The following is a 127378-nucleotide window of genomic DNA, read 5'->3' on the forward strand; positions in this document are numbered from 1 at the left end:
CACTATTCGTGTCCAAACAATATTGTGAAATCAATTGTATCATTCAATCGTCGATGTCTCAAACTATTGAATGATTCAAGAGTCGATCTTATCGTTCAATCGATGATTTCTCAATCTATTGAATGATAAGAAAGCTTTAGGTTTGGATACACAAAGTGATTATCAAAACATCGATTCCATGTCTAGAACCTATGTTTTGATAGATGGTTATTCTAAACCTAGATTCAAAAGTATTTCTCAATCACAATTAAATCAAAGATAAAGATTAAAGTGCAAGAATAACATCAATATCAAATCAAATGCTAGAACCATATATTTATAGATCAAAAGATTACATGTTAAGCTAAGATCAAGTACCTCTAATCCCAACAAAGGAGATTTAACTACTCATTGTCATGGAAGCCTTGCAAGAATGAATTGAAGAAGAAAGATTCATTACAACTTGTGATTTCTCAACAAAAGATGAAGAATCCATTCTCTATCACTCTCACTCTATGAAGAACAAGCTCTATCTCTCTCTCTAGAAATATTGTAAAATGAAAAGTATGAAAAACTAAGAGAAAACTAAGTATATCAATGAAATGGTTGAGTGGGCTATTTATAGAATTCTGATTCTGCATCTACTCGCCTCGCGAGCTCCTTCATTCGCCATGGCGAGTTGAGGTTCCTTCGCCATTGGGTTTGTGCCACGTCAGCTGTGAGAGGCTAAACCGCCCTAACTCGCCTCGCGAGTAAATTCATTCGCCATGGAGAGTAAGCTCGCCTTCCACTCGCCATGCGAGTTGAGGGCGAATGATAAACTGGTGCTCCCTGGAATTGCTCGCCTTTGAAGCTCGCCATGGCGAGTTGGAGGCGAGTGATCTTCATTTTTCAGCCTCTTTGTACTTTTCTTCATTTTTGCTTTTTGCTTGATGTCTTGAGATCAAATCCTGCGCAAATGGGTGAGGTAAGATAGATAAAGCGTAAAAGGGCAATAATCACTTATTTCTCGACTTTTCCCTCAATAACTTGCAAAACAAGTAACAAAAGTGCCTAAAATATATCATGAATTTAACACTTCCTAGCACTTATCAGTTAACGAGTTATTCTTCTCCTCATCTCCTTATTTCTGCCCCAGCAAAATTAAGAGTGTACTTAAAACCAAAGTCTCTTTTCGGTACAATGTCCTTTGTGAATTAAGAATGGTCTTAAGAGCATAGTTTCTGAAGTAAAATATTTTCACAAGAAAGGGGGGTTTGAATTGTGAACTGTTTAAAATTTGTCTGATAAAAATTTTCTTTTAATTTAACAATCACGATTAGTTTGTTAGTAAATAATAACAATAATAATTGTGAGGTGTGTGATTTTGAACAATAAATTAAAAGTAAGTAAGGAGAGAGAAATGACACACGAAAGTTATCGTGGTTCGCCAAAGGCCGGCTACTTCCACTCCTCACACAAGTGTGAGATTATCCACTAGGTAGTTGTGTTAAATAACGTTAACCACAACTCCTCTTTTCCTTGGTCACAAATGAGTAGCCTTTACCCTTGCTAAATCTGACTGATCTTTCCTGCAAACGAGTAAATCTATCTTCGCTTTTGTACCTAAAAGATCAAACGAGTACAAATCACCCTTGCTAGATCCTCCAGATTTTTTCCTACAAACGAGTGATTTTACCCTTGTCTTTTTACACACTTGTTACCTACAAGCTTTACAATCAATAAGAAATAACTTCTTACTTAGACCAAAATAAAATATTTGTAGTAAAAACTAAAAAGAGCTCAAAACAAAAGAGCAATTTTTAGAACACTGAAACAAACTAAAAATGAGAGAGCTTTTGCTTTGATGTATGCTTGAATTCTTTCTCAAAAATTCGGTGCTCATTCCTCTATCATGAGCTTGTTATTTATAGGCCACCAATTGCTCAAAACAATTTGCTCTTTCCCTTTTCCCACGTGAGGAGTGTATGGTGTATGTGTGAGATAAAACATTAGAGCTCATTCTTATTGTGTTCTCACGTGTAGCCTTTCTTCTCATTCCATTTGTTTGTGGTCCCACATATGTGTGTGAGATAGATATTTTCTCTTCTTCTCACGTGTGCCTTGTTTGATGCTTTCCAGCCAATTGTGTTTCATCCACATCCACTTGTCATTATTTGTATGGTCCAATTTTAAGCATAATCCAAATTGGTTAGATATGAACATTTTGCCTCTAGTTCCTTTTACGGCAATAAAGCATGGATTTGTTTGTACTTGCATGCATTTTTTGATTTGAAATGTAGTGGTATTGGAGACAGAGAAAACCATTGTAAGGAAACCACTTGCTTGTATATTCGTCTTCCATAAGTTTGGGTATGTTTGGTCCAATTTTATCCAATGCTTTCCTATTCCTCAATTTCACAAAACTAAACCTTTTTGTTCCAACAATCTAACCGGGTTAGATTTGAAAAATATGAATCGAGTAAAACAATATTAAGCATTCTAACATTAGTGTAACACTACATTGATATAACTTAATCGTTCCTCAGACACGCGTGCACACATACACACACTTTCAAAGCAAGTGTGGTTGTTAGGGCGATATAGGGGAAAAAGGCCCATGTGGGTCAATTTAACAAACAATTATAGACCTTTGAATTTAATAAAATAGATGGTTGGGATTTTGTGCCAAGGTAAAGTTTGACTCTCTCTCCCTCCCTCCAAGAACCATTGAATGGAAATGTATTATCGTATTAATCCGACATTGGAGCATTGAGTACAATGGACCCACTATAATCAAAAGTTTGGGAATTATATATTTAGCTGTTATCATCAAAATTGTTAATTGGTTTGCTGGTTGATTTTGCTTGATTTCATAGTAGGGGGTGCGTGTTCGATTCCCTGCCAAAAACATTTTTTGCACAAAATGTTCAAAATATAACAACCTAATTTTCCACTGCACCAACAGAAACACAATGTTATTGTCATGCCTAATTGGTATATATAGAAACCTTGGTGGGTGCCATGGGTCCCACAGGTCCCAAGGAAGATCCGCCACTATCTCTCTCTCTCAATCTTCATACTTATGTTAAAGATTACTTTTTACAACAACTTCGTTCACATGTATATCACAAACATCCTTTCTTTTCCCTTCATTCTTCATGTAGTAAAGATGTATCTTGAAGTCACGCATGACATGTGAAAATGAATATTATATATTTTAGATATATGAAGAAAATTTTGAGACCAAGATTGAGAAGTTCTTTGTTACATCTTTTAGGAAAAAATTACTTTTAAAAAATATTGCCCCTGTTTGCTACAGCTATTTAAAAAAAAAAAAAATACTTCAAATGAGAAGTTGTTAAATATTAAAAACGATCCTAATCACTTTTGGGACGCTTTTAAGAAGTTTTAGATGTACATGTACTTCAAAAAAAATTCTTACGAATGAAAATTTGAGAAACAAAAGTTATATGGGTTTGAATAAATTTATATATCTCTATACAAAAATTATACATCAAACCATTGTGGTTTATTGCACTTTTGTTGGAAAATAAATTAACTTGGGCCGACTTTATCACTTTCCAATTTTACTCTTTATTAAAAGTATTTTATTTACTATTTTATCTTTTTTAATATTACTTAAATTACTAATTAAAAAATAGTTAAATCTCATTAATATAGGAACAACCTCACTACAATAGGAACATTTTTTTTTTTTGAATAATAATATGAACAATATTATCTATATTGTTGATGTCATTGAAAAAGATAAATTTTATATTTGATTTGTTATACTGTTGGTGTATTTTAAAAAAATAAGCATATTGTTAGAATTTGATATCACAAACATCTACACGTATAATTTTAATCAAAATTTAACTAATTTTAAAAAAATGTTTCTTTAAAAAAAAATAAAATTGGTGTTCCTAATTTACACGTGTTAACACACTAAAAAGAAAACATCAGAGTTATAAAGCTCTTTTTTATACATACGAAGGGTTTCAAAAATCTCACACTATCATCTCTTTGAAAGTTGGACTAAGCAAACATATATGACTCTTTAATAGCTCACAATACAGCACCATATAAAATACCCTTAATACAATATAAAAAACAATTAACTTTAAGTTGATAAGAGATGGCTTTTTCGAGTAAATAGTCGATTACCCCAATGAAATTGTAAGTTTCGTCAATTATCCCCTGAAATTAACAAAACTTCAATTACCCCTCCTGAAATTGCACAACGTTGATCAATTTACCCCCTCTGTAAAATTTTCTGTTAGTTAACATGACGTTTTGCAAATACCCCCCTGAAGTTTTGTACTTATGTGCAAAATGCCTCATGAACTTGAAATTTTATATATATTTTTTTCTTATCCTTAAAAGTGACTGCATTATCACTGAATTGTAGAGCATATTAGCTAAGTTTTGACGGTATACAACCATATATTGACAGTATTGTAGAACAAATTGGCAGTATTTGGTAAACCCTACAATAATGTTCAAAACTCAACAATATTTACAAAACAAACATAAAAGTATTTCTTTGTTCCAACATCAGATGTTGTTTTTTCTTTTTTAAGTTGTCCTTAACCCCATTAGAGATCAAAAGGATGGTGGCTATCATGTTTTTTTATTCTCTTAAAAAAACAAAATGAAATATACATAATATAATATTATTACCATTCCTTTGAATCCTAAATGGGGAAGAAGACCATGATTCCTTCAAGATCCTTTATAAAGTGAGAGAAGTAATAAGTTTATGTATTTTTTCTTGAAAGTGAGAGAAGTGTGTTGATGGTGTGCACCGCTCACAATATAAAGGAAGTGGAAATTTTTGGTGTGGTTAAAATTAGCAATAGCAAAACCATATATTTTGACATGTTGATAATTGTTGGTTATGTCAATCATGTATTATTTATGTGCTTCATTATGTATGACATGTATTAGTTTTTCATCTGACAAGTGTGGTTGTACTTTACTACATTGACTTTCATATCGTTAGACTCTAATACATGGTTAATGTTTGATCGTTTAAAGGAACATATATGGTTGTATACCGTCAAAACATAGCTAATATGCTCCACAATTCAGTGATAATGCAGTCACTTTTAAGGATAAGAAAAAAATATATAAATTTTCAAATTCAGGAGGCATTTTGCACATAAGTACAAAACTTCAGGGGAGTATTTGCAAAACGTCATGTTAACTAACAGAAAAATTTGACGGAAGGGATAAATTGATCAACGTTGTGCAATTTCAGAGGGGTAATTGAAGTTTTATTAATTTCAGGGAGTAATTGATTATTTACTCTGACTTTTTCACACATTTTCCATGTCCCATGAGAATAGGTCGAACACAGTGGAAAGCACCAATGTGGGTTCTCGAGAATATGAAATATGGATAATTGTAAATATGAGAACCCAACTAGAGTTGATGTTCTTGGTGTCTACTTGCTATATATAAAATTTAATTTCCTATGATTTTACCATTTTGTCCTTAAGAGTGGTATTTTTTTAATTTTCTATTTGGTGGGATGTGGTTGTTGCCACCTCACTTTTTATGGGTGCATTTTACCATTTTACCCCTCATCAATTTTTGTTAATTATTTTATAATTTTTTTTATTTTTTAACTATTTTTCAATTTTTTCTCCTAAATTCAGTTGCTTCTACATTGTCATTGTGAGAGATTAAGGTATCGTTTGACCTGGTTCTTTTTTTCCAACTTCTCTACATTTTTAAGGAGAAGTTAGGCCAAACACAGTATCAATTAAATACTTACTAAAAAAAGTAATTTTTTTGAATGCATAATTGAATTGAATGAACTTTGGCCAAAAGTTGTCGAATGTTACTTTAAAAACCTACTTCTCGATAATTTATTTCACAAGCACCTCTTTTCAATTCACACTGGAACCTTTTCTTTTATTTTTTAATATTATATTTCAATATGTTTTTTTCTTCCATTTAACTTTATTTTATTTTATTTTTTGAACCGTTCCATTTAATTTTTTAAAGAGGTTCCATTTAATTTTATTATCTTTTTTCAAAGGAATTTTATTATTTTTTTATCACTTATATTTAATTTTAATATCGTTTAATCATCACAACCATACAAATATTTTTATTCATGTTGTCATTTAATGATACCAAATATTTTTATTTTCTTTCTTCAACCTCGCAAATACACATACACACATTAACGTTTAGTGTAATATTTGATGTCTGTCTGTCTGTTTTTTTGTTACGCTAATGCATATATTTTTTTTTTTAAATTTTTTTTCCAATTTTTATATTTTTAAAAAGTTTTAACTATTTTCCAATTTTTTTTTATTTTTAACTCTTTTCCAATTTTTTCTCTCAAATTCAGTTGTTTCTACACTGTCGTTTCATTGTGGAAGACTAAGATACCGTTTGACCCGGGTTTTTTTCAACTTCTCTACATTTTTAAGAAGAAGTTAGGCTAAAAAAGATACTTTTTTTTAATGTATAAAATTGAATGGAATGAGCTTTGGCCAAAAGTTGTTGAATGCTACTTCAAAAAACTACTTCTCCACAATTTATTTCACAAACATCTCTCTTCGTTTCACGTTGAGAAGCTTTTCTTTTATTTTTTAATATTATATTGCAATATGTTTGTTTCTTCCATTTAATTTTTTTTGGAACCGTTCCATTTAATTTTTTTTAAGGAGGTTCCATTTAATTTTATTATCTTTTTATCACTTATATATTTAATTTTAATAGAGTTTAATCATCACAACCTCACAAATATTTTTATTCACGCTGTCATTTAATGATACCAAATATTTTTATTTTCTTTTTTCAACCTCGCAAATACACACACATTAGTGTTTAGAGTAATACTTTATGTCTGTTTGTTTTTTGTTACGCTAATGCCTATAATTTTTTTTGGTGTTGTATAATTCATATGATTATTTTTATAAAATTTTGATTTTAATTAAAAGTAAAATTGTAGATGTCTTTTCTTCAAAAAAAGGTCTAGATGTTTAAAAATATTATATATATATATATATATTAATTAACAAACTATGCATATCTTTTTCTTATTCAAAAAACAAACATATATGTTTCCATGACACCAACAATGTAATAAATATAATATCATATAACATAAATTCTTATCTTTTTGAAAGACACCAAAAATATGGTATTCTTATAACGAAATTAGTTATAGAGTATAATTGAAATAGAAAAAACCAACTACTTTGATATTATTTATGTTATTATTTCAGACTCCTTAAATTGTTTCTCCTATTCAAATATTTAACAAGTGTCCTCGTGAGCTTGACTCAGTTGATAGGGACAATGCATAATATATACAAGGCCCGGGGTTCAAACTCTGGCAACCACAAAAAAAATAAAAATTAACAAGTCATTTATATGATGATACAAATTTGTATTAATGTTACACAAAATAAACGTTATTGCGTAAATATAGTCTTTGTAAAAAAAAAATATCTTTTATTTTTTAATATTTTTAGCCTTCAGAAAATATTTTAATTCATAATAAATTCAAAGTTTTGTCCTCGTGAGTTTAGCTCAGGTGATAGAAACAATTCATAAATATATGTCAAGTCCGGGGTTCGAACCGCAGACACCATAAAAAAAAAAAAATTCAAAGTTTGTACAATATTTTGTCAAACAATATTTAACTTAAAAGTAGCTTTAAAACTAAAAAAATAAAGAAAACAAACAACTTTAGCTTCTTTCTTAAAGGCCTTTATTTTAACTTTGTTTTGAAGTAACTTTTAGACCGTAAAAAACCTTTGCCAAACGGTATTTAAGTTCAGCTGGGAACACTGTTTCACTTTCTTCTTCATAAGAGGTCATTTTCTTCCTTTTTTCATGGTTATGAGACCATGCATGACTTGAGTTGACTAATTTTTATGGCTTGAGGGGTTCAATTTTCGACACTGCTTTAGTTTCTGCTTCATCATATGTGGTTTTATTCCTTTTTTCATGATTCTGCATTTTAAAGTTTTTTTTTTTTTTTTCAATTGTTAGTGAATTATGTACCAGAAATTATTATGTTCCATGGCTGTAGAAAAACCTTTCTTTGTTATGGTAAGGTTTTGACACAATTGTTATTTTAGGTTTTGGTACTGTATTTGTTTTTTTTTTGTTTTTTTTTTTTTTATGCATGTGGGTTATTTTAGTTTTTGTGAGTAATCCTAAAGTTGTAACAGTTTTTATATTTGTTTTATTCTTTCCTATATCATTGAGCCGTACGAAAGTTGATTGGTGTAAAATTTTTTTGGTCATATATATTAGTGAGGTCCAGAAAGTTAATGATATCGAAATTTGTGCATTTAAGATCATATTGATTTGATGATACAAAATTGATCACATAGAAATATGTTAGTTTCTTTCGATATCAGAATGAACAAAGGAAATAAAATGAAATGATGTATTATTGTATTTCTATATAGCACTTTCAATGTCAAGGGATTATGACTACATTAAGGATCTCAAAAATGATTTGGACATTTGGAAAATAGGATTTGGAGTGCTGGATTCTTGGATTGTGATTGGTAGTAATGAGAATCAACATATGAAGCTCATTATTTGTGATGCAAAGGTTAGATGAGTTAGTTAAGATTTGTTGTAATTTCCTTTATGATTTATCAATGTTACTTATTAGTGTACATTTTGATTTATTTATATATTTTTGTTTCTTTTTCGAATTTAGGGTGATCGAGTTCATGTAATATACTCATTACCGCCGAAAGAGCAAGCTATGAAAAATACTTGGGTGGACAGTGATTCAATTTCTGCAGATAACGAGTGATGGAAGAAGGTGGTAAGCTCATATTTGATCTCGAAAAGTCACCGAAGAACTTGCACGTTCGAGTTGTTCCAAAGTACATCTTTGCTGCTGAACTATTTGAACTTCTACTATTTTGACGTATCGCTTTGGACTGTAGTCGTAAACTATATTGACTTTGGGATGCCATTTGTTTTTTTTTTGAAGAAAGGGATGTCATTTGTTGTTTTCATTTTGTCTGATGTAAATATTGGCAAAAATCCCTTTTTGGTTAGTCTATGAAACTTGCAATCTCTTTTATAAACCTAACTACTATGTAACGTTAATTTGCACATTGTTGGTTCCTTCATTGGTTCCAATTAATATCATGTTAATTTTAATGTTATTTTCCTAATCTCTTGAATAAAATAAAACATGCTATTTTCCTACAGTAAATCTTTATAATGCTTTGGTAAATGTTTTAGAAATGTACATATATAACTTCTAATTAACACTGCAATTTGTTTTGTACCTAGCACTTCTCAAATGAGATATCAACGACATTTTTAAAAGGAATACGGAAAACAATCACATTCATCGACAAACAAGCTCAAAAAAGGTATAAGTGTCGCTTGATAACGACAAAGAGAGCAAGTTACAAAAAATACTTAGGCGGCCAATGGTTCAAATTTTACCGAGAACATATGTTAGAGGTAGGTGATAATCTAATTTTTGATCTAGAGAAGCCACATAAAAATATGCACGTTCAAGTCGTTTCCAAATAAAGATTTGGTGTTCATGATCCACACTTTCAACATATCACTTTAATTCTAATCCTATACTAGATTATCTTCACTCACTGATGCTACTTCTTTGCTTGATTTCATCTGTTTTAAATATGAGTATCAATCCTTTTTTGGTAACTCTATAACAACAACACTCTTTTTTATAATTTTGGATAATATGTAATCATAATTCACACATCATTGTTTCCTTTATTGGTTCCAATTGTTTTCATCCTAAATATTATGTCAATTCCTAATCTCATAAACTAACTCTCTTAATCAGCCCATACATATTTTATGATGAATCACAATGTTCCGTCGTTTTACCATCTCTTCTTTTGAAGAATTTTTTTATCGAATATATTATTGAACCCATGTGAAGCACGGGTTTGTAACTAGTATAAAGAGAAAGAGAAAGATAAAGGAAGAAGACCAAGTCTAAGACTTAGCCATTACTCTACCAAGAGTACCAAAGGGAGAGAGGAGAGACTTTTATCTTTCCATATCCTTCCTTCCAATCATTGGTCATTTTTACGGAAGATTAAGGGAATATTCTTGTTAGTTATACTCGCTTAATTATTGGATCAAGTGACACATGTCCCCATGTGCTATTTTGGATCATAATATTACTAAAATATTAGTGATTCACCAAGATGTATGATACCAAAATATCCCGAGCCGTTTGTGTTGCCGGCGTTGCGGCGACGATGGCTGAGGGAGGATTTTCTGTTATTTAAATGATTTTTTGTTTGTTAAATGGCATGGCTTTTTGATTATGTGCATCGATTTCCTGTTTTTTTAGTTTTGTCTATAAATATTAGTTCAAATGGCAAATGCCAAAGTTAATAGGTAGAATGACCTCGTTTGGGCTTGAACTCGGATTCCTTATTTATTTGTGTGACTTTTTAAATTGTTATTTTTTTATGACAATAACCATCCGATGAAACCATAGACCCTAATTAAATTAAAAAATTTGAAAACCTAATAATCGTAATTAAATTGAAATTCGAAGCCTAAGGAAAACATAGAAGATTTCAATTTTTTTTTTTTTTTTTTTGAAAGAAGATTTCAAATGTTTTTTGTAACTAGAAAGTGAGTATATTAACAAGCAGGGGTGGGAATATGCATGCTGGCCGCCTACAAGATTATACGACCCAACCTACACTAAGTCTTACCATGCATTTTTTTTGTTTTTTTTAGAGAGATGCATTTTTTTGTTAAACATGTAAAAGATTAAAGTTTTTTTATACGCATATTTAGCCAAAAAAAAGTCATGTCTTTTAGGCGTAGCAGGTTGGACCACTTAAATAATTGCGAGCAAAAACATTGAGACCAACCATCGATGGCATTCCAAGATACTTTCCGTTTCCCATATTTGCTGAAACTTGCAATAAATTCTTTATGGCTTTTCTATCTGCTTGTGAGGTGTTTTTACCGAAAAATATCTCTGATTTTTCAAAATGGATAGCTTGCCCTGTTACTGATTCATACACATGCAATACTTCCTTTATTTTTGTACATTTCATGATACTTGACCTGCAAAATAAGAAACAGTCATAAGCAAATAAAAGGTGTGTTAGAAGCGGAGCTCCCCGACACACCTTCACACCATGAATATCACCTCTCGTTTCTGCTCGTCGTAGTAAAGCAGACAATCCCTCCGCACACAATATAAAAAGATAAGGTGATAAAGGATCACCCTGCCTTAGACCTCTCTTTGGATTAATTGGTCCCACACTCTCTCCATTAACAAGCACTTGATAATTAACACTTTCAATACACATAGTCATCCAATTTATCCATCTATCATGAAAGCCCATTTTACTCATTACCTTCTTCACATAATCTCACTCAACTCTATCATACGCCTTACTAATATCGATCTTCAACGCTACTTCCCCGACCTTGCCTTTCCTCTTGCACTTCATATGATGTATAACCTCATGGGCAGCAATTACATTATCAATAATAGATCGATTCTCAACAAAAGCCATTACATTATACACATTCCTATTGATAAGGTTGAAAAACATATTTGATTATTGTTGTTGTTGTTAGCGTTGAGATGGACATTTTGTGTCCGTCTTTCTGATTTTTTTATTGCGCTAATGCATATAAATTATAAACAATATTTTTTATGAAATTTTGATTAAAATTATATGTATAGATATTTTTGAGTTTTAAATAGTAACAAGCTAAGATAATATAAAAAAAGTTATAATAAAAATTGTTTTCCTTTTCGATAACACCAACAATAATTTTGATTCTCCCTATACTGTGTCAATTTGGGTTTAAATTTTTTGTACGAAGAAAAACAAAATTTTATAAAAAACATTGTTCATAATTTATATAGAAATTTCGAATAGAAAGACATGGGTGCTCGAACGATACCACTCTCTCCGTCCCAAATTGTATGTCACTTTAGAAAAAAAATTGTTCCAAATTATATGTCGCTTTACAATATCAATGAAATATTAATGTTACTTTTCCTATTATATCATTAACTATTTATTACTCTTTATTCTTTCAATTCATTTATTTATCTTTCTAATATCATTTATTAAAGATAATTTTGTAAAACAACTCATAATATCTCTTTCCCACATAATATTAATTACATTTCTTAATAAGTGTGAAATATCCAAAATATCATAAAATTTGGAAGGGAGGTAGTATAAAATAAAATATTATTAAAATGTTGTATGAAGCATCCTCACGGCAGCGAAGCCACCAACCAGCATGTGGGGCGTGGCCAAGCCTTGCAAACAGTTGCGATGAAATTATTAGAGTCACAGTCATTATGTCAACTCAATAATTCACACAATTTGGGAACCCCCACAACGTTTACCGGATTCTAAGTTCTAACTATCATATTGATCTAGATACATCCTCCGGTCATTAATATAAATAAAAATTTATTTTTTAGATATATTTAATTAATGATGTACGTGGTCTTTATTATATATCACATATATCATTAATTAAATATATCTAAAAAGTAAATTTTTATTTATATTAGTGATCGAAGGATATACATATTATTGATTATACTAGTTTGGTCGGAAAAGGATCATATTGGGCGTGTTTTGTTGAAAATTTCATTTTTATATAGGGCTAACCTTGCATTAATATCTTGTAAAATGCAGATGTTTGACATCGTAGACGTGATCACAAGTAAACATATATGTGTAATTTTTTTTAGCGGAAATATATATGTAAAGATTAGTTACATTAGTTAGTTGTTCTTGTTAACTATAAAAAATTATTAATATCACCCATAGTAGTAGTTGAAATTAAAAAAAAAAATGTGGTATATATCTGCAACTTGTCACCAAGAGTAGAAGTATATTCTTTTTGTCAAAGTTAAAATTTGTCTCATTTCCTGCTATCTCCGATATATGATTTTAAATTATGGTCTTACTAATTTGTATCCTTAAAACATATGTTAAAGATTTTAAAAGTAGCAAGTATTTATTGAAAAAAATTTATTTCACATGAAGTATTTAAATTTTTAAAAATAAATTAACACAATTTTCAATGGAAAATTTCTATGTTTAGTATTAACATGTGCACATGTTAGCATTTCCATTTGAATTATTATTTGCAACCTCAGCGGCGGACACACATGATTTTAATGTCTCCGTATCGGTTGTACTATTTATAATATGAAGGTTCACATCGTAACTGTGACTGTATAAATACCTTAATTAAATAGGAGTGTTATTTACAACTATTTGGTTGATAACTTATGAGACAACTATAAGTTACAAAGTAAAGGTAAGTATTTGCACGAAAATCAAAACAACAGAGATATAAAGTAAAAATAATGTGAGTATGAAAGAGAAATTGACTCACAAATTATAAAAAAAATGAATGTTCAAATATCATTTCTCTAATTTAAAGGCATGCTTCAATGGCCATGTCTCTACACATCCTTTTGCGTTTACTTCATTCTTCTATACTATAGTTTTTCTTTTTTTTTTGGTCAAGTTCTACACTATAGTTTTATCTTCTTTAAATAATCAAATAATGCTATATCATGCATGTAACAGCAGTTATTTCATCACAAAATATAAAACAACTACTCATGTCATAGGCAGACCAAGAAATCGTCACATTTTTAAATAAGTCGGCTTTATTTTATCATAAAGAATATAATTTCATTTTTGACAACTAAAGTACTCAGAACAGACAAATAAATATATTAAAGATTTTTTTATTCTTGCGTGTCTATATTATATAATCACTAAACATTAATAATGGCCACCTTCGTAATCAATTGGAATATGGAACCAATTTGTTAGATAGAAGAAGGAATGCATGATTTTCAATAGTCAACTCAAATATAGGTAGCAGAAAATGGAGAGCATTGAAACAGACCAATTCAACTTTTTTCTTTTTTCCCTTCCTCAATTCAAATATCATTTCTCACTTGTCACATTTTTATTTTTCAACAAATTATCACACCATGAAACTAATCATAAATTTTTCTTCCACTATTTTCCTTTTGTTTACTACTTCCATATCCGCTTACACATTTTCAGATCATATCTCACCGAATTTCACTGCTTCGTATCTTCAATTCATCGCTAACACTGGAACATTTTTGTTGTCTAGAAACAAAACATTCAAGGCAGCTATATTCAATCCTGGTAATCAACAAACAAGTTTCTATCTATGCATCATACATGCCGCGTCAAACACGGTCATTTGGTCTGCTAACCACGCGCCCATCTCAGATTCCGATACAGTGAAGCTAACTGTCGAAGGGATTACAATTTTTGACAAAAATGGAAATTCTAAATGGTCAACACCACCACTTAAATCACAAGTACAAAAACTTTCACTCACTGAGATGGGAAACCTTGTGTTACTTGATCAATCCAATGGTTCTCTTTGGGAGAGTTTTCAACATCCAACCGATACAATCGTTATTGGACAACGATTATCGGTTGGAGCATCATTGTCGAGTGCTTCATCGAATTCAAATTTGTCAACAGGAAATTACAAGCTGACAATAACTTCTTCTGATGCAATACTTCAATGGCATGGACAAACATATTGGAAAATTTCTATGGATTCAAAAGCTTACAAGAATTCAAATGATGATGTTGAATACATGGCAGTAAACACAACAGGTTTTTATCTCTTTGGACATAATGAACAAGTTCATGTATATCAAGTTGGTTTATCAGTAGCCAATTTTCGTGTCGCGAAATTGGCTTCCGATGGCCAATTTACTATTAGTAGCTTTTCAGGAACAAATTTGAAACAGGAATTTGTTGGACCAGATGATGGTTGTCAAATTCCATTAGCTTGTGGAAGAATAGGTTTATGTAATGATAATAGTTTATCATCATCATCATCATCAACTTCTTCTTCTTCACCGGTTTGTTCTTGTCCTTCAAATTTCCATGTTGCATCGGGTAATCTCCATGGTTGTGTTCCGAACGATGTGTCTCGTACTTTGCCATTAGCTTGTAGTTCTTTAACAAATAATAATCATAGTCAGTCAAATTCTTCAGTTGTTTCATTTTTAAATATAGGCTATGGTGTGAAGTACTTTGGAAATATTTATTCTGATCCAATTATGTTTGGAGTGAGTTTATCTGATTGTCAAGGTCATTGTTCAAGTAACTGTTCTTGTTTGGGAATTTTGTATAGAAATTCTTCTGGATCATGCTACATGATTGAAAATGAGTTAGGATCCATTAGTAATGGAGGTGAAGGTGACATGTTAGGCTTGATTAAAGTTAATATTGGCCATGATATTGATAATGAACAAAATTCTCAAAAAGATGGATTTCCTGTTATTGCTGCAGTGCTATTACCAATTGTTGGGATCATTTTTTTATTGGCTCTTGTTTTTTTTCTTATGTGGAGAAAATTTACAAAGTCGAAAAAACAAGAGGTGAAATTAGGGAAACAAATCTCAATCTCACAACATTCTTCAGGGGACTTGGATCAAGATGCCTTTTACATCCCTGGTTTACCGACGAGGTTTGATTACGAAGAACTTGAGGTAGCTACTGATAATTTCAAGACTCTGATAGGATCTGGTGCATTCGGCGTAGTGTACAAAGGTGTACTACCTGATAAGACTATTGTGGCAGTTAAGAAAATAATCAACATTGGAATTCAAGGGAGGAAAGATTTCTTCGCCGAGATTGCTGTTATTGGAAACATTCATCATGTTAATTTAGTTAGACTCAAAGGCTTTTGTGCTCAAAGGGGACACCGAATGTTGGTGTACGAGTACATGAACCGCGGCTCACTCGACCGGAACCTCTTCGGTGGACATCCGGTTTTGGAATGGCAAGAGAGGTGTGATGTGGCCCTTGGAACAGCGCGCGGACTCGCTTATCTTCACAGTGGATGTGAGCAAAAGATAATTCACTGTGATATCAAACCAGAGAATATTCTTCTGCATGATCAATTTCAAGCTAAGATATCTGATTTTGGACTTTCGAAACTCCTTAGTCCAGAACAATCTGGTTTGTTCACAACAATGAGAGGAACTCGTGGTTATCTTGCTCCGGAATGGCTTACAAATTCAGCAATTTCTGAGAAAACTGATGTATATAGTTTTGGAATGGTGCTTCTTGAATTGGTAAGTGGTAGAAAAAATTGTTCTTTCAAGTCAAGAAGTCATAGCATAGATGATGATCATAACAACAGCAGTGGTAATAATGGAAATTCATCAAACTCATCAACAACAGGACTTGTTTATTTTCCACTATATGCATTAGAGATGCATGAACAAAAGAGTTACATGGATTTGGCTGATCCAAGGTTAGAAGGACGTGTTACAATCGATGAAGTGGAGAAACTCGTTCGTATTGCATTGTGTTGTGTTCATGAAGATCCATCACTTAGGCCTAACATGGTTACTGTTGTTGGAATGTTAGAAGGTGGGACTCCATTGCCACAACCTAGGATGGAATCTTTGAATTTCTTGAGGTTCTATGGTCGTAGGTTTTCTGAGGCTTCTGTTATAGCAGAAGAGAATGAACATGGTTCTGTGAGGATTCAACAACCGCGTGATTCAACACGTTTCGTTAGTCGATTTTCTTACATATCTTCACAACAAATCTCAGGACCAAGATAGTGAATTCTGTTAATTAATTGTGCTTTCTTTCTTCTAATGTTAATTTTGTGTTCATATGTATAAAGGATGGCATCTCTATGTAATTTGAAGTAAAATGAAATGTATGATTTATAAATCTTCATATATAAATACTATGCTGAATTTACAAGGCATCATCATGACCTGTACATATGTTTTGTAGCAGCTAGCTCATATGAAAAATATTTATTAAGGACTGAAACAAGAGAATCAAATCATGAAAATAATTTTGGTTCTCTTAAGATCATGAAAAATTGTTCTAGTTGGATTTTGCTAATACATTATTGTCCTTGAAAGAAGGAAGTGGTCACATTAGCCTATCTATTCTTTAAAATTTCAGTACTCATAGCTTATGAAGATTGATCTTGTTTCCATATCTCATTGCGAACAATCACAATCCCATGACCTTTATGCCTTGTACTCTAAACCTTATCTTATTTCCATCAATATGTCATCATAACTACTATTTTAGCTAATCACTACAGTTGAAAAAAGTGGTAATCAATATAAAGTCTCATTTGAAATGATGTTAATATCACGCGATACAACTCTGCGCTAGCGGTAGCCATCATATTTTACCCTTTGTTTCCTACTGGGGAATCTTGTTGAATTTGCGATAGCGATACTCAGCATAGGTTTTTGTTGAAAATTTGGCAGGGTTTTGATCATTGACGAGCGGAGGAAGAGGTCCAACCACGACCTCATGTGGAGGAGCAACAAATACTGCCCAGGACATACGCTTGCGTTCCTTGTTCACCAAGCTTCTGTGCAAGACACTCTTGTACCTCCCATTGCTCAACACCTACCATGACAAAAAGAGTATATTTTGTACAAACTTCATTTTTGTATAAATAATATGATACTAAAATGTGACATTTCATTACCTCAAGTTGGTCACCAATGTGCACAAAGAGTGCATTTTGCAAGTAATTTACTGCAACCCAATTATTGTCCTTCCAAACTTGAAGGCCTGGAACATCATTTGGAACAAGTAGTGTAATGGCAGACATATCAGTATGGGGCTCAACTCCTAATGCCAATTCAGGTTGTGGACATGGTGGATACATATTTATCTTCATTTCTAATTCTATTTCTTCACCTCCCAAACAAGACTTCAAAGTCTTACTCTCCAATTCTAGTCCTTCAGACAAAAGCTCCAAAATATTGTCTGTCACCCTTAACATCTCTTTATTGTATTCTTGTACTACTTCCCTACCACACACAAAATAATATATCAATTAGTTTATGTTTGTTTAGTATAATGAAAATAACTTAAAAAAAGTAATGAAAAATCAATATGTAACAAACGGATGATTTTGTCACAAAAAAAAAAGTTGTAACAAACGTGCTCAATGTAAGTACAAACCTGTACGAAGGAGGACTTTTGGGCCACATCTCAAAATTCAACTTAGAATGAGGAGACATGAGATGAAAATAATAATCAACCCACTCAACCTTTTGTTCAAGGTTCTTGGTCATCTTTGTTCCATAGCCATCAAATTTACCACTAGATGGATCATTTGCATATGTCTCTTTCTCCTTTTGAGGGAGAGAAAAAAACTCCTGGCCCACATCTTGCAAACTTTGAATAAGTTTTTGAGATATACCATGGTCAGTGATCACAAAGAAACCCCACTCAGAAGCAGCTTCATTGATTTTCTTCACTAAAAGGTTATGTGGTTGAGACAATGAAATCATAGGCACAGTAACACCCTCCATGGCCTTTGTATTCTCTGGCCTTTCATTTGCTAAGCGAATGAATTGTGGTGGAAGCTCCTTTAGCTGATTACAAGCTAAAGTTTGTACTCTTTTGACTTCCATTAATTTTAATGTGAATGATCAATTATTTTTCCTTCAATTCTTATGATATAAGATCAATGTAGGAGAGCTATATATATTTGCATGCAACCAACCATTCAACAAAGTATATTCAAGGAATTATAATACCAAACATTTAGATGTGAACCGAATAAAGAAAATCACTTTACAGTATAAATAAATGGTTTCAACCATATTACTCCTTCAATTTAGACATGCCATGTTATCGTTTTTGCAACCAAATTAAGGCATAACAACAATAATAAATAAAAGTTGATGCTTAAACTTAATTTGGAGTTACTTCCAACAATAACGGTAGATGGTTGAATCGAAACTCTTTTATTTTTCTTAAAACTTGTTTAAGTTATAATCCAATTGGAAAAAAATATTTTGTTGTTTTTCCAGCAGAAAAAATCTAATTGCATTTTTAGTGTCAAACTCAAAGGTAATCCTTAGTGTGTGTAACATTACAATGCAATTTAGTAATAGTCTTCGTCCACAAGTCCTAACTCAACTGGTAAAATATCAAAATTGTTAGACCGAACGCCGTGATCGGAATTCGAACCCCGACACCTCACGGGTTCGAACCCCGACACCTTCACTTATGTGTAAGTTTATAATGGTTTTGTTATTTCGTCTATCTATAAAATAATAAAATAAAATAATAGTCTCCTCTTGCGAGCTTAAACTGTTTTTCAATTGCCCGTAGCTTTTAAAGATACTACTTCAAGAGAGCTTGAACTTAGAACATACATCGATATCCATCATTTTCATTCTCAATTTTATATTTATGTCTTAACTAAAATAATTTCAAAATCAATTGAAAATATATCATTTTATTTAATTTTATATTTATTGGTTAGTTCAGCTATTAATTTTATCAAACAATTCAAATTCAATCATGGAGATTACGAGTTATTCGCTATCAAAAAGTTTATCCATTATTCTACATAAATTCATCTGTCATCAACTAAACTAACTTACACGACATCCACCACTTTTCACCATCTTGTTTTATTGACAAATTTGTGGTAACACCAAACATTTATTTGACTCAAAAGTAACACCAAACTCATTTAGTTGGTGATACTGGAAATTCAACGGATTGTCCTTCAACAAATAGTCAATGAGTCTTGGGGAAAGTGTGAAAGAGGAACTTTTAAGATCCATTTCTGAGATTTTGGAGGCTAGAGTTTTCGTAGACAATGTTGGAGTTTAAGATTTTAAAAAGAAAAAAAAGTTAAAAGAATTTAATCAAAAAATAAATTTAAAAAAATCTAAGATCTATAATCATATAACAATTCAATTACATTTTATATTATGGTTGATTTAGAAAGGAAAAAATAAGCTCATCGTGGGGAGGATTAACAATTATTTAATTGATCTTCTGTTTGTTAAATGGTGTGGCTTGTGCATCAATTTCCTGCTTTTTGTTTTTAGTCTTTGCCTATAAATTTTAGTTCAAATGACAAATGTTAAAGTTTTGTATTTTGATGTTAAGTTGAGCATAACGTTTTATTATGGTAGATTAGTATAATTTGTCTTTGCAATTAAGTCATATTTTGCATTAATGATCTATTTACAATTTTATATAATTTTAATTTTAGGTAAACTCGTACGAGTTCTCAAGTCGAGTTTACGAGTCGAGTATACATAGACAAAACGAATTGAGGTAAACTCTCGAAACATTGGTTGGGAGGAGTGAGGAGTGAAGAACTTTGGAGGGAGGAGATGAGAAGGAAATAAGAGAAATATTAGATCTTATTTGAGCGGTTTTGTACAAAATGATAAATAAATTATTATCATTACTATATTTTTTATCATGGTTATTAAAAAAAAATCTAAGATTTATAATCATATAACCATCCAATTACATTGTATAACATGTTTGATTTAGAAAGGAAAAATAATCTCCCATTTCCTCAAAACGCTTCTTTGTTTGGGACGAGGAAATGAAAATGAAAGAAATGATGTACCCTCAACTTAAACGAGGTTTAATTTTCTTCATAACATAAAATTTCATCAAAACAAGGTAAACTCAATAAAATCTAATATTTCTCTTATTTTCTTCTCATCTTCTACCTCCAAAGTTCTTCACTCCTCTCTCCTCCGAACCATCAAATACAACTTTAGGGTCTATTTAGGTGTTTAAGAAGGGATGTTGCAGTGAACAACTTCATTAATAAAATTAGTTATCGGAAAAGGAGGGGAAGGGAGGAGAGGGCAAAATCTCAGTAAAAGGATGGAGGAAAGAGGAATGTAAGAAATGATAATCAATCAACTTGAATGAGGAGGTTTATTTTTCTTTATGACACAAAATTGGGGAATTATAAAATTATATTCAAGGGGGATTTTAAACGGGTTAGATAAATTCTTCACATTCAATCTAGGTTATTAGGTTATTGTATACTCTCAAAATATAGAAATATATTAATAAAAAAATTATTTATTATTCTCTATAGAAACACTCTTTTAAACAAGATGTTAAATCTTTTGATGGGAAATTTTGTCATTCATTAAGGTTCTATTCAACTTGACGGATTAGTCTCAAAAGTTGTGCTCAAATGATATTTGATTCACACCGTAATAATAACTTTTTCTTTATTTTCTTCTCATCTCCTCCCTTAAAACTTCCAAATAGAGTTTTATCAAAAGAGAAATGATATTTGAATATCCATTTAGTGACAACTTTTGCAATAATTTTCTCTCTCATACTCACATTATTTTTTACTTTATCTCTCTATTGCTATGGTTTCCGTGTCAATGCCACTTTTTTCTTTGTAAAGTATGGTTGTCAAATAAGTTGTCACCAAATTGATTGTTCAAATAACACTCATCTTTATCAAATTAGAGACAATTGTGTTATTTAGACAAAAAAAAAAAAAATTGCATCATATCCCGATATTGTATGAGAATGGGTGTGGATGTTGTACATGATCAGAGAAAAATGACTTGAGGTAGGAGAAAAATAATATAAAAATAAAAAATAGTACAAATATGTTTTCACGCGAAGTTTGTGTAGAAAATATTTATTAATTAAGGAATCCATTTTTCCTGTTTTACGCACACATATATAATTTTTACAAAAGTAGTAAATTAGTAAGGAATAGTCACTATTTGATGACAAAAATCAAGCAAGTGTATTAGTTTGTCGACAAGTAGTCAAATCTATAAAGTTCAGATATTGATTGTTAGTACCATGTTTGATAACTACAAACTATTAACATAGTTTAAATTGATTACTAAATTTTAAGATATCTGAAGAAAATACTTATGCCAGTCTTGGCCAATAGCACTTTTCAATTATTACTACCCCATAATTAAGTACACAAATCATTATTAGAATATGTCTAATGTTAAAAACAATCGAACAGTTAAATCAGGTTAAGCCTCAAAAGTAGGGTTAGTGATCATTGAGACCTAGATCGGTTTATGGACATTCGTAAACACATAAAAAAACATTAAGGGTGTGTTTGATCTGCTAAACATGACAGAATAACACAACACAAGGGAGAACAGTACGTGACAAACTTTCATGGTATTGAATTATTTTTTAACAATCGTATGATTTTTGGGTGACAAAAGGTTATTTTAGTATTTTAGACAAATAGTAATTGGAACGGAAAGTTGTGATGTGGTTTAGTGAGGGACAATAATTTCAATTTTTGTCATGTCTCTTGCTTTTTGTTTGTCATGTCTCCCTGAAACAATTTTACAAATCAAACACTGTACAATTGAAGTTGGTTGTCATGTTATTCATTTTTTTTTAGCTGGTCAAACATACCGTATATATGAAATTAATCGAATAAAATACCAAAGGAATCAATTGCGTTTATATGATAATTTAAAATTGCATGATACAACTAAATTTATGATTTTGTGGGATAATTTTGTGTATGATACAAGGTTAAACAAGACAATTTATTTTGGCTTTATAATTAATTTAATATTTTAAATTAATGTCATATATAATAATTTTAATATTAGGTAAACTCATACAATTTTATAAGTCTATTCAATATAGACAAAATGAGTTGAGATTGAGGTAAAAACTTGTGACAATTTTGTTTTTATTTTTTTAAGGGAAAATTTTGTTTGTGATTATGTCTTTTGGTTTGTATAGCAATGATATTTTCCGTAACCAAAGGTCAATATTATACCAGCTTATATGTTACATACGAATTAAAAGTTTTTACAATTTGAACCATAAACTAACTTCAAGTAAATAGTCACATATCATATCATATGAGATGTATTCACCCGCTTTCACGGAGAAAAATCTTCCGCTTCATGCAAGTAAGCACACCATCAGTTTCCCATGATTAATTTTACCCACTAACTAATTAGAAATCTACATATTTGAGACCTTTAATAAAATACTATATAAGCAACTTCTTTTTTTTAGTTAAAACTATATAAGCAACTTCTTTAATTAAATTACTAGAGGTATATATAGATTTGAAAAGTTTACATTTGATTAGTTTAACACACAAAAGGAATAATGGAAAAGACACAAAGAGTGCAAAATGTAGCTTCATTATCGAATGAAACAATTCCAGCAGAGTTTGTTAGGTCCGAAAAAGAACAACCTGGAAACTCAACTGTTAGAGGGACCCAATTAGAGGTTCCTCTAATTGATTTTAGTAACCCAGATGAGGAAAAAGTGTTACATGAAATCATAGATGCGAGTTGTAAATGGGGAATGTTCCAAATTGTTAATCATGAAATACCTACAGAACTTATAACCAAACTTCAAAGTGTTGGAAAAACGTTTTTTGAGTTACCTCAAGAAGAAAAGGAGCAATATGCTAAACCTCCTGATTCTAAATCTATTGAAGGTTATGGATCTAAGCTTGGTAATGATATTGATAACAAGAGAGGTTGGGTTGATCATTTGTTTCATAAGATATGGCCACCTTCGGATATTAACTATCGATTTTGGCCTAAAAATCCTCCTTCTTACAGGTTACTTATTTATGCATGCCTCTTATTACAAGCTTCTATAATTCTCCTAATTCGATCGGTCAATCGATTGTTAAATTGTAAATTATTACTAATGAGCAGTAGGTCTTATAAGACTCATGAGTCATTATATATATGGTCGGTTAATTTTGATATGTTGGCCGCAGAGAGATCAACGAGGAATACGGCAAACACCTACATGGGGTTGTAGACAAGTTGTTCAAAAACTTGTCAATAGGGTTAGGGCTTGAAGGTCATGAGCTAAAGGAGTATGCAGGGGGTGATAACATGGTTCACTTGTTAAAGATCAACTATTACCCACCTTGCCCCTGTCCTGATCTTGTTCTTGGTGTTCCAGCTCATTCAGACATGTGTTTTATCACGCTTCTTGTCCCAAATGATGTTCAAGGTCTTCAAGCCTCTAGAGATGGACAATGGTACGATGTTAAGTATGTCCCCTCGGCTTTTGTAATTCACATTGGCGACCAACTGGAGGTATATATACATGTCTTGCATAGTTGCATTGTACCTTAATGTTTGATTATTGTTTTTGTGACATAAAGAGATAAGTTGAATTTCTTGCATCAATTTTCTATAGAAAATTTACATGTATGTATAGTAGAGGATAGGTTCTTCTAAAATTTGAAAGAAAGATAAAAAAAATTAAGGCTTAATTGCGTTTTTGGTCCCCTATGTTTCAAGAAGTTGCGATTTTGGACTCCTAACTAATCAAAATACAAAATAGCCCCCTTTGTATTGGATCTTTGGTAGTTTTGGCTCCCTAAACCAATTTTGACTCGGTCAACGCTGACGTGGCACTTTAAAGGCGACACGTGTGCATTGTTTTAATTAAAAATAAATAAAAAAAGCCACATATAAATTAAAGAATTAAATAAATGAAAAAAAAACAACAAATAATTAAAAAAATAAAAAATAAAGAAAAAAAGGAAGGAAATTGTGTTCCAAAATCTGATTTTAGCTCTTCTTCCTCTCACCTCTCTCTAAAACACTGATTCAAGAACCTCTCTCTAAAAATGATGAGTAGCTCAATGCAAATGTTCTATCGAACGAAGCGAAAGTTTCGTTTTTATCAAAAGAAAAAGGAGCATATTACATGCACTTTGGTATATATAAAGGGCACAAAACAAGGCAGCTATATTAGTTGCATGTTGCTTATACATAACTTGAATAAGAATCACACCTCTATTGTTCCATAACAATCCAATAGCCTGATATATTTATCATATAAATTCTTTTTTCCCTCTCTTACTCTGTCGTTTCCTATTTGTATATTTATTATAAACTGCTCAGTTATTTGTTAATTTGCAGTTATAAATGCAATATTATCAGTGTCAGCATGAATAATGCAAGAATATCTGAATAATCTTTAATAGTATGAATATCTATTCTTGAATCAGTTAAAAAGTGTTTTAAAACTCCTCATCTGAGACTCAATAACTCCTACATGTTACCTTGAATGCATGAATAAGAACTCCCTGTATTATCAATTTGATGATCTCCCAAAAAAATCAGAACAATCACATATTGTTTACATTATTAAAAGTATAATGATAGTTTCTATTTATATTTCCTCATCAACTCTATTCCTGAATGCTACAACTAGATTACATGTGTTTAAAAAATTAGAATGTCACTTTACTTCCTCGTGATTCTGGTTACAATTCGAATATGAGAGAGATTCAATCAGAGCAAATTCATGGTGTTGATGAAGCAGTGACAGAAAGCTTCAAGATTTTGGAACAAAGAGTTTTGGAGAGAGAGAATCAGTGTTTTAGAGAGAGATGAGAGGAAGAAGATGGAGAATTAGATTTTGGAACACGATTTCCTTCCTTTTTTTTCTTTCTTTTTTATTTCTTTTAATTATTTGTTTTTTTTTTCATTTATTTAATTCTTTAATTTATATGTGGTTTTTTTTATTTATTTTTAATTAAAACAATGCACACGTGGTGGCTTTGAAGTGCCACGTCAGCGTTGACCGAGTCAAAATTGCCAAAGATCCAATATATATGAGGCTGTTTTGTATTTTAATTAGTTAGGGGACCAAAATCACAACTTCTTGAAACATAGGGGGCCAAAAGTATAATTAAGCCAAAAATTAAAGTAGAAATAGTATAACTGATTTATATATGGTGACATCAGATAATGAGCAATGGAAAATACAAGGCTATATTACACAGAACAACAGTGAGCAAAGATGCAACAAGAATTTCTTGGCCAGTGTTCATAGAACCGCAACCAGAGCAAGAAGTTGGGCCTCACCCAAAACTGGTTAACCAAGACAACCCACCAAAATTCAAGACCAAGAAATACAAAGATTATGCATACTGTAAGCTCAATAAGATCCCTCAGTAAGTGAAACTGCTTGTACCAATTCAGACATATTGCAGGCTGTTATAGTATAATTAGAGAAAAAGCTAAGTCCTCAAAGTAGAGTGGACAAATTGGTTAGTGAAAATGGACTTGTGTCACTTGATCTAATAATTAATCCGAAAGGAGGAGGAGGAATGATGTGTAAAAGAGGAAAGAAATTGTTGTAAATAATAGTGTAAATAGTAATGTAGTTTTAAATTCAATTTTTTTAAAGGTTGATTTTATAAATTAGTATAAGGAAGAAGAAGAAAAAGTTCAATTCAACAGACTACAAACACTTAATCACTATATCTATCTAAACGTAGAGTTAACATCAAAGCACAAGTGGTTTAATGGTAGAATAGTACCCTGCCACGGTACAGACTTGGGTTTGATTCCTGGCTGCTGCAAAAATACGTTTGCTGTGATATTTGGGTCAAATATGGTGACGGGTTTATACTATCGTTTTGTCTTCTAGGATGAAAATTCGATATAAACATTCATTATTTTAATCAATTTATTTGTTCATTTGATTTATAATCATCATACTTTGACTATCAGACTGATCAAATTAAATTTAATAAGACTTAACTTACAAACCAAACTATTCTCCTGAATTTGTGCCTCCTCATCATCAACTTATTTCATCTTGTATCAAATTTCCATGTTTAAGCTTTCGACCATGGACACACTGTGACTCACCCCTTTGAACTACACCTTGACACTACCAATAGAAGATTAAACATGAAAAAACTGATTTCTTTACAGGAAATAAAAATAAATCACCATAGGCAACCAAAAAGAAAGAACAAAATTTGGGAATTTTTTAACAACCTAATTGCCTTATTTGATAATAAGAAATTCGAAGAACAAAAGAAATTGTACCCAGATTTATTGTTCGAATATGAATCTTCGATAATTCTAGAGTTTTCTAGACATAATAAAGACATAGGTTTTAAGTTCAAATTTTTTAGTTCATGCTTAACTACAGTTCATGTAGTTTACACCCACGGCCCACCCACTCAAATGATGATTTTTTTTTTTTTTTTAAAACAAAACACAAAATGATGTACTGCATGCAACATATTTGATATATAATTAGATCTTTAATGAACTGCAACGGATTTGAACGAACTGCCTTCGATGGAAAATTAGCAGATTTTCAATAGAAGATGAAAGATGTTGACGATAAGGAGGCAGACTCGGGAAATGTGCCAGGATAAAAAAAAATTCATTAAAACAATTAAATTGTAGTTTACATGTTTACCCATCACTTTGAATTACTTTGAAAAGGAAGTGTTGGGTTTTTGGTCCAAAGTGAAAAGGTGCACTATGCCGGAATACTAGTCAGGATCCGTTGACACCACTTACACTAAATCTCAACCGTTGAGTTTAATAAATCCTACGTTGCATAATAAACAAAAACTAAGTACCTATTTGCCATCACGGTGGGTGCCCACCAAAACCACGTTTTTCTAAACTCTCCAATTTGGAGCTTCTTTCTTTTGACGGTGGAACTGTATTGGGACGCACAATTAAAGTAGAAAATGTGATGGCAAACCTAGAGCTGTCAAAATGGGCGGTCCGGCCCTAAACGGGCCGGCCCTAACGGGCTTCGGCCTTTATCGGGCCGGGCAAAAAAGCCCGGTTGAAAAACGGGCTTGAAATATACTACCCGAGCCCAGCCCTACACGGGCCCGGGCTAACAGGCCGTATTAAAAGTCACATTCTTTTAATATAAAAAAGTACTATAAAATACTCCTATAGATTTTTTTATAAATAAATTTTTATTATGTTTAAATAATGTCTAGCACAAAAAAAAATTGTAAACATTTTCGTACACTAGTCGTAAAGTAAAACGGCGAGGAAAACAATTTTAAATAAATTAGATACGTTATGGTTATAGATATTTACTTCCCTAAATAACGAAACGAGTAAATATAATTTTATATTACATTCATATGTGTTAATTCATTGAATCTTCACTTTTATTTTTTAGTTTGATAATCAACTAAGTAAAGAATTATTTGAAAAATATATATAATTTATAGGATTTTTTTGTTATGTGGGCTAACGGGCTACCCGCGGCCCTTTCGGGCTAGCCCTAACGGGTACCGGGCTTTTTAGGGCCGGGCTAAAAAGCCCTATTAAAATTCGGGCTCAATATTTAAGGCCCAAGTCCTATAATTAATCGGGCTAAACGGGCCGGCCCGTAAGACCCGACCCGTTTTGACAGCTCTAGCAAACACACAATAAGCCAATTTGAAATCAAAGCACCGTATCACTTCTCTTCTTCGGTTGGGAAAATTGTGAATCAATTTCTTCTCCAATAGATGAGAATCAATTCATATTACTTTTCTTTTTGTTTAGGTTGTAAAGATCAATTTATTGTTGGATAGGACTTCAATGGAGATCAAAATTTTCCCTCAATAGATTTAATATTGTTGCATTCTCATAGCATGATTCTAATTTGAGACCTCTGATTATCATCAGTATGATATACCTTATCATCTCTTCCAAGTGTTATTGGATAATAATACTTATTAGTTTGACTTAATATATGTTTTTATTATTTCTTATGTTTCTAACATAATCGACCGTTGACGTTTCGTAAAGTTAGCATTTAGTATAATTTTTTCTTTTTGACAAGATTTAGTATAATATGTTATATTTTGCATTAAACTATTGTATTATTTTACAGCGTCTTTATAATCTTAATAAATATCACATATATATTAAACAATATAAAAAGTTTGAAATTCAATTTTTTAAAAGAGTTGATTTTGCAAACTAGTATAAGGGAAAAAATATATTCAAATAAACGCACTGCAATCATGTGATAACTATGCATGTATATAAACGTTCTTTCAAAACAATAAAAATATATGTATATAAACGTAGGATCCGTTAACATGAAAGCACCAGTGGTCTAGTGGTAGAATAGTACCCTGCCACGGTACAGACCCGGGTTCGATTCCCGGCTGGTGCAATTGTTAGCTGTGATGAAATTTGTGTCAAATGTGTTGACGGGTTCATCACTATCGTTTAACTTCGGTTGCGAAAACTGGCACATCTGAGCTTTCTTTTTGTTTTTTTTTTTTACCTTTTCAAAAATCTTCAAATTTTGCTTTAGCAATCATCATTGGATTGGAACCACACAGTAGTGAATTTGTGTGCCTTCAAATTGTTGAGTCCCTAGATCTTTTGTAAAAAGATTGTTATTTTTGAATTATGCAGAATTTAATGGTGTGCTGAATTTCAGCATGTATCAGCTTCTGTTGAATGTAACAACTTACAAACAATTACAATGTCTTTCTAGACATCTCTAAAATGTCTACATCAAAATACACCTCTTTATCCTTTATATCTTACGAAATTTATGTCATGTAAGTACAATATTAATCTAACAACTAACTAATAACATTTGTCATTAAAAAAATACAATATTATTAACCAATCCATGAAACAGGTACAACTGAAACACATCAAGCTTTTCTCACATAAAACTGTAGTACAATCAACTTGTTATTTAGTCTCATATTTTCATGTAGATTGGGAGATATAGAGTTCTGAAAATAATACAACCAAAATCAATGTATGTACGCATAATCCAAAGAACTGAATCATAGGAATAACTCTGCTTTATATTGTTGCTGAAAAAGTAAAACAATTTCTAAGACCACCTTCTGATTTCTCCCTCTACTGCTATATAAAAGTATAACAATTAAAATAATTTGTTTTCTTTACAAAAGTAAAAACAAACTACTGCAACAATAGTCACTGTTTGTTGCAAACAGGCAATATATCAAAATGACATTAATCTCAGTAGTGCACATGTATAATTCATTATGCACGTCCATGTGAGCTTAGCTCAGTTGGTAGGGACATTGCATAATTTATGCAGGGGCCGGGGTTCGAACCCCGGACACCTCACTTCTCCCCAATTTAATTGTGTGAGCTCTAGTCACTAAGCTACTTGACCAAAAAAAATAAATCATTATGCACAAAACACTGATAAAATTTGGATAAAAGAAGTATACGACTACACGAGCTCAATGTCTAGAATCATCTCTACCAAACACTGATAAATTTTGGATATAACACCTCCACGATAAGAAACTTAACAAACGGATCAATAATCAGCTGCATCTTTCTCCTTAACTTATCAACCACGTTTACAAAAGTTTTGTAACAAAACCAAAGAATATATTAAAATAATTATGCTATATGATTAAAAATTGTAAAAGAAACAAAAGAAAAACATAAACTAGAATAATAGTTCACCAGAAAAGATTACTTCATTTGATTTAAATCTTGTTAAAACTTACAAAGGAACATAGCCAAGTAAGAACCAAAATAAGCATTAGACGGAACAATCGCGTGTTCCAATTAAATAGTTAAAGTGTAACACAAAACTGCATCTTCAACCACTCAAAAAAGTGTGCTGCTTGGTGCTGCAGGTTGAATGGGATTCAAACTCAAAACCACCACCTTCTTTTCAATAGTGGTAAATACATTACTCCGTTTCTTCGAATCGCTCGGTCCCAATGTAAAAATATTGTTATCTTTGGAATAATTAGGGAGGATGCTACCACGGTTTGATGTTTCGACCACACCGGATCAAGAGTTAAAAACATGATTGCATTACCAATTGCTACGTGTCAATGTCAAATCCCTTTGTCCAATAAGGAACGCAATATATTAAGATTCCAAAAGAGAACGAGACACATATTGTAATCGCAGCATATGCATATGCTCTCCAAGGGTCGCTACTTTTTCTCATTGCATTAAACTCAGCAGCAAAAGTAGAGACAGTACTAAGGCACCCCATCACTCCAAACTGTATTCCTGCTACAACAGTATCACAATTCCTTGTGTTCACCTGCATCAAATAAATAAACGCTGGTAAAGGATGCCGTTATCTTAGTATTGAAGATTTTTGTTATCTTTGTATTGAGAAAAAAAAAAAATTGCCTAATAAATTTGCTGATTCAAAAAAAAAAAAAAATGCTGGCAAAGAAACTTACTGCATTCTTTATAGTAGAAAGTGCAGCCATAGCACAAGCAGCTGATACATTGGCAATTAGAGTCCCAAATGGTATCCATTTAAATCTTAAACCATCTTTTCCTAACCCATGTCCATTAAGCCTCGCTAAGAACCATCTAATCCACACACCTATAGGTCCAACCATGCAAGCAAACCACAACTCAGCAGCACTGCCACCACGCTTGAACTTAGCCTTTACTAATGCACCACTGACACCCCATAATACGCCCAATATCACCAAGAAGATCATCATAATTGTCAATTGGCGACGGTAGCTGTCTACTTTGAAGTTGATCATAAAGGTACCGTTTTCTGGTTTTGTAATATTCTGCCTGTTGAGAAGCAGTCTGAAACCCTTTGCAGTTTCAATCCCAAATGCGATGGAAACGGCAACGAGAGCTAAACCTGAAAATTTCCAATTGTCAAACAACATAATATCAATTGAGTCATACTGAAGGGAAAAACAAAAGATCAATTTAACTACTTGGGATAAGTATCAAAAGTGTAAAAAAAAACTATGATTGAATGAGATATAAGCTTAAAATAATGTTACACACCATCATGAAATGAGCTTAATTACCTATTAGAAAGCCAAGTGAAGAGATGACCCAGTGGCCGGAAGCACTGAGTTCAAGCATTTTTTGATTCCAACCACTGAAGGTTGTAAGGCTCCCCAAGTAACCAGTTGTTATAGCTACGGCTAGATGCTCTGACACATTAGATATGTCTTTTTTGTATACAACACCAAACCATCCCATTAAAAATGAACCGATCTGAAATGAAATGTAAGAAAAAAAGTGCATTAGCATCATGTTATCTGAATCAGGTTCCTTTTGTGTGCACTTCAAAATCGGGCTTAAGTTTCACTTTCACCAACAGCAATTTAAAACTTCTAAATTGATTATAATAAAACAAGATTCAGAACTAATTTACAACCGAGATCTTTAGATAAATAAAGCGTGTCATTTTTTAAAGTTTGCCAGTGAAACTGTATTTTAGAAAGATGCAAAACAATTTTTTTCTATTGTTTATCCTGCAATAGATCAAAGATTTAGGATGTGCAAAATCGAAAAAGTGGCTAATCTTTTTCTGTCATGGCCCATGAGAAAAGGAATGACTAAATACTTAAACCTCTAACTAAATGTAGAAAATTTCTATTTGGATCCACATCCAGAAGGTGTTAATCTTTTTCTGATTTGTTAGACAAGCAATAGATATGGTGAATTTAATACATATTGTGCTTTTAAGAATGTTATTACAATATTATTTAATAGCTATGCTCCTGGCCAAACAGTATTTATCTTTGTGAAACACACCACAACACATAAACAAAAGACATAAAAATAATGAAGATGGGAAAGGGGACATACCATATTAGAAGGAAGGTCAAGGTAAAGAATAGTATGGTTGCTAGTCACGTTGGCAACCCCAGGGCCAAATAATTTTTGCAGTAAATATCTTGTGATGACCTGCATAGTTATTATGAAAATTTGTGTATTAGCTTACAAGTACCATTATCAATATCAGTATTAGTATAGCTAACAATTCAAGCTAAATGAAAACTTAAAAGGTTTGTGTATTACCCCAAGAATTCCGAAAACAGCTAACTGAGCCGTACATGAAACATAGTCTAGAAACTCCGGCAAACCTTTAGATGGTTCCTGAAAATATACAAAATCAACTATCCATATATGATTAATCGGCGAACATTAAAAAACTGATATCACAAATCACAATCACATGGCAAGAAGTGTGAACGGTTGAATGAAGAGTGCTTACAAATTTTGAGTCTTGAGAACCAACTCTTGCATCGGTAGAAAGAGGAGGGGTGGATGAAAGTTGATGAGGCAAAGGTCTAACAGAGGAGTTTGGATGCAATGTATGCAACTCCTGTGGAATGGAAACAACACCACCACCACCACCTCCATTTTCAGAGTGAAAACTGTTGCTTTGGCTGAACCTTCTGCTCGGAAGAGCTCGATCTCCAATGTCACCGGCTTCTGAAACACTCTCGCAATCAATACCGTTATCTGTGTGATGGCTTCTATGACTTGACATGCTCAACGAACGCCTTTTAATTGAAGAACCACCATCACTGCTCATTCTCTCCATGTCAACGATTCCAACACCAAACTAGATGCAATTTTGACTCCTCCAACCACCCTGCAACTTGGACAAGATTGAGTTATAATTTAATACTAACGCTTTTCTATTTATTTATTAAACAAACACATTATGATTAATTATAAAATGCGGTGTGTGAAAATACAAAAACTAATTATCTCTTACGCAACCAATGTTGACTTTATGCATGGAATCACGAGGATAAATAAGAATCAATGATGTCAACTAAATTGTATGGTTTTGATTTTAAATTAATTTTTTTTCTTATTTGAATTTTCTGTCGTCAGTCTCTCAGGATAAAGTAGCTGGAAATTCATACAGCCATTGAATTATGAATGCATCAAAATAAAAAAAAAATAAAAAACTATTTATATATAAAAAATAAAAGATGACGTAAACTTGATGTGCCCAACAAAGGAGGCTGAAACGCAAGATGTCGTTGTCAAAAGAAAAGGAATTGGAGAAGAAATGTTTGAATCACCACTTACCCTTTTGAATGAGGGGACGGCGGCGAATAAGTCCGGCACAACTGCTCCGGCGGCGAGTAACGGCAGCTCCGATGACGTTCGTGGAAGAAACGAGTTTTTTTTTACTTGTTGAAAATAATGGCAAGAGAAGACAGGTGAGATTTCTTTCCCCATATTATCTGGCAGTTATATTTTAACGGAAGACATCACAGCTCAGGACTCACATGCAAACGATGGGCATAGATTATATAAGTGATTCTGGTTAAGCTAGCAGCATTTTCTTTCCCCACCAAAAAGTTTCAGCTTATTAATTAATCATCACGAGACTATGATTAAGGATGCTTTTGTTTCAGTTTTCAGAAAGAAAAAAAATTGATTTTGTGTTAAAAGTATCTGGAGGCATAGCCGTGTCAAATCATGGAACGCAGGAATCATGGCCAAAAAAATACACACGATTTTTTTTTGGTGGTCGAGTTTGAAACCAAACCTTCTATAATCAACTGTTAAATTCATGAGGACAAATATACATGAAAATAAAAATAAATTGCAATATTTTAAAAAAAATATATATTAAAAAATAACCAATTAACCAAATCCATGTGATAATTAATTTTGTGTATGTTTCCTAAAAAATTAATTAATTTTGTGTATGTTAGTTTTCGTTCACAACAAATTACCATATGATACATTCTCCATAGAAAGGAGGAATAAGATAAGGATCATTCCTTAAAAAAAAAAATTAAGGATCATTAACCACCACAAAATAAAGAAATTGAACATAAAATTTGGGATGGCAAAAAGGGTCAATCTGCCCCGTTCTGCCTCACCCCATCAATAATCTATCTAAAAAGGACGAAGTGGGGGCAGACCAATTAATGATGTAGGGTTGAAAATTTCACTTCATCCCCGTTTTATGACGGTCCGAAGAGTTGACCCGTCAATGTTTCTTTTTAAAAAATATTTATTAAATATTTCACATAAACAATGTAAAAATATATAAATTTAAACCCAATTTAAAAGAAATCTAAATATATAACTAATAACATTTTTTTTAACATTTGGAATATATAAATAATTGTATTCGATATATTTTCCAACGTTCAAACCTTTTTTCTTTACGAAGAATGTAGTAAATTTTTCACATCTTACAACAATAGTCACATGAAATCAAGACTTCTTATTAAGGTTCAAATATTACGCATTTGATGAAGTCGAGCCATGCAGAATAATTGATCAAGATTTGACGACATTAGTTTCAATCACACATTGTAACTCTAAACCGTTCAAATTTAAATCATCCCATCTTGAACATCACTTCATGAACACAACTGTATCAAATGAGATATTTCGCAAATGCACAAAATCTAAATCCCTCCAACTATCTACCCCATGGACCCAACAAATTCACTATTGATATTGAACACCATAGCACACATGACAAAACTTCGAACACACAAAGTAGCCAAACACCCAAACAAGAAGGTACTTACTTAATCTCTATGCTCACTCACATTCTGGAAACAGGGATATAGTATAGTAAGATCCCAAAAGAAAATGAAACACAAATGGTAACCATAGCATAGACAAATGCTCTCCAAAGATGCTTGTTTTCTATCATTTCATACAATTCAGCAACAAATGTTGAAACAGTACTCAGACATCCCAATAGACCAAATTGAAGTCCTGTTATCACAGTATCACAATTTGTAGTATTCACCTGCACCAATAATCAGGTTTATAGCAATATTCATCACAACCTCCAAAATCATGTGTCGAAAATTCATTCAGAATAACTAATATAATCAAAATATTTTAAATCCATAGACTGGTGGAGTCATGCATTTTAAAGACTAGATTGATAATTCAATTGTACAAAAGAACTTACTGATTTCTTGAGGGTGGCAAGTGCAGCCATGATACAAGCAGCAGAAAAATTGGCAATAAGAGTCCCAAATCGAAGCCATTTCAGAAACCCTCCGCCAATTTCGCACTCATTAAGTCTAGTAGCTAAGAACCACCTAAGCCATACACCAAGAGGTCCAACAATGCAGGCTAACCACAACTGAGCTTCACCCCCACCATTTTTGAACTCATTTATTTCCAAAGCACTACTCACACCCCATAACAAAGCTAATATCACCAACAACACTATCGTCACTACCAATTGACGAGGGAAGCTGTCAACCTTCCAACTTACTTTAGAGATAAAGTTGCCACTTCCATGTCTCATGTTTAGTCTTTTTAGTAACCATTTGAATCCCTTCGCCGTCCAGAAACCAATGATGATCGACAAGGCTACAAGCAACATGCCTACAAAACTCCATTTCTTTACAATGTGGATAATTGCACAGATATTTTAGAAAGTAATTTGGTTAAGTAACATATACCTAAACATGTATGCAAAACTATTTTGTCTTGTTAGTACATAGTCTTTAAATTGCACTTATTACCTATTAGAAAGCCAAGAAAAGACAAGATCCAGTGTCCAGCGACACCAAGCTCGAGCATTTTCTGATTCCAGCCGCTGAAAGTTGTTAGGCTCCCCAAGTAGCCGGTTGTTAGACCAATTGCAAGATGTTCAGATACACAGGATATATCTCTTTTAAAAACAAAACCAAACCATCCCATCAAAAAGGAACCAATCTGGAAAAAAAATTTAAAAAAAATCAATGAGAACACTGCAAAAATTAGCCTTCTAATCAATGAACTTCGATAAAATGCATTTGATGAGAATGTTCAAGTTTCTACAATGATCCTAAGAAAGCAAAAATTGAAGTTTAGATGAGTTAATTCTCCTGCATTATATGCATATGTAAGCCATCACATGAATTCTCCAAGCTCAAAACCTAGTACAAATGGTTCCACTTTTAATCTAAGGAATCAATTAAGATAAAGAATTTAAAACGCAGAGTATTGTTAATGCCTGTCATTCAATAATATTTCGTCCGAACATGTTGATGCATATACAGCAATTCCAATAAACTCTTGAACTTCTTTTCAATCAGCCAAATGATTCTTTGGACAAGATATAGTTATCATGAAAACAATACTCTAAATTTTACTGATATAATCCACCTAGTCTACATTTTCATCATAAACGTATAACTACCATGGTTATTTTCTCCTTTTATTCTCCTTTAGAATTCAAAGAAATAAATCTAAGAATCAGTGAATGCAGAAAGAGAGGCAAACCATATTTGATGGCAGATCAAGGTAAAAAACGGTATGATCACTGGTCACACCAAAACCACCTGGTCCAAATGACTTTTGCAATAAGTACCTCGTTAAGACCTGCATATTTATTATGACAATCGGTGTATTAGTATCATGATCTTTTTAAAATTTTCCTCTCCTAATTGAATTGCGTCGAGTAGATGATTAATGGTGTGACATCTAATTGTATTCATTAACCATCCACTAGTTATATTCATTAATCATCCACTAAACATAATTTAACACATTCAAATTGTGTTAACCGTCTAATTTGTTGTTGAAATTTGAAGTCAAATTTGTGTGTCAAAATTACCAGACTCATTTAACATATTTTCTAGCATCTATCATACTCTTTAACATCAGGAAATGTGTAAAAAAAATAGAAAAAAACTCAAGGTCATAGCACATAGTTAGCAGCATATTACCCCAAGAATGCCAAAAACAGCCAAATGAGTTAGACATGAAACATATTCCAGTAGCTTGGGTATCTTGTCAAGTTCCAGAACCTAAAAAACAAAGTAAAAGCATGACTCAATCGTGAGGAAACTAATACAATTTGAATTAATTAAGTTTAAATATATCACTAACAACAAAAAAGGAAAATTTCTAAATGAACCTACTTGTTTTATGTCTTCATAATTAACCTTTCCATTTGTTGAAACAAAGATGGGAAGGTCAAGGTGTTCTTGTGGATTTACAATATAGTTATTATTAGATGGCGGCAATTCATGTTCCATTGCAGGATTGTACACAACTGTTCCATTTTCTGGTTTGATATATAAAGACAGGTCAAAGCCACCACTCTCACTTTTCCTTCGTCCTTGAAAAGCTATATCTCCTGCAGCTGAAAAACACTCGTGATCCTCAGCTTCGTCATCACCAACACCTACATTTTGACACACTGAAAGCCTACTAACTGCAGAACCCCAACTGCTCGTTCGCTCCATCGTGATCCTCAAAAGATAGATAAAAACTTATTTCCTTCTAAAATAAAAAGAGCAAAGATCAATAAATTATACTATCACTGTGTTTCTTTCTATAGGAAACATGACTATAACATTCAAAACATCTTACCTTAAGATTAGATTAAATAACAGATCATTGTGAACTTCCGAAAAATAACTCGAAAAATTATTGCATCTGTTATACCTACTTAAGCTGTAAGTTAATGTGACAGAGATGAAGCAGTTATCATGCCAACAGTATGATGTATCATACAAAAGGATATAAATGGCATCAATGTACTAGTACTAAAAATGTCAGCACTGTGATTTAGTTAGAGTTAACTACATATTTATGGTTATTTTATTGGAATCGTGTGCACAGTTGAGTTATTATATGAAGTAAATACAAAACCAAGTTGTGCATGTGGTTTCTCATTGAAGGATAAAGGTTAAGTGGTTAGAACTTAGAAGTGGCAACTACTATTTAACTCAAATAAGTAGTGCCAGCGCTGAAATGAAAGAAGCCTACTTTGATGCAATTAAAAAGGGCTACAACAACCTAAAAAAAACAGTGATGAATTATAAGTTTTTGCGAGCTTAATTTCTCATTTCATGATTCTTAAAAATTACTATCGTCTCAATTTACTCATCCAGACGTAAAAATGATATTGTTTAGTCGAGGTTTATCCATCTTCATTCATCTGGGCATGAGAAAAAACATTTTTCCCTGTTGAGATTGGTAATTTCATAGATGTGTTAAAAGTGAATTTCTAGAAAAGCTTTTCCAACCTCCAAAAGCACCTGTACTTGCATTACTTATTTCTTCTTCTCGGTTGTAAAAATGGATTATGTTTGGATTGTTTCCCAACCGTTTTGATGTGCTTTTCTGTTTCTTGGGGCTTAGGCCATGCAAAAATAAATAAATAAACTTCCACGGCATTCCTCTCAATTCCGGAAATAGTCCATATAGACATGGCAACGGGGCGGGTATAAGTTTTGCCTACCCCATTCCCAACTTTGATGGAGTTGGTTATCCCTGTCTCCAATTTCAAGAAAGATGAAAAATATAACCTTAGATATAATGGGGTTCGAGTATCCCCATCCAATCTCGCATGAACTTAGATTCATTTTTGTACTTTTTTTTTTTTTTTTATTAAAAACAGTATATCAAAATTACGTCGATTCAACAATCTCATTTAAAATAATAATCAAAAATAGAGGAAACAATTTTGCTTAAGCCTCACCTTAAAAATCAAAATAAAAATATAAATGTAATTTAAAAGTTTGTTTAAGGGTTTCAAATTTAAAAAAGGTAAAAATGTAATATTTATATGGACAAGACAGTTTTGACTATCAACGTCTCCATTACCCCACTCCCATCTTTTGAGATAAGGAAAAAGTACTCTTTAAAACACCTCACACACCAACAAGTAGTTACACTTACAACTAGGTGGTTTTTAGAAAGAAAAAATATCTTTTTTTAAAATTTTGTTTTAAGAAGCTAAATTAATCCACATAAATTAACACAAGGGAGAATCGAGTTTGAACTTTAAGGAGGAACACTCAAAAAATCTCAAGCCAACACCACCAGACCAACCTAAGCGGCCTCACTCACCGCAATCTCCACCAGCTGCAACATGTCACTTAAAAAGCTTTATTTTATTTTTATTTTTGAGGAAGTCACTTAGCAAGCTTAACAACTTGATAAAATGTTGTTTGAACTGAGTTTAGTTGGTTAGAAGTTAGTTACAACCCGTAACTAGTTACTCGAGCTGCTTAGTTTACATCACATTTCAAATCACTGAATCTATGAGGTTTCTACTACTCTTAATTCTCTCTGCTGCACTTTCGTTTTCTTGCAATTTCTTGAGTTTTCTCTACAATTTCTTGCTTTTTCTCGAATTTTCTTCGATTTCTTCAATTTCTTGATTTTCATTTGAAGCTTTCATGGCACATAATATCAATGATCCTTCGCAAAAAAGTTTATCGTAATACTATGTTCATCCGAGTGAATATCCAAACTTTGTGACTTATAAAGCACAATTGGACGGTGCAAATTACTCGGCTTGGACTCCGGCTATATGGACAGAGCTTTAGACACCAAGAACAAGTTCCAATCAAACAACCTATTAAAACGCTTACTTACTAACTCCCCACCCTGCTGTTATTCATTTTCTTCTTAGTAAAACTATATATCCCCTCAATTAACAATCAATTTTTTATCGAACATTTTTCTATACAAATTTGTCGTTAACACATATCCGTGTTCGAACAACAATGGGACAGAAAGTTGAGAGTACTGAAAGTCAAGCAGCATTTTAACCAACAAAGTAAAAATGTTATTCGAGATGAGGTCTGATTTGGAGAATCAAATTCTTATCCCTGAAGAATGAATACAAATGAATTTACTTTTGAAGTTTGAAAAGTGAAATATACAACATACATGTCTTCTATGAATTTGCCTTTTAAGATAGATTAAAGTTGCACTTTACTTATGGGGGCAGTATTATGGAAAATGATGGATGTTGTATTGCAATTAAAATAAGAAATTAGAACACACACACTTCTATTGTTTTCCACAAAATTACATGGAATTTAGTACGACCTACTCGAACTTCAACTAATATGAGAGAGCTAGTTAGAAAAGTGTTAGAGATCTGTATCGTTAAACACACTTTTGAAAGCATTAGCTCCTGTGAGAAGGAGTCATTTGAGTCTTTCCAACACACCACGATAACGCAAAAACTACTTTTACCATGTTCGTCATCAGAGAAATGAAACGCCCTAGTGAAATTTTATGATATAAAAACAAATTGAACTCCAAAGACTTGCAACCTGATAAATAGAAGGAAAAAAATTGGGCAACTGCAAAACACTGGTGTTAATTAAGCACATTTGCCTCTACTTTTTCTGCTTCAGTCAGTACCGTCTGCTGAAAAAATTCCCCGTAAATACTATAGAATGCTAATCTAAAAATGTAAAACAAAAAACAAACGCATAACTGATGAAAGAATGAACCTGCAGTTCAGGAAAAAGACGATCATCAGCAACAACCACCATAGTATGATGTTATATGTATGACACGAAATCAACCAACATAAAATGGAAACATTACTTCTATAAAGTTATGTGCCCTGTCGATACTCGAGTTGCTTTGTGTTCTCCAGTAAAATCTGTCAACCAATAAAGAAATTGGGAATTAAGCTATGTGATAGAAACCAGAAATCTGAAGGTAAACACTATATCTATTATTTCTGCAAATGGTTGAGCTTAGAGCTCTTATAATGGTGGAAACTGAAAAAGAAAGCTGAAAACTAAACCAGAGTTCAAGAACTCCTACACCAGAGCAGTATTGCTCCTGACCGACTCTAACAACTTAGCAGAATGAACGCCTCTTAACCATTCCATCTCTTTTATAACAGAACCACTCCCACTCACACTTCTTCTACTACCTTTTAGAAAGTGTGGTCATGTAAAGAGGGCCCAATGATTGGGTCAGCTAACCTAATGGACCTTGGGGTGTCCTATCACTATGAAATGAATGCAACAGTGTTTTTACTCCTGTATCAAATAAATAAGACAGGTTCTTACTTCTCACATGTAGTTTGCAATTGCTTTGCAACCTTCCGTGGCCAATTGCATAACATTTTCCAAAATGTCAATTGGTAGTTTAGAATCCATCTACATATTGCATTTTTTAGTAGCTGCTGTAACAGCCATTTAGCAGCTACTACAGTGAACTTTTTGTTAAAATCTAAAAAAGCCCTCAATTTGTAGTCGTTTTTAAGAGTTTTGGTCATTTGACCCTGCAACTTTTTTGTTTTATATTGGGTTGAAATATTGGTAGGCCTGTTCATGGCTCAGTTTTCTGAGAAAATCAAACTGAACTAGAATATCAATTCACCCTAGCTGAACACTTATCATCATCTTTATGAACTGCACCAAACTAATTTTCCAACTCAATGCACTAGATTCTATGGTTTTGAACTAAACAATTTTACAATGACAGAATTTAATTGCATGTGTATGCAGAATCAAACTGAACATTGGTCCTAGTTCTTCTTCATGGGATGCCAATGACTTGATTCAATAACAGAGGTAACTTAGACGAGCAAATGATTCTGTAAAAGAATTGCCAAACATCCACCAGAGAGTAAAGGTTCAAGTCACTCCATCAATAATCTTCATCAAAAGCAAAAGGGAAATTTAGGAAGTAAAAAAGTAAAACAAATGGTTTGAATTTGTCTCCTGAAGTGAGGGATGCATTTCAGATGGTAAAGTTTGAAGTTATAACATGCAAATGTATCACAAAGTACAACTTGATTTTTCAACAGGATTATAACTCATACTTTTCCTCTAAAGTGCAGTTCTTGCTTTAAAGGAATCAAAGCCATAACCTAGGCCTAATGATGAGAACAATTTTGGAAGGAGGGAGAGGAAATACAGCTTCAAAAGCATCAGCCTCTATGTGACCGTGTTAATAGCCAATGACACGGAGCAAGATGAAGAATTGAAAGAGAGATGGGTCCCCAAGGATCCCAAGGCCTCTATAAAAAGGCAAATACATGCTAAGAACATTATAAACTTTCACATTTAAGAAAAAAGCTACACAATCCGTTAGGACCAGGTACAAACATAAATAAATTCTTTTTTTCCTGAGTTAATTTACTTCCCTGACTACAAAAGAAATATAGAGAAAATCATTAATAAAAATTTACCTGAAGAAGCGTCACTTTATCCAACTTCGGAAAAATTCCTACAGTTACATCAGGAACCCCAGCACTGTCTTCTACATAGTTCAAATCTGTCCATATTGATTCAGAAACTTTCAATAACTATGACAAACCATGCAGTGCTATATCAAAAGTTGACAGAAACAACAAAAACAGACAGGCCGCCCTTGTCAAATACCCAATTAATATTTTCAGTGATGCAAGATATATACCAAGTAGAGCGGTGCTATTGAGGTATCCGGCACTACAGGAAGTTACAAGATCACGCACAGGGATCCCAGCATCGGCTAGGGCCAACGTTGCTGCATTTATACAAGCAGATCTAGTTCCTGCAAGAGGCATGTTACGAACAAAAGTTATATAAAAGTACAGAGACTCGTTTTAAACATTGCCAACAATTAACAAGAGAATGGTTTTTCAAAAGAGCACAATGAAAAATAATGACAATAAGAGGAGAAAATGATCACAATATCCTATTATCAGGCATGAATTACCTCCATCTGCTTGGAGAACTTGGACATAAATATCTATCTGAAAATTAAATAACCTAATCATTCCAAAAAGAAAATACTCAATCTACACTGATTAAAAAAAAAGTTTCAAAGACTGTAATAAAACCTGGGAACGGGGCATTAAATGTGTCAAGATGCGTTCTTCCATGGTTTGTCTGATAACTAGAGAAATTTCAGTGGATCTCCTGTAGCATGGGTAAATTTCAAAAATATAGAAGTAAAGGTCGTCCCATCATTCAAGGGTTAGGGAACCTTGCAAGAAGAACCAATTTAACAAACTCTGAAACACAAAATGCGGGACAATCTATGTCTAAAACATTGAGCACCAGGTCTGTTACGAACAAAGGACAATGGATGGAGAATCAATAGAAAGAAATGAAAAGAAAAAAAAAAGTTTTATTTAAAGAATGAAAATAGGAGGAGACTCTCCTCTAATGGTATCCCTTTCACAAAGGGCTGCTACTTTATCCATTCAAAATACAACAAACAAATGTACCAGATCCCTCGCTCATCCTTATTTATCCTATTTATGTTTTATACACGATATCCTCTCAAACTACTAAACTTCTCTTACTAGCTTCCCTTCTAAGTTCTAACTACTTAACTTCTCTCATTAACTAAATAACTATAATGGTAGATCTTAACAATTCCCACGCATAATCTCCACGCCATGTTTCTGCTAAAGTTTCCTTCAGAATCAGCTGGTCCCTGGTAAGATTATCATAATTCAATGATCAGTCGTGCCTGTTTCCAATAAGTTGATATTTCCAGCCAAGCTGCTCAACTAGAGACTTTTCTGAAAGATAAGCTGCTAAACCACCATAACCCATCATACAAGCTAGTTTAGCAGCACTTTGATTACCAAAGTTTTGTCCACTTTATCCGTGAACAAAATCAGGATTTACCTTAACAGTCAACAGAGTTACAACCATTCATATTGATTTATTTGAGTTTATCGACTGACATGAACACTTGTATGTATATCAACATCGTGCAAAAAGACTGGAAAATTAAACAGGCAAATAAGAAATAACCTGTCGCCCTTCGGTTTCCTCATGCGATCGCCATTAGCTTTGGATACAGCACCAATTTCAGCTCGAATTTGACGCATCTAGGATTGTATAAAGAGAAGGAAAAAAAAAAACTTGTGAAATTGAAAAATAGAAAGAAAATGAATTGTAGAAAAAAGAGTAGTACCTACTTCCATGGGTCTGCGACCATCCAAGCGAAGTCCTTCTGGGCTCACGTATTCCATTTTTTGGTGTTCAAATTCAAAAAAAATTGTGAAGGCAATGTTGTTTTGCGATACTTTGTCCTTTGCTTCAACCGCGGCGCTTAAGCGCGCAATCCTGGAATTTGAACTCTTTTTGTCTTTAGGGAAGAATGAATGCTAATGGGCCTCTTCAAAAGAAAGTTGATTGGTCTATCAGAATTGTGTCAAACCCCGGCTCAGACGAGTTTATGAGTACACTAGAACTTTTACCCGTGCGGAATGGAGAAGTTAATATAACATCAACAATATTTTAGGACATACAACAGGTGTTCACATATTTTTAAATATCTCTTTCTACACTACATTTGAAGTGGTGTAATTACACTCCTCATTGTCATGCGTTAATAATATCTTCAAACCATCTCTTAATGTAACTCGAGATACTTACTTAAAATTGAGTTGATACTAACACTTAATTATCTAAAATTACATGCACGACAAAAGAAATATTATTCTGAGCAGTTTCCATGAATTGAGCAAAAAATAATTAGAACACAGGGAAAAACTACTATGTTATATAAATATAAGCAACAAACGATCAACAAAGATAAATTTAATCCATGCCAATGCCGTCAATGGGGACTGTATTTTGACATCTTTTGTTGAATTTATGCATAGAAGAAGTGTGAACCATAATGATTAATAAGCAAGAGAGCTGACATGTAACTCTTAAAGGATTTCGGCCTAAACAAAGGAGGGATGTTGATGCCAATTGAACATGTTTGCTTGCCAATTTGCTGAGAAAAATAAAGGTATTATTATATATTAGGTAATATTATAAATGTAACATTGACATATTAGCCTCTTCCTGATTCACTTTGGACACTAATATCAATCATATCATAGTTGTTCTAAACCTTGCAGTAACTAATGGTGCAAACTCCGATATATATGTCTCATAGGTTTTGATTCATCAGCATACCACTTTTTCTCAGCCTTCTCCTCTTGTTTCTTTTTCTTTTCCCTTGGAACAAAGCTTCCCTCTTCTTTAGCAACACAGTCTGACTTTGTTTTTGCATATTGAATTCTCATAGGTTTTACATAAAATGGGAAGTTTTGCATCTGTCGGACTGCATTACTGGCAGCAGTTACTTCACTAAAACAAACCATTGTAAAACATTTGTCTTACATTATAAAATTTCTAAACAAATGTCACATTATTAGAAATTTAGAAATGGATTCCAATGCAAATTAACATAATCACAACTGATTAGCAGATTGAAGATTTTTTTTTAGGTTCAAACATTTAATTCGTTGAAGAAAAGCTGGTTCACAGCTTCTAAAAAGAGGTTACAACAGTTCAGTAGGGGCATTCCCTATCCAAGCTTTAAATCCTACAGTCTTAGAAAGAATGGCCATGTCATGTGCCTCTACATTAAAACATCTTTTTACATGGATAATTCTAGCAATAGTAAAAGAGTTTAGTAGCTATTTACAGTCTAGTATAACAGTGTCAATTCCAGCAGTGAAACTCTTTCCTAAGATGTAGTTTACTTCATTCTCAGCATCAGATGCAATTATCAAGCTTGAGATACCTCTTTCTAGAGCAGATTGCACATTGCAGACCCCATCGCACACCTAAAGCTTCTGCTAAGGCTGGCTCTACTGCAATTTCTTCCAATCTGCAGGTTTTAAAAACAACGGCTCCATCATGATTTTTCACAATCAAACCCAACCCAACAAAAAGAAAGCTGCTAAATCTTGCAAGATCCATCCCCAACTAGGAAATTCAAATGAGCATGCAACGGTTACTAACATCCTCAACGTCATATTCAACAATATATGACCTATACTTCATTCTCGTTTTGTTGATTGCCTTGTCCAAATCTGAAACAGGGCTCTTCACGAAAGGACATGTTTAACATTAAACACCAATATTAGTAACGTACAAAACTCAACATGAAAAGATAGGGATGAATGCAAACAATGATAATATATTTACCGGTCAAGCAGTGGTAAGAAAGTAGGGTTTCAATGTTTCTAACAAAGATGCTCGAGTTGGAAGATTTAGATAAGCAGTAACGATATGGTTCATGAGTATCTGGTTTGCATACATATATAGCAATAAAAGATGGGGAAGATAAACGATTGTTTGCATTGGAAACACCCAAAATAATGCTGAGTGGAAATTAAACGTGACTGATTGCATGGGGTATTCCAAAGTGTATGGTTCTGTTTAGAATTACCACATAAATACAGATAAAGAGGAAAATTAGCATTAATTGTTGGAAAGAAGTTGGAAAAGCGCCACATTAGCCAAGAAGAATTTGAAATTTCATTTTCACTCTCAGCAAGGCAGAATATTAGGATTTTGAATTGCAACATCATATGGAGGGAATTTTTTTAGGGTTGCATCTATTATATAGGAAACAAACTTAATTGGGATACCATTCTACATGCATTGGAAATCGAAAAGAGAGGCTGAGTGGAGAGATTGGTGTTTTCCATACGGCACAACAATAGAAATTAATTAAATGCAGTTCATTGTATCACCAAATTAATAAAAAAGGCATGTTAAATATTGCTACGTTTTTTGAATTTCATTTGGTGGAATATTGAAAGAATTAGGGTTAACACTAACAACAATTAATACAACATTTTGAGAGGGAAATTTTTAGGGTTAAGTGATTGCTAACCTAATAACATTAAGGAGTAAGGGATTTGTAGTTAAACTAGTGTCGTGCCCGTGCGACGCACATGCGGAAAACGGTCGATATTTGACTACACGTCGTCGACATTCTACATGACACATCATTCAAAAATTAATATTACGTGCGTAACAGCCGACGACACAACACATATTGAACGATGTGGACACCACACGGGCACAAAAGCGTAGAACACTAAAACTTTAAAATCTTCTACAAATTATTCTTGCATCAATTCTCTATTTCAAACGTGAAATTCAACACTAGGTTTGACATTGCATTATCACAAAATTCAACCATGCATCCAATACATTTGATCGATTATCAACAACGTTAGGATTAATTTTCACTTACATAAATAAACAACGAATACAATTGAGGACTAATTTGATCATGATGACCAAATTAAATGTTACGACCAACAACAAATTCATAAAACATTACAACGGTAAAACTATGAAAATACTACATTAATATATCTGACGCTTGGATGGTATTACTGTCGGCCACATACTACACGACATCACCGTGACACATACAAATATCATCCCAATGCAAGAAGAAATAGAAACGAATCACCACCTTCACCTCTAATTCCAAAAACGAAATCCAAAACATTAAAAAAAAAATACAATGTACAGAGCACTTAAAAAAAAGTACTCCGTTAATATATGTGACACATGTGTGAAATTACCAATGGCTACAGACCACGCAACTTCAACACGAGTCCACGACACATAAACAAAAACTAAAACTAAGAAAGTTATAAATTTCTTGGATAACTTTTTGTAACAATTATTTTGGGATAACAATTACATTTTGCGACATTCCTCATATTATTCTTGTTCCATTTCGAGTTATTAAAATTAATTTTAAGTTTTCTACTATGATACCACCACGACATAGGATCACAAACTAAAACTAAGAAAGATATAAATTTCTTGGATCAATTCTTGCACTAATTCATTTGGGATAACACATGAAATATTTTCTTAAAACTCATTTCAGTACATGAAAGAAAACTCACCAAATTACGTATGAATTTGGGCTTGAATATATATAAAAAAATAAAAATAAAATAAAGAATTGGCCTGAGCTGGTGTGATAATAACCACACCTTCAAGAGATCTGCCCCATACCAGTGATATCACTATACCACTTTGTGGAGATTTAAATATATCGATAATTAAAATCGATGCAAAATTATTTAAAATCTCACAAAATAAGAAGCACAACATAAAAAGTGATTGGAATAGCAACAAAAAATGAAACATCGATTGAAAAACTACGAGAAAGCATAAAATAAAGAAATAGTTATATAGCTAATTGATTGGAATAGAAACAAAAAATGAAACATAGGCATAAAATAAGAAGTCAATTGAAAGAATACGAAAAAAGGGTAATATTGAAATTAGGAGAAAAAACCTAAAGAAAGAAATAAGCAGGTAAAAATTAGGAGAAAGAAAGAATTGAAACACGGTATTGGAATAGAATCGTTCGAGAGGGTGGGAGTAGAAGGAGGTATTTTGAGGAACAAAAGAAGAGCATCTCATAATTTTTATGTTATCAAATTGTTAATCCACCAAAAACTAACTATAAAAATAACAAAGAATGAGTAGGAACAAATTAGAAATAAATTTAAATTATCATTTTTTATTAGTGCACCAACCAACAAATTAAATCAGGATATGATAATTTATGTCTTTCCATATATCATGTGCCTCAAATAGACCATAAATGTTTATTTATTTATTTATTTTTATGGAAAATACGTTATCTGGATTTTAATGTTAGGGTGAACTCATCTTGCTTTAGATTTTTTTTTTTTTTTTTTTAGGATTAAAGATAAAATATATTAAGAGTTAAAAAACAAAAAGGTAATATTGAAATTTTTATAATTTGCAGGGGTGAACGTACATATGCAAAAGGTATAAGGTAAAATTTTCATGTTTTGATTCACTATATCATTTTTTTTTTCCTATTAGATTTGTAATTATAATAGTACTCACGCTTATGACATTACTCTATTATCATGAGTTTCCAAAGTTTTTCATTTGCTTTGAGAAGTTCATAACATGTTACATTTGGTCACGACAATTTTAACCAACTAGATTAGTTTTTTCATTTGGAGTGTGCAAGGGTTTCATTGACAGGGACAAATCCTATAGAACCAAATATCAACTTGGAACAATTCTCATCTCACACACTCAAGTTGTAGTCATGTAGATAAAATTTCCATGGACAACAACCATATATGAATGGCATTTTGACTATTTGACTCACAAAACATCATCACTGTATCTTTCAATTGGTCTGTTTGTCTTCTATTCAAAGTTCACTGGTTGAGGGATCAATCCTTATAGTCTCTTGGAAGCTCCTTAACAAATTCTTGTTTGTGTCCACATTATGTATTGTTCCCACGTATCAAATCATTGTGAAGATATATTTATTATACAATAATAACACAATGATAAATATTGAAAACTTGTTATTGCTACTATAAACCAAAGAGAAATGATATTTATATAACCACATTGTAACAACTTTTAGACAATTTTCTCTCTCATACTCACATTATATTATTACTCTCTTTCTCTCTCTTCCTTTTTCTCTCTCCATTGTTTTTGACCAATAAAAAGAGAGAAAATGAAAGTTGTCAAATAGGTTGTACCAAATGGTTGTTCAAATATCATTGCTCTAAACCAAATACAAGTCCCATCTTATTCTTCTTGCCGGGAGCTCTATGGTCAATTTCATGCATGATTCCGACATAGTGCAATCCACAAAATCATTATTGAGTTTAGCATGTAGCTTGTAACGTATAGTAAGGTCACTTTCACATGCAATGGATGATTATACTTATACATGGATCAATCTCACTTGCATTCTTGAGCTGAGTGGATTGTTAATATCTATTCTAACACCACTTTCTAGAGAAAACAAAGGGGAAGAAGAATGTTGGTAAATCTGAGTACTTGTGCGTTGGGAGAAGCATATTTCTAAAATTTGTGTCTTCTTGTGTTGTGTCCATGTTTTATGACAAATAAATTTAGAAATATTTTGGTACTACGCTTTGAAGTTCAAAGAGAATATACTTATTTACAAATATTTTTTTTTTTTTTTTTTGAAGAACTTATTTACAAATATCTAAAAGTCTTGCTTATACAGTATAGACATGCATTTATATTTTATATTTACCTATTAATTATCCATGACAAATGTATAACCTAATATTGCAATTTGCATGGGTTAGGTGACAATTTGGACCCGCCACCCACACATGTGTGTCTTATCATGCAGTGTTGTTCGATATGTTTGGCTTTGATTAATAACATTTTGATCCATGTTTTGCAATCAAACAACTCGAATCACTATAAAATGTATCAAAGGTCTAGATTGTAGTTTCTGGATACTTGTATTTATCGTCATCCGACCAATGTAGTGATCAACATGCAATCATGCATATATAATGTTTGACGTGCATGGTGTGAGTGTTGTTTCAGAATTCCAGTTTTAATTTCCACTTATAAAAATAAATAATACTTGACTCACATATATAAGTGATTTTTAGGTGAATGAAAGTTGAATATAGCTCCTATACATAAAATTAATGATACTGTGGAGTTCTTATGGAATGTGCTACAAAAAAGAAGATGCATCTTGTTGATATAGGTAGTACCAAACAATTCTTATAAGTCTTGCTTCAACCATGTAGTTTCATACCTACATGGTCTCAGGATCCCTCTTATTTCGATGTGATTCGGCTTGTCTAGAAGCTGTCGGGAGCCGTTCATTGTCATACTTGTGCACCGGCGACCACTCCACGCCCTCGTTAGCCTTGGGTGTTACAACAAACAAGGTCTTACACAAATTTGACACCATATTCTATACTATATGTAAAGGAAATACATGGTTTTTGAGTGATTTTTTTTCACTTTCAATTGCACCCTTAAAACTAATTTGCTTACAAGAATGATAAACTATTGGTGTCATTCAAAAAAATAATATGATTTTATATTATATTTGCTATATTGTTGATGTCATTGAAAAAAAATAAGTATAATTTGTTACAATATGAAAGTACAAAGTATTTAAACCTATAATTTTTATAAAAATTAAAATTTCATAAAAATTATTGTTCGTAATTTATACACATTAGCACAATAAAAATGTAAACAATCAAAAATGAGATGTGATCGATGTTGTCCTCACAACAATAACACGACCATGATCAAGATTATATTGATCACATTTCATTTTATTGTTTACGGTATTATGTACGCGATCAATGATGTTGCCAAGACCTTGACTTAAGTGTTCAAATTTTTTAACTTTAATTAATAATTATAATAATATATATATATATATATATATATATATATATATATATATATATATATATATATATATATATATATATATATATATATAACAAAATTAGATTGTACTTGGTTTACGTTGTACTAGAAAATTAAATACATACAATTGTCTTATAGAACTCCCTAAAAAAACGGTCTTTTAGATCTACCCGGTTTCATGTTTTAAAATTGTTAAATAATCAATTCATTATCAACTTTGTCGAACACATCTCTCTCAATATAATTCACGAGTTTGTGCAAAATGTGCAAAACTTTAAATATGAAAGGGTTCAAACTAAATAAAAATACAATTATTAGTGAATATTGTTGAGGGGGTTTCATGTGACCATGATTTAAAATGTTGGTTCTGACTTGTTTTGAAGTTCTTTAATGCTACCTTTGCTCTGAACCTTTTTCTACTTACAGGTAGTTTTACCTTTACCTTAGCTTTATTGTTTCTGCCCCTAACTATAGATCACGTATATAGACCCATCATTTTTCTTTTTAAGTAAAATAAAAGTGACTTTTATTGCATTGCTGGCACTTTAAGAATAGAGTCCCCCCCATACATTGATATTTGTTACTAATTTGTTGATTGAAGTTGAACGACCAGTCAAAAGCAAACACACCAACTCTCTAGAATTACCAGATTCAATGATCCGTTTTAGTGAAGCCACATGAAAAATAATTGAAACATTCTATGAAAATTACGTGACAATATCATTGACATGGAAAGTTCTTGACAAATTGTGAAGTACTAGTGGTCACCACTGATAATTTGTAATTATTTTCCTTCAATTGGGTACTCACATTGTTTGAAGTACGCACAATCACTAACAACATTTGTATTGTGGGACACAAATTTCATGTATCAATTTCAATCTCACAAGCCCTAAAGTCTAAAAGAAATAATCAATACATAATATTGGATCTTGCACTTCCCTTTCACGTGCCATGAATCTATGCTTGGAAGATTAATGGATACTCGTGACACTTTATCTTGAGAAAAGTGTGCTTTCTAAGCTTCCATAGCCATGTGTAAGGTCAAAGACATGAATTGAAAAGTTAAATTAGGGCATCACATGTGGATGAGGTTGTTGTCTCAGTCTAAGCTTTTACCCACGTTGTATCCACATTTTACTTTTCATCTTCAAAAATATAGCTTTAGCTACAAAACCAAGGACGATATGGTAGGGTCACCACAAGTTGGGGGGCCATTTCCTGTAGATGGTATTATTATGATTTTTTTATTTTTTTATTTTTTTATATCATGGGAGATCAGATCTCATTTTTTTTGCATGGGGGAGTTATATTTACAAATTTATTTTCCTAAAGTAATATGTCTAATTATGGAGGGAAGAGGGGAAAAGGGAAGTGATGGACAGATATGGAAATAAATATTCTTTCTATTCGTAAAAGTTCACTATAGAAAACAATTATTAAAAATTAAAATTATTTGAATAAATATCAATGACCTCGTGATTATATACATGAGATGAGATGAGATTTTTAGTGCACTCTTATTTTCTAAAATAATTACATTAAATTTTTACATAAAAAATGTTTAGATGAGTACTGAGTTTCAATAATCGCTAGAGTATTTCAATTTCTAAAAGTTTTGTGGTATATTTGCATTAGTCAAACAAAATAGGACTTGCACTCTCTAAATCTCAAAACTCTTGCTGCATTTAGTTATAATCCAAGAGTATTTTTGAATCTACAACACTTTCTTAGTTGCATTTGGCCTAACCTCGTGTGAACTTAAAGGGTTTCTTTAAATGCCAGTTTTCATATACATCAAAATGTACAAATATTTCCTTCTACATAAGAGCTTTTTTCTTTTTCTAAAGATTGAATATGACGGTGAAATTCACAAACATTAAGTATTGAGAAGCGGAGAATTGTGTGTTCAAACTTATGTTCTCTATATAAAAGATTTATGCTGCTTTTTATCATTGTGAGTTGTACTTATGAGATTAAGAGTATGCATATCATACAAATATAAGAAGCACGTTGTATATTACTCATATTCATGAGTATATATTAACATATTTAAAATTATTCATGTAATAAAAATATTAAGGATTAAATAAGTTTTTGTCTCTAAAAAATGACTAAGTTTCATATTTCGTCTCCATTTTAAAAAAGTGACACGTTAACGTCTTTACAAAATTTTCATGCACGCGGTTTAGTGTATGTTGTTAAGTTAATGTCTATTTTTGAATGATTTTTGTTGCATGCATGTTTAGAACAACATAAAAATGTTCTATAAAAAGGAGCTCGAAATTTGTTTTTTAGGTTGAAGTTTTCGTTAATTTTATCTTAAACTTTTGAAATTTCAAAAATTCATACTTAATTCATTCCATATTAAAAAATTCTAAATTTTTGCAAAGAAACTTTTTATAATGTTTCAAAAATGAGTTTAAAATTGGATCATCTTTTAAAAAGCCTCTCAAATTTCTCTTCTTTGTGAGTTCGTCTCTATCTCTCTCTTACATTTTCGCTCTCTTCTTTTTATTAATTTTTGTTGTTGATTTTCTCTCTCTTCTTATACTTATTTGAGATGAAGGATGAGGAAAGGATGAAAAGAAGATGATCCAAACTCTCTCATTTAAGCTTTACTCAGCACCAACTCAAACTCATTTGAACAGTTTGATGATAGAATCCCCTATATGTATCAATCATCTTAAAAGAGAATCATCTTAAAAGAGATACCTTTTTTTTGACGTTATCTTAATTAGAATATGGGTAACTATCTTTAGGCAATTTTTACATATTTTGCTTCAACGGTGAAAAATTAGGCATCCATTTAGCAGCTCACGCTAAATTTATATAAAATTAAAATATTTATACTTCATTTTATTTCAAATTAAAATACTAATTCGTTTATTTTAATTAACAGTAAAAACATAAGTATTGGAAATAATATTCATTTTAATTAGTTTTATTTTATCGTGGTTACTAGTTCAATTTTGATTACAAAGTTTTGTCAAAAAAAGAAGAAGAAGATGAAAATACAAAATATTACATAAATATGATGGGAAATATCATTTTTCTCTTGAGAATGAGATGAAAAATATTGGAATATAGAAACATGAGAAATATTATTTTTAAATGTTAAGGAATCTACTTTTTGCCCTAAATTATATAAGATATGTACCTTAAATTAAGGAATCAAACTCTAATAGTGGCAACAAAAAAAATAAGGTACATTACTTATTTTAATGAAACTAATAATAATTAAGGTATCCTGTTAGAAATGTACTTAGAATTTGATTATTATCTTAAAAATATGTTATTAGCACATTCTTAAAAGAAGAGCTCGTGGTCTTAATTTTACGATTTGGTCACTTCTATGAGTTGACTCTAGTTATATCGAGAGTTTTGAAAGATTTAACTCAAATTATATCAACTTTTTCTTTACAAAAGTTGCAATTAATCCATCTGAAATATGGCGTAAATATATTCCCCCACTATGCAAACAATCACTAGGTACACAAAGAAGGTCCAAAAGGAAAAGACAATTACTAGTTGACGAAATTTGAAAGTTATATTATTAATTTGGGAAAAAAGTAAATGTTATCTGTTCAATTTCAATATGCTTGTCATCTTGCATAGCATAGAAAGAAGGACACATCAAATTAGGTAACAACCAATTTAAGTTATGTGGTAAGTGCCCTAATATAGTTCATGAATGTGTGGTGATTGTCATGACTTTGTGGCCCATAACCTACTACATATATATATTTAGATTTTGCATTTTACAGCTGGTTGATTTATCACACTTCACCTTTCACTAAAGCTAGACAATATCTATATGAAGAAACCCATCAAGAAAGATATATATGACTTTTTCAATTTTGCAAGCAAAGGTTTTAGATAAGATTCAGAGATTAGAGGATGAAATCTGAGCTTAAAGCTAGATAGCTCTTCCAACACCATGCATACAATACAATAAACTTTAATTCCATTTGGCCATTGTCGTTGTCTATATTCTTATATGACCTTAATATCCTTAACAAATATCAAAGTGGATGTGTGTGCATTTTTTATTTTTTATTAGTTACAAAATATATGTACTTTGAAAGGTAAATTCTTGCGAGTTGTGAAGGAGGTGAATTTTGATAACCCTATAGTTTATTTTTTAAATGTTTGTCACGTATAATTAATAACATAGGAATTTTTTTAAATGTTTGTCACGTATAGTTTCTTTTATTTTTATTCATCCGAAGTTTACTTGTGGAGGTGAGAAAAAAATAGCTACCTAAAGCAACTCTTACATCATCTCATCAATTTTTTACATTATAATATACTTTACCAAAATAGAAAACGAAGTTTTATTCTCCTTTAATTTTTGTGGTTAATTAAATGATGAAAAAAGTAAAAAGAAATTAAAGTATAAGCAAAATGATGAAATATACAAACAAAAAATAGAAATTAAGTCCAGCATATATATAGCAATGTAATTGCACAAAAAGAAATAATCATTATTCCAAAAAAAAAAAAAAAGAAGAAATAATCATTAAGGGGTAGTGCATATCATGATTAATCAGCACACGAAACTCTAATTGTGATTAAGTTGGTATAAGGGGTGGCCCTGATTGCCATCACACCTTTAATTAGCTGATACAATCAACATCACTAATTGTCTGGCTTCTCACATAGGAAAAAATAAAATAAAGGGAGAATATATGAAAGAAAAAATAAAGTAGTACAAAAGCCAATAATCTCTTTACACACATGTATGATCTGAAATTGAGAGTGTCACAAAAAATTAGAGAGCTAATTAAGCCTTATGAGGAGGACACTGAAAGCACTTAGCAAATAGCCCAAATGTTTTAATTTGGTGTACGAAATTAAGCATACTTGCCCATCCTCCTAATCCAAATCCTACCACCAAAACCCATACTGCCACAAACACATTCACTGAGTATAATCCTACCCAACCTCCTAAGAATGATGGTGGTCTCTCCACAGCATTCTGTCAATAAATAAATAAAGAGAAATGTTAATGAGTGTCCTCAGGACATTCTTTAAGGACCATAAATGGTATGTATTTTTATAAAAATATGTGTAACCCTGATAATATTCCCATTTGTAAGAGTGTTTTAGCAATAAGAATAATTACCTCTCTAGCTGGTGCCGAAGCAAATGTGACCATGTGTGCCAAAGCAGGAATTATGTAAACAGTGAAGCTAACCAAGAGTGATCCAACAGTTGAATTAATAGGGCCAAAGAATGGGAATATTATTGCCAGAAACCATATTGGAATCACAACTGGAAGTCTAACCAATGCCCTTTTGAGCAAACTTTTGGTTTCATGTACTCCAAGAAATTTCTCCCACACAAAATATAAAGGAGTGCAAGCAAATCCAAATGTTATAAACTGCAAAAATGTATCACCAAAACAACAAATAGTCCCTTTAGATATATGAACATGTGAATTATAATATTATATATCTAACACGACACTTTTGATGGAAGATGTGTCCAGTCTTCCATACTAACATATGTGGTTACATCAAATATTTTTACCTTATTGAATTGTACATGTGTCGGTGTATCAGTAATGTCATATTTCGTCGATGATTTATAAATAATAATTAACTAACCTGATGAATGAGCATGAGAATGACAGCTGTATCTCTAAACCCTGTCCTAGGGAGCAATGAGAGGGCATTGGAATGAGTGAGAAGATTGTCCCCAAATGCCCAATATACTGCAGCTGCTGATGGTAAAGTTAAGGTCATCACGTACAAAGTTGCAATTAGATATATCATCTTAAACTTCTGTGGTTTCCACATTGCATGCATAATTTCCCTACAGTAAAATAAAATTAATTACAAGACTGTCACATTCACATATACTCAATTTTGAAATCACAATACAAAATTAAAAGTTATGACAAATTCATTCAATTTCTCAAAAACCATGTTACATAGCTTAAATAAATGTAATGAAAATTAATTGATCTCTTAAAGCTTTTTAGTCCTCACACTGTAACAGCATGTCCACCAAAGGTATAGAGAATGTTGGTAGCTCCGGTGAAGTAAAGAACCAATTTGGTTGGACCAGAGTGCTTCACATCCTCAGCCTTCAGAATCATAGTGATTGAATAACACAAATGAAGCAATATTAATATATATCAAAAGTATTGAATTTAGAGTTTAATTTTGATACATTGTGAGTCAATGATTTTTTTTTTACACTAACCATTTATATGTGTGACTTTTGAAATAATTATAATTAAAGTCAAACAGTTTTTATGATCTAACAGTTATGATTGATTGATTGTGTAACAAACATTTACATTGTCGGTCGATGTATATAAATTAAATCTTTGAATTTATTATATGATTTTAGAGGATGAGGCTCATGAATTGTATATGTTTGAAACTTTTACCTGTCCATGAAGAATGGAAGCTATGGTCATATACCATGCAGTGTAAGTGGTCATCACTAGGCCTAAAAATGACCAGATTCTGTAATTGTGGAAAGAAGGGATGAAAACTGTTGTGGCACAACAAGCTCCAAAGATGTATGTCCAAGTTCTCTTGTCCAAATGGTCATTTATGTAGTATATGTTACTGTGACATTATTCATAGTATACAAAAATAATAATTGTTAGCTTAAAATTTATATACATGCAAAAATTATCTTTTCGAATTTCAAAACATATAGTACCAACCTTGCACAAGCAATTAGCTGAATTACTGATCCAAACAAAAGGAAAGTGCAGTTGAAAAATAGACCAAGGTTCCTCCAGTGTTTTCCTAAAAGTCCATCAAGAACTTCAAACCACTGTAAAGAGTGAAAAATACAAGGTCAATTAGAAGAATTTATAATCTAAATTAAACTGATATATGAAGCACGGACACTCCTCAGATTAGGCGTTTTTCAGTGGCGGACATGTGTCGTGTCCGAGACACATATAATTACACTAAATTATGTGATTTTCTCAAATTATTAACGGTGTCGGCATGTCAATGCCCGTGTCGTGCCGGTGTCCTTGTCTGTATCGTGCTTTATAAGTATAATTAATACATAATCACCTGAATAACATGGTTTCTGAAATCAACTTTCTCTCTTTCTTTTCTAGTTCTGTATTCAACATAAAGAACACTGATAATGTAAGCAGTCCAACTTCCCATTAATCCATAAAAAATCTGAAATAGAATTCCAGATAACATTCCCAATTGTGAAAAGGAATATGGCAATGTCAATAGCACTTGTGCAACCTACAAACGTATAAACTATGAGAATTTTGTCACTCCAAAAGAAAAAGATATTGCGTAATTAAAGAAGTAATAATGATTTATGAATAAGTGCCTGATTTGAAGCACAACTAAACCAAGCATCATAGACAGAACCACCATGCCAGAAGAACTTAGATAATTTGCCAGTAGTGGACTTAGAACCTTCCTCTTCCCTTTCCATTTCTAAGTAATTTCCAGCAACAACAGTTTCAACTTTCTCAGAAGTCATTTTTATTGTTTTTGTTATCTCCCTTAAAGTGTTTTAAGGGAAAGACAATAGAATTAAGTGAACAAAGATATATATAGATAGGAGAAGTGCTTCTTTTCACACTCCTATATTTCACTTTCACATTAAATTATTATATAGCTACCAATGTTTTAAAAACCGGATTGAACCGATCGGTTCAATTGGTTGAACCGAGAATGGCATGTTTGTCGGTTGATTAGATCCTACTTATAATGCAGTCTGGTTGAATCTGATTGAATTGGGTTGAACCGGTTCAATCTTGGATTGGTTCAATCGATTTTCATTTCTATGATGATTAAGTCAAACATTTATAACGATTTAACGATTATGATTCTTCTTTTTTTCTTTCAAAAAATTTATTGGCGAAACTCACACTAATTGTTGAGAAACAGACCTCAACATATCAAACAACTTTATAGTTTTTCACCATATGAGTTGTAGTTGCGAAACAACACATATGGTAAACATGAATTAAAAATATTATTTTTCTTTTCACCTTTTAATATTAACCGTTTACTTCCTCCTCTCCCAAAGGTAACAAAGATTCATTTTTTAGATTAATTGAACAATTGATGTATATTGTTCATAATATAGACTAAATAAATCAATTATTAAATAAACATTAAAAAAATTATTTATATACGAGTCAGAGGAAGTATTTATCATTTGGTTTAACTTAGGTTAAATCGATTAAACCAAGAACTATGATTTAGATATCTCACTGATCCGATCTCCATTCCGATTTTTAAAAATTGATAGGGATACTTTCCTTATATGACCTTTTTTGTGTGTGAATGGTGGAAAGGTTTTTGCTTATTTCACATGTAATACTCAGCTTTTTTTTCCTTAATAATTCTCTCTTACCAATAGCTAATGTGAAGGTTCAACCTCATGATCAGTATTCTTGGCTGTGATGGGGCCAACATTAGCTGCAATGCACGAGCGGGGTGGCCTACCATTGGACTATTTCTTTTCTTTATTATGAAAGAGGCCATGCACATTGATTGATCATGAATGTTGATAAAAGCAAAATTAAAAGAGAAAAATGTATGTAGGGGAAGATTAAAAAAAGTTTATATGAGTGTGAGAGTTGAGTAGAGTACATGTTTATGTGGGGGAAACTAAGATGGAAGGAATCATTGCTTTCAAGGGGGCTTAGTGCTAATCATGATTAGTACTATACGTGCTCCAACTGGCTTTTACTAAAAGAAAATTCTAGCAAAAACCCCAAGTCCATTAACCCTCTTTCATTTCCACTTTTTTCGTAAGTTATTATGCTTTCTATTTTTTATATGGTTCATGTAGTGGGATATATTTCAAGTTATTAGGTTTTCTATTTTTTATTTCTATTTATAATATTGCTTGTACTGCTAAGGGTTTTTCATGACCCCGCATATTGTGGAGGAACCTTCATGGTTAAAACAGATGTCAATACAATAATGTTTATCAGGCGGAGCTTCATGAACTAATGAATGCCATTGAGATAGCTTACAAGAAAAAAATGGAGTCGGCTTTAGTTAGAGATTGACTCTTTGGACCCTTCGGTAGTGACTATGGCTTTCAGAAATTCTAGTGTTGTTCGGTGGCACTTTAAAAATAGATGGTTAAATTGTATGGTTAACATTTTTCATTTTCTTCAAATAAATAAGGTTAAGGCTTTTTAAAAGTATGCAACTAAAAATGACAGGTTTTAGGCCACAAAAGAAACCTTTTAAGCCTATTACGTTGGTTTACTTGTATAAATATGAATAATTTCCTTAAAACTGTTTTTATTATATTAACTTTGAACTTTGTTTGGATGCTCTCATTTTTCTATGAAAAACATTTTTGTTAATTTAAGTATATTAGCATGCATTAATTTTGACATATGTTGTCATTTATGCATACTTTATAAATCTCAAAATATAAATTAATCTCATTGATATTTTTTTTTAAGAAAAATTAATCTCATTGATATATTATCTCGCATTTAACAATACAAGATTAAATATACTTACAAGCCAAATAAACTTTCAAAAAGGCAAAACTCAAGTTAGGAAATTAGCATATGTTGGATAACTACCCAAATTTAAACTTTAATTTTTTTCCTCAAAAAATAAAAAAAACTTTAATTTTTTTCATTAGACCAAAGATAAATCTTACAAAGTTTGGTTAGGTCTAACATATTTTCATCTTTAGAGAAGAGGATGAGAGAGATCTTAAAATATTGTATGTTTCAAAGAGATTTTAGTTGAGAGAAAATATAAATTTATATTTTTCACCCTTATAATATTCAAGATCACATTAAATATTAGGGTTTTTAAGCCTAAATTTGAACAAACATTTTCTCCCGTCCAAATCTCTCAATTTAAAGGAAAGTCAAAATTAGTTTGGAGAAATTTTTTATCCCCTCTTCTATCTTCCCCTCCACTCCCCTCCAACCAAACATGCCCAAAGGGTTTGTTTGATATGCTAAAAATAAGGGATTGAACACGACAATTTAATTTGTATTATGTTTGGCTGTAAAACTGTTCTTGTGACTTGACAAACTATAGGTTTAAGGACATGACAAAAACTAAAATTTTTATCCCTTACTAAGCCACAAACACACCTTTCAGTCTTAAATACAAGGTTGTCTAAAATACCAAATCGTCTTTTGTCCAAAAAAAATTATATAAAATAAAAAATTGTTTAACACCATTAAAATTAATCATATGACCTTCTACCTTATGGTGTACATATTGTTCTATCCTATGATGTATAGTATTTATCTTTTAACATATGAAACACACCCTAACTCTTATTGAATCATTAAGTATGGAAGATTTCATATCCATTATGAGGACTTAGATTAGGTGTGATATCCTCATCTTTTGGTCAAAAAAGGGACGGTATAAAGGAAAATAAAGAGAAAGAAAGCATCTTGACATAGGCATTATATCAGATTTGATTTTCAGAATGATCCAACTCTACCAACCCGTTAGGCCCAGACCTCATAAATTGTTGGATAATTTTATGAACTTCAAATTTAGGCATTATCAATGAGTAAACCATCAAATTGGTCTTCTCTTTTGTGTCAAATTTTCAAATTGGTCCCTGACTCTATTAATAACTCAAAATGATCTCTGTCTTTGTCAAATGTTTCTCAAATTGGTCTCTGACCTCTATTAGTTGTTTTGTATTTTGAGTGTTAATAGTTCAATGTCTTTTGGATATTATTTAGTGGTTAATAGCATAATGTCTTTTGGATCTTATTTGATACGTTAAGGGCTTAAAATGCAAAACAACAACTAATAGAGTCAGGGACCAATCTGAGAAACGTTTGACAAAGATAGAGACCATTTTGAGTTATCATAATAGAGCCAAGGACCAATTTGAAATTTTGGTACAAAGACAGAGACCAATTTGGTGATTTACTCCATTATCAATTGTCATTATTTTTTTCCATCCTATGAGTACCTCGCGCGTTCTATTCGGATTTTAAAATCCAAAATTTTTTAATTTATTTTTGGAGGTTTTATGAGATTTTTATGCACTTCGAATTCTAAAATATAAACTGCATAGGACGCGGAAGAACCTTCTAAAGTGGGAAAAGAAACGGTCTTATCCCATTCCTCTTAAAGTTCAAACATACAATAAGATCTGATGATTGGATTAATTAACTTTATGTTAAAGCTTTTCTTAGTCATCTTTCCAAAGATAAAAAGATGTATAGACGGAGATTAACTATAAAACAAATGTTCATCTTAGTTTTATATTTAACTTAAAATTTTCGTAATTAAACAAAATTTGGGAATTGAATATTTTAAATTTTGTATTTATGGTAGATATTTTGAATATTTTAACTTCTAAGTATTGTGATTATATATCTATGATTTTGTTGTTTTTTCTTAAACAAAAAATATATTAAATAAAAAGGAAGTGCTTTGTACCCAAAAAAAAAAAAAAGTGCAAAAAACTGGGGGCATCAACCCAATCCGTCAACCACACATAATCAACCCTAAATGAGTATTACAACAAGGGTTAACAAAAGTAGTGATATAAAAAATAGCAAAATTACACTTTTGGTCCCTTAATTTAATTTCAGGTAACAATTTGGTCCTTTATCTTTTTTTCATTTCAATTTGGTCCTTTTTGTCCATTTTCATATGAATTTTTAAGCTTAAAATTCATGATTTGATTTTCTTATGGTTCTTCATAAGAATATTAGATTTGAAGTTTGAAAATGTATATGAAAATGGACAAAAAGAACCAAATTGAAATGAAAAAAAGATAAAGACCAAACTGTTACCTGAAATTAAGTTAATGGACCAAAAGTGTAATTTTGCCTATAAACAATACAGCTAGACAAAAATTCAATACATGAAACCAAATGTGTGGCAAACGAATACACGCCAAAAGCACACAACTCAATGAACTTAACGCATGACATAAAACCATATTGCAAAAGAAAGATGTGTAAAAGTCCGCAAACATATCAAATCGAACCAGTGACAAGCCCGTACTCATTTCTTGAGGAACGGCGTGAATTTAACCATCCAATTTGATGATATGACAATATATTAGGTGACCTGAAATAAAAATGAATTGTTTTAATCGTTTAGAGTCTTAAAAATAGATGTTAAATTAGTCGTGACTAAACATACAAATGAAGGAGGACAAATTGATAATGAAATCGCTAGCGGTAAACCCTTGGTAGTGTTGAGAACATGCAAACAAAATCACAGACAATGAGTCAAAATTTCAAAGTAAAATTGCAATGAGAAATACTAAATTGGGATTCTAGTTAAGAAATATGATTCTTTTGTAAATTGTAGACAAACCTCCACTTTCTTTTTCTCTTTTAAGGATTTGAGTTAAGGAATAGTGCAATTAAACCTAAAAACTTAAGTGATTATGATCCAATATATTGAGTGAAAAAAGGCAATTGTATAGCATCATATAAAGTACCGCTAGAAAAAATAAAATTTCACAGAAAATAAATACAGGGACAAAAATATAGTAATAATACATACTAATATATAAAAAAATATATATATAAAAAGTTTGAGAGGAACTATGTCCTTCGATGGTCCCCCTTCTACTTCAGTCCCTAAATAACACTACTACTTTACCCCAAAAGAATTTAAATACAATGCACTATAACACTACTGTAAGATTACATATGTGTGTGCATTTTTAACACTTAAAGTTAAAGATTCCTCCTGACCTTTTTTTTTACACTACTATAATAGGTCACGAGGTATCTTCAAAGAAAAAGGTAATGAGAAAAAATGAAAGAGTTTAAGGTTTAAAAAATAATGATAGAAATATTTATATATTATCCGTCGATGATATTCTCGTGTTTTCATCGAGATTTGAACTCATGACACTAGACGTATGAGTCAAATCCTTATGGATAGACCAACCATTGTATCACGACAAAGTTATTGAACATGAATATTATTTCATTTTGTTTGGGTTCTAAACGATTAATGATTTCTATTAGGGTGGAAAATCTATTAATCATGATTTATTAGTAGATAGCTATCGTGAATAATTGATCTCTAAAGTTTAAAGTATTAAGCTAAGACACTCAAATGACATTATTGGTCCCTCCTAACTATTTTAATTATTGTACTTGTGATTAACACAATATGAGAACTTAGTCTGTAAATAAGCTGAAGCTCTTAGGTTTTCTGTAACCTGAATTAGGAAGAGAAAAAAAAGTATATGTTAAGTTATAACGATAGTTATCATAAAGCAATTACCACACTATTTTTTTCTAAGTTTATAAAAGAAGATATCAAAGATTGGATCGTCATTTTCTATCAATGAAACTTGATTTTGATGGTGATGGCACTGATGATAGATTCTTTACTTTAAGCAGAGCAAATATATAGGTTCTTAGTTATTTCCCCACCTTCCATATGGATGCATGAGAAGGTCACTGCCTTCTTGCTTTTATTTCTGACTCGGATTACATCCATTATGGGCCAATAAAAAAGCAAAAGATTATTACTATTATTGTTCAAAAAGCTAGGAAATACCCCCACTTTGACTTTGGTGCTTGCAATGCACACATCAACTTTTCTTCCATTTAATTGTATGTTATCTTCAATCCTTAATTGAGTTATTTTCACTTGATTGGATGCGAAGAAATAGCCGTGTCAATGGTCACTACTCACTAGATAAGTAATAGCTAGTAACATTTACACTAGTGTCAAATAATTGCAAGAACGTCCATAAAGATAAAGGACATAAAATAATTTGATACTATGCTAAGCAATTAAGCATTGAGATTTGAATATGATAAACGTGACATGATGGATTTTCAAGGTTAACCAGCGAGATTGAATAATACTACTACTCTTTGGTCCTCCCTAAGCAACACACATACTATATATGATAAGCATGCTGCCCTGTCGTTGTTAGATCCAAAGGAAAGATGTGCTTGTACGGATAAAGTAGCAAATCTCATTGGTATGTGAAATTTTCTTCACTATTTTAGAGGCAGTGTTAATATCGTTATATGAACAAGCATTTGTGCAACAGTGCAAGGGGTAAATAATTTAGGTGATTTAAGTAAGTGGTCATAAATTTGATTCTTAACTCTTGCGTATGGAAACAATCCGGTTGAAAGGGAAGAATATATATATATATTTTTTGAAAGAAGGAAGAATATATTTTGTGTGCCGCATAGATTCTTTAATGAAGATTGGTCATCGATAAACGACGGTGGAAACTTCATGAGGATAACATGGTAATAATAAAAAAAAAATGATAGGTTTTTCAAGTGAGTCAACGTGTGATGAAGAAAAGATAAAATGATAGTTAGAGATGATGCATTTGAGGAAATAATGAACATAGTTTTTATAGGAGTGTTTATATTCAAACTGATCAAACTAAAACAGCAAATAAACTTTAATAGTACAAAATTAAATATTATTGGATATGTTTGGACATCCTTTGTGAAAATCGTTTGGATCAAATCAAATTTCAATAAATATTAATTTTTATTAGTATGGCATATTACATTAGTTTACTATTTGTTGATCTTAAATTTTGTAATAATACTTTTTTGTGAGTGATGCAGATATCCTCCTATGCGCACAACTGTAAATACTAATTTCTCTAGCTGGATAGGACCGCAATGGAGGTCAAAATTTACCCTCAATAGATTTAATATATGTTGCATTCTCGTAGCATGATTTAAATCTGAAACCTCTTTTTACCTTGTAAGATATATTTTATCATCTCATCCAAGTTTTATGGGATAAATACTTTTTATTAAGGATAAATACTTATTAGTTTGAGTTAATATATGTTTTTATTATTTCTTATGTTTCTAACATAATGGACCATTGTCGTTTCGTAAAGTTAACATTTAGTATAACTAGTCTTTTGACCCGTGTGATACCGAGCAAAAACGAATAAGTTATAACAAAATAAATATATAGTATATGATAGAAGTAGTCTGATAAATATTAAACATGGATATTATATAGTAATGATAACATATTTATAATATATCGTAGTCTAATTATTGTTAAAGTTTTATGTTCATCATTATACATTACAAAATATTTCATGATAAACGTCATTTGAGATCGTAGTGGTATATTGTCACCATCTTTATCAGTCATTACTATCTTCAATCCAACTCTTAAAGTGACCTTTGAAATTGCAACATAGAGTTGACCATGCGAAAACATAGGATTTGGCGAATAAATTTCAACTTTTTTAGGTGATTGCCCTTGACTCTTATTAATAGACATTGCAAAAAAAACAAAACAGCTAACGGGAATTGTCTTCTTTAAAACTTGAAAGGAATATTAATATTAAACAATGAAAGAGATAACCTGAGTATAAAAACTTTCTCACCAACATTACTTCCAAATATCACTTTTCCTTCAAGCACAAACTTTCCCATCCTAGTTATGATTAATCTTGTTCCATTGCATAATCCTAATTTTTTTTCATCAACATTCCTCAAAAGCATCACTAATATTAGTTTAGTAATTCAGTTTAGTTAGTTTTAGCTTTATCTTTGATTTGTAATTTGTTTGGAAACTATAGCTTCTGAAGTATAGCTTTTGAAGTACCCGCTTCTGAAGTACCAGCTTCTGAAGTATAGCTTCTGAAGTACTAGAAGCAGAATCTAGTAACATGGAAGGAGCACTGCAAAACAGATGGAAATAGCAAGCTTATTGAAACCAAATTCCATTTTCTAAGAGACCAGGTGAACAATGGAAAGTTGGAAGTAAAGCACTGCAAAACAGATGAGCAGATAGCAGACTTGCTCGCAAAGCCATTGAAGCTAAGCAGCTTTGATTACTTGAAGAAGAAGTTAGGAATGGTTGAAGCATCTAACTAAATGAATTAAGGAGGTGTATTGGTTTAGTAATTCAGTTTAGTTAGTTTTAGCTTTATCTTTGATTTGTAATTTGTTTGGAAACTATAGCTTCTGAAGTATAGCTTCTGAAGTAAGTATAGCTTCTGAAGTATCCGCTTTTGATGTCTTTAGAAGCAGAATCTAGTAACAAACCTTGGTTAGCGTGTTAACGAAGGTAGTTAGTTTGTTAGAGGAGTTTGTTACAACGTCCAGTTGTATTTGTAAATAACAAATTTTTTTCATTCAATAAAATTACACAAGTCTGTTACTCATATCTCTGTTCTCTCTCAAAACCATAGAAACCCAGAATCTCAATTTCATCTTCTTCAATTGAACTCAGTTTTAAGTGCTGGTTTCATTCTAATTTCATACATTATTCCGTAAACTAATGCTACAACCTTTAATCTGATCTCGTGATTACATAGCCATATTTCATAACATAATTGATAACAAAATAATTAAGTAGCTGAGTCACCACTTCATTCCACCTATTGTATTTTTATTTTCTTTGGTTTCGGCCTTCATAATCATAACATTATCTATCCCATCAAAACCAATCTTGTCCTCAAGGTTGAAAAAATTGCTCCTAGTAAAAATTGAAATAGCTTCTTATTTTAAAGATTTTTTAAAATCTTAGTATTAAAGAAAAGTTTATAGTAAAATGATGAAATATTTAGAATAATATTTTAAGAGAAGCTATTCAAACCAATTTTTCATTTTAAAGATTTGAATTTTTTTTTTTTTTTTTTTTTTTTTAAAAAATCTGTTATAAAACTTATAGTAAAAAGATGGTACCTATAAAAATCATTTTTACGGTGAAATAGAGTATAAAAATGGTAAAGGAAACAAAATGGCATTCATGCGACAAAAATGCTTGCTCAATTCGGAATTTTGTTACATTACTTTAGTGTTGGCATAAGAATGATGAAATCAAACACAGTTCACAAAATTTACGATCAACCTATGTTGAAAACCATATTTACGATCAACCTTTCACTTAACCTTCCATATACAGGCTTTGTGAGGGTGCATTTAATGCGGCTTAAGGAGGGAAAAACTAAAGTGATTAGGACTAACTGCTAGCTTGACAAGTCTAGCTTTTATAATAAAGGATATATGTTATATTTTTCATTAAACATATTATTAAACAATGTCTTTATAATATCAATAAATATCACATATACTTCCTCCGTTCTAAAATATAAGCAAATTTGACTTTTTAGGTTCCAAAATACATCATTAATTGAATGAACCTAAAAAGTCAAATTTGCTTATATTTTGGAACGGAGGGAGTATATTAAACAATATAAAAAATTTTAAATTCAATTTTTTAAAAGAGTTGATTTTATAAACTAGTATAAGGGAAAAAATATATTCAAATAAACGCACTGCAATCATGTGATAACTATGCATGTATATAAACGTTCTTTCAAAACAATAAAAATATATGTATATAAACGTAGCATCCGTTAACATGAAAGCACCAGTGGTCTAGTGGTAGAATAGTACCCTGCCACGGTACAGACCCGGGTTCGATTCCCGGCTGGTGCAATTGTTAGCTGTGATGAAATTTGTGTCAAATGTGTTGACGGGTTCATCACTATCGTTTAACTTCGGTTGCGAAAACTGGCACATCTGAGCTTGCTTTTTTGTTTTTTTTTTTTGTCCTCTAATTTGACTTGAAAACTTTAATTTAATTTGATTTATCCTTAGTGTTTCAAAGGTTCTCAGCAATGCTCATAGTTAACTAATCCAACACATAATGTGTTAACAATGGATTTAAATCATATCCAAATCGCTTTTCGTTATTGCATTCGCTTTAGATCAATTAAAAATGCAAAATCACTCCATTCTCACATAATTAAATCCGGTTTTTGTAATCACATTTTCATCTTAAACAACATGATCTCAGTTTATTCGAAATGTTCTAGTATCATTGATGCACGTAACATGTTCGACGAAATGCCTCACAGGAACATAGTTTCTTGGACTACAATGGTCTCTGTATTAACCAATTCCAGCATGCCCCATGAAGCTCTTAGTCTCTACAATGAGATGATAGAATCAAAAATTGAACAGCCGAATCAGTTTTTGTACTCTGCTGTTCTCAAAGCGTGTGGTCTTGTGAGAAATGTTGAATTGGGAAAGATGGTTCATTATCATATATTTCAAGCTAAGTTAGATGTTGATATTGTTCTGATGAATGCCCTTTTGGATATGTATGTGAAATGTGGAAGCTTGAGGGATGCTCAACGGGTTTTCTGTGAAATTCCGTGTAAAAATGCTACTTCATGGAACACACTCATTTTGGGGTATGCAAAACAAGGTTTGATTGATGATGCGATGAAACTGTTTGATAAAATGCCGGAACCGGATATTGTATCTTGGAACAGCATCATTGCTGGTCTTGTAGATAATGCTAGTTCACGTGCGTTGCGATTTGTTTCTATGATGCATGGGAAGGGCCTTAAAATGGACGAATTCACATTCCCAAGTGTGCTGAAAGCTTGCGGTTGCAGTGATGAATTAATGTTAGGAAGAGAGATTCATTGTTATATTATTAAGTCGGGGTTTGAGTCTAGCTGTTATTGTATATCGGCGTTGATTGATATGTATTCAAGTTGCAAGTTATTAAGTGAAGCAACAAAGATTTTTGATCAATACTTCAGGAACTCTTCTGTTTCGGAAAGCTTGGCACTATGGAATTCGATGCTTTCTGGGCATGTTGTCAATGGAGATTATGTTGAGGCTCTCAGTATGATTTCTCATATGCATCGTTCTGGTGTACGTTTTGATTTTTATACCTTCAGTATTGTTTTAAAGATCTGCATGAACTTTGATAACTTGAGTTTGGCATCTCAAGTGCATGGATTTGTCATCACTAGCGGATATGAGTTAGATTGTGTTGTTGGGAGCATTCTCATTGATATATATGCAAAACAGGGCAGTATTAACAATGCGTTAAGATTGTTTGAGAGGTTGCCAGATAAAGATGTTGTGGCTTGGTCGAGTTTGATTACTGGTTGTGCTAGATTCGGTTCAGATAAGTTAGCTTTTTCCCTTTTCATGGATATGATTCATTTGGGTCTTCAGATTGATCATTTTGTTATTTCAATTGTGCTAAAAGCTTGCTCAAGTTTGGCATCTCATCAACATGGCAAGCAAGTTCATTCTTTATGTCTTAAGAAGGGGTATGAATCAGAGGGAGTAGTTACAACTGCTCTGATTGATATGTATGCAAAATGTGGTGACATTGAGGATGCCTTATCTTTGTTTGGTTGTCTTTCGGAAATTGATACCATGAGTTGGACAAGTATTATCGTGGGATGTGCACAAAATGGAAGAGCAGAGGAAGCAATAAGTCTTCTGCATAAGATGATAGAATCTGGTACAAAGCCAAATAAAATCACCATTCTAGGTGTTCTCACTGCTTGTAGGCATTCTGGCCTAGTTGAAGAGGCATGGGATGTGTTTAATTCTATTGAAACAAATCATGGATTGATACCTTGCCCAGAACATTACAATTGTATGGTCGATATACTTGGTCAAGCAGGACGTTTTGAAGAAGCAGTAAAGTTGATTAGTGAAATGCCATTTAAGCCCGACAAAACTATATGGTCTTCCTTGCTTGGTGCCTGTGGAACTTACAAGAACAGAGATCTTGCAAATATTGTTGCCGAGCATCTCCTTGCTACCTCACCAGAAGATGTTTCTGTATACATAATGCTGTCAAATGTTTATGCAGCTCTTGGAATGTGGGATAGTGTAAGCAAAGTCAGAGAAACTGTAAAAAAAATCGGCAAAAAAAGAGCTGGAAAAAGCTGGATTGAGATCTCAAGTTGAGAATGCTGGTTTGGTGCATAGCTTAACCCTCATACATAAGATATTTTCAGACGAGTCACTGGTTATTCTAGCTTATAAGGGATAGCATACGATTGAACCCTGAATTCTGAAGGCGTTCTTCATGTTTTGGTAATGGCAAAAGTTCAATTAGAAGGTTAAAGCGCAGAAGAATCAAATTCTAAACAACTTTTAAATGGAAGATATTACACTGTAGAACATAAGGTTAAGTGCAATGAATGCAGCAGTTCAATCTGATAAGCTTGTACATTGTAATGCCTGGCTGCTATTGCCAGGAGGTTTCACCCATATATTGTTTGAAACTGTTCTAACTTCTCTGAGTTCCTCCCTACTGGACAATGACATATACATCACATGAGTTTTCAGTTTTCTATGAAATCCCATTTAAGTTCTACTTCATGGAACACCTTCATTTGGGACATGCTAAACAAGGTTTAAATGGTGGTGTCGTGAAAGTGATTTATCCAATACTGGAACCAGATCTTGTATCTTGGAACAACGTCATTGCTGGCCTTGCGGATAATGCTAGTCCATATGAAATGCAATTTGTTTCATGATGCACATGAAAGGGCCTAAAACTTGCCTGGTAAACTCGTTCAATCTAGCTTATAATACATACCTGCTATTGCCATGAGGTTTTAGTTTCACATCCGACAAAAGTTGAAGAGGTAAATTCAATTGTACTTTCAATAGTATTTATACTGCTTGTGATTTACAACATCTTATTTTAATTAAGCAGGTTCAGTTTCATAGTAACCACTTCACGATTAGCCATATACCACATACTCGTTCTATTAACATCTTTTTGTGATAAGCTTTATTAAATGGTACGAGTCTCTTTTTGCAGCCACAAATTGTTAAACGCATGTCAAGTCAACAATTTGTAGTATCGAAGGAACCATGTAAAAAAGACATTGGGACTTGGGAGGCGAGATTTGGGTGCCTTACGCAATTCCAATCATACGTGAACTCTAATTTGGTCAAAATCAGAGGTGTGCCTTTACCACTTAATTGCAAATGCACTTTAGACCTTGTCGTTGTTTTTATTGCCACATTAGTGCCATGTGTTCGTAATTTCTTGTTTATATTTTTGCTCACTAGTATATTGCAATTAAACAAACTTATGCTTTCCGAATTTTTTGATGTTGTACTCATTGCTATTTGCAGAAGTTATCAGGTCTCGACTCATCTTTTAGCCAGATCAAGCTGCTTGACATTCTCGGCGTTTGTAGTAGATTGGAAAATTTTAGTCGGATAACTAGTATGTACTCATTTAGGACTCGGATTCTCTGATACAATACCCTTTGCAGCTCACTCTACCTCTCTTCCTCCTTTCCCCATTTTAATGGCCACCACGTCTGCAGTGTAAGGGATCCTTGTCCCATATTTTTTCTCAATTTCCTCTCTCCTTTCACAGTTGTATTCCCTGCTGCAGGGGAGCACAACAAAAGTATTACTTCCTGTAGTTTGTGAAATAAATCTCTATTTGAAACAGTGGCAGACTAAGTTCAATTGAATGCTGATTTGAGAAATATTGGGCGGTTATGTGGACTGCCATTTTTTGTTTAGTCTCCAAAAAAGTAACGATTCTCATGATAATATTTTATGAATTGATTTTGAAAATATTTGAATTGAATGATATTTTGTTATCTCATGATAATATCTATTGAATGATTTTTTATTTTTTTTTGACAAAATAGTTAAAATAAAGATAACGTGTACATGTGCATGTACAAATAACTTAGCTATCAGACATATAATAATATTGAAGTTGCTACCGACACGAGTATGAATAGGGGTACAAGTATTTTTTTTCCTTCCAATTATGGGTATGAAAATGGGCTAGAGCACCCAACTTAGTGTATGTTTGATATCACGGTGGATTTATTGAAATCATGGCGGATCACCGTGATTTCAGCAAACTCAGCGTAATACCAAACATGCACTTAGTATCATGCCTATCATGGACCAACATTATCCAGTTTTGTTTTGCTTTTTCTGAATCCATCATAAGCCAGGGTTAATAAGAGGTTGAGCCTCCACTGGGCAGCACTGAATCGTGATGGGGTGATCACAAATTCCTAATATGCAAACATTTTTCTATTATGATGATTCCATCAGAAGGGAATTTCGATTACACTGTCAGAGAAAAACAGTGATAAAACACCGCTCCTCGTGTTATATATGCAAACATTTTTCAATACCACAGATCTTTTGTTATGCTTTCATCATTATGTTTCTGTACTTGACAGTCATTGCATTTTGTACGAAAAGTTTAAAGAAAAAGTGGGGGTCACTTTTGCAGGGATTTTGACGTTATGTATTAGCCTTGGCCTTGAATGCAACTGTATTCATGAATATTATCTTTGTTCTTTCCAAACCATGCTGTTAGTAACAAGTTAAACGACTACTTTATTATTTTAAAGCATGGTTGGGGGCACCTAAATTAGGAAAAGCACGCCATGTGTGTATACAACAACATGAAGCAATCTCTATTGTTAAAATCATCCCAAATTTAGATGACATAAGATTTTAAGTGGAAGACATATTGAATGTTTGGAATTACTGTGTATAATATAGAAAACAACACACATGAAGTGTATGTTTAGAATCACAATAAATTTAACGTAATCACCGTTATTTCATTGAAGTTAGAGGAGAATGATTTTGTTTATAGGTAGATCCTTAACTTCTTTTTTTTGTTGTTAAATTGTAGTGCACAGTGTGGTTCTATCAAACTATGTCAATCTAAACATATAGTGGTCCTAGGAATAAACGTCTTGCCCCAAAAGTTCAAACCATATTTCTCTAGATGAGACGCATCATGAAGAGTAGGCAACATTAGGACATGGGTAGGTCCCACTACCATGAAGATTAATGGTGAACCCCACATTTACATTATCATCACTATTAGCTGCATGCCTTCATAAGGCCAAGTCATTGTTGTGCAACGTCACCATCTCATCCATGCCAGTGACAGTTTCTTCCATGGAATTTTCACTCTCATTTCTCATGCTTCGTTCGTTTATATCTATCTCAATCATTGCACCCACACTACCTTACTCTTCCACTCATTCTTTATTCTGACTTCCTACCGAAGTAACTTTTCTTTTTGTTTCCATCTTCACAACCATGGCATGCTTATGATTCCTTCACAGTTTTCAATATAATAAGCAATTAAGTTGCACAGTCTAAAAATTTACCGCGTAACTTCCACGCCAAAATGACTTTTTCCCACTCACTTTTCCCGCCTTATTTAGTTAGCTATGATGAAGTGCTTAATGGGAGTAATAATATATAAATGCTGATGTGGCTTCTTATTGATGCTAACACTTTTTGTTTGTGTGTTGAGAAAACAATTATAAGTGCTTTGTTTTCTTAACATACTTTATGCTATGTATGAAAACTTGTGTTTTTATTTTATTCATCACAATTCTCTTGTTAAACCCATGCTTAGTTCCTCTCACCTTTGGGTTACATGTACTATACACTATACAATGAGTACAAAACAAGAGTCAACTAGAATTATGACTTGTTCCGGATTCGATGGAAACACACCACACAAATCTAGATCACACGCGAGATCGTGAGGTAGGTGAATAGCATTTCTTAATTAAACCCTACATTAGTGTTTATTTTTAGGGGTAAACCATAGTGTACATTAGTTAACTATGAACATATAGTAGGTACTTTATCTATGTCACTTTTTTTTTTAGGGTTATCTATGTCATATTAAATTACCATTTTAAGTTTTCTTATATATTGAATGAGATATATTGTAAATAAATACTGCTTACTATTTATGTACATTACATTATGGGATATTTTGTGCTAAGAGCTCGAGAAATATGGTTGAACATGAGTTTATAAAAGAGATAATCATCATAAGTCGATTTTGTAATATTAAGTTAGACTCAACCTATATTATAAGAGTTTATATTTATTATTTTTATAGTTTCCTAAATTATTTCTCAAATATATTAGCGCTCTTACTACACACATAAAGGGATACATACATATTTTTGATCTGTTTATTGTAAAGTGGGAAACTCATTTTAGATATTAAGGGTGTTATATTATAATTTATATCAAATAGTACAATATACACTCTAGTTTTATCAGGAGAATAGAAATAGATTCTTAGAATACTGGATTTCAGGAGAACATCTTAACATAATAATTTAACCCTGCAAAATCAGCTTGTAAGGTAAGAATTTCTCAAGTTTTATAAACAGTAAGCGTGCATGTCATATCTCTAGACAATGTGTAACTAAATCCACCCTATATCCAACACAGTGAAGATGTTGGAAGCTGCAATTGCAATGAAGACAATCAAAATGCCACAATATAAGGCGGTCAGAGGAAAACCAAATCAAGGTGGAATTTCCGACATAAATATATGACCCATCCATTGTTTGAATGGAAACAAAACTTTCAGCTACTGCTTTCATATACTAACGCTTATTTTGAGGTAAATGATCGCCTTAAATATACAATCCTAGTTTAAGTCTATTCATTGATGTTAGTGGGAGTGATAATGTGATATCACCAATACATACATAAATGCAATTCTACTACTTCCCCTAAAAAACACCACTGAACTAAACTAAATTTAGCTAGAGGACACTATTAATTAAGAAAAGAACTAAAAACACCATCAAGTGACATTGCAAAGAAATTTCGTCCCCTAATCCAACAATACACATTATCAAAAGCCTCTGTAGATTACAACAAAGCAAGGTAAAATAGCTCGAGGATTATTCACATACAACTCATCCAAATTAGAATAAGCCCCAGCATCACCAGCACTAACAGAATCATACTCTTCCATAACATTACTACCACCTTCCATGTTCTTCTTCACTCTTCCTGCTATCACCCTACAAACCAACATTGCCCTCTTCTCATCACCACTCTCACAACCTGAAACATCCAAAACACTACTAGCTTTGTCGTGTGCTTTCCCACTCGTTGCTGTCGTCAATATCCCATCGCCACCATTCAACTTAAACCCGTGTTTTATTATGCCGCACACATTGCATTGTGATGTTGAGTTGCAGAGATTTGAGGAACCGTTTAGGCCTAAAGAACAAACAAAGGTTGTGCAGTGAAACCTTAGTAACTCGTTTCCGTCTGCTATGCAGCGGGGATGTTTTTTTGAGAGATTTGTTGCTTTTGCTTTGATTGAGTCTCTGTACTCTTCGAACTTGGTTATGGTTTTCTGTGTGTTCTGGACTTTAAGGATGCGGTCGATTTTACAGACGGGAGATTGCTTCTTTAGCCAGCTTGAGTGAAATATTATTTCAACTATGTTCTTGCTTGTATCTTCTGGACCCAGCTCAGAAACTAATATATGCATAAGGAAAAAATAAAATGAAAGATAATCAAACATTTAAGTATATTCAATTATGGTACATTGGTATTTTTCGAACTAAAGACAAACATAATGTAACACAAGCAATAACCAGTCCATTTATGTATCAAAGAAATCAGTTATATGTCCTGACTCTCAATCGAGAAAATAAATCTCAGTGTCTTGAGAAATTAGTTCAATTCTTACATGTATGTATTGAAGACACTAAGGTTCATTATCTCACCAACTGAAAGTTAGGACGTAACTAATTTCTTAAAATACCGATATTCTTAAGATTATCAGTATCCGTTAAAATGATAATGGATACTGGTATCTTAAGAAATTAGTTACCTTTGGTGAGATAATGAATGTCATTATCTCGAAGAATTGGCTATGTCGAATTAAAATTATTGAAATTTGAAACTAAAGATTTTAGATGGTATAAGTAGGTTAGAAATACCTGCATGTTTGACAGCTTGATGAAGTTCAAGGCTTTCAGTTTTCATAATCTCACCACAATCAGGACAAGAACAAATGGAACTTCTTAGAGAAGAGTCTCTAGTGAAACCAAGAACAGGGTCAACAACCATTCGACACTCGTAACAACCGGAGAGTCTCCTAAACTGCATTCCCCTGAAAGAACCAGCTCCTGAAGAGTTAGAAGATGCTGCTGAAAGCGAAGACGAAGAAGAGGCCGACACAGTTCTTCCGTTGAGTTCATTCAAAGGAGCTTTCATGGATCTGCTTGAACTAGAAGCCAAGTTGTTTTTGCATCCACCAAGTGAAACCTTTTTCTTGTGAATATCTGTAGTTGTTCTTGTTGTTGTTGCTGAAGTTGTTGTTTCTGGCTTTGCCATTGTCATTCCAGTGTTGTTGCAGAGTGAACCTGAACATTTCATCTTCTTGCATTTCTTGTTGGTATCTTCTGAGACTCTTTCTTCTTTCAGCTTCCTTTGTTCTTGTTTTTTCTTTGGTTGTTTTGGTTCTGGTAAAGGTTGAGGTTGTTGTTGCTGTTTTGCTTCCTTCTGCTGCTGTTGTTGGATTTGAACATTCTTACAAGCCAAAAAACCTCTTACCACTGCCCAAGAGGGTTGTTTTTCTGTTTTTTGTGGCTTTTGGTTTTCTTTTTGGCTTATATGATTTGTAATGGTAACCTTTCTTTGGATTTTGGATTTGCTCATTGTAAAAAAAATGGTGTTTCTATAACATGGAAACCATAGCAATATCAGAGTTATCTATAGTAGAAAACTAGAATATGGTATGTTATGATTCTTGTTTTAGGTTTATTGGGAGTTGGGAATGTGAGTGGAGGCTCTTTATGATTGTTACTTCCTAGCACTTTTTTTTTGTTTATTAGTACTAGTACTAGTATTTTAATCTTTCAGAAACTTGTAATTTTTCTCTAGGGAAGATATAAGACTTTATGATGAGAATTTAACCGTTGATATTTCTCTAGATTGAAGAGTCCTATTGTTTTTTTCTTTTGTCATTTTTGTGGGAAAAGTAAAGAGACATGGCCTAAGGTCCCCCACACCTTTTTATGCTGTGTCTCCCTCTGTATTCTGTTTTAGTAAAATACATTTTGTGAATATCACACTGACAATCTTAATTACCACATGAGTTTTCCTAATTCTCACACAATGTGTAAAGTAACTTCAATTTGATGGCTAGGACCAGTTTAATCTTTTGATACACTTCTTTTTGTTTACTAATTTGACCTTTTTTTGTTTTGGAGGGAGTAATATAGACTGTCAAATTGAGTTTCAGTTTCCAAATGTATAGGACACTAATTTGAACTTTTTTGTTGTTTTGTTCTGTTTTGTTTTGTGAATAGCTAGTTAACAGATGAAGCATATAAACCAAAAGGTATGGGACAAAAATTCTAGGACCCTTTGCATGAGTTTGGGACAAAAAAAATGGAAACTACAACTACTAGGCTATACATAGGTTGGGTTGAGCCGGTTTTCACAAAACCGGAAACTTATTATTTAGAGAATTCCGGTTTGGTTCTAGCTTTAAAACCGATTGTTGTAGCATTGGGTTGGGTTGGGTTAAATCGTAAATTTTCAGATTCATGGTTTTACCCACATTCTATCTTTATTTTTAAAAAATCAAACTGTTTCCCTCAAAAAAAAATCAGACCGTTAAAAAAATGTCCAAGCCTTATTTTTTATCCCTAAAATATAGCGTAACTTATTTTCACTTTTATTTTAGCATCAAATATACAAACATACAATAAACAAGAAAACCACCCCTAAAAAAATAAATAAGAAAACCAAAATCTTAAAATTCATCATCAAATACTTGCAAGACTTTCAGAAAAGACTCTCTCATTTACTCTCTGATTTTTTAAATTATATTTTCATTTTCTAAAATATGTGCTCATATTAACTTGTTTTAGAGGATGCGAGACTCTTGAAGTGAAGCATTAATTATGATCGACCGAAAATATAATGATATCTTGAAATGATTCATTTATGTGGAAATAATAAAAACACTCTTTTGACATTAACATTTTCCCCACAAAAATAAAAATCTTACAATTGTTCAATTTAAAAGTCTATTAACTCATTGTTAAGAAGTAAATTTACACAAGTTATTAAAAAATACAAATAGAAAATATTTTCACAAGTAAATGAGATCTAATATATTTTGTCGCCTTTTAATTTATTATATAGTAACTTGCTACATTTTTGTTTCTTATAGATTTCCTCCATTAGCCGTAATTGTATTTGAGATATTGTGACACGTTAAATGTGAATATCTCTTCTAAATAGAATTTGAGTTTTAATTCGCGACGTTGTTAATGTCTAGTTGTTTCCACTAGATCCAACCATATTAGTCAAACATATACTACATTTTGTCCATTATTCTTGTGTACATGACACAATTCTTGAGCATATCTTTCGTGGAACTGCCTTTGAGAATGTGTATATAGAGATATATATAGAATACATTTTAGCAGCAACCCATACTTACTTGTTAAACAAAGACCCTCTTGATTTTGATATCTTTATGAATTCTCTAGGAAGTGAATCTAAATTGGCTTCCCATAGTCTTTACGACACAAAAGACATTGACTAAATCAATATGCCAATGCCATGCATAACGCTGACACACCATATTTCATCTTCTACGATATCTTGTGATTCAGTTGTCTATCAAAACTGTTCTCCAAAAAAAATACTATTACTAGTACTACTACATCAAGAATCTTACTGTATTAATTAAAGGTGGGAGGAAGTGATTAATTCCATATCCCTAGCTATAACCCCCATACAAACTTATGGGGATAGAGTTGTATAATTAATTTGGCTTGTCGTTACTCCATGCCCAAAGTGGACTTTTTTTGGGCTATACGCATTGCACCATTTGCAAGGCACTCAACTAATAATTACCCCATAATGTTGCCTACTGCCTAGGGGAAAAGCTGTTTTCTTGATTCCATTTTCCTCAAAATCATGCAAAACCCATATTGAAATAATTTATCGTAAAAACAAAGATCCCTTCAAAGTCTTGAAAAAATTGTTTTAACGCTATCCAACCTAAACATTAACTTTTGTAACAAAAATGCCTTGTCTTGTGTACATTTATATTGCAAAAGCATTGGTATAAAAGCATGGCCATAAAACATACCCGTTGCTGAGTAAAGCTTTTGTGAGATCTCGATCACATTGCATGCCGTTGGAAGAGGTGTAAAGGTTAATCCTCCAATTAAGAAAACACGATTTATTTTTAATGGTAAAGACTTTGGAGTGTGATTATTATCCTTTAAGCTTGTGCTATCCAAAAATGCCCTAAGCTTGTGATTTACACTTTGTGCTAGGGAAATGAAAACGCTTTTACTCTAAAAAGCTGGTTGAAGCTGGTCACACAACTTTGTTTTATTTCTTTTAGTGAGACATTAAGATAAAAACTTTAGCATTTGTTGGCTTGAGCATTAGGTTATGAACACTAATTACACGTATAGCAAAGCAGGTACATAACAAAAAATTTAAATTTCAAATTAACATGTGATATGAGTATGGTCAGTTAAAGTGTGTTTCTAATTTTTAAATATAGAAACGAAAAATTGAATAAAGTTCAACACAAGTTAGGTACGTGTCCTGAGGAAATGTTTCATTAAAAGATTGATTCTGGCTAGCTATTTTCCTTTTGTAGTGTTGGGCCCTCGTGGTCATAAGATTTTAGTGTTATTAATTGAAGGAGTAACTCAAAATTCATGTGTGACCCCAAAGAGCATATTACATCCATTAATTAAGAGAGGAAGAGGGGGAAATTAATGGTGTAAGAAAATTCCAATTCCAGCATGTCAAAAAATTACTTTGGTACTAGTAACATACTAACCAGTAGTATAACCCACTTGAATTGACTTGATGATATTGTCTTGGGATCTAAGAGCGTACTCTTTATCAAAGTAACAACTGAACATAACAAACAATATCATTAAGATCTTTGTTAGCCACATACAAGGTTGTGCATGACTCGATATAGGCTCCGTTTGTTTCAGATTTATTTTCAAAAAAAAATCTTCTCTCTGTCCCGGATTAACAGAGCCAAAAGTTCATTTCACACGTATTAAGAAAAATGTATAAATGAAGGAGAGAAAAAAATAGTTTTAAGTGCACTTGTTACGTATTGGTGCATTCTCCACTATCATAAATGTAAAGTGAAATATATTGAATTAGAAATGATGAAAGTAGTATTAATTAGAGTTATAAAGGGAACAAAGTACTCCCTCCATTTCAAAATATAAGCAAACTTTACTTTTTAGGTTCATTCAATTAATGATGTATGTGGTTCATAATATGAACTATATTATGATACAGAGGGAGTAATTAATATTGTATTGAACTCAAGTTATTTTGGGACATATTTTTTTGCATATAGTTATTATGGGACGGAGGGAGTATTTTTTTTCTTAAAAACTTTTTTCATTTTTAAGTGTTTGTTTAGGATTTTTAGAAAACAAGGAAGTAACACATGTAAAAGTTAAAACTCATTTTTTAGAAAAAAATATGAATTTTTATGGATAGTAGGCAAACAAAAAAAAACTTTATATTTTTTTTAAATCTCTAAATCCTTTTAACACAAAATCTATTTTTTTAAAGCTGAAACAAACGTACCAATAACCATATGATCTGAATTGGTCTTTAACCCAGAATAGAACAAGAAAATATCATGCATTTTAGGTCTCAGCACGTATAAGGGCAACTAGGGTGTACAATCTACTCATGTCAAGCATTGCCAATTTTTTTTTCTTTCTTTTTAGAGTGACAAATGTTAGTAATGTTACCTTTTATCCTAAGGGTAGAGATCAAACATTTGACCTTATCACATAATATCATATAGTTTTATACCGAGGAATTATATATAGACAACCTAACGTGGCATACATCCATCCTACCACTTTCTATATGACATTTTTTTATTAATTATTTTGGGTAACTTTGAACGGCATTTTATATGAATTTTGTTAATTTTCATTAAAATTTTAAGTATAAATATCTGTAACTTTTAAATTCTAACAAACTCAACAGATTATGTTTATCTTTTTTCTTAACAACAATAATTTAAAAAATATAATATAAATTTTTACCTTTTTCAATAACACCAATAATATAGGAAAATTTGTTTAAGGTATAGTTGGAATAATAAAAAATTCATCCCAAATTATCTATCATCTTTATATATATAATACATAATAGATGATATTGTTCCTCTTGTAATAGAATAGTCATATATAATTCCCGTGAGCTTAGCTCGGTTGGTAGGGATATTGCATATTATATGCAGGAGCTGAGGTTTGAATCCCAGACACTCCACTTTTCCACAATTAAATTGTGTGAGCTCTAGCCATTAGGCTACTTGACAAAAAAAAAAAAGAATAGTCATATATATAGTGTGTTGTATAGATTACTACCGGGAAGTATACTCTCCATAGATGGGACCAAAACGTTGATTTTTTTGGCAATGTTGTGATCCTCTAGACTAACAAGATAAAGAAGTGGTTTCTCCTCCAACCGAGCTCTATGCATTCTTAAAGACAAGATGAGGATTGTTTTCCCAATATCTTAATCCTTTCTCTTTTTATTCCTTTAGCTTTCCTTCTGTTACAGAAAAAACATCACATGCTTAAATAAATAAAATACAATAATACAAAATGGTAAAAACTCAAAAAATGTGACGTGACGATATAGTTTTACAATTTTTTTAGTAAAATCAGGTCGTAGACTTGGAACGTAAGTATGAAGCCTCTAGACATTGAAAATTGTCAGTTTTAGAAAATGATCCAAATCCCATATGGTCAGCAAACACTATTCCAGCAAAGCTGACAAGATTCTTTTGGGTTCCAAGAGCTCGGATGAAACCGGAGTAGTATTAAAAGAGGAGTGAGGTTGCTCGAGTTCTAAAATAGAGAGTTTCTCTTTTAACTGAATTTGAAAATTTCTCCGATCTGAATTTATTTATTTCGACAAATTTATTCATCCGAACGTAAAAAGTAGAGTATATTTTCCTTGTTCAGATGAATAAATTTGAAAGGGTGTAATTTTTTAAGAAATTGTGGTAAAAGTAGTTATCTTAAAAGTTTAAGTTAAAATTACTACTACTGTTGATTTTTTTATTTTGGTCAAACTACAATTTTGTTAATTTTACTGAGAAAAGTAGAGTTGTGTTATTTGGATGCAAAAATTTGACAACAAATATTTAGATGGTTATTATGTAAGGACAACACCAAACTCACTTAGACACTCAAACGGAATATTCAATCCCTTTTAGTTTCACTAAACCAGAATCAAATACATTAGGTGTTCAGGATGCATGAAGATATCAATTTAGGTCCACTAATTTTTTTGTCATGCTGATGGCCGAGAGTTAGGTTAAGACATCAAGATTCGATATAAATGTTTTTCGCTGTGATTTGAATTAGTGGTGAAAACCACGTGCTGGAGTGTTTAGGGATTGTAGATTATAGCCGTTGTTGAGACTGAGTTGAAGTCTTCGTTACATTTGGTGTTTAGTTTGATGTTGGTGACTATTTTTTTTGGCTAAACTACAGTTTTGACCCCCTAAGTTTGCCAATTTTGCGATTTTGGCCCCCTAATAAAAAAAATGAATATTTTGCCCCCTATGTTTTAGCCCCTTTGCAAAAGTGACCTTTTGATCAATTTTGACCGGGTCAACCACTATGTGGCATGCCATGTGTGTATTTATTGAATTAAAATTAAATGAAATTGCCACATAATCATTTATGAAATTAAATAAATGGAAAAAATGAAAAGAAAAAAAAAAGAAATTTCATTAATATTCAGAACAAAAAAAAACCAAAAAATCATAAAATAAAAACCCAGAAAATCAACTTCAAGTCTTCAACCACATCCCAAACAAAATCCCCACAAGATCCATAACCAAATTTCTTACGAAAGTCAAGCAAATTCAAACACTAACATTAGCCCTAGGTCCTAGCAACAACCTTGCACAGAAGTGGTTTCTTCATCTCCACAGAAAGCATAAGACATTCATCCAAATCAACAGGTGAATCATCAAATGGAACCCATTTGAAGTTGTGAAGTAACTGAGCAAGCCAAAGATGAACAAAAGCCAAATCCATAGCTTTTCCAGGACAAACCCTCCTACCAGCTCCAAATGGTGCTAACGTCAAATCATATCCCATTGTACTCACTTCCTCATTCATAAACCTCTCTGGCTTTTAAACTCTTTTGCCTCATTGTAAACCTTCTCATCATGTGTTATAGCCCACATATTCACCATACCAGTTGTACCTTTCGGAACATGCTTCTCACCTACCATAACATCATGAACAGCTAAATGTCATATACCTTCAAAATAAACATAGTTTTTACAAATTCAACATAAACCCACTTCAGCTATATCAATATCAGACACAATTTCAATAATAAAAAAAAATTGATCTGGAACAGTTAAAGATGAATACTGACCTGCCATTTTTCGATCTGGAAACTCACAAGTAGAACAAAAAAAAAATCGATCAAGAAGAATGGATGAAGAATCGATTTCAGAAAGGAATGAAGAAGGATGATTAAAGAAGAAAGGTAAGGTTTGGTTATGGAGAAGAATGGATGAAGATTGAAGAAGAGGAATGGTTGAAGGTTTGATTTGGGGGTTTTTAAGATTGGTGTTTTTTACCTTGCTATTCTCACGTGCCAATCCTTTCTCTATTTTCTTTTTTTTTTATTTTTTAATTCAAGTAAATACACAGGCGGCATTTTGATTTTAAAAAAATGGTTAAATACACATGCGGCGTGCCAGCACTATTAATGAAGTGCCACCTCCGCGTTGACCCGGTCAAAATTGACCAAAAAGTCACTTTTGCAAAGGGGCTAAAACATAGGGGGCAAAAAATTCATTTTTTTTATTAGAGGGTCAAAATCGCAACATTGACAAACATAGGGGGTCAAAACTGTAGTTTAGCCTTTTTTTTTTTTGCTTAATAGCAGTTTTGGCCCCCTATGTTTCAAGAAGTTACAATTTTGGCTTCTTAACTAAATAAACTAAAATACTGCCCTCTAAGTATTGACTTTTTTGCAGTTTTGACCCCCTAGACCAATTTTGACCAAGTCAATGCACACGTATGTATTTATTTTATTTTTTTAATTAAAAAAATATTTTATTTGTATTTTTTAATAATTAAAAAAATAAATAAATACACATGTGGCGGCGTCCACGTCAGCTTTGACTTCGTCAAAATTGGTCTGGGGCCAAAACTGCAAAAAAGTCAATATTTATGGGTGATTTTGTAGTTTATTTAGTTAGGGGACCAAAATTGCAACTTTTTTAAACATAGGGGGCCAAAACTATTATTAAGCCTTTTCACAATGATGTAGATATTGCACACTCTCATATGGTCGAGCATCCAAATAATCATGATTTTGACAAAGCTGATTATGATGATACACTTCATTTTTCTTTTTTGAAACCACAAAGTATTATTATTAAGGCTTAGTCCGTACAAGACGCGCAAACTAGCAACAACGGTAAAAAAATACAACCAACGCCATATACAAGTTGAGTATGATACACTTCCTATTGATATCTAGGCCCGGATCCACCAACATGCATTTACGATAATACAAGAAACCCTTTTTTCTATAGTATTTTTCTTATACAATCTTAAACACAAGAACAACATTAATACTTCTAAAATAACATTAATAAGAACACCAAGAACAATATATAATAACAAGTGTAAAATTATCAATTGAAAGTTGATATTGGGTATTGATGGATGCAATCAGACCATGGTCCCTTATTAGACTCTCCAAGTTTTGGTCTATTACACTTCAAAACTACACTGCAACACTTAGTCCCACTTCCAATTCCAAGTAGCCAAATGTTGTCACCTTTCTGCACTTTTTCCTTGGCTTCCAAGTAAGCAAGTTCATACCATAGCGATGAAGAAGATTGGTTTCCAAACCTATGTAGTGTCATCAAAGCAGCTTCCATATCTCTCTCACCAAGTTTCAACCTTTTTCCTACCCCTCTAATCACTCCCCTCCCTGGAGAAGGCAATATGAAATGTTGTATCACAGTCTTAAAATCAGGCACATATATTCCCTCAGATTTTATAAACCTCTCTTTTATCATGGAAACAACATACCAAAACTTCTCTGAAAGTGGCAATATTTCCGAACCTAAAGTGGAAATATTTGAAAGGAGTGTTTCACCAGCTGCCTGAGCTACGTCTTTATTGAGTGTCACCCCAAGTTTTCCATCTGAATCTTCTTCCCTTCTACAAGAAAAATAAGCCTTGTCATCAAAGGCTCTTTGTGTTCTAAGCGACCTAACTAACTTGTATTTTGCGGTTTTACTTGCTTCTTTTTTGTTTGAGAGAAGAATTGCTGCACTTCCCATTCTAAAGGTACAGTTAAGATGCAACTTTGATCTTTCTTTACCGGGATACCAACCATTTGACAGAATCTCTGTGCTTAGAACAATAACATTAGCATTTTTGTGAACTCGGAGAAGATTATGAGCTAAATCAATACAAATAGCACTAGCACTGCACCCCATACCAGAGACATTATAGCTTTTAATGTCACTTCTCATACAATATTTGTTAACAACAATAGCTGTTAAAGAAGGTGAGGGACAAAAGCCACTGCAATTTAAGATAAGCATGTCTATATCGATAGGTAAAATATTGGTTTTTGCGAAAAGATCATCCATGATAGGGAAAAGAACCATGTGAGCCTCTTTGATGGATTCAATAGTTTTGGTTTTTGGTGGAATGTAGTGCAAGGAAGGAGGGAGACAAGTATCTTCACTTTGGCCTGAAGAATAAAGGACTTTTTTCATGTAATCTATGCTTTCACTGTCAAAACATGATTCAATCAGAGAAGCATTTTCAATAAACGCCGAGAAAGGTACCCTACAACATCTTGGTGGTTTAAGACATGAGAAATCAACAAGGTAAATAGGAGAAGGCTTTGAGAGAAAGTGTTTTACAAAGAATGAAAGTAGGAGAAAACATAGGAACAAAAAATGGAACATTATTAGTTCATAGTTTTGAAGAAGTAAGAAAGCTTGAGCAAATGTTGCAAGTGTGATGCTACAAAGCCATAGGAAATATGAGAGTTTTGAAAGGAGATGGTTTGAAAAAAGAGTGAAGTTGGTGCATTCATTGACAGGGTCATGGTTTTGCTTGGATGTAGCTTCCATATTATTGTGGCACTAATGATGATAGGTTTTAAAATCTATGCCCTACAGGCTACAAATAAATACATGAGCTATAACCCCATATACACTTACTTTACTTTTCCTCCGGTCACATTTATAAATAAAACTCAACTATTTAAATTTATTGAATAACTAATGTATTTGGTCTATAAATGTGACCAAATACATTAATTATTTCGGGAGTCTAAAAAGTTGTTTTTTTTACTTATAAATAGTAGGAGCACATGTCTGCACTTTGTTTTCTGAAATTACTTAATATTATATTTTTCCTTCCGTTTCAAAATATAAGCAAATTTTACTTTTTAAGTTCATTCAATTAATGATGTATGTAGTTCATAATATGGACCACATACATCATTAATTGAATTAATCTAAAAAGTAACATTTACTTATATTTTGAAACGTTTATATGTCGAAATTTTGACCTAGAAGCCCACACTCATCTATCATCCAATTGAAATGTTAGAAGCTTCTCTATTCTCACATAAAACACCGTACGCACACTTTCACAATTTCAATCAGACATTTATTTTTGTCTCACTTGTAGTTGTCTCCCATCCATAATAAAATTTCATTAAAAGAAACACAAACACTACATACAATACAAAGAACTATCCTCACTCATTTATAATTTCTTCCATTGTTGATTTTTTAAAGGTTAAAGACCTATTGTAAAATTTAATTTTATATTTCCAATCTTATACATTTATAATTTATAAGTTATTTATTAATGTTATGAGACAAAACATATTTTATTAATTGGTTGAGCTTAAATTTATTTTAATGGTGAAACTTAAGACGCTCACTTGGTTCGACATGCCTGGAAATTAATACTTATTTGCAAACCAGTGTTGTTTCGCTTGTGTTGCACCCTCTATAGCTGAAGTATAAAAACTGCAATTACATTTTCATGCGAGTTCTTTACTTTAGTGTGATGTATATTTATATTTTCAACAATATATATATTGGTGCCCCCACTATTCATATTTTCTGACTCCGCCACTGCCCATAATGCTACGTTGTCTAGGGTATAAATGGATATAGATAATTTGATATCGGTGTTTGTTTTAATGGATAAATATGATATATCTACCCTTTTTATATTAGCGTGAATATTTGTTAAGCGGATAATCTACAGATTCTAAGGTATCCACGAGTATATACAGATATCCATGGATAATATTTAAAGAAAAACGATTTTTGCACTACTACAGAAATGACATTTCACATCGGTCAAAATCGACTTTTCACATCGAGTCCCAGCCGATGTCCTTAAAGGTGATATTGTATGTCTGAAACATTTCTCATCAGGTACGGAACGGTTGTGATAAGTCGTTTTCCACATATGGCCTAAAATTATAGATTTTATATGTGATAATATATGAAGCCCGGATACCTCAAAACGGAGACGTATGCGTATCAGATACGTATCGGATACCGATACTCCACGAATACTCACATATATGTATCTGCGAAGTATTGAAGTTAATTATTTTAATTTTTTAAAAATATTTTATCGGATACTATATATACTCCACATATACACAAGGATACTTCTAAGATACTTCACAAATACTTACTCCCTCCGTTTCATAATACTTGTCCATTGTAGAGAATAATTTCGTTTCATAGTACTTGTCATTTTCAAGTTTCAATGCAACATTAAGTATTGTTTTGTCAATAATACCCTTAAATATTAATTGTAGAGAGAGAAAAAATAGAAAACACACACATAATTTCATCAAAAATAACAAAATTTATTTGTTTTCTTGGTTATTGCAATTTCTCCAAAATGGACATGTATTTTGAAACGGATTGAGTATCTTAGAAAAAGATGAAGGGTAAAAAGTGAGACAATGTTGTAAAAATTCAGTTGAGATGTATATGATTTTCAATTTTAGATATGCATTAATAGAATTGTTGCTCAATGAACCACTTAAAATTATACTTATTGTGGATTAAGGTAATAAGAGATATGTGATTCAGTTAATCAATATTAGATATAATATGACTTATAAGAAAACTTTACATTATTTTATTTTGATCATTCCCTAAAAAAAATTAGTTTGATCACATATATAATTTTTTTTAAATTATGACTTTTATAATAATATAATAATAAAGATTAATCCATGTTTTTTTCTTGAAGTATTTTACATACATATAAGTGTTATATAAAAAATTTGTTAACATATCCAAGCCGTATATGTATCGTATCCTGAATTTAAAAAAATTTGTATATCCGTGTACCCGTATCGTATCATACATGCGCGCCCATATCCGAGCTTCATTGATGGATATAGATAATTTGATATTTTTGTCTGTTTTATTGGATATATGTGATATCCGCACCCTCTTTATATTAGGGAGAATATTTGTTAAGCGGATAATCTACAGATTTTGAGGTATCAACGGGTATATACAGATATCCACAGATAATATTTAAAAAATTACATTTCACATCGGTCGAAATCGACTTTTCACATCAGGTCCCAACCGATGTCCCTTAATATGATGTTATATGTCTCAAACATTTCACACCAGGTACAAAACCGTTGTGATAAGTCGTTTTCCACAAGAGAATCACATTTTGATATGTGATAATTGGATATAGATAATTTGATATACGTGTCTGTTTTATTGGATAAATATGATATATGTACCCTCTTTATATAAGCGTGAAAATTTGTTAAGCGGATAATCTATATTTATTGAGGTATATATCCACGAGTATATACAGATATCCATAAATAAGTCATTCGTGAGCTTAGCTCAGTTGGTATGGACAATGCATAAAATATGCACGGTTCAGAGTTCGAACCTCAGCCACCACCAAAAAAAAGATATCCATGAATAATTTTTTTTAATTTTTTTTTTTTGTTAAATTATGTTTATAATATTCATTTCTTTTTATGACAAAAATATTACTTTTATAAATATGTTTTTGTAACAAAATTTCATCGCATTCGTTTCTTATTACCAAAACATAATATTCATATATTATATTATTTTTTTCCTTAAAATGAGGAGAATGCTTAAAAGTTCATAAGTCATAGAGAAGAATGTGTCGCAGAATATCAAATCTCACGTTATACTAAAACAGTGAAGGTTGCACATATTCTGTGGACAGAAGTGTACCACCATCGCAGCAACATGCAGAATTCTAGTAAAGAATGACATGAGATATTCAAGAACATAAATATACTTTGACATTGACACTGAATTATATCACCCTACAAATGCAAGCACTACCAACTTCTGGTCGAAAAAGGACATCAATATCTCATTAACGAAAACAAAGTTTTTTTTTTTTTTTTTTTTTATCACAAAAACATAAATACAGTTCATGACATTTAATAAAAACAAAGTTCCTTGATTGAAAAAAAGCATAAATAAAGTTCATCATATTCAACAAAAGTAAAGCTTCTTGATTCAACAAATTTAAGGTTGGTAAGATTATTTATGTAATTTAAAAATTTATCGCAAAAACAAAGATCATATAACCTGGTACATTTGTCGCAAAAAAAAAAATTATCGCAAAAACAAAGTCTTGAAAAAATTGTTTTGTCCAACTCAAACATCAACTTTTGTTACAAAAATGTCTTGTGTACATTTGTATTGGCAAAGACTTGGTATAAAACCATTGGCATAGAATCGATCATATAACCTGCCGTTGGAAGAGGTATACAGGTTAATCCAATTAAGAACGCTTGACTTTTTTTAATTGTAAGGACGTTAGATTGTGATTATTATTCCCTAAGTTTGTGCTATGCAAAAATGCTTTGAGCTTGTGATTTACATTTGTGCTAGGGAAATGAAAACGCTTTTACTCTAGAAAAAGCTGGTTAAACAATTTTGTTTTATTTTTTGGGTTAAATATGTTATTAGTCCTTACATTTTGCGCAACGTTAAAAATAGTCTCAACATTTCAAAAAATGTTTTTAAAATCTCTGCATTTTTACTCCGTTCACAATTAATCCTTGACGTTAAATTTTGTTGCCGGGACAAACAGAAGTTGCCACATAGACAACACTAGGATGCCACGTGGCCTAATCAATGACATGGGATGCCACATGTCAAATATTATTTGAATTAAATTTTTAACTTTTTTATTTATTAAATAAAACAATAAAAAATAATCAAAAAAACATGTAGTCTTCATGTTCCTTCTCCTTCCTTCGCCTTCCTTCCTTCAAAATCTGCAGAAAGAAAACCATGAAAATGCCTAATTCCCCTTTACCCCCTTCCTTTCCATTAAGTTCAATCACAATTTTTTTCCTTTGTTGTTGCTATTTCATAAACCCATAAAAATCACAATGCATGTTGCCTCTCACTTTTCCTCCTTCAACTTCCAATTTCAATTCAATTTGCAAGAAATCAAGATATTAAAATCAAAATCAAAATTAAATCTTCTTCGTTCCATATTTACTGGAAAATCCAATATGCGAACCAATCAAACGAGAATAGAGGAACGAAAATTGAAAGTGCTCTGAACAAAGTTTGCGGCGAAAGGGATGGTGGCAATTACAGAACGACGGTGACGCGCCGGACAAAAGGGTTGTTGGAGGGAGATGGTTTGTGATACGGGCAATGAAACGAATCTGAGATGCTCTAAGGAGAGTTGGTGGCCAACAGTGGTGGTGGTTGGAGGATGGTGATGCACGGCGGAAAACATAGTCATTACCAATCAGAGGCTGACATGTGGCACATAGTCATTAAAATAAAATAAAAAATAAAAAGCCATTTTAAGTGAAAAAGAACCAAACGAGGTATAAGCTTTCTCCTTCTTTCTCCCTTGCCTCTTCAACCCAAAAGCCGCCACCACCACCACCACTGGTTTTCTTCGTTGTCTGCTGCAATAACCTTCAACCACCACCCCCCGCCTTGCCGTCGAACATCAATCTGTCACAGGGCGTCGGAGATTCACATCCATCCTTCTCAATCTCATATTCAATGGAATCCTTGTTGTTGAATAAGAATGTTTGCTTGTTAAGATAATTTTTGAAAGAAAAGAGGAGGTAAGGAAAGTTGCTTGAAAACCATAGATCATAATAATTGGCCAGTGAGGATTCAAATAATTAAAATGAGAAACACATTCATTCTGTGGCTGGTTAGGAGGTGCAGATGCTGTCATGACAGTTTGGCTGCCCTTGCTGTGTTTAGCTCGGCTGCTGTCATGACAGCACATGTTTTGTTGGCCGAAGGTGCTGGTTTTGGGGCTTATGTTTACTAATTTCTGCCTCATTGAAAAATATGAACAAGATGATCAATTTAATTTCAAGCTTAAGATCACTAAGTATTCATATGTTGTTTAGTGTTTACTTCAATGCTTCTGCACACACTCAAAAGAGACAAATATCTTCAATTTTGCTAGCCATATCAGTTTTATATGGAATAGATTCTCATTTAAAATGATTTTTGGGTTGAAGAGGCAAGGGAGAAAGGAGAAAAGCTTATACCGTGTTTGACTCTTTTTCACTTAAAATGACTTTTTGTTTTTTGTTTTATTTTAATGACTATGTGCCATGTGTCAGCCTCTGATTGGTAATGTCACCATACCATTAGTTTTTCAATGGCACTGAAGTGCCACCCCTTGTACATGAACCATTCCATTTTATTTATCCCTCTACCAGTACATAAACCATTGCGTTTTATTTATCCCTACGATCTGTTCCAATTCATTTTTCATTTGACTCTTTTAAATTTTAATAGCAACGCTTTTTTTTCTATTCAAACGGTAGTCATTAAAAAAACTTAAACTAATATATCCATTTATTAATAAATTTTAAACTATTTTTGTATTAAAAAAAGTTCATTGTTATTTATTTTTTAAAACTATATGTCAATGATCTTTATGATGCGCTGAGTATATTTTATTGCTACGTTTAATTATTTATAAATTATAAACACTGAATTAAAAATAAAAATAAAATAACTTTTTAGAAAATAAATTTAAATACTTAAATATTAATTGATAAATTTGTTAATATGAATTAAGAATTCTTTTTTCGTCATTTTAAACTTACCAGCTAGTTAAACCGCTAATTTTATCAAACAATTCAATTAGCTTATCAGCTATCAATCATCAACTCTCAATTATAAACTATCAACTATTAACCATCCGCTGTAATGTATAAACTAGCTTATCGGTTATCCGCTATTTTTACCAAACAGAGTCGATTTCTTCTCCAAGAGAACTTTTTGCCTTTCTTAAAGATAAGAAGAGGATTGTTTTCTCTAGAGCTTAGTCATTTCTCTTTTTATTCCTTTCCTACTGTTACACACATGCTTAAATAAAATACAATAATAGAAAATGGTAAAATCTCAAAAAAGTGTGAGGATTTAGTTTTACAATTATTTTACTGGTAAAATTCGGTCGTGGACTTGGAACGCAGGTTTGGAGCCTTAAATGCTCCTCTAGACATGCTGAAAATTGTCGGTTTTGGAAAATGAGCCAAAGTTCATGGTCATCAAATATATTCCACCAAAGATGACAAGATTCTTTTGGGTTCCTGGAGCTCGTATTGCAAGTTAGTACTCCCTCCATTCATTTTCTTTTTATATTTTAGAACTTCAACTATATTTTAAATTTTTTGATGTTTTAGTGAATTATTATTATTTTCTTAAGTTTGTCCTTGTTAGAAAACACAATAAACTATTAAAATAGTTGTGACATTTGGTTTATCACATGTGAATTTAATGATAAATAAGAACATTTAAGTAAAAAAACACACAAATGTTTATATACTTTAATTACTCCTTAAAACTTGTGTCAAGAGCTAAAATATCAAAAGAAAATGAATGGAGGGAGTAGTATTATGCAGAGAAGTGAGTTTGGTGGAGCTCTTGTCTGTTCTAAAATAGGGAGTTTATTTTTCTAACTGAATTTAAAAATCCCGCTCGTCCGAATCTATATTTTTCGACAAATTTATTCATCCGAACGTAAAAAGTATAGTATCTTTTCTATGTTTGGATGAATAAATTTGATTCATGACAATGTTTCAAAAAGAGTGGGGAATGGTCGGAATACTTACTTTTGGACTGATTCGTGGTTAGATGGTATAGCTTTGTCGGTTCGGTTTAGACGCTTGTATGATTTAAGTGTCAATAAAAATCAGACGGTGGCGGAAATGTTTGTGAAGGGGTGGGGGAATGGAGGAGAGGCGTGGGAGTGGCGTAGAAGGTTATGGGATTGGGAGGAGGAGATGGTAACGGAGTGTAGGCTTCTGTTGGATATTGTTGTTTTTCAGGACACTACAGGTGATCAATGGAGATGGCGTTTAGAAAATTCGGGAAGCTATTATGTTCGTTCTGTGTATGAGTTGCTGACTAAAGCTGAAAACGCTCTGATGAATGCGGTTTCAGGTTTGATATGGCATAGATATGTTCCATTGAAGGAATTTATTTTCGCTTGGCGTCTTCTTCGTAATCGTTTGCCAACTAAGGTGAACTTGGTGGCTCGTGGCATGATTGATTCAGACGATCATCTTTGTGTATCTGGATGTGGGGAAGTGGATACTGATCATCATTTATTTGTCTCCTGCCCCATTTTCGGAGATTTATGGTATCTTGTTCGTGCTTGAGTCGGTGTTTATGGGGCTGATCCCTTGTCTGTTCCTGATCATTTCCTTCAGTTCTCTAATTTGGCAGGTGGGGCAACATCTAGGCGATGCTTTATGCAAATGCTTTGGTTACTTTGTGTGTGGGTTTTATGGAATGCTCGTAATAACAAGCAGTTTAATAACACTAATATATCTATTCACCAGATGCTTGAAAAAGTCAAAATTACTTCTTATTGGTGGTTGAAAGCGGCTAATGCGGTTCATGTACTAGGGGTTCATAACTGGTTGTCCAGCCCCCTTCTTTGTTTAGGGATTGGATAGTGATTCCTTTGTTGCTTTTTTCCTTTCGATTTTGCTTTTGTAAATATTTTGTATCTTTGGTCGTTTACTTCTAGCACGTTTTGTGCGGAAGAAACGTCGGTTTCTTGTGTTAATATAAGATTCATTTTTGCCTGTTAAAAAAAATTTTGAAAGGTGTAATTTTTAAAATATTGGGGTAAAAGTAGTTGTCTCAAAGTTTAAGTTAAAAAAACTACTACCGTTAAAAAAGAAAATTTGGTTAAACTACTGTTGTTAATTTTACTAAGAAAAGTAAAGTTGTGTTATTTTGATGCAAAAATTTGACAATAAATGCTTAGATGGTTATTATGTTGTAATAATTTAAAATGGTTATTATGTTGGAATAATTTATCAGAGATGTCCAAATATCATAGATAGCAGTACAAAATATGATATATTATCATCTAAAAAAAATGATATGTTGTAAATAACACTATTCGTACATGTGTGGAATTCATTTTAAACGATTGAGTGATCTTGAAAGAAGCTAGAATGTGAGAGCTCTTCTACCTTACTGATAAGCAACACATCTTATGTTTTTGTCAACGCATTCGAACTAATATAATGATTAGAATATATATATATATATATATATATATATATATATATATATATATATATATATTCATCACAGGTTGTTCCCAATTACAGCTCAATCCAACATTCATCCATACATGTTTAGCAACAAATTAGCATAAACTAACTAATTGAAACAGAAAATTAGCTAAAAAATAGCCATTAATAAAACCTGAAATAATTCTTAATAAATTACTTCTACATGTTATGTTTTCTAATTGCGGAAAGAAGTTTAAGAAGGATGGACAACACCAAATTCACCTAGAAGCCCAAATGGACCAGGATCAAATACATTACGTGTTCAGGGTGCATGAAGATATCACTTTAGGTCAACTAATTTTTTTGTCATGGTGATGGTTGAGAGTTAAGACATCAAGATTCAAGATAAATGTTTTTCACTGTAATTTAAATTAGTGGTGAAAACCACATTATGGAGTGTTTAAGGATTGTAGATTATAGTTGTTAAGCTTAAGTTGAAGTCTTCTTTAAATTTGGTGTTTATTTATGTGTTTAGTTTGATTTTGGTGACTATTTTTTGAGTGAATACTCAACTTCGTCCTTGAATTTGCAAGGATCAATCAGTTTCGTCTTTCAATTTGTCGAAATATTTAATTAGTCCTTAAATTTGTCAAATGTCAATCAATTTAGTCCCTTCGTCAAGTTGGGGTGTTAACGGTGCTGACGTGGGCCGTTAAGTACTCACATGGCTTGCCATGTCATAAGCGACACAAACAGGGACTAATATGACCGAAAGTGACAAAATTTTCAAGGAAGAATTTAATTGAAATGCAGAAAATCCTAGGCATTTCATGGTCGTTATACAACGGTTCTTTCTTCCTCAAATCTATAAAATTGGAACCCTAATTTTTCAATCTCTAATCTACAATCCAAAATTCCCAAAATTTCTTCCATTAATTAATGACAACGTTCTTCCTTACTTCTAAAAACTTCAAACCCTAATTTGTTTTGATTGAATCTGAAATCCAAAATCCCCAAAAAAAATTCAAGCAAAATTGTTCAGATTGAATGCGAAATGATGGGTGGTGGGCGTATGGGCAACACAAGTTCTCAAAGTCGAGCTTCATCTTCAAACTTTATGTTTAATGGTGATGTCAGAATGCTTGACTATTGGTGTTCCAGAATTTGTACTGCAAGAAAAGACAATACTCTCTAAAACCCAGGAAGGCCTTTCTATGTTTGCCCTTTGCTAAAGGTTTGTTTAACAATGGTTATGTGATGTCAAAATGGTATGTTTAATGGTGATTGATTTTGAATTTCCTTTGTACATGATGATGATGATGATAAGTGAATATTTTGTTTGGGTTGATGAAGCTGACGAACTAGGATACTTTTTTTTGTGTGGTGGCCGGGGTTTGAACCCCAGACCTTGCATATTTTATGCATTGTCCAAACCAACTGAGCTAAGCTCACGAGGACAGAACTAGGATACTTTAAAAACAATGGAATTGGTGCTAGTCAAGGAAGAAATGCAAGATTGATGGAGAAGGTTCAGTCTATGGTTAAGGCTAAGGAAAGTGGCTATGAAGAGTTTTGGAGGGCAAGGTTGATCGACAAAGTTGACTGTGTAGGATGTGAGCTTAGGTTGATTAAGCATTTAATTGTTATAATTTGCTTGTTTGAGTTTTTTAACATGCTACTATATTGTACTAGGAGTGTGTAATACCCTAAATGAAAAGAGGTTGAAGATGAATGAATGTAACCTTTCGTCATAATATTACCATCAAATTAGTCCATGAATTATTTGCGTAATTATCAAATCGATCCCTACATTATATGAAAAAACCATAAAATAAGTCCTTGAATTATATAAACAGATATCAATTTGATCATTGATGCATATATGTTTAGAACAAAGTAAAAAGTAAAGAGACATGATTTGGGGCATTAATAAGTCATTGCAATACAAGTGCATGAATATTACATAGCAAAAAGCAATCCAACTATGGGGCATTAACAAGTCACAAGTCATAAAAAAACGGTCGCAAAAACAGAACAATCACAAAAAAAAAAAAAAAAAGCAAGCATCAAATAATGAAGTTTAAACATAAAAACAAATGGATAAAGATGAAAACGAAAATAATAAAATGGTCACAAAAATAGGAGAAAACAAACATGAGTGAATGGAAAAACAAACAGGAACGTCATTATCTTCACAGAAGACGAAATCTTCCTTCAAAACGGTGAAGATGATGATGCTTTTGGAGAGATGAAGATGGTGAAGCTTTTAGCGAGAAGAAGAGTAAGGAATCGGTTTGATGTTTCTGAATAAAATGTGAGGATTGAAGGATGGGTAAAAGAGGGGTAAAAGAGGAAAAACAAAAAAAAAATGGAAGTGAAATTTGTATCGTTTCAATCGAAATGGTCGTTGTACACGTGGAGGACTAGATGACACGTGGACATCACAGCACATCATGCACATTGACACATTAGCATCACTAACAGAGAGATTGGGCAGAGGGATGAATTTGACGGACATGTGTTAAATTTAGGGACTAATTGGAGGACGAATTTGATTAATCCTTGCAAACTCAAGGACGAAGTTGATGTTTCATTCCTTTTTTTTTTTTTGGTTTGACACTTAGTGATTCATGCCTTTGTTAGCCTTTGTTACTCTTGAAGAATTGTGTGTAATTTTTATTCAACAACTCAAGAGAATTAACTATATGAATAAATTTGCATGTCCTACTCACAAACTAATTTATACTCCACATGCAAATTTGTTTGTGTGACTAATTTTCATTGGTTGTTGGTATGGTATAAAATGAAAATTCCACACTTTAATAACAAAAAGACAATAAATAAAAACTTTTCTTCTCGAATCACAAGTGGTGTAACTCCATTCCTCCTTATTCTTATAGTACTTCAAAGTTAATTTGATCTACACATTGATCATTTTCACAATGATACAATGATGTAGATATTGCACACTCTCATATGACTAAGCATCCAAATAATCATGAATTTGATAGAGCTGGCTATGATACACTTCCTTTTTTATTAACAACAAAGTATTATTAAGGTTTGGTCTGTGTAAGATGCACAAAACCAGCAACAACGGTAAAAAAAAAATACCATCTGGCGCCATATATATAGGCTGAGTATGATACACGCTAACACTTCCTATTGATATCTAGGGCTGGATCCACCAACATGCTTTTAAAATAATAAAATATAGAAACCCCTTTTTTTCAATAGTATTTTTCTTGCACAATCTTAAACACAAGAACAACATTAATACTTCTAAAAAAACATTAATAAGAACACTAAGAACAATATATAATAACAAGTGTAAAATTATTAATTGAAAGTTGATATTGGGTATTGATGGATGCAATCAGACCATGGTCCCTTATTAGACTCTCCAAGTTTTGGTCTATTACACTTCAAAACTACACTGCAACACTTAGTCCCACTTCCAATTCCAAGTAGCCAAATGTTGTCACCTTTCTGCACTTTTTCCTTGGCTTCCAAGTAAGCAAGTTCATACCATAGCGATGAAGAAGATTGGTTTCCAAACCTATGTAGTGTCATCAAAGCAGCTTCCATATCTCTCTCACCAAGTTTCAACCTTTTTCCTACCCCTCTAATCACTCCCCTCCCTGGAGAAGGCAATATGAAATGTTGTATCACAGTCTTAAAATCAGGCACATATATTCCCTCAGATTTTATAAACCTCTCTTTTATCATGGAAACAACATACCAAAACTTCTCTGAAAGTGGCAATATTTCCGAACCTAAAGTGGAAATATTTGAAAGGAGTGTTTCACCAGCTGCCTGAGCTACGTCTTTATTGAGTGTCACCCCAAGTTTTCCATCTGAATCTTCTTCCCTTCTACAAGAAAAATAAGCCTTGTCATCAAAGGCTCTTTGTGTTCTAAGCGACCTAACTAACTTGTATTTTGCGGTTTTACTTGCTTCTTTTTTGTTTGAGAGAAGAATTGCTGCACTTCCCATTCTAAAGGTACAGTTAAGATGCAACTTTGATCTTTCTTTACCGGGATACCAACCATTTGACAGAATCTCTGTGCTTAGAACAATAACATTAGCATTTTTGTGAACTCGGAGAAGATTATGAGCTAAATCAATACAAATAGCACTAGCACTGCACCCCATACCAGAGACATTATAGCTTTTAATGTCACTTCTCATACAATATTTGTTAACAACAATAGCTGTTAAAGAAGGTGAGGGACAAAAGCCACTGCAATTTAAGATAAGCATGTCTATATCGATAGGTAAAATATTGGTTTTTGCGAAAAGATCATCCATGATAGGGAAAAGAACCATGTGAGCCTCTTTGATGGATTCAATAGTTTTGGTTTTTGGTGGAATGTAGTGCAAGGAAGGAGGGAGACAAGTATCTTCACTTTGGCCTGAAGAATAAAGGACTTTTTTCATGTAATCTATGCTTTCACTGTCAAAACATGATTCAATCAGAGAAGCATTTTCAATAAACGCCGAGAAAGGTACCCTACAACATCTTGGTGGTTTAAGACATGAGAAATCAACAAGGTAAATAGGAGAAGGCTTTGAGAGAAAGTGTTTTACAAAGAATGAAAGTAGGAGAAAACATAGGAACAAAAAATGGAACATTATTAGTTCATAGTTTTGAAGAAGTAAGAAAGTTTGAGCAAATGTTGCAAGTGTGATGCTACAAAGCCATAGGAAATATGAGAGTTTTGAAAGGAGATGGTTTGAAAAAAGAGTGAAGTTGGTGCATTCATTGACAGGGTCATGGTTTTGCTTGGATGTAGCTTCCATATTATTGTGGCACTAATGATGATAGGTTTTAAAATCTATGCCCTAGAGGCTACAAATAAATACATGAGAGATGGTCCACACTCTTTCTTGTTGTGTTTGAACTTTGATTGGAGTGATTCAATGAGAAAGAAAAAGTATGGTAGAACATTTATTGCAAAATATTTTTTTTAATTGAATAAATTTAAGAAAAAAAATATAATAATTATATTATAAAGAAAAAATATAGTAATTTTTTACAAGAACAAAGAAAATGTCTTTTTTCCGTTCTTACAAAATTTGCAAATTTTGTTTAGTTACCATAAAATTTTCATTTATTTTTAGTCTTCGAAATAGTTTTCATCAACATTTTTGATCGGTTATTTAAAAAAAAAACATTTTTGGTCGGTTGTTAAAATTATATTTATAATTCAGGGTAGGAGGAAGTGATTGATTCCATATCCTCAGCTATAACCCCATACACACTTATGGGGATAGAGTTGTATAATTAATTTGGCTTGTTTCCATGCCTATTGTGGACATTTTTTGGCCAAACGCATTGCACCATTTGCAAGGGAGTCAACTAATAATTTCCCCACAATGGTGTGTAGGATATACATGAGCGTTCATAATATGATATTCGTGTCCATCTTATTGGATAAATATGATATTTGTAGACTCTTTATGTCAGCGCAAATATTTGTTAAGCGGATAATTTATGAATTTTAAGATATCTATGAGTATATACAGATATTCATGAATAATATTTTTTTTAAAAATTGGTTAAATTATTTTTATAACATTCATTTCTTTTTATGACAAAAATATGATTCATCACATTCATTTCTTTTTACCGAAATATAATATCCATACTTTTCATTTCTATATAAAAAAAAATTAATCACATTTAACAAAAACAAAGTTTCTTAATTCAACAAAAACATAAATAAAGTTCATAACATTTAACAAAAACAAAGTTCTTTGATTCAACAAAAACATAAATAAAATTCATCATATTCCACAAAAACAAAGTTTCTTAATTCAACAAATTTGAGGATAGTAATGTTATGGTTCATTTTAGAGTGTGATTATTATTCCCTAAGCTTGTGATTTACAGTTGTTCTAGGGAAATGAAAACGCTTTTACTCTAGAAAGCTTGTGGAAGCTGGTTTTGTTTTATTTCTTTTAGTGGGGACATTAAGACAAAAACTTTATCATTTGTTGGCTTGAGCATAGGTTATGAACACTTATTACACATATAGTCAAGCAGGTACAGCGCAAAAAAAAAAAAAAAAAAAATCAAATTGGCATGTGATATGAGTATGGTCCGTTAAAGTGTGTTTGCAATTTTTAAATGTAGAAACGAAAAAATAATATAGTTCAACAGAAGTCAGTACGTGTCCATAGGAAATGTTTCATAAAAAATACAGGCCTAATTAATTATTTTTTTCAACCACCAACATCAATCACATGTCATTTTTCAACAAACTAATAAAGTAGAAGATTTGTCAACGAATATTCTAAGAGTATTGGTTAAAAAATTTGTAAAAAAAAATTTTATCTTGAAAATACATGCTGTTATTTTTATCAGGTAATAATTACAACTTTTTTATACAAAATTAATTATTTTAGTTTTTTAATCAATTCTTTTAGAACATTTATTATTAACATTCTTCTTAGTTTTATATAGCTTGTTTTAGTGTTATAGATAGACTATATAGAGACAATAATACCATAAAAGTGGAATCACATTGCATAAATATATATCTATTGGTTAAAATTACAATAGACAAGTGAGGTCAGCCAACCCGACTTTGAATCGGTCTCTAAGAGCATCTTTAATTGTGAACTTTATAATTGATTATTTTATGAGTCCTATTGTGCCACGTAATTTTGAAGCAATTAACTCATTTTTTACTTCAGATATGATCATGAGGGATTTGAATTTGAATTGTAGTGCAGTTAATGTGTTTAATTTGTATGTGAATTTTACTAAATTGTCTTTTGTTTGCATGTCTATTTAATTTGAATTTTCATATTTCAATGAAAATTAGTAGGTATGTTTAATAAATAAAATAAAATAAATGTACCTAGTAATCTCTATAGGACTTATATTTAGAGACTAGACTTTTTTTAAAGGGGGCTTATAATCATGGACAAATGGAGCATTTGTGATAGGTTGTCGCTTGTCAGTAAGTAGCATAAAAGAAGTTTACACTGAAAATTTATAATATCTTTAATCTCTAAAGCAAAGGGGTGTATAAGTGTAAAGTTTGTTGAAAAAAGAAATTTTCGGAATACATTAGTAAAACTGTAAACCAGCCCATGAGAGGCCCAGAAGAATTCGAAGCCCACGAGAAAGAACGCAGAGGAGCGCGAAAAGAGAAATTGAATTTTCGATGGAGGTAAAGTGAAATTGAAATGCGGTGGAGATTGTTCCATGGATGGGAAGTCTAACCTTCCGATCAAGTCTGATTCTTCTTCCCCACCGGACTTCCTCCGCCACGTTCAAGCCGCCTTGAAGCGTCACCGTCCTCTCGGTATTCCCTTTTCCTTTTCAATTCAACTTAGCTAGGGTTTTCAATTTTCGATTAGGGTTTCTAATCTGATTTATTTAGGTACAGGGCAATCCAATATCATTAGGCCAAGACGCACGATTCTTCGTCAACCAACACATGATTTGATCTCAAACACAAACATTGATTCACCTGAAACTAGCACTGTTATTGCTCCTTCTCAATATGCAAATGTTCCCAATAAAGTTCCACAGGGTAATTTTCTTTTTTAATAAACCCAATTTGGTACCTCCTAATTTTCTCGCGGCCCAATTCATTCAGTGACGAAACAAAAAAGTACTAAATTAGTCTCTAATGAGTCAAAATTAACAGAGAGACTAATTTGTTAGCAATATGAAAATGTGAGAGACTAATTTGAGTATTAATTTTGTCACTTACTTAATTGGGTCACTAGAAAATTGTGAGGGACCAAATTGAAGCTTTACTCTGTCTTTTTAAAATCTATAATTTTGTTTTGTTTGCTATGTCGTGCTTGTGCATATTCCGAATATGTTTTTAACAATGCAGGGGCCAGTGATGAAAAGGCCATTGAGTTGGAGAATTTATCTTCTTATATGAGTTCACTTGGATTCACAGAAATGGAGTATATAGAAGGAAACCGAGCGGAAGCTTCGATTGGATTACAGGATGATTTAAAGCAACCCAAAATTCAGCAGGTTGAGCCTGATTTCAGTTTGAGATCCGATGGGGGAATGAGTTGCTCTATGTTGCCGAGGAGAGCTACGGTTACACGGGATGATTTACAGCAGTTTAGGAACTTTCTAAGTCAGCCAGCGACACAGTCTTCGGTTGTGGGACCTTCATGTGCGACAACTACCTCGGTTCATTCAACTTCAGCTCCCATGATGAATTCAACAACCCGTTTGCATCTAGATAGTGGCTCGCGCGTGGGTGCTGAACCTTTGGGAGAGATTGGTGTTTATCCTATAGCTGAAAGAGTTATGGAATCAGAAAATACAGAAGCTTCTGGTGAAAAAGACAATAAAATGTCAGTTGATAAGGCTGCAACTGCGGTGCAAGCTTCTGATTCTTGTGTCGGTGCCGAGTTGGCATCTAAAGAGAGTGATCAATCAAAGAAGCACCAAGAATGCATGTTAAAAGAAACTGGCAATTTGAAATATGCTTCTTCTGATGTTGACAAGTTAACCGACGGGAAAGAGCCTGTAGATGTTGCCCACGTACGGTGTCAGGCTCCAGTGCCCAAAACATCATTTTTGGATGTGAAATCTGAATATTCTAAGTTAGAAAAACCAGAGAAGGCTGCAAGTAGTAAAGGTTCATCGGTCTCTAAGAAAAGGTCTTATGATCCTGATTTATTTTTCAAGGTTAATGGAAAGCTTTATCAACGTCTTGGCAAGATAGGTAGTGGTGGAAGCAGTGAGGTGCACAAGGTGATTTCATCAGATTGTAGGATATATGCACTTAAGAAGATCAAACTCAGGGGTCGTGATTATGCTACTGCTTTTGGATTTTGTCAAGAGATCGAATATCTAAATAGGCTGAGAGGAAAGGATAATATCATACAGCTTATAGATTATGAGGTACTGTGCTCAACAACTGGTCTATGTCATGATATACTTAGTAGTTATTGCTTTTAGTTATTTATGCTTCACATCTCTCTTCGGACATTTGATAACACTAGAATATATAATCACTTATTGCATAATCATGGTTAATTTTTTGGGGCTTTGGTTATTCTCATTTTCAGAAATAAATTTTGTTTGAGTTAATTTTCACGGGCTTGTGTTTGTTTTGCTACTCTTTTATATGGTCTAGTGAATTAAATTTTTGCTCAATCCTGTATTTAGGTTACTGACAAGGCTTTGCTTGAACAAGTCATGAAAGGCTCTCTTAGTAATAAGGATGGCCGAGTCAAGGATGATGGATATATATACATGGTACTTGAATATGGCGAAATTGATTTAGCTCACATGTTGTCCCAGAAGTGGAAGGAGTTGGATGGATCCAACGAGACCATAAATGAGAACTGGCTTCGATTTTACTGGCAGGTTTCAAATTTACAAACAATTTATGTTCTCTCTAAATATTCAAAACAATGCAAATAACATTTACATGCTTGTATCCACTATCCACATCTAATTTTATGTGTTCTTGATGTTTGTTCAATTCTTCATATTTCACAGAGTTTGAAATGTAGTTTTATTCAAGTCTCATTCACATTCTATTTTATTCACAATAATCAAATTTGACATGATATTATTTCGTCAATGTTGCCATTTTTTGGTCATTATATGATTATGAAATGTAGAACATTGTCTTTTCTCTCCGGGCTTGGCTAATTTAAACTAGCTTAGACTGTTTTGTTGACACCTTTTGCAGCAAATTCTTCAAGCTGTCAATACTATTCACGAGGAACGTATTGTGCACTCTGACTTGAAGCCTGCTAACTTCCTCCTCGTCAAGGGTTCCCTAAAACTGATTGATTTTGGTATAGCCAAAGCAATAATGAGCGATACTACTAATATCCAACGAGAATCACAGGTGTAGTTTATTTTCAATCTCTCCTCTTCCGACTCACTTATTAATACGCCACATTAGATATTTTTGTTTCCCCTACCTTGTGGTTGTGTACTGCTTATTGAATATATGGTTTGTCTACTTTTTTAAATTTACAATTCAAATCATCTCTATTGACTCGAGTCCTAAGAATGTATTATTTTAAAGCAGTTTTCGTATCGATTCTTTAATGATCATGCTTCTGTATTGAATAGGACAATACTCCATCCGTCCCAAATTATATGATGTTTTGGCCATTTCACACGTATTAAGAAATGTAACTAATTTTGTTTGGGAAAAAGATATGGGAGTTGTTTTACAAAATTGTCCTCAATAAATGGTATGAGAAAGATAAATTAAATAATTGAAAAAAAAAATAGAGTAATAAATAGTTAAGGGCATAATTGGAAAAGTAACATTAATGTTTCATTGGTATTGTAAAGCGACTTATAATTTAGGACATAGGGAGTAGTATAGTAGAGCACACGTCTTTTCTGTTTACCAAATAGGGTGATTTTAATGCTAGAACTTAGTAAGTAGCAATTTCTCTCCATCTGGGTGAATGCTGGCCCAGGGGTGCAATTAGAATAGTTTGATAGTCTTTTCTGATATACTAAATGTTTGAAGAGTTATGTATCCTGAACAATTATATAGGTCAAGGGATGCATTTAGTACAACTCTATTATGATAATTTCAGTAGTTTTCTTACAGGCTTATTTTAAGAATGAGATTTCTTATTTCTATGAAAAAGTTGTATAAAGCATCATCTTTTTACTTTTCATCCCAATTTATAGGAACTATCAAATTGACTTTTAAGTATTAAATTTTTACTAAATTGTTTTTCAAAGTGTAGGTTGGTACTCTGAGTTACATGTCTCCGGAAGCATTTATGTGTAATGAGACTGATGCGAACGGAAACATCATCAAGTGTGGTCGGCCGTCAGATATCTGGTCTTTGGGATGCATCCTTTATCAAATGGTATATGGGAGAACCCCCTTTTCAGAATACAAGACATTTTGGGCCAAATTTAAAGTTATAACAGATCCAAATCATGAAATTAAGTATGAACCACTTTCAAATCCATGGCTAGTAGATCTTATGAAGAGGTGTCTAGCATGGGATCGCAATCAAAGGTGGAGAATTCCTCAGTTACTCCAACATCCTTTTCTTGCACCTCATGTACTGCCTCATCCAACTTTGTCCCAAGACAGCAGCAGCTGTAAATTTGTACAACTTATTGCTGAAACTTGTACATATGACCCTGAAGCATCCAAACTTTGTCAGCAGCTCCAACGTCTTCTTGTTGACCCAATTGAGTTAACGACTCACTCACTAAACTCACGAGATCAACAAAGAACATTGTTGTCCCAAATGTCTGATCTCTGTATTCAGCTGCGGGAACGTTTGATAGATACTGATGTCAAATATTAGGTGGCTGGCTATTCATTTTTTTGGGTTTTTTGTGTAATATGTTTTTACATTGTTTAGAATAGGTTAGTGTGTAGCTAATGAATCGATATAGTACATATTTTGTATAAACTGTAAGTGGAAGAAACAGTTTTAGTGATTGTGTTTAAAAAAGCAAAATACATCTTGTTGTTGTGTACTATCTCCATTCCTTTTTAATTGTAACTTTTTGACATTTTACACAAACTAAGACAATCAATAAATGTTACTACTTTTGATACAATTGTTTTTACTTTTACTATAACGACCTTATTAATTTAATATTTCATTTCATGTTTCTCTCTCTGCAATAAATATTTAAAGGTAATATTGGTAAAACAACATTTAATGTCAAAAAATTTCTCTAAAAGTAACAATTAAAAAGAAACGGAGGGAGTAATTTGGATCAAATCTAGCACCCACAAAGAATAAGAAGAAAAGAAATGCATCAATATTTCAAATGCCATGTATTTCATCAAATTGTACTAGTCATATTTTCAAGTTTAACAATTGATAGTGATATGTCAAAATGTGTTTAATTAAGTTAACGATTCACACCAATTTTCTCATTAGGATGTGTGTGCTTTATCTACAAGCCTAAATATCATGATTCATCCCTCTCCTCCTCCATCTTGCCTCTTGAATTTAATCTCCGTGAAAACTGGAGACCTGGTTGAGTAGAAGAATATTGTTTTTTTCTTCCTTGTAACCAAAAAAATCGAATAATCAAGTTGACTATTACTTACTATACATCCATTCCTTTTTAACCGTCATTTTTTTGACATTTTACACAAACCAAGACACTCAATAAATGTTACTTTTTCTTATACAATAATGTATACTTTTACTATAATAACCTTAGTCATTTAATATTTTATTTCATATATTTCTCTCTCCGCAATAAATAACTAAGGGTAATGTTGATAAAACAACATTTATTGTTACATTGAACTTTGAAAGTGACAGTTAAATAGGAACAAAAAATTTCTCCAAAAGTGAACCTAAAAAGGAATGGAGGGAGTATCTCATTACACATCTTGATTGATGCTACAGCCTACAAGGCAGTATGCTGGTAAAGAAAAACAGCGACGACACTTGTGGCATTCTAACTCTAAAATGAAGTTCAAATAATTTTGCGAAATATTATTTGTGTATCTCACTCATTACACATCTTGGTTGGGTAATTATCTTTTTCTAACTGATGTTTGTGAAATTGGAATTGTGGTTTATCTAGAATTTGTGCATTTTTAAAATACACTCACAAGTCTGAACCTGTCATTGATTCGCTATAAACTTTTCTCATGTCTAGGAAAAGAAAAAACCTATTATTTTCTGCAATAAAAAATAATGACAGAGAACTTTTAACCACACAAAGGAACAAAGTCCCCTCTCATCCAACTCTACTTTGATGAGTTTATCCAAGATTTGACATTACGCTTTCTTATGAAAATTACAATAGTTTCCTGTATTTGAATTTTTTAAAAGCTTATCATTCAGGGACATCATTACAACCTTGAACAAATTTCCTGATTTATTCTCTAAAGTATACTCTTTCACTTTAGAAGTCAGTTTCTACGATCAGGAAACATTAGTGTAGTTTTGTCACATCCTAAATAAGTTTGAAAACGTATTTTTCCCTTTCATTAAGATTGTTTAAATCTTGCAGCTAATATGTAAAACAGCTAAAAAGAACTATTCTTAAATGGGGAGCATCCTTTTGTTTTTCAAATTGCTAAAAAAAACAGTAACTAATTATTATATAACATTAAGGCTGGCTGATGAAGAGCATATTACAGTGCATAAAGAAGGCATAAAGTAAACAGGGTCTGATCTCATAAACAACTACTCCAATCCATACTTTACCACTTTCAACTTCTTGAGACTGTCTAAGCAAATTTCCAGAGTAAACAAGAGCAGTCATTAATGATAACACTTAATAATTCTGTGATCCAGCTCCAGTGACTTATTTGTACCAGAAGCAGCTGCAATATCAGTGTCCTTAACTCGTCATTCTAATCTTCTTTAGAGGTCGATTTGTAAGAAAGAGGCTTCTGCACGGGCTTCCACCAACATCATCGATAGTTCCTTCACAAATGGAGTCTTTGTACCATGAGTAATCCTTAGTATATCCACAGCCTTGGTCAATGATTTAATAGCTTCCTCCGTGTCTCCAAGATACCTATATCAAGACCATTAAACTCAAACAGCATAAAATACAACCCTTCTTTTTCTACTAGGTGACATTGATTATATGGACTTAAAACTATTAAACTCGAAGTACAAATTAACTCTGTTTTGTTTACATACGGATATTATTATTGATAAATGGCTGACATAAATTTGTTTGAATTATTTTTCAGTTATATATTATCATATTATAATAGTTTTACCATCTCCTTGTTGAAATGTGATGCATGTAGATAATATGTATATATACAGACACACAAATTCCCTCAAAAAAAAAAAAAAAATACAGACACACACAAATGTAATGTGTAGGGGAGAGAAGCATGCTATTTTATGTCCTCATAAATGCTTTATTAGTAGAAGAATTTAATATTCACACTGAATATATACGAGCTTCGGTTGAAAGATGCTAACCATTCAAGTTTTCCACAAGTATAATATTGCAAGCCAAGCAAAGGGTGAACAGCTGGATACACTCCTGCAATGAAGTAAAACAACCAGCATTGGATGTCAGCATCATTTGTGAAACTTCTTCTCAAAAACATTCATGGTAAGTTTCGGTACACAAAAACACAGTGAATAGCTATTCAGAGGCAGCAGATTATCAATACTACAAGAAAATGACTATGTTGGGTTTCGATTTAGTACCAATATTTTTTAGAACATAGCTTTTAGTCCATCTATTAAACAAATTTAAGACAACATAATCATAAATTTGTGTCTGACATAACTTTCCATACTTTTTTGCAGACCCGACTAAGAAGGTAGTAAAAATTCACAACTTAAAGCCACTTTTAATTGATTAAACACAAAGGATTCAAGATTCGATGTAAGTTATTGAAGGAAACTGTAGCTACACTTTTAGAACACATAATGTGCAGAGAAATGTGTGACAAAGGTAGGAAGGTGTCGGTGTTCTAAGATTTTGTTGTGCATCATTCCTCCATTCTGTTTACTCTTTTTCCCCCTTAAAATATTCTTCTATGTGACATCATATCAAAATATTGTGCATAGCACTGATGTATTTGAAACGTTCTGCGATGTTCAGTTAACACCTAACTTGCAACCTTAACCTTTACATTGTGGATTTAATCTTCTTTGCCTCCACAATACCTTATACCTTGATCATTTTTGTTAAACTAAGGAATTTTCATTTTTCTAATTTGACCAGTAAAAAGAAAAATAGACAGCTTCAAAACGCAAGCAAACAACTGAAACTACCAACGGAATCAATGCTAAAGAAGCTTATTATTGTGTCATTATTGAGGATAAAAGTTTGTGATAACATACTTTGATATATTGGTATGGTCAATTTGCAATATGCTAAAGCTTCTCTCCAATATTCCAGCTTCATTAATGACTGCAGAGGTAAAATATCCGGTCTTTATATTCATTAATTCACAGTCATTGTATAAATGGGATATACACTTCATTGCTTGCATGTGCCTTTGATTTAATGATTGGAAACAACAGAAGAAAAGTAGAGCTTTTAATTGATACATGACTAAAAGAGTTTTCTAATAAGCAGAAAATCAATAAAGGAATAAATGTGTAATAATGAAAACTGGGGACATATGACCGGTTGCAGAGAACTAATGAATCTAAACCAATCCATATCTATTCATGAATATAAAATATATCAAACGGGCCATTTAACAGCAAAAGACGTGGTTTGTACTTTGTACCGAAACAGAACAAAAAAGATAAACGCTGCACAATACAAATCTCCACAGGAGTTGTACTAAGTAAAACATGTAAGGAAAGGTTGCACTTGATATAATGAAACAACATATATTAATCAGGGGATAATAACAATAGTAACCAGAGAATTACACGGTTGAGCTTACCTTCAAAATTGTCTCTCGTGTTTGCATCAAATTGATTGAAAAAGGGTGATATAGTTTTGTTTGCAGTTTCTCAATCATTTTATGGATGGAAATAGCTTCATGAGAATCTACATATAGTCAAGGATTTGACTTCATGGATATAAACAGCAAATCAATTTCATTTGTACACAGATCAAGGTTTCCATAAAAGATAAGAAAGAAAAAAGATTTAAATGCAAAAGTAAAATAGATCAGGGAATAGCAATTACAGTAACAAGTTCTAGTCAGAAATGTTAAAGGATACTGCCATTGGAAGAAGGCTTAGAAGCTTCTTCTAATAGAAATTTTATTTCAGTTGCAATTTGCTTTATCTCTTCCTTGTCTCTAACTAACCCACATTCTTGGCATTGAAATGCTTTTCCATCTTTGATTTAAACAAATAAAAATAAAATAAAAAAACGAAGGTCAGTAACACTTGGTGGACCATTATTTATTTTTTTATCTTGGTCTTATATTAATAAAAAGCAGAGGATTCAATCAGGCTACAAAATCAATAGCCAGCAAAAGATTATAATGTTCCTTTTCAGCTACTAGACATTTACTGGAGCCTTAGGCCATACCAGTTGTGCGGAGCAAGAAACCATCACATGTTTCATTTTTGCATCTGTATCCTTCTAGAATTGCATTTTCTCGAACATCTTCATACTGACCCTTCAAAACTAACTTAGCAGAATTAGCCAATGACAGCATGCCAATTTTATTGAAATAGCAAGTACTATGATATGATGTGAAGCCAACAAGAAAATATTCCAGATTAAGTGATGTAAGTACCACTTTGGAACAGAGGGGACAAACACATTGGAATAGGTACTGCTCTCTGAGAGCCTTTTGTCGAGTCACAGTGCTTCCAGCTGTCTCTATATAACTTATCAATACCTTAAAAAAATACGGGTTAATAGTGTTTTTCACCCCTGTAACATGTCATTTCCGGTTTTCGCCCCTATAAAATTTTCGGTTTGATTTAGACCCTCGTAAAAAATTTATTTTCCGGAAAACACCCTTAATAGGCCATTCAAAAACCAAAATTTCTTGAAAAAAAATTCTGAAAATGGCCTATTAGGGGTGTTTTCCGGAAAAAATAAATAAAAAATTACGAGGGTGCAAATCAAACCGAAAATTTTATAGGGGCGAAAACCGGAAATGACATATATTACAAGGGTGAAAAGCACTATTAACCCAAAAAATACAGAAAAGCAAGTATTAAACCTGACATGGAAAAAAAAATAAAGACGTGGTGTAACACACCATCTGCCAAATATTTGTAAATTGATAAGTGACAACTATCATCACCTATTGGATATGAGAAAGTTATACAAAAACAAAGTTGCAACTGCCAAGTTATGGTCTAAATTGGCATAGAAAAGCTATATATTCTAGTCTTCCCCAGATTTGTAGAGGCAGAATTGTGTCTCTAGTAGTTCGACTTCCATTTATATAGGCTTTGTTTGCGAGTTTGGAGGGGAAGGAAGGGGAGGGGTTTGGAAAAAAAAGGAATGAGCAAGTGGAAGAAATAGATGACATTGAGAGGGAAAGGCTTTGGGGGTTCATTTTTCTTCATAATATAAAATCCTCCTCATTTGGGGGAACTCAAAAATTGTATTCGAGGAGAGTTTTGGGGGGTTTTGGAGGGTTTACATGAATTCATCAAATTTAATCTATGTAGTTATAATATTCTTAAAATTAAAAATATATTAATCGTAAGTATTAATTTATCATTCTCTAAAAATTACTCTTTCAAAAAATGTGAAAGATTTTACCATTTTCCCCTATATTTCCAACCCTCCAAAGCCTTCCCTTCCCCTCCCCTCCCCTCCCCTCCAAACTCCCAAACAAAGCCTAAGAGATCACTAAGTTAAAATTAAAAGTGGAGGAAATACAATCGATTCCTCTATTTAAGCGGTTCTCGCTTCTCCTTGTTCCTGTTCCGGAGATATATTAGTGTAAAACGAGATTGAGTTCACACATAATATATGAAGCTGATCATGAAAACATATGCCTGCAGAGATATAGAACAAGCTACATCATGAGACATAACTTTCCAATTCAGAGAAACCCTGGAATTCACAATGGGCAATCCTATAATTATGAAACAATATCTATGCCCAAGTTTTGCTGAGCTTGCATAAACAACTTTTAAATGACATCTCATGCGCTGTAAACAAGTTCACTAAATATTGCAAAAGGTCATTTCTACTTAGGCAAGAAGAAAAGAAATGCACACCTCAGTCCCTTTGGGTATATGTTGCAAAGCACGTACTGATGCTTCCCTTCCGTCAAAAACCAACACTGAATTGGGCAAACAGCTACATGGTAAAATCACAATCAGAAGAATAACAAGAAACGGTATAGTAAGATATATTATTTTCAGAACAAAAAATAAGTTAAGTGGTTACCTGTGATTGATAATGGAAACAACAGGATACAACCCTGTTCCCAAAGGTCTCAACTCACTGTCACAAACGGTATGCGCATTACATGCAAACTGCAGGAACAAAGAGATCATCATAACCTTGAGAATGCTGAGTGTGATTTCACATGAGAACAATTGATGCAATTATATCAAGTAATTTAAGTTTGGAAGCATAAAACCTTGGAAAAAAAATTTGCAATCTCTTTTATATTGATTTCAGGCCATTGTAGTATTAAATGTACAAGATTAGCCATCTGTGCATACAACACCAGCTGCTCCTCTTTGATGTCAGACATGTCTTCATGGAAGTAAGTGTTAAAAAGAACAATCACCACAGACATGTTGGTTAACAGAGAAAATTCTACGATCATAGCCCTAGAGCTTAAGACTACAATAATAAAAAGGATACGAGCCACTAATGCCTCCACTAACTTGTAATTGTCCATAGCAGTGCTTGGAATGATCTGGAAATAAAATGATTATTAAAATTCTTTCATGACTGTTCAATGTTCAAATTAATCATCAATGGTTGTAATAAGCTTTCTAAACACACAAGAAAAATTGTGAAGCCATAATTTTTTTTTTAAGGATAATAAACCCTCAAATTGAATGCAAGTATGGATTTTCAATGTTTATACTGCCAATTCCTTCCCACTTCCAAATATTGAAGAAGTTTGTTAATTTACAAGCATATTCATACCAGGAGAAAATGAAGGAAAATTTACAGTGTCAAAAAACAGTTCTAACTTAAATGTATATCACCAATGCATTAACCAAAACTAAACTTTGTTCACATTTACCTTCTGATCTTGCAACTTCCTTCGAAGATAAAGTTTGAGCATCAACCGTATCGACGGTGTAACAGATTTTCTCTTGTTGCTGTCTAGCCTTGAGAGTGCTTGACATTCAAGACGATGCAACTTCCACTCCGATTTCTGAATATCATCAAAAGAACCACAATAACACACCATATCAATTTTATTTTTCCACAATCTATACTGTGTTATGTAAACCAACACTCATTGTGCTTCTATCATTGTTACATTCCCTGCAACAATGACACATGTCGGACGAAGCCGACAACACTTATGATAAGAAAGGATACAAAACCTGACATGGTGTTCCGCAATACCAAACAACTTGACAACGTGAGCATTTGCTAAGGTTAGTTGTTGAGAAACATCCATCACACCTTTTTTGAGTTGGAACACAAACATAGGGCTCTTGGCTAATAATCACATCCCCTGCAATGCAACACCAAAGTAAAAAAATAAAAAATAAAAAAAAATCATTCATTCTATTCGTTTTCATTCAAACTAGTTAGAGAGAGAGAGAGAGAGAGTGACCTGGGTGGAAATCTCTAGTAGTAAAAAGAGAACGACCCTTTTCTGAGATGGTGGAAACTGTTAAATTACAATTCTTCAGTGCTTGTTGCAATTCCTCCATTTCCGTCTTCACTTCACTCGTTTATCGGTATCTCCACTTTATTTATATTTTACTCGGACTTGATCCGACCCGATAGTTCCGGAATGGACCCCTATCCTAACCCGTTAATTAAATGATACCCAAACTCATATTCTGCTTAACCTCGGGTCATCCGCCCCAACATATAAATTTTCAGTGTTCCCTTTCTCTGCGATTTTCTTCTTCAAGGGCCTCTGTTCTTCTTCAATTCACAACGTCAGGTATCTACTACTACTATTGCTATTTGCTACTATTCGGTTCTTCAATTCTCTTTTTGTTTTATGCTTGAAACAAAACTATATGAATGTGATTACAATCTGCAAATGTTGATTTTGTTTTTTTATGGTGCTGTTTTCCACTTAGCTAGTCGTTTCGTTACATTAATTGACTTATTTGACCATAAGCACTTGTGAGGAAGTGGACTATAATTAACATTACTCAGTTGTGTGGAACTTTATTTTATGCTTCCTTTTATTGAGATTATATGCTAATATTAGGACCTGTCTAGTCTAAACTTTTATTTGTGCATGTAAATTTCTTGGCTAATCGCAATATTATTTACATTTGTGGAGGGATAAAATGAAATATCGAAATCAACAATCCGAAAAATGACTATACACAACTTTATCAGATATTCATTGAAACTCATCTTGGTTATTAGACATCCAAATGCTTTATCCAAATTATATAAACAACATAAATTGATAAGAATCTCTTTTATGTTAATGTATCCAAACATAAATCAATATACGCTCAACTTACTTTTCACCACTGCATAACCAAACACATACTTAGTGCTTTGGAACCTGCAAACGTTGGTCTGCAGACAGGATAGGTCAATCTAACACTAATTTTTATTGATGGATATTTGTAGGAGTGGGCAAAAATAACCAAAAACTGAGTCAAACCGGTTAGCCGAACTGAACCAAACTAAAATTAACTGAATCATTGCATTATTTATTGAACCAAACCGTTATTTTAAAAACAATTCACTAACTGAACCGAACGGTTATTAAACTCGGTTAATTGTTGTGAACCGAACTGAACCATTACATCTCAATTAATCATATCAGTTCTCACTTCTCACTATTCTGAAGAGAAAAAAAAAATCAATTTCAATCCAATTCACCTCTTCTTCTCTGATTCTCACTCAATTGAAGCTAGCTCATATGAACGGAACCGAAATTTGACCTCATTGATTTTGCGATTCTCACTCTTCTTCTTCTGGACTTTTCTGCGATTCTCACTCTCACCTCTTCTGCGATTCCTAAGGTATAAATTAGTTTATGGGTATGATGTTTTTTGAGTTTTGTTTTTGGGTATCATTGATTTTGATTTTTGGGTATGATTTTGTTTGATTTTTGTCTGGGTATGATGATTTTGTTTCTGGTATGGTTTTGGGTTAAGTTTATTGCTACAAAAATAACTTATTCATAAGCACTTATATAGCATATGTTGTACTAAGGTTGCTTATTTTTGGTTTGTTTAACTTCAGAATGATTAGTGTTTCTATATTGTTTGGACTTGTTTAATTAGGCCTTAAATTTGAATGAATTTTCTTGATGTCATTGTCTCCTTAAAATTGAATTTTAGCAGCAATTAATAAAATACTAATATTTTGTAACAATCTCATCATAAGTATATTTTGAGACAACAAAAGCAAGTGGTATAATACAGATAGTGTTACTGATAAGATTCATGAAACATGAACCATGACAGTAACCTTATGGATTCTTCAAATTTATAATACCAAGTTCCAACAATTACTTTTTCAAGTTATCTAAGTTTCACTTGTTATCTTCTGCTTACTGCTGCTAGCCTGAAACAAGTAATCAAAATATTATTTAATGTTTTCTTTGGTTCTACCTTAGAAGCTCTAGCTTTGGGAGTGATCCCACTAGTTTTGGCAGCATCCTCTTTCTTGACTTGCCCTGATGATTGAGAGTTACCAGATTTCTCAGTTGGTTTCTCAGCTTTGAGTGATTCCATTTTACACAATACTCTTCTAAGTATAGTTTTCTAGCTTCAATGTCAATTATAGCAATACAAGATACATCCATTTATAGCTCAAGTTTAGCATTATGCTATCTCATCAATTTGCCAATAAATGGAATAAACTGAATTGTCAGCTTATGGAGATATGCTGCAGCTTTTGGATTTACAGTTGCAGATAGATTTGAAAGTGTGATCCTCTAATAAGCTAGGGAGCTATAAATTTGAAAGTGTATTTGTGCATTTGTTTCTGCAGATATGTGTATATTTTTGTATAGATTTTAAATCTTATGAGCTAGTTGTTTCATGTCATTAGAATGTCTTCAAGCCATATATCTATTTGATTGTTTACTTTCTTAAGTAATGAAATGATATTAAAAAAGGACAAAAAAACAATTAAATTCGTAAAAGGACTAAAAAATTCAAAATTTTGGATTCGGTTCGGTTAATAGATATGCAAATGGTTAACCGAACCATAACTTTGGTTCAGTTCGGTTAGTTCCAAACCTTGAACGGTTCGGTTTGGTTATTCCGAACCATTTCAACACTTCGGTTTGGTTGATATGGTTAACCGAACCATGCCCTTTGTATTTGCTCTTCCTTTCATTCTCGAACAAATTTGATGCCATTGGATAGAATATCCGACCGATGGATTGTGTCTTTCATAAATTGTGCTTAAATTTTGATCTTTCACTTTCAAATTGTCATTTTTTTAGTGATGGATATATGTGTGCATAAGTATTGTGACACCTTTTTTTTATGAGAATATTGTGACACCTTTTCCACTTGGACTCTGTTGGAATTTAAGATTCTAAAATATGTTTATTACAATTATAGGTTAGACAATACACACTGGAAGGTTGATGGTATTACTGAACTCTGCGTCAACAGCATCGTTGTTATTAGCCACCACAAGGAGGGTTTACAACTACCATCTTTCTACATATACACTCATGGCATCCTCAGGTTAGATCGCAACCTGTTACTTTCAGCGCTATCTTTCTCTCAGATACCATAGATTGTTAGCTGAACAACTGGGTAGACTAGTTAAATTTTAAAAATATCAGTTACTTAATTAATTCCTATAATGAATTAAATTCATGGTTATTGAACAATTGGAGTAAAGTTTGAATCTTGGTGATGAAATATCTATTCCTCTATTTTTATCAGCTGTGGATTGCAGTTTGTTGGTTCTATGTGGCAAATCACTCGCAGAGAATGAAACTGCTATAGCTATTAAGACCAATAACACTCTCAAGCTCCCTGACAAGAAAGAACTATCCATTATTTTACATTCAGAGTTCAATAAAAGTGTTATACAACGACAATCCTTCCAATTTAGTTCATTCATGAATTCTCTTTCTACCAATCAATTTGGCAGGCTTCTCATATGGTCTCCTGAGTTAACTTCGACACATGATGTCGTTTCACAGTATGTCTTGCACCTTTTTCTGTTCTTCATGTTTTAGATTATGCATTGGTTGGACCCATAATCAGATAGTGAAAAATTATTATGTAACCAAACTTTCTTGTTCTTAAGATGATATCTTACCAATATTTTTTTTTTATTTACCTGTTGTCATTCCCAGTATGTTTAAGATCTTCTTTCAAATATAATGTTATTCTTATGCAGCAACTTTTGTGAGCTTCCGGTTGGTACAGTATGTGTTGGTGATATCCAGAACAAGGGAAGAGGTTTGATCGGACATTTAGTTTTACCATGATTCTGTCCCTTTTAAGTTATATTTTAAGTTTATATAGAAGTTTCTCTGAGAGCTTAAACTCCCAGGTCGGTCAAAGAATGCCTGGGAGTCTCCATTAGGTTGCCTGATGTTTTCTTTTACTCTGCAAATGGAGGATGGACGGATCGTTCCTTTAGTTCAGTATGTTGTTTCCTTGGCTATCACAGAGGCAATCAAGGATATCTGTGACAAAAATGTAAGCACTTGGTTTTAAACTACTGGCTATATTCCTAGTCTCCCAGTGAATTTAGTTAAGGGAAAATAGTATTAAATTTAACACTTAACTTAAGGCTTATATGCTTTCAGGCAATATAAGACTATAAGTGTGTACAAGTTTAATATTCTGGTAAAAGTAATGGTGCTTTTTTGTGAATATGGAAAAAACTATGAAGTTGTATGCAGTATTAAGAATGCTGTTATTTGAAAGAATTTCATTTTTTATCTACTAAAATGCAAACTTGGTTGGTCAGTCTTGCTGCTTAACTGCTAAGATATTCAGAATGTGAGTATAAACCTATTAAGCATGAACGACAAATGGTAGCAAAATTTTTGAAAGGGAGAAGAAGACAACTCCCATCATTATATGGAGTTTCAAAAGCTGAATGGTTTTTGGTTGTCATTTTAAAATAACAAATGCTTGCTTTGTGTTTGGTCAATTTTCTAAACCAACTTCCATGATTTGTCACGGTATTTTATTGTCTAGTTGTTTGAGCTCCTGTGCATTTTTGAAACACTTTTCATTCCAGGGATTGCCGTGCGTTGATGTTAAAATCAAGTGGCCAAATGATCTTTACTTAAATGGATTTAAAGTTGGAGGCATTCTTTGCACCTCAACGTATAGATCAAAGAAGTTCAATATCAGTGCAGGTAATAAGGTATTCTTGGATAGCTAATTTTATTCAATGATGACCAATTGCATTTCCATCCCATGTATTATATTAGCTAAACCCGTATATTAAATCCTGTTAACTGCAGAGAATTTAATTTATTTTGTCATTTTGGTGAGGTCATAAAAAATTCCGTGATTTCACAGGAATAGGATTGAATGTCAATAATGAGAAGCCAACAACATCCTTAAATACAGTTCTAAGAGAATTGTCTGTGGGAGCTTACCAATTTCAAAGAGAAGATGTTCTGGCAGCCTTTTTTAACAAATTTGAGAAGTTTTTCGATCTATTTTTGAATCAAGGTACTATTCTAATTATCTCATCAGATTGAACCAAATGTATATTTTGCGAAAAGGGTAAAAGGGATTTATCATAGGGCCCAGGATGCACTAGTGCAGTATATAATTGAAAATTGCTTGCTAATTTACCAGGCGCAAAACTTCATTATCCTCTTTTTCCCCTATGCCAGGTTTAATTCTTTTCTTTTTTATAGTTGTGCTATGTCTTGTAATGGCCTTTACTATTGACTTAGAGGGTGAGACATATGGCTGTTACCTTTTGCTCCCACAGACAAGGACCTGCATACTGGGTAAAGTATTGTATATTTGATCCTCTATAAACCCTAGTTGTTATGACAGAGGAGGATGCAAAAGTAGTTAGGGTAGTTAGGTTTTGTTTTTTGAATAACAAATCTTAGTATTGTTAGTATTTTGTTAGGATAGGGATTGAACCCTCGCCTTATGACTCCACTCTTTAAGACTCCAACCACTCAGCCAACCTTATAGGGATTGGTTGGTTAAATAAATGGGGGGAATGGGGCAGGATCATCATGTGAATTTGGTGGTGGTGAAAGGAGAAATCCTTTGACATTGGAAACCGTTGGAGGAAATCTCTCTTCCCTTTCCTCTATGATTCATTCAATAACATTGTGCTTTTCTTTTTATCAATGTTCTCTTTCGATTTCTCTTGTTTCCCAACAATTGGTCCAATCTGTCGGATATCTTATTGGGAGAAGAAAGGGAGAATTTCAGGGTGTTCTTGAAAGGGAGCACTGATAATGGGTTGCAACTTGCAACCTCTGTTGAGGGAGCTGAGAGAGGAGCATAGCAACCGCAGTGCTCGTATGGTGGCTGATAATTCGGTACTATGGCAATGAGGGGTAAGATGTGTGCTATTGTGTTGTTCCAAAACAACAACAAAGTTTAAGATTTAAGAGACAGACAGAGGTAGGGATGAAGTGGAAAGACTGGGACTAGCCCAAAAGCAAAGTGGTGAAGATTTGACATTTGGCAAAGTGAGTCAAACTGTAAACATAATGGACCAGACACAAACTGGTCTCAGTCATTGGACTTCTGAAGAAAGACAAGACAGTTAAATGGGAAGTTCTGCCAGCCAAGCTTGTGTTTGGAATACAAAGAGTGTCCAACAATTCGTCTACAATTAGTGCCTCAACACATAGTGGAAAGAATGGGACAAAAACAACCATGATAAGTGATCATCGATGTTTTCGTCTCATTCTACTATATGTTTGATCACTTGATGGCAGCCATTAAAGTTGGACCTTATAGGTGCAAAAAAAGTTAGGGAAGTGTTATGGTCCCTAGACGCGGTAGAACCTTCTTTTGACCTATGGTGAAAGCAGAAGCTGACTCGTCCTTGACAGAGACTCTTCTTAAATTCACAAGATTTTTTGTTAATAATTATTGATGATCTTTATTCCAAATCTGAATGCCTTTAAATAGGCTTACAGTAGCAGAAGAGTCCTACTTAAATTAGGTGAATAGCTAACTTAATCCTAAAATTACTATCATTCAAATTTGAATGATAATAATCTTCTTTAATAGGTAAAATCTGTTCTCAACAATACTGTAATTTAAGTTTAAAAATTCTGTTATACCAACTTTTTAAAAGTAAATAAAATAATAAATCCTAATCAACAGAATCAAAGGTCTTCCCTCTTCTGATATTGTTTTCCCACAAATGCATCCGTATCAGGAAGTTAGAGCTGTTTGTTTGTCAAGACTTAAGAGTGGTTAGTTAGTTAGTTAAATAAATGGGGAGAAATGTAGTGGGAGAAGAATCGTTAAGTGGATTTGATAGTTGTTGTGAACGGAGAAATACTTTGTGAAGAAGAAAACCTCGCTTTTCTCGGTCATTCAATAAAAATGTGCTCTTTCTATCAATTTTACCTTTTAATATTCCGGGCTCTTAACAATGATGGTAGGAGCCTAGTGCACAGGCTTTATGTACCATAGTTCGTATCCAAGACCTAGAAGAAGAAAAATCACTCACTTGGATTTTAGGATCAGAGTCACATGATGTTTTCCCTTACCCCTTATTATTCGTTTAACAGACTTATTTTTTCAATTATTGGCCTTATCTCTTTCTTTTTTTGTCACCTAAGAACTTCAGAGAGGGAGGGAGAGAGTCCATTTTAGTTCTCCAAATATGTGGATGTCATAGCTTTGTCGTAAGTGTATAGATATGCATCAAATCCAATGTAAAATGTTGCCCTCAAATATTTAAATTGGTTCTTTAAGTGACATCAAATCTGTCCCTGGAACAACAAAGCTAATGAGATGGATTCTCTAATGTTAGAGTTTCATATGACCTTGTTATTCATTTGAAATTTTGATTTCTGTTATAGAAAGTAAATGAGTTGGATCCGTTAAAAAATTCTGAACGTCCATACGAACACACACACACACACACACACACACATAAAAGTTTTGCATGAGAGAATTTCTTCCCAAAACTAATTGCTTTTAATTATTATGAGAGCACCATAGTAAATTTATGATACAAGGATGACCAATGTGATGTTGTATGCATCTGTAGAAGACCAAAATTGACATTTACTAAAAATAAGAAATTAACAACCAAAGTGTTGTGTTTTTAGTTAAAAATTTATGGTAAGTTGATCCCAGACATCCATATTTTCTTAAACATTCTATATTTTGTGCTGATTGGTTGTCAAGGACATACAATATACTCTACCTTACTGTATCCGACATTTGAGAAAATTTGGAGCTTAACCTATTATGTTAAATACAGGATTTCAAACCCTAGAGGAACTATATTACAAGACATGGTTGCACAGGTGACTCTAATTTCAAGTATTATGTCTCTGTTTATCCTCTTTATCATGTGCTTTTATTCTTGTATTTTCACTTCAATCATGAAGGAGATGATTCTGATATACCCAACATATTTTCACAATATTAATTACTGAACCTGAATTCATTTGTTCTTGTTAGCAGTCGAACTGAAGTTTTAAACATAATGTTTTTTTCAACATCCTAGTTATGTTTTTATTTGGAAAAAACAAAAACAAAGCATGTTGTTGCATACTAGTATACGTGGAATGGTTTCTGTGCATCTGTTTATACATTCAAAATTTCATGCAGTGGACAGAGAGTTATTGTACAAGAAAAGAACGAGGAGAAAGTAGTCGAACATGCGGTAACTATTCAGGTATGGTCAACAGAAATAGTCTCTCCTGATTTACTAAAATATCTGAATTGAGTGTTGATCAAGTCCATTGATTTGAAATTTGTTGTATGAAAGAACAGACAATTTTTTCTGTTGATTATTGATGATGAAGTTAGAAATTTTCAAAACTGAAATTGTTATATCAAATCAAAGAATGTAATGCGTGTAACTTATCTGCTAGCACATTCAATGTTTATATTGATAGTTTAAATTTGATTGTCAACTTGACATCATTACTGGAAATAAATAAAATTTATTCTGGTGTTGCTGCCGCTCATAAATAAAATTTATTATATCGATAATTGCTATTATTTGTAGGGTTTGACGTCCTCGGGATATTTGTTGGCAGTCGGTGATGACAACCAAATGTGTGAGCTCCACCCTGATGGTAATAGGTAATGGACAAGATATATTTTTCTTCTAAATACTTGATTTAGTTGTTGACAAAATATTTCTTGAACATAACATTGCACATTTGCACTTATTTGGCCTTTTGAACTTTTGAAATTTGACACACACATATAGTTATCAGAAACAGCGATCTGTCTCATCTAGCTGCATCTTTGAATGAACTGAATATTTCAAATTATGTTATTGCATGACCTGATTATGATATAAATTGAAATTCAAGACAATTTTCTGCTATGCTTACAGCTTTGACTTTTTCAAAGGACTGGTCAGAAGGAAACTTGACTGAATAAGATTACACGGCTCATGTCACAAGAGGCAGCATATCTTGTGTACTTTTCTACAAATTAACTAAGGATTAGCATTACAGCTAAAAAAATTAATAAATCAAATGTTTCTTATGCTTTTGTGATTAGAATTATAGAGCTTTTGTATTCTAGTTTGAATTTCCCTCAAACTTATCACGCTTTTTCCTTGTCTGGTCAGGCAACATATTCTATATTATGTAGTTGCAACTAAAATAAATTATATTATTTTCTATGAATAGAACCAAGCTCATGATTGTTTAGTTAATCATTTGTAAGGAGTGTGGTGGTCCTTCTTCGCCAGCTATAAAATGATTTGAAATTATATTAAACTGTTTCTATAATTCACTCATATTGTTGATTAGATGCTTAATTAGGTCATATTGTTGACTGTCTGTCATCCATCCACCACACCATTAAGGTGTCATATACCTTTTGTAAACTACTACTGCTTTGGATTTGGATTAATCTTTGCCATAATGACAAACTTTATTTTCTTTTGTCTTAATCTTCTGGTTTTTAGGGGAAGAACTCTGATAATCTTGAGTTCTGCCGAAAAATAAGTCAAGTTTGATCAATGATTGTTCTTACTCATGATTCAAATCAAAATTCTCCGAAACAATTTGTCTTTAATTAGAGCTTATTTACACTTGACCTTGATTACTTGATTAATGATTAACTTGATTTCGTTCTAACATACAGTATTTTTTCCGCATTCAACTTTAATAATAATAATATTTGTAATGGCTTAATGGTTCTCACGTATCAATGTTAACTTTAACGTACTAGATCCATAATAGTTGTTGCGTTTACTTGTATTTTGTAGATTTTGTTTTGTTTAATTAATTAATAATTAGTTGAGATTTTTGTATTTATTCAACAAAGAACAGTGTTGTACTATTGTGCTGAGTTATTTTATTAACATCAACAATAGCACTCAGCATTTCTTCTTTTTATTTATTTCTTTATTCTGGTGAACTTGTTCTCATTGTCATCATTCATTTTGGAGAACAAAAGACACCAATCACCACAAATGGACAGCATTCGATTTCTATAGTTTTTTGTCATATTCCACAATTTTATCACATCATTTTGATTTTTGAAGACATATTTACACTGACAAGATAGAAAATATAACCAAACAAATAAATTTTGTTCACATTATCTGTATGTGTTTAATTATGAGTCCCATATAATAAATATTCTATGTTGTCGTGTTCTGATTCTAATTCCAATTGTAATTAAAATCCATCACACCTTGAAGACAACCTTATTCTCAACAACAAAAATGTCCATGACCAAGGAGCTCTATGTGGCATCCTATGTCTCCATCATTCATAATGATGGAAGGTTGAGTCATTTTCAAAGGGTAGTAAAAGAGAAGATAAGCTTTCATCTCATGATCATTGGTGAAACTGAAAGGCTACTTGTAAGAGTGGTTTTGTAGGCTTTTTCTTTGTTCTTTTTTTGAGAACTGAATCTACCTATAAGCTACATTACTCTTCCGCAATATTTGGTTAATTTTAACCTTTAGGTTAATTAATGAGGTGTTGGTCCGTCTCTATAGGAGACAGTGAATACCCTTGTGACTTGTTGGCAAGCAGCTATTACTTGTCACCACGTCTCGAGCCCCATATTGGAGAGTAGTGTTCCTTTTAGAAGTGATTTTATGGAATATAGTTGGTAATTTGGTATATGTCACCATCATATATAGTATCAAGTTTAATTATAACAATAATAATAATGTTGAAGGTCGTAATTAATCTAGCTGTCTAGAGAACATTAATTGGTTTCAAGTTCTAACACTATTCCACTAATTTGGAATTTCATTTGAAACGAAGCTTCTCTATATGTACAAAAGAGCTATATATGTGAAGTTGTACATGCACGGTAAATATGCAATTCAATGTGTGGACAGAAGATAATGTTTGTACTTCAAAATTGTGAAGATGGTGTTGTGCTATCCAGCTTGGTATTATTGTCAAATAATTACTCTAAACACACATATGCTAGCTGTTGATCCATGATGTCTTTGACAATCATTATGTGAATGAAAAGGATTGAGATTTGAGATAATATACACTTATGAAAATGAAAATCACTATAATGAAAACTACTACCTAACTACGTGTTGTGCTGTTACTATATACATACTTTTTTCTACCACATGTATTCTCCAATTGAAAACCTTTACGTGCAACTGAAAATATTAATTTTTCGAGTTTTTTTTAGTGTAATAATGTATCTCCACATACAACTGTGAATACTAGTTTCTCGAGTCTCATTAAATATAAATGGGTAACAAACTTTTTCTAAAAGTTATAACATTTGATTCATGTTCAAAGTTTGATTCAAACCCAAAATTTTGGTAGAGCGGAAAGATATCCAACGATGTTTCTTCTTTTAAGTGATTGGTCATTGGTCCCATGCTTTAGATTCAATCTACGTGGTGTACGTGTACATCTATCTCTTCTTCAATATATGAGCTTCTTTTGTAATAGTACATGTTGATGTAGATGGTAATTACCAAATTTGGCTTATAAAATTTTCAAAAAATATCTCACGAGCATGTGCAAATAACAATTTTGAACCATATAAAGTAGTATATGAATCCTACACGGTACGACTACTATACTGCCGGTAATGCATGCATAATGATTATTAGAACTTAGAAGTGACGACAAATTAAAGAATGGATGGATAACATAAAGTTGGAAGCATATATATATCTGACTCGAAGACAAACCACAAACAGGACCTGCAGTAAGTATGTACGCAAATTTGTGCATCATAACTACATATGATTAATGGTAAAAGAAGCCAAAAAAAGATTAGTCAAAGATCCTTTCGATGATCACATGGGGAAGCAGGCTTTGTAGGACCATGGTACTTGTTGTGAGTCACTCTAGCCATTAAAAAGTTATGATGGAGGTCGAATAAGACACCACTCATCACTAAACTAACTTTGATAACATAAATAAGTTATATATATCATGCTTTTGCTTTAACAAGATCTTAAGCATGGATGTGTAGTGTAAATAAAAGATCTTAAGCATGGTTTAGTTTATGTTTTTAACGAATATATTCTACATCATGTACGATTATATCCAATGGTAATCTTGCCATTATCGAAGTTGATATATTTGAGTAACTGAATCATCATTAAAGTAAAATCATCACTACTACTCACTAGGGAGTGTTTAGAAAGCATGGTAAAAAGAACAGTAGCTATAATAAATTATTATGAATGTATTTGGATTAATTGCTTATTCAAATTATTATACGTATTCGGCTTAGATCCGAAAAGATCATGAGCTTGAATTTTATTGTCAATTTTCATAACATCAAAACTAGTTATAATTAGATTCAAGTGGTTAACGAACTTTACCAAATAATAAATTGATTGGAAGAATCCGATTTAGATTTCCACGTGAATAATTGTTGGTCAAATTCTTCTTATCTATCTAAACTTTTCCTTTAAGGTCCAGCTAACTTAAAGTTTTTTTATTAAAAAAAGTTAAATTTGTATATTAAATCACACAATAATTTTACAATCGAAGAGAAAATATTGTTAAACCATAAATTTCCATATTCTTTTTTTTTTTTACCAAAGGTGGGCGACTAATCTGGCTCATACGTAGAGGCATGTGCACTGGTCAAGCGTTGTTCTCCCTAGGAATCGAACCTGGTATTCCCGGGTACGTCCTTGGAATGAGCTCCTTGCCACTGGAGCCCAAACAACTTGGTTTAAATTTTCATATTTTGTAAACCGTTTTTCTTAACTATTTTAGATAATTTGATTTACTCAATTTTAGAGACTTTATTGTACTAATAAATACATAAATGAAAAGTTTAATTTATTGACAGAATAAATAAATGACAAATTCTTGTCAAAATAAATAAATGACAAATTATTTTCATAAATTCTGTCAAATACCA

At 32.4% G+C, this 127378-nt stretch overlaps 14 protein-coding genes and 4 non-coding genes across 27 annotated transcripts; 9 read left to right on the forward strand and 9 right to left on the reverse strand.

Moving 5' to 3' along the window:
• The first annotated feature begins 13854 nt into the window (after positions 1 to 13854).
• LOC11418015 (G-type lectin S-receptor-like serine/threonine-protein kinase At5g35370) lies at positions 13855 to 16760 on the forward strand. The gene has a single exon (XM_003601031.4). It carries the CDS (start codon positions 13976 to 13978, stop codon positions 16613 to 16615), a length of 2640 nt encoding a protein of 879 aa, XP_003601079.1. The 5' UTR covers positions 13855 to 13975; the 3' UTR covers positions 16616 to 16760.
• A 44-nt stretch (positions 16761 to 16804) lies between these two features.
• LOC11415879 (flavonol synthase/flavanone 3-hydroxylase) lies at positions 16805 to 18506 on the reverse strand. The gene is made up of 3 exons (XM_003601032.3): positions 18000 to 18506; positions 17518 to 17845; positions 16805 to 17435 (listed from the first exon to the last, which is right to left on the reverse strand). The coding sequence occupies exons 1-3, from the start codon at positions 18452 to 18454 to the stop codon at positions 17223 to 17225; spliced, it is 996 nt and encodes a 331-aa protein (XP_003601080.1). The 5' UTR covers positions 18455 to 18506; the 3' UTR covers positions 16805 to 17222.
• Positions 18507 to 22952: 4446 nt separating this feature from the next.
• On the forward strand, positions 22953 to 25950 carry LOC11415909 (flavonol synthase/flavanone 3-hydroxylase). The gene is made up of 3 exons (XM_003601033.3): positions 22953 to 23416; positions 23581 to 23908; positions 25574 to 25950. Exons 1-3 carry the CDS (start codon positions 22953 to 22955, stop codon positions 25784 to 25786), a joined length of 1005 nt encoding a protein of 334 aa, XP_003601081.1. The 3' UTR covers positions 25787 to 25950.
• Positions 25951 to 28701: 2751 nt separating this feature from the next.
• On the forward strand, positions 28702 to 28772 carry TRNAG-GCC (transfer RNA glycine (anticodon GCC)). The gene has a single exon. It is a non-coding gene; the product is annotated as a tRNA-Gly (tRNA).
• A 5-nt stretch (positions 28773 to 28777) lies between these two features.
• Positions 28778 to 28864, forward strand: LOC112420570 (small nucleolar RNA snoR114). Its single transcript, XR_003010751.1, has one exon. It is a non-coding gene; the product is annotated as a small nucleolar RNA snoR114 (small nucleolar RNA).
• Positions 28865 to 30062: 1198 nt separating this feature from the next.
• On the reverse strand, positions 30063 to 33842 carry LOC11433913 (fluoride export protein 1). Of its 3 annotated transcripts, none has more exons than XM_024779938.2 (7): positions 33443 to 33842; positions 32610 to 32993; positions 32414 to 32491; positions 32201 to 32299; positions 31411 to 31603; positions 30811 to 31235; positions 30063 to 30665 (listed from the first exon to the last, which is right to left on the reverse strand). In XM_024779938.2, the coding sequence occupies exons 2-7, from the start codon at positions 32940 to 32942 to the stop codon at positions 30438 to 30440; spliced, it is 1356 nt and encodes a 451-aa protein (XP_024635706.1). In that variant the 5' UTR covers positions 32943 to 32993; positions 33443 to 33842; the 3' UTR covers positions 30063 to 30437. The 3 variants fall into 3 exon arrangements, with proteins under 3 accessions (XP_024635706.1, XP_039687376.1, XP_003601082.1); XM_039831442.1 differs by lacking the exon at positions 33443 to 33842 and adding an exon at positions 33100 to 33247; XM_003601034.4 differs by lacking the exon at positions 33443 to 33842 and having other exon boundaries at positions 32610 to 33086.
• Positions 33843 to 34510: 668 nt separating this feature from the next.
• On the reverse strand, positions 34511 to 37697 carry LOC11415910 (uncharacterized). Its single transcript, XM_003601035.3, has 6 exons — positions 37255 to 37697; positions 37060 to 37140; positions 36614 to 36712; positions 35872 to 36064; positions 35307 to 35731; positions 34511 to 35138 (listed from the first exon to the last, which is right to left on the reverse strand). The coding sequence occupies exons 1-6, from the start codon at positions 37579 to 37581 to the stop codon at positions 34929 to 34931; spliced, it is 1335 nt and encodes a 444-aa protein (XP_003601083.1). The 5' UTR covers positions 37582 to 37697; the 3' UTR covers positions 34511 to 34928.
• A 15-nt stretch (positions 37698 to 37712) lies between these two features.
• On the reverse strand, positions 37713 to 44344 carry LOC11422609 (exosome complex component RRP41 homolog). 2 transcript variants are annotated; one of them, XM_024778447.2, is made up of 8 exons: positions 44025 to 44344; positions 43858 to 43934; positions 42930 to 43008; positions 42806 to 42842; positions 42524 to 42640; positions 42297 to 42382; positions 40694 to 40751; positions 37713 to 40596 (listed from the first exon to the last, which is right to left on the reverse strand). In XM_024778447.2, exons 1-7 carry the CDS (start codon positions 44076 to 44078, stop codon positions 40704 to 40706), a joined length of 498 nt encoding a protein of 165 aa, XP_024634215.1. In that variant the 5' UTR covers positions 44079 to 44344; the 3' UTR covers positions 37713 to 40596; positions 40694 to 40703. The 2 variants fall into 2 exon arrangements, with proteins under 2 accessions (XP_024634215.1, XP_024634216.1); XM_024778448.2 differs by having other exon boundaries at positions 44021 to 44343.
• An 11274-nt stretch (positions 44345 to 55618) lies between these two features.
• Positions 55619 to 58702, reverse strand: LOC11411395 (auxin transporter-like protein 3). Its single transcript, XM_003601038.4, has 8 exons — positions 58432 to 58702; positions 58155 to 58340; positions 57791 to 57903; positions 57506 to 57689; positions 57099 to 57196; positions 56715 to 56922; positions 56231 to 56488; positions 55619 to 56083 (listed from the first exon to the last, which is right to left on the reverse strand). The coding sequence occupies exons 1-8, from the start codon at positions 58585 to 58587 to the stop codon at positions 55889 to 55891; spliced, it is 1398 nt and encodes a 465-aa protein (XP_003601086.1). The 5' UTR covers positions 58588 to 58702; the 3' UTR covers positions 55619 to 55888.
• A 9736-nt stretch (positions 58703 to 68438) lies between these two features.
• Positions 68439 to 68509, forward strand: TRNAG-GCC (transfer RNA glycine (anticodon GCC)). The gene has a single exon. It is a non-coding gene; the product is annotated as a tRNA-Gly (tRNA).
• On the forward strand, positions 68439 to 72351 carry LOC11421547 (pentatricopeptide repeat-containing protein At4g08210). The gene is made up of 3 exons (XM_024778396.1): positions 68439 to 71487; positions 71667 to 71811; positions 71987 to 72351. The coding sequence occupies exon 1, from the start codon at positions 68732 to 68734 to the stop codon at positions 70799 to 70801; it is 2070 nt and encodes a 689-aa protein (XP_024634164.1). The 5' UTR covers positions 68439 to 68731; the 3' UTR covers positions 70802 to 71487; positions 71667 to 71811; positions 71987 to 72351.
• Positions 68515 to 68601, forward strand: LOC112420571 (small nucleolar RNA snoR114). Its single transcript, XR_003010752.1, has one exon. It is a non-coding gene; the product is annotated as a small nucleolar RNA snoR114 (small nucleolar RNA).
• Positions 72352 to 75217: 2866 nt separating the features above from the next.
• On the reverse strand, positions 75218 to 77610 carry LOC11408347 (uncharacterized). Its single transcript, XM_003601043.4, has 2 exons — positions 76633 to 77610; positions 75218 to 76165 (listed from the first exon to the last, which is right to left on the reverse strand). Exons 1-2 carry the CDS (start codon positions 77351 to 77353, stop codon positions 75528 to 75530), a joined length of 1359 nt encoding a protein of 452 aa, XP_003601091.1. The 5' UTR covers positions 77354 to 77610; the 3' UTR covers positions 75218 to 75527.
• Positions 77611 to 85381: 7771 nt separating this feature from the next.
• On the reverse strand, positions 85382 to 86873 carry LOC11422610 (3-ketoacyl-CoA synthase 5). Its single transcript, XM_003601045.3, has one exon. The coding sequence runs from the start codon at positions 86871 to 86873 to the stop codon at positions 85410 to 85412; it is 1464 nt and encodes a 487-aa protein (XP_003601093.1). The 3' UTR covers positions 85382 to 85409.
• Positions 86874 to 98637: 11764 nt separating this feature from the next.
• LOC11418016 (3-ketoacyl-CoA synthase 5) lies at positions 98638 to 100134 on the reverse strand. The gene has a single exon (XM_003601047.4). The coding sequence runs from the start codon at positions 99980 to 99982 to the stop codon at positions 98687 to 98689; it is 1296 nt and encodes a 431-aa protein (XP_003601095.2). The 5' UTR covers positions 99983 to 100134; the 3' UTR covers positions 98638 to 98686.
• A 2373-nt stretch (positions 100135 to 102507) lies between these two features.
• On the forward strand, positions 102508 to 106807 carry LOC11426584 (serine/threonine-protein kinase MPS1). Of its 3 annotated transcripts, none has more exons than XM_013605354.3 (6): positions 102508 to 102666; positions 102751 to 102897; positions 103210 to 104243; positions 104511 to 104711; positions 105043 to 105204; positions 106073 to 106807. In XM_013605354.3, the coding sequence occupies exons 1-6, from the start codon at positions 102567 to 102569 to the stop codon at positions 106649 to 106651; spliced, it is 2223 nt and encodes a 740-aa protein (XP_013460808.1). In that variant the 5' UTR covers positions 102508 to 102566; the 3' UTR covers positions 106652 to 106807. The 3 variants fall into 3 exon arrangements, with proteins under 3 accessions (XP_013460808.1, XP_003601096.1, XP_013460811.1); XM_003601048.4 differs by having other exon boundaries at positions 102512 to 102666; positions 102745 to 102897; XM_013605357.3 differs by having other exon boundaries at positions 102512 to 102666; positions 102745 to 102897; positions 103279 to 104243.
• A 1533-nt stretch (positions 106808 to 108340) lies between these two features.
• LOC11426585 (histone-lysine N-methyltransferase ASHR1) lies at positions 108341 to 114637 on the reverse strand. 4 transcript variants are annotated; one of them, XM_003601049.4, is made up of 14 exons: positions 114496 to 114637; positions 114260 to 114393; positions 113950 to 114084; positions 113559 to 113613; positions 113329 to 113447; positions 113133 to 113221; positions 112961 to 113042; positions 111511 to 111615; positions 111300 to 111390; positions 110984 to 111103; positions 110701 to 110807; positions 110144 to 110213; positions 109268 to 109331; positions 108341 to 108845 (listed from the first exon to the last, which is right to left on the reverse strand). In XM_003601049.4, exons 1-14 carry the CDS (start codon positions 114593 to 114595, stop codon positions 108689 to 108691), a joined length of 1428 nt encoding a protein of 475 aa, XP_003601097.2. In that variant the 5' UTR covers positions 114596 to 114637; the 3' UTR covers positions 108341 to 108688. The 4 variants fall into 4 exon arrangements, with proteins under 4 accessions (XP_003601097.2, XP_024635095.1, XP_024635098.1 ...); XM_024779327.2 differs by having other exon boundaries at positions 113329 to 113613; XM_024779330.2 differs by lacking the exon at positions 110144 to 110213 and having other exon boundaries at positions 113329 to 113613.
• Positions 114638 to 114698: 61 nt separating this feature from the next.
• Positions 114699 to 123707, forward strand: LOC11411288 (biotin--protein ligase 2). Of its 2 annotated transcripts, none has more exons than XM_003601050.3 (11): positions 114699 to 114834; positions 117443 to 117571; positions 117776 to 118037; positions 118239 to 118300; positions 118395 to 118543; positions 119094 to 119214; positions 119381 to 119536; positions 122289 to 122334; positions 122642 to 122708; positions 123045 to 123121; positions 123381 to 123707. In XM_003601050.3, exons 2-11 carry the CDS (start codon positions 117469 to 117471, stop codon positions 123421 to 123423), a joined length of 1086 nt encoding a protein of 361 aa, XP_003601098.1. In that variant the 5' UTR covers positions 114699 to 114834; positions 117443 to 117468; the 3' UTR covers positions 123424 to 123707. The 2 variants fall into 2 exon arrangements, with proteins under 2 accessions (XP_003601098.1, XP_039687378.1); XM_039831444.1 differs by lacking the exon at positions 114699 to 114834 and adding an exon at positions 115493 to 115885.
• The last annotated feature ends 3671 nt before the right edge of the window (positions 123708 to 127378 follow it).

This window comes from Medicago truncatula, chromosome 3 (genome assembly GCF_003473485.1).
Source record: "Medicago truncatula cultivar Jemalong A17 chromosome 3, MtrunA17r5.0-ANR, whole genome shotgun sequence".
In the NCBI taxonomy this organism is placed as follows: domain Eukaryota; kingdom Viridiplantae; phylum Streptophyta; class Magnoliopsida; order Fabales; family Fabaceae; genus Medicago; species Medicago truncatula.

What these genes read in the sequence shown, in the direction of transcription:
- LOC11418015 (XM_003601031.4), top strand. Translation starts at nt 13,976, where the DNA reads ATGAAACTAATCATAAATTTTTCTTCCACTATTTTCCTTTTGTTTACT.
- LOC11415879 (XM_003601032.3), bottom strand. Translation starts at nt 18,454, where the DNA reads ATGGAAGTCAAAAGAGTACAAACTTTAGCTTGTAATCAGCTAAAGGAG. An exon ending in AAAAGTCCTCCTTCGTACAG is followed by an intron (nt 17,846 to 17,999) that starts GTTTGTACTTAC and finishes TGTGTGTGGTAG; the next exon opens with GGAAGTAGTACAAGAATACA. An exon ending in ACATTGGTGACCAACTTGAG is followed by an intron (nt 17,436 to 17,517) that starts GTAATGAAATGT and finishes TTGTCATGGTAG; the next exon opens with GTGTTGAGCAATGGGAGGTA.
- LOC11415909 (XM_003601033.3), top strand. Translation starts at nt 22,953, where the DNA reads ATGGAAAAGACACAAAGAGTGCAAAATGTAGCTTCATTATCGAATGAA. An exon ending in AAAAATCCTCCTTCTTACAG is followed by an intron (nt 23,417 to 23,580) that starts GTTACTTATTTA and finishes TGTTGGCCGCAG; the next exon opens with AGAGATCAACGAGGAATACG. An exon ending in ACATTGGCGACCAACTGGAG is followed by an intron (nt 23,909 to 25,573) that starts GTATATATACAT and finishes TGGTGACATCAG; the next exon opens with ATAATGAGCAATGGAAAATA.
- LOC11433913 (XM_024779938.2), bottom strand. Translation starts at nt 32,942, where the DNA reads ATGGAGAGAATGAGCAGTGATGGTGGTTCTTCAATTAAAAGGCGTTCG. An exon ending in GTTCTCAAGACTCAAAATTT is followed by an intron (nt 32,492 to 32,609) that starts GTAAGCACTCTT and finishes GTATATTTTCAG; the next exon opens with GAACCATCTAAAGGTTTGCC. An exon ending in CTGTTTTCGGAATTCTTGGG is followed by an intron (nt 32,300 to 32,413) that starts GTAATACACAAA and finishes ATAACTATGCAG; the next exon opens with GTCATCACAAGATATTTACT.
- LOC11415910 (XM_003601035.3), bottom strand. Translation starts at nt 37,581, where the DNA reads ATGGAGCGAACGAGCAGTTGGGGTTCTGCAGTTAGTAGGCTTTCAGTG. An exon ending in TTGATCTGCCATCAAATATG is followed by an intron (nt 36,065 to 36,613) that starts GTTTGCCTCTCT and finishes TTTTTTTTCCAG; the next exon opens with ATTGGTTCCTTTTTGATGGG. An exon ending in TTTTCTTGGCTTTCTAATAG is followed by an intron (nt 35,732 to 35,871) that starts GTAATAAGTGCA and finishes GGAGTTTTGTAG; the next exon opens with GCATGTTGCTTGTAGCCTTG.
- LOC11422609 (XM_024778447.2), bottom strand. Translation starts at nt 44,078, where the DNA reads ATGGAATACGTGAGCCCAGAAGGACTTCGCTTGGATGGTCGCAGACCC. An exon ending in ATGGTCGCAGACCCATGGAA is followed by an intron (nt 43,935 to 44,024) that starts GTAGGTACTACT and finishes ATACAATCCTAG; the next exon opens with ATGCGTCAAATTCGAGCTGA. An exon ending in AGTTCTCCAAGCAGATGGAG is followed by an intron (nt 42,641 to 42,805) that starts GTAATTCATGCC and finishes TGCCTCTTGCAG; the next exon opens with GAACTAGATCTGCTTGTATA.
- LOC11411395 (XM_003601038.4), bottom strand. Translation starts at nt 58,587, where the DNA reads ATGACTTCTGAGAAAGTTGAAACTGTTGTTGCTGGAAATTACTTAGAA. An exon ending in CAGCTAATTGCTTGTGCAAG is followed by an intron (nt 57,690 to 57,790) that starts GTTGGTACTATA and finishes ATAATGTCACAG; the next exon opens with TAACATATACTACATAAATG. An exon ending in CTTCCATTCTTCATGGACAG is followed by an intron (nt 57,197 to 57,505) that starts GTAAAAGTTTCA and finishes ATGATTCTGAAG; the next exon opens with GCTGAGGATGTGAAGCACTC.
- LOC11421547 (XM_024778396.1), top strand. Translation starts at nt 68,732, where the DNA reads ATGGATTTAAATCATATCCAAATCGCTTTTCGTTATTGCATTCGCTTT.
- LOC11408347 (XM_003601043.4), bottom strand. Translation starts at nt 77,353, where the DNA reads ATGAGCAAATCCAAAATCCAAAGAAAGGTTACCATTACAAATCATATA. An exon ending in TCAAGCTGTCAAACATGCAG is followed by an intron (nt 76,166 to 76,632) that starts GTATTTCTAACC and finishes TGCATATATTAG; the next exon opens with TTTCTGAGCTGGGTCCAGAA.
- LOC11422610 (XM_003601045.3), bottom strand. Translation starts at nt 86,873, where the DNA reads ATGGAAGCTACATCCAAGCAAAACCATGACCCTGTCAATGAATGCACC.
- LOC11418016 (XM_003601047.4), bottom strand. Translation starts at nt 99,982, where the DNA reads ATGTTCCATTTTTTGTTCCTATGTTTTCTCCTACTTTCATTCTTTGTA.
- LOC11426584 (XM_003601048.4), top strand. Translation starts at nt 102,567, where the DNA reads ATGGATGGGAAGTCTAACCTTCCGATCAAGTCTGATTCTTCTTCCCCA. An exon ending in GGCTTCGATTTTACTGGCAG is followed by an intron (nt 104,712 to 105,042) that starts GTTTCAAATTTA and finishes CACCTTTTGCAG; the next exon opens with CAAATTCTTCAAGCTGTCAA. An exon ending in ATATCCAACGAGAATCACAG is followed by an intron (nt 105,205 to 106,072) that starts GTGTAGTTTATT and finishes TTCAAAGTGTAG; the next exon opens with GTTGGTACTCTGAGTTACAT.
- LOC11426585 (XM_024779327.2), bottom strand. Translation starts at nt 114,595, where the DNA reads ATGGAGGAATTGCAACAAGCACTGAAGAATTGTAATTTAACAGTTTCC. An exon ending in ATATACCCAAAGGGACTGAG is followed by an intron (nt 111,616 to 112,960) that starts GTGTGCATTTCT and finishes TATTTTTTTAAG; the next exon opens with GTATTGATAAGTTATATAGA. An exon ending in TTTCTTGCTCCGCACAACTG is followed by an intron (nt 111,104 to 111,299) that starts GTATGGCCTAAG and finishes TTTAAATCAAAG; the next exon opens with ATGGAAAAGCATTTCAATGC.
- LOC11411288 (XM_003601050.3), top strand. Translation starts at nt 117,469, where the DNA reads ATGGTATTACTGAACTCTGCGTCAACAGCATCGTTGTTATTAGCCACC. An exon ending in CGATCTATTTTTGAATCAAG is followed by an intron (nt 119,537 to 122,288) that starts GTACTATTCTAA and finishes TGTTAAATACAG; the next exon opens with GATTTCAAACCCTAGAGGAA. An exon ending in CTCCACCCTGATGGTAATAG is followed by an intron (nt 123,122 to 123,380) that starts GTAATGGACAAG and finishes CTATGCTTACAG; the next exon opens with CTTTGACTTTTTCAAAGGAC.